Source organism: Neophocaena asiaeorientalis, unplaced genomic scaffold (genome assembly GCF_003031525.2).
Source record: "Neophocaena asiaeorientalis asiaeorientalis breed wild unplaced genomic scaffold, Neophocaena_asiaeorientalis_V1.1 scaffold77, whole genome shotgun sequence".
Taxonomy (NCBI): Eukaryota; Metazoa; Chordata; class Mammalia; order Artiodactyla; family Phocoenidae; genus Neophocaena; species Neophocaena asiaeorientalis.
The window spans coordinates 8,071,346-8,215,524 of record NW_020174645.1 but is presented as its reverse complement, the minus strand read 5'-3'; the positions used below and the strand labels follow the sequence as shown (position 1 = coordinate 8,215,524).

The 144,179-nt window shown below is 43.2% G+C and overlaps 2 protein-coding genes across 4 annotated transcripts; one reads left to right on the top strand and one right to left on the bottom strand.

The window, feature by feature from the left end:
- Positions 1-59,565: 59,565 nt before the first annotated feature.
- Positions 59,566-108,043, bottom strand: ACAD10 (acyl-CoA dehydrogenase family member 10). Of its 2 annotated transcripts, XM_024758713.1 has the most exons (21): positions 107,943-108,043; positions 103,174-103,373; positions 99,121-99,269; positions 97,525-97,719; positions 93,531-93,689; positions 92,660-92,819; positions 91,010-91,151; positions 86,002-86,070; positions 84,324-84,505; positions 80,197-80,347; positions 78,965-79,110; positions 78,032-78,205; positions 69,984-70,384; positions 66,158-66,298; positions 65,525-65,662; positions 65,311-65,401; positions 64,245-64,403; positions 63,370-63,542; positions 61,469-61,612; positions 60,388-60,465; positions 59,566-59,785 (listed from the first exon to the last, which is right to left on the bottom strand). In XM_024758713.1, the coding sequence occupies exons 2-21, from the start codon at positions 103,358-103,360 to the stop codon at positions 59,645-59,647; spliced, it is 3,180 nt and encodes a 1,059-aa protein (XP_024614481.1). In that variant the 5' UTR covers positions 103,361-103,373; positions 107,943-108,043; the 3' UTR covers positions 59,566-59,644. The 2 variants fall into 2 exon arrangements, with proteins under 2 accessions (XP_024614481.1, XP_024614480.1); XM_024758712.1 differs by lacking the exon at positions 59,566-59,785 and having other exon boundaries at positions 60,166-60,465.
- Positions 108,044-108,146: 103 nt separating this feature from the next.
- Positions 108,147-140,069, top strand: BRAP (BRCA1 associated protein). Of its 2 annotated transcripts, XM_024758570.1 has the most exons (13): positions 108,147-108,399; positions 110,194-110,281; positions 110,425-110,586; positions 111,254-111,452; positions 112,614-112,803; positions 118,929-119,042; positions 120,699-120,847; positions 124,983-125,058; positions 125,519-125,657; positions 126,023-126,132; positions 129,463-129,552; positions 135,253-135,356; positions 137,643-140,069. In XM_024758570.1, exons 3-13 carry the CDS (start codon positions 110,433-110,435, stop codon positions 138,004-138,006), a joined length of 1,689 nt encoding a protein of 562 aa, XP_024614338.1. In that variant the 5' UTR covers positions 108,147-108,399; positions 110,194-110,281; positions 110,425-110,432; the 3' UTR covers positions 138,007-140,069. The 2 variants fall into 2 exon arrangements, with proteins under 2 accessions (XP_024614338.1, XP_024614337.1); XM_024758569.1 differs by lacking the exon at positions 110,194-110,281.
- Positions 140,070-144,179: the final 4,110 nt, after the last annotated feature.

The window sequence follows — 144,179 nt, the reverse complement described above, 5'->3', positions numbered from 1 at the left end:
TTGAGTTAGATCTTTTGACTAACCCACCACTGTCCAATAGAAACGTAATGTGAGTCACATGTATAATTTTAAATTTTCTTGCAGCCACAATGAAAAACATAAAAAGAAACAGTTGAAATTAATTTTAGTAATACATTTTATTAAACTTAATATTTCCAAAATAGTATCATTTCAGTAGGTAATCAATATTTTTAAAAAAGATAAAGGAGATCCTTTACATTCTTTTTTTTCATACTACGTCTTTGAAATCTGGTATAAGTATAATTTTATACTTACAGCATATCTCAGTTGGGATGATAAATTTGAATTGTAAATTACTGCTCTGTATTTAGATTTCAAAAATTTAGGTTTGAAAAAGCAGATTCATATACCCAAGGAATTCCAAACATACTTAAAAGTTTTTACAATAATGGAGTCAAGTATCAGTTTTAAAATTTAACATGGGGATTTCCCTGGTGGCACCATGGTTAAGAATCCTCCTCCTGCCAATGCCCGGGACACAAGTCCGGGAAGATCCCACATGCTGCGGAGCAACTAAGCCCATGCATCACAACTACTGAGCCTGCGCTCTATAGCCCGTGCACCACAACTACTGAAGCCCGCGCGCCTAGAGCCCATGCTCCGCAACAAGAGAAGCCACCGCGGTGAGAAGCCCACGCATCACAACGAAGAGTAGTGCCCGCTCACCGCAACTAGAGAAAGCCCGCGTGCAGCAACGAAGACCCAAAGCAGCCAGATAAATAAATTTATTTTTTTAAAAACTTAACATGGATATTAATGACTTTATGCTAAGTAAAAAAAAAAAAAGGCACAAAAGGTCACATATTGTATGATTCTATTTATATGAAATGTCCAGAATAGGTAAATCCATAGAGATGGAACATAGCTTGGTGGTTGCCAGGGGCTGGGGGGAGGGGAGAGGGAGGAATAATTGCTTAATGGGGTACAGGGTCTTCTTTTGGAGTGATAAAAATGTTCTGGAACTGGATAGAGGTGGTGGTTGCACCAAATGTGAATGTACCAAATGCCATGGAATTGTTCATTTTTAAATGTTTAATTTTATATTATGTGAATTTCACCTTGATTTTAAAAATTGAAATTAATAAAATTTAATTAAAGTTACAACTTCAGTTCCTCCATCACACTAGCCTCAATCCAGGTGCTCAACAGCACTAGACTATGACATTGTACAGCACGGGACCAAACTACTCTTATGCCGAGGCCAGGGCTTTTAAAATCATTTATTTCTGTGTTTACAGGACACAGCTTCCCAGCACTTACCGAAAGCTTTCAAGGTGAAGTGTCGCAGTTTAAGCACCAGCTGGCAGCCACTGAAGTGTCACGTTTCTATTTCACAAGAGCTAGCCATGAATCTGATTGTTACTGTTCCATGTGATTAGCACGTTTGGGGTGACAGATCGTTAGGTTCGTCGCATTTTGGGGCATGTTGTGATTCTTTAATAGTTTTTCTGAAGGGCGCCAGGCATCCAGAAGCTTGTGGCCTGTGATAACGGTTTCCAGCAGCCTTCGCCTCCACGTAGCCAGAGGGCAGCAGAGGAGGAGTTGCGTCACAGAGAGCAGGCACTGTGCTGGTCGTGACACACATGAAAAGAGCAGTTTAAATGATTGCGGGCGTAAAACCTTAAGAAACCCCGAGGATGATTCATCTGGATGATCTGGTGAGCTCACCTGGCCCATCCCAAATGAATCCGAGCAACTTGCTCTTTTCTTTCAGCTCCCCAGAAAGATCCACAATGATTCCTGTTTTCTCATTGCACTGAATCATACCTCTCCGGTATCAAGAAGTGTTTCTCTAAGTCCTTCTTATCAAAACCTTTCCTCTTAGTTTATCTTTTAAACCGCCCAGCTAAGCCTGATTATCATTCAGTGTTGGCTGTTCCCTGAATATCAGGACACTTTACCTGGAAATATCTCCTTAGCGTTTTCTCATTTCTGATGCTTCTACACCTTAATACGATTATTCAGTTTGTAGACTGCCTGGACTTTTTCTTCTCTGTCTTTCTTGCTGCCCATTGTTTTTTTTTTCCCCTCCCTCTTTTATCAGATTGGAGAGAAAAGTAAATCAAATTTTCACTGGTCAGTATTTTCTTGGCCAGTCCACTAGTGGAAATATATTCAGATTCTACCTTTCTAATACTGAAGTGAAAGCTATCACCATATATCTATACCTTTTTTTTCTTTTTTTTTTTTTGCTGTATGTGGGCCTCTTACTGTCGTGGCCTCTCCTGTTGTGGAGCACAGGCTCCGGACGCGCAGGCTCAGCGGCCACGGCTCACGGGCCCAGCCACTCTGCGGCATGTGGGATCTTCCCAGACCGGGGCATGAACCCGTGTCCCCTGCATCAGCAGGCGGACTCTCAACCACTGCGCCACCAGGGAAGCCCTATACCTCTTATTTATTCATAACACAGACCATGGGTAGTTGCTGACAAAAGTAACATCTTTCATGGATCCCTCAGAAGAAATGACAAATATTCCCCAATGAGCTGCTGTCCTTTGTACCTCTTTCAAGGTTAAACTTGGCTGTATGCAATGTCTTGTTCACAAAATTTTGACTGCAATTAATGGCAGTGTCCTATGGTTAGCATAAACCAAAAAAGAAAAACAGGGCGAGAGAGAAGGGGAAGCTAATGAAAGGATGCTGGGGGTATTTTGTGGCGTCAAAAGAAGAGCTGAACAACTACAATTTAGAAAAGGAAGAAACCAAGGGTGATTTCTGAGAATTCAGTAGCAGCTCATGAACTTTTTCTCCAGAGTACTGCCATCAACATGACTTTGTTCCAGGTCTCCTCTTACCTCATTCCTTTTTATTTCCAATTTCAGATTCCTGGGAGAGAGTCTAGGGTGGGTCAGGAGAACTTTAATAGACTTGATGCAAGAGAAAGATGAAACTAATGTTTAAGAGGGGTGACATTTGATTTGCTCAAATGAGATAAAATATGTAAGGCGAATTGTGTTTTCCGAAGATGGCCACAACCATATCTCCCATCACACACACTCTTCTGCAATGTGACCTTGTCACTCCCTCATCAAGAGTTGTTCTAATCCCTCTCCTTGAATCTGGGTTGCCTTAATGGCTCGCTTGTAATCAACGCAAAAAGACAATACCAGTGACAAAAGTGGCAACGCTCTTTGTTTCCCATTATGAGGGTTGACAGACAAAATACAGGACACATGGTTAGCTTTGAATTGCAGATAGATGACAACTAATTTTCAGATAAACAATGAATATGTCCAAATGGGACATAGTTATACCAAAAATTGTTGTTTACCTGAAATTCAAAGTTAATTGGGATTATTATGTTCTAATTCTGGCAATCTTATCCAGTATCTATTCTCCCTTTCTTCCTTTTAGTAATAGTACCCACCCCCCACCCCAGGAGTTTTAGTCCAGATCGAGACTCTTTCCATGTCTCCCTTGCACTAGCAGTGATCATGGGACTAGTTCTTGTCAATGAGTGGAAGTGAAGTGTGCCACTTCAATGACTTGCCCGCTCAATTTCTCCCTTTCCCCCATTCCCACAGGATCAAATGCTGATGCAGTGCTGGAGAGCCAGCTTAGACTGTGTAGATACAGACAGTACCCACCCTGGTATGGCAGAGCAACAACACAGAAGGAACCTGGGTCCTCATTCAGCTTCCTGGAGCAGAGCTACCTAATTTCCTTGGACCATCTCCTACCTATGGACAAGAATGTGAGAAAGAAGGAAATTTCTAACTTGATTAAGCCCCTGTATTTTGGGGTCTGTTTGATACAGTAGCTTATTCATGAAATAATAGAGTTGGGATCACAGTACTGGGTCTGAAAGGCCTTACAGCTCCTGCCTACAATCTAGTCATTTGGAAACCCAACAAGATCCAGTTTCCATACATTCAGACAGCCTGACTTGGAAGCTTTTATCTGGATTCCCATGAGACCTGGCAGCCTTTTGTGATCTCTGCCTTCCTTATTTCCATTCATATGCTTATAGTAATATAAAAAAAGTCTCCCCTTTGATTCTGCAATTCTCATTTATATGTGTGCTTTCTGTCTTCCCTGCTAAATGTGGGCTCCATAAGGACCAGGATTATTATCTCTCTCTCCACTGCTGTTTCATCAGCACCTAATGTGGTACCTGACACATAGGGGGTGCTCAAAAGAAGATGGGTGGTTGCATGGAGAGATGGATGGATGGATGAAAAACTAGATTGTAGCTTATAGGAAGGACGGCTTTATGGAATTTCTCTCTCAAGCTCTGAATTCCCTCTGTCTTGACATTCTCTGTGTCACTGTGACATTTAAGTAGGCCACATTCCCTTTTTTATCTCTAGTTGTAGAGGCTTGCTTCAACAAAAGTGTTAAGTCAGGGAAATATGCCTTTAGGACCTTTCTTTTTAGTGTTTTCTATGATCTTACAACTTTCTTCCTAAGCACCCAGAGGCCTGATATTAGGAACCTTCTCTTTAACATAATCAAAGATTCCTTTCCTCGGTTCCTCTAGAAAACAGAGACTGAGACAGGATTAAAGTGCTAACACCTTATTTAGGAGGTAAAACCTACAGAGGTGAGGATGTGAAAAAAAAAAAGAGAGAGAGAGAAAGGAGGTGAGGAAAGATGCAAAGCAATGTGATGCACTTCCATGGTGGCCACTTATCCCAGTCATCCACGGCAGGATGCTGAGGCTTCTTTGCTTGGCAGACAGTCTTTTCCAGAGGGGTCAGAGGAAAAACCACAGCTAAGAGCAGGTCTGCAAAGGGTAGGAAGGGGACGGGTTTTATCTGCTCTGCTCTCTCCCATCTCCTACTTCCCAGGGGTCAAGACTCATCACTTGGGAAACTACTTTCCTACACTTCCTGGTTGTGTAATCTGGCACCTTGAAGCCACCCAGGCTGGAAATTTTCCATGATATGGCACTGCATCAAAGCCAGAGGTAGAAAGACAACTCAATGTGGGTAGGAAGCTGATCAGGAGAGAAGAAAGAAGTTGGTAGTTGAGGGAATCAGGAAAGGTTTATAAGGTGCAGTTCCCCTGCATGACTCAGGTCCACTCATGCCCTTCCATAGGATAACATTAGGCCACCATTGTATCTGTAAGAGACACATCACCCTTACTCTTTCCCAAAGAGGAGCGAAACAAGGTCAGTCAGATATAGAGCCTGTCTCAGGGAGGTGACAGTCACCAACTCCAGGAAGGCTGAGACAAGAGGATCAGTGACACAAGTTACAGTCTATGGTAGAAAGAATAATGCCCCACGCCCCAAAAGATATCCATGTCCTAATCCCTGGAACCTATCAATATGTTATCTTACACGGTAAAAGGGGTTTTGCATGTGATAAAGTTGAGGACTTGGAGAAGGAAAGCATAGCCTGGATTATCCAGGTGGGCCCAAACTAATCACATGAATCCCTAAAATCAGAGAACCTTTTCCTGCCGTGGTTAAAGAGAAACACGACAACAGAAGAAGGGTCAGAGTGCTGCTATACTGCTGGCTTTTACTGCTGGCTTTGCAGTGGAGAAAGGGGGCCACTAGCCAAGGAATGTGGGCAGCCTCTCAGAGCTGGAAAAGGCAAGGGAACAGATTTTCTCCTAGAACCTCAGAAAGAAATACAGCTCTGATGACACTTGATTTTAGCTCAGTGAGACTCGTTAGACTTCTGACCTAAACAACTGTAAGAAAATAAATTTGTGTTGTTCCACAAGCCACAAAGTTTGTGGTAATTTATTACAGCAGCAATAGGAAACTAATACATAGTCTCTACTGCTGTAGCTAGTCTTAGGGCCATAATTCATTTATCATCTCCCTCTTCCACTACCCATCTGGATTTCCCTCATCTTCAGCTAGTATTTTTGTTGGTCAGGGTGATTTGCCTGGTGGGGTGTCCAGACATTCATCCCCAAAGGGTGTGAGTGATTGTGTCCTTGCCAAGTCACAGTACTGTAACTGTCCACTAACAGTCATCCAAAGCATAGAAGTATCTAGTGATAACAGTAGTGAATCCTCTGGGTTCCAGACATTCCCTATCCTGCCCCTGTCAAGCACAGTTGAACCCTGAACCACAAGGGGGTTAATCCACATACAATTTATAGTTGGTTGTCTGTATCCGTGGTTCCTGTGGACTGGATCAAGTAGTACTATAGGATTTACTATTGAAAAATATCCGAGTATGAGTGGATCCTTGCAGTTCAAACTCATGTTGTTCAAGGGCCAAGTGTAGCAGCAGCCCTAGTAATTCCCCCGGCAATCAGAACTGATTAACCCAGGCCATGTAGTAACTCCCTTCTCTGTCTGTTGGTTCAATGACATAGGAGCCCAAAGTGACTAAGTGCTGTCACAACGTGTAATTCAGTGGAACGCTCCCTGTGTCCCCGGCTTAAGTGCTCCTCCAAAAATGAGAAACGCTTGCCCTAGAGAGCCCAAGGTTACAGGGATGAGAAGCACAGAATCAGCGAGTGGATCATTGGGTGTAATTTGAGAAAGGCACAGTCTCCATCCCTGTCACCATGGTCACTTTGTGCATGGGCCCACGTGCAAGCTATGAGCATTGGCCAGTAAGCCCCACTGAAGACAGAATTTCTTATTCTCTTTTTGTATAACCAGCATAACAATGCCTTACACATAGTAGTTAATCAATATTGTTGAATTTGAATTATTTATTCAACAAACATTTAGTGAGGACCTACAACGTGGTAGACAATGAGATAGGTTAAGACGGTCAGTTTGAAGTACCTGTCCTGTGTTGAAGCTCTTAGGACAAAACAACTATCCCTTTATATGCTCTCATCATTTTGGTCCCGATGCAGGCTGCCCTGGGAAGGGCATGATCTCAGGAGAGGCTGACGCTGAAGGAGCTGACAGCTGGAGGCCATCTGCTGACCGCACTCCTCATAGCTGGGCAGCAAGTCCCTCCTTGAAGAGGGATCTGAATGGGGCATCTCTTTGTCTACCAGAGTCCACTTCTCGCTCTGCTTGCAGCCCGTCTCCATGTACTCTCCTCCATGGACTGGCTCCTCTATGGCCCCGTGGGTCTCTCTTCTTCCTTCCTTCCTTCCTTCCTTCCTTCCTTCCGTTCTTTCTTTCTTTCTTTCTTTCTTTCTTTCTTTCTTTCTTTCTTTCTTCCTTCCTTCCTTCCTTCCTTCCTTTCTTTCTTTCTTTCCTTCCTTTCTTTCTCTTTCTTTATTTTTGGCTGTGTTGGGTCTTCGTTGCTGCACGCAGGCTTTCTCTAGTTGCGGTGAGCGGGGGCTACTCTTTGTTGAGGTGCACGGGCTTCTCATTGTGGTGGCTTCTCTTGTTGCGGAGCACGGGCTCTAGGTGCGCAGGCTTCTATAGTTGTGGCACACGAGCTCTAGAGCGCAGGCTCAGTAGTTGTGGCGCATGGGCTTAGTTGCTCCGCGGCATGTGGGATCTTCCTGGACAAGGGAACGAACACGTGTCCCCTGCATTGGCAGGCAGATTCTTATCCTCTGCGCCACCAGGGAAGCCCAGTCTCTCTTCTTGAGGGAGAACTTGGAAGCGGGAATTAGTGGGCTGAGCCGCGGTCCCTGCTGCTGCAGTTGGTCCCCATTCTCTTCCTCCTCCACTACCGGGTCTGGATTCACCTCCATCTCAGCTACCACCACTGCTGGCTTTGGTGTCTTAGCTGGTGATGTGACTCAGACTCAGATAAGCTCAGCTTATCTCTGAGCTTAGCAGGCAGGAAGTTTATTAGAGAAGGCTCTCAGCACGACACCTGCAGGGCAAGTGAAGGAAGCAAGATGGGACAGAGAGAGAAGTTGTGACATAGTCACAGGGAGATTCCAGCTGACCCCTCAGGGAGCTCTGAAGCTGGGCTTACCCTTCAGAGCTGTCCCCACCTGGGGCCAAGAGGACTGGGCCTTTTCTGCCCTTACCTTGACCTCTTATTGGATGCGAGCTGCCCTGGGGAAGTGGCTGTGACACTGGGTAGGATGGCTTTCTTCTGGCGAGGGTGATTCCCACACAAGGCTGACAGCTGAGCGCTGGTAACGGGGGTGTGTCAGCTGTGACAAGTGCCCTTCAGTCCCGAAGGGGGACGGCTGGTGCCAACCACAACAGCCCCATCTGTGTCCAGGACCCAACACTTGTCTCTCCCTGTTGCGGTCTCAAACTTGGCATCAGTCAGTGTTTCTCACTGACCCCTCTTTCCAGGATTTGTTACTGTAGTAAAATACACATAACAGAAAACTTACCATCTTAACCATTTTTAAGCGTACAGTTCAGTATCATTAATTATATTCACAGCATTGTGCAACCAATCCCCAGAATTTTTCATCTTGCAAGACAAACTCAATAGCCAGCCATTAAATAATTCCTCATTCCTCCTTCTCCCCAGAGCCTGGCAACCACCATCTGGCTTTCTGTCTTTAGAAATGTGACCATTCTAGGTACCTTATATGTGTCTTTTTGAGACTGTCCTATTTCACTTAGCATAATGTCCTCAAGATTCAACCATGTTGAAGCACATATCAAAATTTCCTTCCTTGGTAAGGCTGAATAATACTCCAGTGTGTATATACCACATTTGGTTTATCCATTCATCCATAGCACATATCAAAATTTCCTTCCTTGGTAAGGCTGAATAATACTCCAGTGTGTGTATATACCACATTTGGTTTATCCATTCATCCGTCAGTACATACTTGTGTTGCTTCCACCTTTGGCTATTGTGAATAATACTGCTATGGATATGGATATACAGATATTTCTTCAAGATCCTGCTTTAAATTCTTTTGGACACAAAGCCAGATCTAAGATGTTTTTAATCTTTCATTGGCTTAACTCCTTCCAGATCCAGACAGAGGTGAGGATGAACCACCCACTGTCTTCTTAGGGAGACAAATTTTATAAATCAGAACACCACTCAGGTTTTTTAATCACAAACAGGACTTTGAGAAACAGTCTCTATAATGACAGAAAATAAGGTTAAGAGGTAGGCAGGGGGCCAGCTCATCACCATGCTGAAGCTGATGAGGGTGTCTTTGTGATGATGAGGGGAAAGCAGAGGCTGACAAGGGAGAGGTAGACCCTAGGAGGGGAGGTTGGGTAGAGTTTTTAAAAATTTTGCCAAGAAATTAATAGTACATCATTTTGTTGGCCTGGTTGTTTTAGGCTAAGCAATACCTGAGATTTCAAACAGCAAGAATGAAAAGTACATTTTCTATGAATTTTAAAAACAACTTGGGCTTCTTGTCTAAGACCTATAAATTTGGACGAACACATACACTCAAAGTCTATTTCCTCTGTTTTCATTAAAGTTAAATCCTATCTGCATGACTCAAGCCAAAAGTTAAAAGCAGCATCGGATGTCTTTTGAGCTTTCTTTACCCCAGGTAGCCAGCCGAAATAAGAAAGTGATAAAAGTAAACTTAAAATTCAGAACTCATTTTCTTAAGGAAATTCTCAACACTGCAACTCACCCACACAGAGCTGTGTGCAAGTGGATAATTGATACTGAATACATTAATGGCAAATCGTATGCACGTTTCCTAAAATAAACAGAACTGTACCATGGTGGTTGGGGAGGAGGCTTAAAAAATAAACAACAGTAAGAACTCCCTACCGCAAAAGATTCATTTTTAAAATTTATTTATTTATTTTTGGCTGCATTGGGTCTTTGTTGTTGCGTGCGGGCTTTCTCTAGTTGTGGCGAGCAGGGGCTACTCTTCGTTGTGGTGCGTGGGCTTCTCATTGCGGTGGCTTCCCTTGTTGCGGAGCACGGGCTCTAGAGCCCGGGCTTCGGTAGTTATGGCACAGACTCAGTAGTTGTGGCTCGCGGGCTCTAGAGCGCAGGTTCAGTAGTTGTGGCGCATGGGCTTAGTTGCTCCACGGCATGTGGGATCTTCCCCGACCAGGGCTCGAACCCATCTCCCCTGTATTGGTAGGCGGATTCTTAACTACTGTGCCACCAGGGAAGCGCAAAAGATTAATTTTTAATCATCATTTGAAACAATGCCAGTTGACTATACTAGATACTCCCAAGAATGTGCTCTGAAAAGACCGATCAACCCTAAAAGTTATGTTGTTACGGTGCAATATTTAGTGAGCTTTAGGATAACTTAAAGTTGTTAACTGTATCCTCTTGGGACATCCCCATCTTTATGAGAGCAGTTGTATGTGATACTGTACATGTTCTCGGTTTTGTACAAAGATTCTATACCTTAAATGACTTCCCCGGTCATTTCAAGGAGAAAAAGAAATTGACAAAACACAACAAAAAAATCCAACACATCTCTGATTTTCTCCATAGTTCTTCCTTTAATTGGTTGAAACACGGACAAATCTAAAACCCCCTTTCTCTTATTCCCTTTAGCAAGATGAGATTATCTATAGTTTTCAAAAGAAGCTTCACTAGTAAACACAGGAAGTACCAAAAGCAAGAAAAGAAAAAAGCCGAGTTGAACAATATAGGTTTCTGATTTTCTGATCCTATAAAAACTTACTGAGACAGCTGGCTCTGATCTGACCCCCTGATCAAACAATTTCCTTGCTTAATTTTTCCACTGTTTCTCCTCTGGCCTCTTCCTCTCTCTCCTATATTTGCACCCACCCAAAAGAAGGTCCCACTTAAAACTTCAAAGAAAAAGTGAATGGAGGGTAAATGAGGTTAGTGGCCCAAACCTGTGTGAACCTTTCCACTCTCCTCTAGGTGGCTTTGACATAGAAAGGCTTCCTACCCCTAAGAAATAGTCATGAATTCATTTCCTAGAGTAACAGTTTGCGGTAATTCTTCATTTGGAATATCTATTACACAAGAATCTAATGAGCATCCTTAACCCAACTTAAATCCTGGAGACTTAATCTTAGCTTTAAAGTCAAATTCCATTTGTGTGGGAAAAAAAAGTAATTTTTATCATGGAAGTCACAGCTGTCTTTGATATAAAATTGTATCCTTCACTTTTCACTGTCAAAACTTTCCACAGGGCTGCTCTGGTGGCGCAGCGGTTGAGAGTCCACCTGCCGATGCAGGGGACACGGGTTCGTGCTCCGGTCTGGGAAGATCCCACATGCCGCGGACCGGCTGGGCCCGTGAGCCATGGCCGCTGAGCCTGCGCGTCCGGAGCCTGAAAAAAAAAAAAAAAAAAAAACAACTTTCCACAGCTGAAACAAACTATCCTGATCTATCTGCAGACATCTCAAAGAAGACCAGTTACCCTAATAACCTAAGTGTTAAATTAAGGGCAAGAACTTTCTGGAAGTGTTTCACTACATGTGGACATATATGACCATTATAGTGGGTGAGCTTAGGTCAACACACACTAACTTCTGTTTCTATGGTTAATTATAATAGAGATAAGGCAGAAGAGACTAATGAAAAGCTCTTTTGTGTATCATTTATTCATATTGGGATGTTCACCATGGCCACATCCAAGCCATCCTAGCCCACCTCCCCAGTTTTTTTAAAGTGTCCAGAGACCCTGTAAACTCAGTAAATGATCCCAGAGTCAGGCAACCAACATTTTCTGAAAGTTTTCTTTGATGTTTAATTAAAACCCTCAGTGCAATTAGCGAACAATTGATCACCACTGTGATGGTTAATTTTATGAGTCAACTTGACTGGGCTAAGAGATGCCCAGATAGCTGGTGAAACATTATTTCTGGGTGCGTCTTTGAGGGTGTTTCTGGAAGAGATTAGCATTGGAATCAGTAGACTGATAAAGAAGTTTGTCCTCACCAATGCAAGTAGGCATCACCCAATCCACTGAGGGCCTGAACAGAATAAAAAGGCAGAGCAAGTCTCTGTTTGCTTTTTTCCACTTGAGCAGAGCAGCTAGGCCATTGACCTTCTCCTTTTTTTTTTTTCTTGGTCACACCACGCGGCGCCCCGACCAGGGATCAAACCCATGCCCCCTGCAGTGGAAGTGTGGAGTCTTAACCACTGGACTGCCACGGAAGTCCTCATTCTCAGGCTTTTAGACCTGAGACTTAACACCGGCAGCCCTCCCAAATCTCGGGCCTTTGGACTTGGACTGAATTACACCACCAGCTTTCCTGGTTTGCCAGCTTGCAGACAGCAGATCGTGGGACTTCTCAAGTCTCCATACTCATGTGAGCCAATTCCTATAATAAATCTTCATATCTCTGATTAAATAATTCTATTCATTCACATTTTTCCAAGATCTATTTACCAATTGTTTGACCGTATTCTGTGATTTTTCTGAACCATCCGCTAGTTTTGGCATCGTGTACTGACTTATAAGTAGAAAGCAGCAGAGTGAAAGGTGCCTAGTCCATCTCTTTGCTTCAGGTCCCCTGGACAAAGCCTAGTTTGCTCCAAAAGAAACAATGTCTGTCCTAGGCTCAGACCAGCTCCCTTTCAATTTACTCTTCCGCACCTGCCCCAGAACTACCTTATACTTACTATTCAGCAGCTCAGCCACACCTGGAAACCCCTAATTTAGCCCAAGAATTTCCCTAGTCTCACCCAAAGTCCTGCAAATCTCATAAAACCCCTTGAATTCACACAAGAGCAAAAGTTATCTTTCTGTAATGGCCCAGAATTCTTTCAAGGGACGGTAGAGAAAACAACAGACCTCAGAGGTGCCACCAAATTGGCCTCATATGACCCAAAGGTTTTTTCCCTATTGGTCAATCTCAGTCAATTAAATTCTACAATTTGAGAGCGTTCCTTTGGATGTTGGCAATAAATTTTCAGGAAGGTTAAAACATACACATGTGTAATCCATTGTCATCATCAGTCATGATTTCAGTGGCATCAATCATTTCTCATATTGGCTACACTGATGACCCAGCCAGTCCTGAGGAACTTGCGAGCTGGGTTATGAGAAGGCCAGAGCTTGGTGTATTGCCTGTGGGATGCTCACTTTGTCTTGCCAGAGTACAAAATCCTGTGGGTGTGGGGTGCCTGGAAGCAGAGGGAGGGGCACCGAAGGAAGAGGTAAGAATAGACAATTCAGATGAATCCCTCACAACTTTGCTTGTGCTTTGAGAATATGAGTTATGCAGATTCCAACAGAAAAGAAGCAAATGTGCTCTGTGCGGTCAGACTTTGTATAGAATGTTCATAAGGTAATAACGCCTTGGAGAACTTCCCATCGATAACAAGATTCAACGCTTACATAGTGTTTATTTTGTGCGAGGCACTATTCTCATCACTTTACATGAATTTATTTATTTAGTCGTTACAACAACTCCATAAGGTAAGCACTGTTGTTTTTTAAATCTTATTTGTGGTAAGCACTGTTTTTCAACTCCATTTTCAGATAAGAAAACTGAGGTTCAGAGAGGTCATGGCCTGGCCCTGGTCTATGGTCTAACACACTTAGAAATCTGATTTAGCAGTTCAACAGCAGCAGGTCCGTATTTCAGAATAGGACTCACATTAATTAAGATCACTACGTCCAGTGTTCAAAGCCAGGATGCCAACTTGTTAATTCATGATGAGAAAGGTAAACTCTCAAAGACCACGTTGCTGCGGTTTGCATAACAGCATTTTCCCTTTGTAGGCAGAGAAACCAAATTGCAATCAGAACACAGCTTAAGGAGCATATAACTAGAATAAAGAGAATTAGATAAATGAGCTAAAAGTTTAGCTTTTTTAGACACCCTCTGCCCTTCTTGCCAATGATTCTGTAATACTAGAAGTCCATGGCTGAGCCATATGAATAGGATTCTTGATATTTACCTCTGTGATGCTCCTTTTCCTATGCTTTCAAACAGACCAACTTCTCTTCTGATAGACAAAATTTTTTGAAATTGTGTTGAACCCCTGAATTCAAGCCTTGCTTTGTCTTAGGAGTGACTGTATTTCTCTATTCTGATACACTATATATATATATATATATTTTTTTTTTTTTTTTTGTGGTACGCACAGGCTCCGGACACGCAGGCTCAGCGGCCATGGCTCACAGGCCCAGCCGCTCCACGGCATGTGGGATCTTCCCGGACCGGGGCACGAACCCTTGTCCCCTGCATCGGCAGGCGGGCTCTCAACCACTGCGCCACCAGGGAAGCCCCATTGTATATTTATTCTACAGATCTCTTTTGTGCCACCAAATAAGTCTTATCTATAAATATTATAAAGCCTAGCATAGTCATTATACAAGGCAATTCCTCAGTAATGTTTGTTGAAAGAAGGAGAGTGAAGGAATGGATGTACATCTCAGTGAAAGTATATCTCAATGGCAGATGACTTTAAAATAGCTCTCCCATCACTGTGGAAAACAGTATGGCAGTTCCTCAAAAAATTAAAAATAGGATTACCATATGATCTGGCAATTCCACTTCTGGGTATATACTCAAAAGAATTGAAAGCAGGGACTCAAAGAGATATTTGTACACTCGTGTTCATAGCAGCATTATTCACAATAGTCAAAAGGTGGAAGCCACACAAGCGTCTATAAAATGATGAATGGATAAACAAAATGTGGTGTATACATGCAGTGGAATATTATTTGGTCTTAAAAAGGAAGGAAATTCTGACACATGCTACAACATGGATGAACCTTGAGGACATTATGCTAAGTGAAAGGAGCCAGTCACAAAAGGACATATACTGTATGATTCCACTTATATGAGTTACGTAGAATAGTCAAATTCATAGAGACAGAAGGGACAACAGTGGTTGTCAGGGGCTGAGGAGAAAAGGGAATGGGGAGTTTGTTTTTAATTGGTACAGAGTTTCAGTTTTGCAAGATGAAAAGAGTTGATGGTTGGATGGTGGTGACGGTTGCACAACAATATGATATACTTAATGCCTCTGAACTGTACAATTAAAAGCGTTAAAATGGGGCTTCCCTGGTGGCGCAGTGGTTGAGAGTCCGCCTGCCGATGCAGGGGACATGGGTTCGTGCCTCGGTCCGGGAAGATCCCACATGCCGCGGAGCAGCTGGGCCCGTGAGCCGTGGCCGCTGAGCCTGCGCGTCCGGAGCCTGCGCTCCGCAACGGGAGAGGCCACAACAGTGAGAGGCCCGCGTACCACAAAACAAACAAACAAACAAAAGGTTAAAATGGTAAATTTTATGTTATACGAGTTTTACCACAACTGAAAAAAGTAGCTCTTCCATGCTGACTCATGGCTTATGTTTTTAAACCTGAATTCTGTCTCCACAAAACCAATATATTGGGGCTTCCCTGGTGGCGCAGTGGTTGAGAATCTGCCTGCTAATGCAGGGGACACAGGTTCGAGCCCTGGTCTGGGAGGATCCCACATGCCGCGGAGCAGCTGGGCCCGTGAGCCGTGGCCGCTGAGCCTGCGCGTCCGGAGCCTGCGCTCCGCAACGGGAGAGGCCACAACAGTGAGAGGCCCGCGCACCCTGATGAAGAGTGGCCCCCCCTTGCCACAACTAGAGAAAGCCCTCGCACAGAAACGAAGACCCAACACAGCAAAAATAAATAAATAAACTAATAGACTACTACCCCTAACATCTTAAACAAAAAAAACAATATATCTCAGCTCCTATATTTGTTCCCTTGCAGTGGAATGTTTTATCCTGTTAAATTTCATTCTGGTTGAGACTCCCTATTATACGGTATCAGTATATCAGTTATACCATAGAGCTGCGCAAGACAAAACACAACATTTCAAAGTAAAACAACAAGCAATATTGTCACTACTTGCCAATTAAAAGGACAGACTTCAATCAAGAAAATAAATATATTATTCGTGGTTGATAAACAAAGCAATTTGATATTGGGTTAACATCAACTTCAACAATCTTAACATACTTGTTTTTTAAGATCTGCAAGAAAGAAATGTACCAGCTGAGTGCAGTTGAACAAAATCATTGTAGGAGTAACAGTTTTCTGACCCACTTACTGAAAAAGCTGAATCACTCAATTGAGACCCCAGGGAAATGCAGATTTATACGTTTGATGTATTGCTTGGTTTTTCTTAAATTCTGTAACCAGTTTTTGAGTCCTTACCATCTTCTTTTCTTTTAATTGGGCGATTCCATATGCCTTCTTGAATATAAGCCTTTGCAAACTCTTGATTTTTGTAAATGCAAATGTATAATAAAACATGCATACAGCTTTCTTCTGTGCAATTATTTTCTAAACCCATCGGGGGGACTGCTTCTCTCCCTAAGCCTTTCCTTTATTAGATGGGGGGTGGGTGAGTGGAGTGGGCTGTCGGGAAGAGAAGTCCAGTGCTCTTTGCTTGCAGATGGGAATTGGGGAAGATGGGGGAAATGGTCACTCCACCTGTAGTCACCCTGGCCCAGTAAAAGGGAATGCTTCCATTCCCGCAGGCATGGAGCCATGGTTAGCCGTTTCCTATCCCCAGGCCTTGACTTACGTTTTTCCAATCACAAAGAACAACCTCTCTCCTCCTGTCAAGTATCCTAGCCCTTCTTTTCCATTCAGTAGCTTCCTTTAAGAAGGTTTCTTCCAGATGAGGAAACTCTTTTCATTTTCAAGCCCAATGATACGATTCCTGACCAATATCTCATCAACAACTCACTCTTAGAATTGTTATTTTTATACTGATTACATGCTTGTCTTATTTCTCTGTATAGGCCACATGTCCTCAACCATAGACAAATCAAAGGGCCTATTTATGTGATTCTCTCTCTTTTTCTGGCTTTCTTGTTTCTGGCAATAGCACCATCATTCTGTCGTCCAGGTTAGAACCTCAGAGGCATGTCTGCATCCTCTTCGTTTTCCTCACTCCCACTCACTAATCTCTAATCAGTCTCCGAGTCCTAGCAATTCTTTCTTTCTTTTCTTTTCTTTTTGGCTACGTTGGGTCTTCGTTGCTGCACACAGGCTTTCTTTAGTTGTGGCAAGCAGGGGCTACTCTTCGTTGCGGTGCACGGGCTTCTCATTGCAGTGGCTTCTCTTGTTGCAGAGCACGGGCTCTAGGGTATGTGGGCTTCAGCAGTTGTGGCTCAAAGGCTCTAGAGCACAGGCTCAGTAGTTGTGGAGCATGGGCTTAGTTGCTACGCGGCGTGTGGGATCTTCCCGGACCAGGGCTTGAACCCGTGTCCCCCTGCATTGGTAGGAGGATTCTTAACCACTGCGCAACCAGGAATGTCCCCTAGCAATTCTTTCTTTTCAGTCTCTCTGACATCTTTTCTCCATTTCCATCATCCCTTTCATCTAGACTCTTCCAGCAGCCTCATAACTGGCCTCCCTGATTCCCAGCTCTCACGGTGAGCTCATCCTCAACACCAGTGCCAGATGAATCTTCCTGAACTACAGCTTTATTCAGATGACTTCACGATTTTAAAATCTCCAGTGGCTCCCCATTGTCTTTGGCTTAGCATTCAAGGCTACATAGGTGGGAAGACCACAGGTTTTATAAGCAAACAGATCTCTGTTCAAATACCAACTCTGCCCTGTACTAGTTGCAGGACTTGGGGCAAGACCCTGACCCTCTCAGAACCGGTTTCCACATCTATAAAATGGGGGTAATAATACTCATCCGGAAAGATTATTGTAAGGTTTAAGCAAGATAATGTAAGCCAATCTTTTGGCCATCCATCGTAGGCACTCAATAAATGGCATTTTTCCTTCTTCTGCAAGCCAGTGCCAACCTATCTTTATCTTTACAACTTTATTCTCCCTCCTTGGCTGTTCTCCAAACACAATGTCCTGCCCCTGTGTCTTTGGAGAAGCTGTTCTCTCTACTTGCTTTGCCTTCCATCTTTACCCACAAAATCCCCTATGTCCTTTAAGGGCTACAGTCATGAAGTATTCCTTGATCGATTTTGTCAAATATTGTCAGAGGCATGCCAAGGGGGGAGGTGAGAGCATGTTGCCACTGACATTGTTTAGAACTGCCAGCTTATAGTGATAATAAAAAGCACACAGACTTTTAATTTTGTGCCACTCTATCTAATAATACCTCCCTTCTCAGAATTCAAAAAATCACATAGCATAATTTATAAGGTATTTGATATACTGTTTAATATAATTCAATACTGGTTATAATTATAGTTTTTTCTGTCCATGTTTATTATTATTTATTAAATTGTAAACTTTTTGAGGGCAAGTATCATAACATATACATTTTTGTTTCCCCTACATAATATCCAACACCACAGTTTCTATAGAATTAATGTTCTAGATAAATGAAGAGGTTAATACCAACCATACAGACCAAGTTAATATGTAACCCATCTGGCATTCTGAGGTCAAGGTATTTTTTTTTAAACCTCTTGAGTGAACATTGACTATGTGCTAGGCAGTGTACTAAGTGCTTTACATACATCATTCGTTATTAAAATGTATCAAGGTCCTACTCTATCTTAGGCACTGTGCTAGGCCTTAAGAACACATTAGTGAAAAAGATTATTTACTTACATAATGCATGGTAGTCAGAGAGATTAACTAATTTACCCAGGGTTATTCAGCTAGTAACTGGGGGAGCTGTATTGCCCTAGAAACTATGGTCTTATCCACTATATTATATTTCCTCTGTTGTGAGCTATAAACAAGCCATAGGAGACTGGTGATTGCCCAGTTTGACCACACTCTCTTACACAAGCAATGGTGGAATTCTTTTTGAGGTTAGGGATTTGTGTTTTCATAAATCCTAAATGGCTCACATAATGTTAATTCTAAACCCATACCAACTTCTGATGGTTACTTAATAAATGCTTACTGGACAACTGCCTTGGTAACTGTACAATCCATTGGACTTCTTTATAACTTGGGAATTTAAAAAAATTAATTCACCTGTAAAAATTTAACCATCAATAAGATCTTATTTCTCCCAGCCACTGTCAAGTATAAATTAAATTACCAATATTAACTGGTGCATTATTCCACCTGTCTTCCCAGAACATTTAACATGCCCACACATACACCCCAGACACACACGTAACTACAGTCTGCAGAGCATGCAATTAACCCTAGTCCTCTTATCACAGAAAGGCACCAAGAAGCCCACATAGGCTTTTATCAAGAGCAAGAAGGGTAGTTATAGCAATGATAACACAAACTATGATAAATAGATTAAAAGCATTTTACCTATCCACCAGCAAATGTTTTCAGGTGTTCTGGCACTGGATGGTACACTACTTCTACAATCAGTTTACTCTGAAACTGACAGAGAAATATAAAGGAGAAAAATGGGGGTGGGGGGAAATGCACTTAAAAAACAGTGATACTATGAGCAGTATCAATAGGTATAAATAACTTGCCTGCCAACAGATTAAATCAGAGTGTGATGCAGGAAGAACAAGACATAACAAATGTTCTTGAAATGAAATAAAACTAGACAATGTCTAAAAATAGCGTCAGATGACTGATATATGTACAAAACACATCAGTAGTGTGTTTAGGGCCAAGATCATTGAAAAGCAGGAAAGTGTGAACACAAAATTAAATCACAAATCTTTCTAGATTTGGGCATTGGAAGAACCAAAAATAGCCAACTCTTGAGGATAAAGCAGTTGTTTTCTGATGAGTTTGAGCAGTGGAGACCACCAAATCACTAGAAGAGGGAGGGGGAAGTAGGGAGAAATGTAATCAATGTTGGGAGCCATTCAGCCCAAAACAGAAGGGTTTTGTTGTTTATTTGTTTGCCTGAGTGGTCTAGATCTATTATGGGCTGGTTTCCAGATGGGAATTCCTAAGAGCAACCAAAGGCACACTTGGGCTCACATCGCAGCCTCTCTTGTGTATAACCCACTTATGTATTTCTCGGGCAACAAGTCCCATGGTCAAATTGTAGAAGCCTATTGTTTGATTGATTGATTTTCTTGGCCATGCCTTGCAGCATGTGAGATCTTAGTTCCCAAACCAGGGATCAAACCCCTGCCCCCAGCAGTGGAAGCACAGAGTCTTAACCACTGGACTGCCAGGGAAGTCCCAGAAGCCTATTGTTTTATTTTTTTTATAAATTTATTTTTAAAATTTATTTATTTTTGGCGGTGTTGGGTCTTCATTGCTGGGTGCGGGCTTTCTCAAGTTGCAGCGAGCGGGTGCTACTCTTCCTTGTGGTGTGAAGGCTTCTCACTGTGGTGGCTTCTCTTGTTGCGGAGCACAGGCTGTTAGGCGCACGGGCTTTAGTAGTTGCGGCCAGCAGGCTCTAGAGCGCAGGCTCAGTAGTTGTGGCCCATGGGCTTAGTTCCTCCGCGGCATGTGGGATCTTCCCGGACCGGGGCACGAGCCCATGTCCCCTGCATTGGCAGGCGGACTCTCAACCACTGCGCCACCAGTGAAGCCCTCATCTTTTAAACATTATATATGAGTGGGAATTGCCTTTTGATTGTGACCATAGACCAGTGTTTGTAGAGCTTGCAGCCAACACTGATCAAAGACTTTTTTTCTGATTGCTACAGGGCAGACCGGTCTATATATTGTTATTTGGCCTTTTTTCAAAAAATTTATCTTTGGCTGCATTGGGTCTTCGTTGCTGCGTGCAGGCTTTCTCTAGTTGTGGCAGGCGGGGGCTACACTTCATTGCAGTGCAGGGGCTTATTATGGTGGCTTCTCTTGTTGCAGAGCACGGGCTCTAGGCCCACAGACTTCAGTAGTTGTGGCACACGGGCTCAGTAGTTGTGGCGCACAGGCTTAGTTGTTCCTTGTCATGTAGGATCTTCCCCGACCAGGGATCGAACCTGTGTCCCCTGCATTGGCAGAGGGATTCTTAACCACTGCACCACCAGGGAAGTCCAAGCCTATTGTTTTAGATCAGGGTTTCCCGACCTCGGCAATACTGGCATTTAGGAACAGATAATTCTTGTTGTGGGAGGCTGTGCTATGCATTGTAGAGTGTTTAGCAGCATCTCTGGCTTCTACCCATTAGATGCCAGTAGCAACCCCCATTCCCAGTTGTGAAAATCAAAAATGTCCCTAGATATTGCCCAATGTCCCCAGGGTGCAAAATCACCCCAAGTTGAGAACCAATGGTTTAAGGGATGAAGAGATGATCATCCAGCCCAACCTTGCACCATACAGATGAGGAAACCAAAGCCCAAACACGCTGAACGCCTTGCTCAAATATACACAGCTGGTAAATGGTGGATCTAATCCAGGAACCCCAGGTCATCACTGTCAGTAACTCCACTATAGACCAACTTTAGTCATTTGCATACCACCATCATGATTTTGCTATATCCAATGCCATTTATATTATTATTTATTATTTTTATATGAGTTGATTTTTTAACTTAATAAATCTATTTAAAAAGGAAACAGGGCTTCCCTGGTGGTGCATTGGTTGAGAGTCCGCCTGCCGATGCAGGGGACACGGGTTCGTACCCCGGTCCGGGAAGATCCCACATGCCGCGGAGCGGCTGGGCCCGTGAGCCATGGCCATTGAGCCTGCGCGTCCGGAGCCTGTGCTCCGCAACGGGAGAGGCCACAACAGCGAGAGGCCCGCGTACCGCAAAAAAAAAAAAAAAAGGAAACAGGCAGGGACTTCCCTGGCAGTCCAGTGCTTAAGACCCCGTGCTTCCACTGCAGAGGGCACGGGTTCAATCCCTGGGGGAAACAGGCATATAGAGGGAAAAAAGTCAGACATAAAAGGTATGAAGATTCATGGTGTCAGAGGGAGAAATTTGTGCTCAGTTATTTTATGTATTTTTTACTTATTTATCAAGCACCCACACTGTGCCTACCATGTGCCAGGCACCATTTTAAGTGCTGTACATACATGAAATCATTTTTCTTTTCTTTTCTTTTTTTTTCTTTTCTGGCCGTGCCATGGGCATGTGGGATCTTAGTTACCCGACCAGGGATCAAACCCGTGCCCCCGGCATTGGAACCATGGAGTCTTAACCACTGGACCACCAGGGAAGTCCCCATACATGAAATCTTTTTATCTTAATAACAACCTAAGGGAAAAAGGGAAAAGGGAGTGTGGGGTGGGGGTGAGGCCCAGGAGAGGACCCTGGAGGGTGAAGGGAAAGGTGTGAGGAGCTGCCAAGGTGAGAACCTAGAGATGGGAGGGGCTGGGAAGGAGTCCCAGCAGGACGAGCTGGGGCCCTGCGATGAGTAGCAGAGAAATCACACTCCGACACCAGGCAGGGCAGGGCCTCTGCTAAAGACTGATGCTACTGAGCTTCAGCCACTGAAGTTAGTGTTTTTCCCTTAAAAACCAAGTTGAGAATCACTGGAGGTACACACACCACATTCTGCAAACGTTAAGTCAGTTCATCTCCAAAAAAACATAAAAAGCTATTGGGTAATATTTTAGGAATTTTTGAGACTTTTTATGTTCCCATGACTAGTTCATAAATAAATATAAAACTTTAAAAAACGCACACACACTTGTAATTGCTGAATGAAAATACCAAGTGTAAAACTGCTTTATCACGTGTTTTGCCAGCTCCTCATGTTTCTTCAACGCTTGACTTTTCAAAAACAAGTTTTCTGGAAAATATTTTGTCTTTTACACTTTCCAGTTTTCACAGATCAAGATGCTAATAAAAATAAATAACTTGAGGAAATTTAATGAGTGTTGTCATGTTTGGAAATACTAGGATTTCTAAGAAAGAAAATTTCATGCTTTGTCCTTAGTGATGTGACAGCATTTATGTGGAAATCCATCCATGGTCTGTTAAGACGGGTCATACCTAAGATCACCAAAGTATCCAGGTAGCCAAAAGAATACTGATGCAAATGTATTTTAAAAGAATACAAAAATGATAAAAATATGAAGCTTATTAACTAAGAGCAAGCACTTTAGGGTTAGACAGCATCATAGTACCGTGTCCTAGTATATACTGGTGTTACATACCAGTATTATAGGGTTATTGTGGGGATTAAATGAGATGTCATATAAAGGAGTTAAGGAATGAAATGCTAAATATATTTTAGCCACTATTATTCTAGTATGAAGCAGAATAAAATAAATAATAAGTTTCTTAGAAGTCTGAGGGTTTTCACATCTTTGCTTTGATGAGTTTTGAATCCTGGAACTAATTTCCATGTGGGGAGGTACTTGTTCATTCTTCTTAGCTTAAGGTTGACCTGTCTTGAATGGCTCTAAGTCAGCAATTCTCAAAGTGTGGTTCATCAACTCCTGAGGTCCCAAAGACCCTTCCAGAGAGTCAGCAAAGTAAGCACTATAATTTCAATGACAGTAATTCTAACTATATTAATAACAGTAAAACTAATTTTGTAATCTCATATCTTATTTCATATTAGTAAACATAATACTAATTGTCTAATACTATTTTTGTTTTTCACTGTGTTGACAGTGGCATTGGTGGTGCAAAAAGAACAGTGTAGATAACAGACTGATACCTTAGCATGATCATGGCAGTGGTACCAAAGTGTACTGGTTGATGTGTTATTCTTCACTACTATGTGCTCACAAGAAGAAAAAAAGCTAGTTTGATTTGAGAATGTGCCTGACAAAGCAGTACTCTTATTAAATCCTGATCCTTGAGTACGTATCTTTTTAATACTCCATGTGATGAAACAGGAAGTATCCATAAAGCACTTCTGCTGCATACCTAAGTATGTTGCTGTATTGAGAGAAAACCCTTGCACCACCGTTTGAGTTAGGAGCTGAACTAGCCACATTTTTCATGGAACACCATTTTTGCTTGAATGAATGACAGACAGACTATGGTATTCAGGTTTGGGTATTTGGCAGATATTTTCTCAAAAATGTATGTAGCAGGACTGTCACTTTGGGGCTTCCCTGGTGGCGCAGTGGTCAAGAATCCACCTGCCAATGCAGGGGACACGGGTTCGAGCCCTGGTCCGGGAAGATCCCACATGCCGCGGAACCACTAAGCCCGCGTGCCACAACTACTGAGCCTGCGCTCTAGAGCCTGTGAGCTACAACTGCTGAAGCCTGTGCCCCTAGAGCCCATGCTCCGCAACAAGAGAAGCCACTGCAATGAGAATCCTGCAAACCACAACCAAGAGTAGCCCCCACTCGCTGCAACTAGAGAAAGCCTGCGTGCAGCAACGAAGACCCAACGCAGCTAAAAATAAATAAATAAATAATTTAATTCATTAATCTAAAAAAAAAGGACCAAACTCATTAAAAAAAACAAAAGACTGTCACTTCAAGGAAAACAATAGACACTGTGGTTACCAATGATAAAGTTGGAGCTTTGCAGTGGAAATAAGAATTTTGGAAAACTCAAATCCACTTCAGTGAGCTTGATAGCTTACCAACACGTGAAGACTTTTCTGATGAGATCAGTGGTGATTTTAATGAATGGGATTTTAAAATATATAGTATAATGACATGTAACAATATTTGGAAGATCTGCATAACTTAGGGAACTAGTATTTTCCAAATGACTGATACATACTGTGAAAGACTCAATCACAAAAAAACAATAAAAAAGAATCAATGACACGTGGGTAAAAGAGCCCTTCAAGTGGAAGAAAGATCAACGGATTTCCTTGATATGGTTTTTTATTCCACATTGCTATCACTTGTTGAGCTTTGGTATGTTATCAAGGAAAAATACCCTCAACAATCAGAAAACGCTATTAAAATATTCCTCCTCTTCCCAACCAAATCTTTGGGAGACCAAATTTTCTTCATATATTTCAACCAAAATGAAACATGACTACATTGAATGGAGAGGCAGATATAAAAATCCATTTTCTGCAATTAAGCCAACATTAAAGAGATTTGCAAAAATAAAAAATAATGTCACTCCTCTTGCTCATTTTTTTTTGATTTGGGAATATATAGTTATTTTTCATTAAATACATTATGCATGTAATGGGTTTATTATAAGTATTTTAAATAATTTTTTTCAGTTTTAATTTTTAATACAGTATATATCTAAATCCCTATAAACTAAAGGTTTTTGAGATCTCTGATTTTTAAGAGTGAGAGATTCTGGGACCAAAACGTGTAAGAATCACTATTATTAATAGTTCTCCAAACTTGGGCTGGTCTTCTTTGATTATTCACAGGAAGATAGTACTTAGGGCCACACCTGTAGTAGAAAATGATCACTTCCTAGTCAGGTTAGGCAGGGGAACATTGTGAGGAAAGATCTTCAGAAAGTAGAGTTAGCATTGTAATAGTTCATTCTTACAATAACAGGCAAGTCTAATGGAGTAGGACCATTGAGTTTAAGGAAGGCAAGACAAAGACCTTTGGGGAAAGATAGGCTGCAAGTCTGTGTCAGGGAAGAATAAATAGCTGAAACAAACTTTTTTTTTTTTAGAGCCCCCAGGGTGGGGCAGGCAGTGTAAATATGGCAGACCTGTGTCTTTTACCACAAGAAGATCACATAAATCATGATCTTCCAGTGTGATTTTTTTAAATTTAATTATTTATTTTTGGCTGTGTTGGGTCTTCCTTGCTGCGCGTGGGCTTCCTCTGGTTGCGGTGAGCGGGGGGGCTACTCTTCGTTGCTCGGGCTTCTCATTGCGGTGGCTTCTCTTTGCGGAGCACAGGCTCTAGGCACGTGGGCTTCAGTAATTGTGGCACGTGGGCTTCAGTAATTGTGGCACGTGGGCTCAGTAGTTGTGGCTCACGGACTCTAGAGCGCCGGTACAGTACTTGTGGCGCATGGGCTTCGTTGCTCCACAGCATGTGGGATCTTCCAGGACCAGGGCTTGAATCTGTGTCCCCTGCATTGGCAGGCGGATTCTTAACCACTGCGCCACGAGGGAAGTCCCTGTGAGCAGTTTTTTTCCTTTATTTGTCAACATAAACCCTTGCTTTCGGGGCTGCTGATCTCCAAGGCAGCTGGTCCCTTATACCCCTAAGTCGTCAGCATTAAGATGCTGGGTTTCTGAAGTCATCTCTTCTCCTATGGCTCTCTAGGGCTCCATCTCCTGACTGCTTAGCTCTCGAGGGGGCTCAGACCCAAAATCCGTGGCTGGAGGAATGTTCTCAGTCCCCTTGGAGACCACCTAAGACTGAGACCCATCGAACACAGAGGAACGCCCCAGCCCAGAAGCGGGAGCGAGGCCAGGGTCCAGGCGGTGCCTGAGGTGAGAACGAGGCTGGGGGCGGGGCCTTGTCCAAGGTGCGCGTGAGGCCACACCCCGAGGTGAGCGTGCTGGGGGCGGGGCCACACCCCGAGGTGGACCCGAGGCCCGGGGCGTGGCTGCGCCGGGGAGCTGCCCGGACCGTTAGGGATGAGCCCAGCGTCTCCACAAGTGGCGCGCGCAGCGCAGGCCTTGAGGCCGTCGGCACCTCCTGGGCGTCGCTGAGGAGACCCACGAACCGCTGAATCCCTCGCGGGCACAGCGAACAGGTGCCCCCGCGCGTCAGGAGCCGGCAAGGGGCGGGGAGAGGGGGCGCGGCAGGAAGCTTGGGGCGGGGTGCGGCCGGACCAGTGAACTGAAGGAGCAGAGGCTGGCAGGAAGGAGCTGGCCGGGCCGTGCGGCGCGCGATGTGGAGCCGCCGTTGCCGCCGCCGCCGCTGCTGCTGGGGCTGCCGCCGAGTCGAGAGACGTGGAGCTCAACAGGGCGGATGAAAACCCGTTGGTCCCTTCTTGCAACATCCCTCCCGCTTCGTGTCCCCTCAGTCTTACCTTCCTCAGCCTTTCCTTTGCCACCCATTCTTCCTTCCCAGCGCGTTATGAGCAGCTGAGCCCGTGGGCGGGGGAGGGGACCCACGCGGCCGGCGCGCGGGAGGGGCGGGGCGAGGCGGCGGGGCCCCTCTCCACTGTGGCCTGGCGCGCGCGGGCCTCGTCTGCCTTGTGCCTGGGCCTAGCCGGCCGCGCTTCAGCACCCTCAGAGCCGAACAGCGCCTGCTGCACCTAGCTGACCGCCGCGGTCGCAGTCGTGAGTCCTGCCGCCGCCGCCCTCATCTCCTTCCCCGGGGCCCCGCGAAGCTGGAACTGGCGTTAGAGGAGCTGGCGTTGCTGGCGGCCGGGGAACGGCCGTCTGACCGGGGGGAGCATCCTCAGGACAGGCCCGGGCCTCTAGCCGAGGTGGCCGGACTGCAGCCGCCGCCGCCGCCGCCCGACCAGGATCCCGAGCTGCTGTCGGTGATCCGGCAGAAGGATCTGGTGTTGGCGGCCCTAGTGGGCAAGGCACTGCTCGAGAGGAACCAGGACATGAGCCGGCAGTGCGAGCAGATGCACAAGGCGCTGACAGATAAGCTGGAGATGAGGACGTCCCTCCGGGGATGGGTGGAGGGCGGAAGGGACAGGTACCCGCCTGCCAGCCCATGGTAGCTTCGGAAGCCACTCACCTACCTCACCCCACCTCATCCCTTCGTTGATCATCCTACCTCGCAGAAAACCGCCTGGAAGGGAGGTGGAATGGGGGTTATGGATTATCAGAAGAGGTCATTCATGGAACCCACCTAACTTTCCCACCCTGCTCAGCAAATGGGTCCATGCGGGGCTCCAACCGCCGTGGGCCGTTCTATATAGGTACTATACACAGCATCTAAAGTAGAGCTTACAGTATGGCTAATTTATACAGCACTGAGGTGATGCCTGCACACAGAGTAATTAGAAAGCCGGGAATATGCTCCAGGCTTAAAACATGCTCCAGGTTTTCAGAGAAGTAGTTAATCGCTAATCAGGGTGTTAGCCTAAAGCTTTCCAGCTTTGGAGTTAAAGCCCCTTGTTTTAACTTCGCAGCAGCTAGGAAGGAAACAAGTGCCCCCAAAGGAGCTTTAGATAGCCTTCAAATAGTCACGGATTAGGAGGTTTGGTTCCATTACAGAAATCAGGCCACCCTGGGCTCATCACGTGACCGATGGTTATGGATTTAATTTGGACCGCAGTTTTTATATGTATTTAAACAGTACTTTTCTGTTTCTGTTCTGGGTCTCACACATGCAACTGGATGGCCAAATGCAACCTATGAGAACCGTATAACTTCAACTGCTGTCCTTTTCTGCCTGTACATTTACTGTTGTTACTCAGTTTGGTTGCAACCAGTTCTTATTAGTTACAAGAGAATAGTACAGTCCTGAATAAGGTCTGAAATTGACCCTAGTCTGTTCCCATATCACTGCTACTTGTCGAACGGTCAGAATGTAGGTTCAGAAACTTTTCTGTAATAAGAAATGTGTCTGTAGTCCAATGACATATCAAATCAGGGAGAAAAAAGGAAACCAATGAGTACCCTGTAGTTCACTTGAATGCCTAGTTGTAGTTAACTAGGTTTGCCAGTTGATGAACTCCTGAGATACCTCTCTGAAAAGTGGTTTGTGAAACCTATAGGTAGACTGCCAAAAAACAACTCAGTGAACTGAATTGTTGAATTTTCACTTGAGGTAGAGGCCTAGAAATAAAAGGTGTCTTCTTAAAAAAAAAAGAATCAATTACAGTCTCTATATAGAAGTACTACTGCATAGATGTATGCTTGTGATTTCAAATTCCTTCAGTGAGGGACTTGATTAAAGAGACAGCTAACTTGAAAGGAACATCGTATCAGTCAGTTTGATTGGTGATAGATTTCAGGGTAATCCCGAGCGTGCAGTAACACACATCCTGGGTTCCATTTGGAAACTTTATACATGTCCTCAACAATGGAAAATGATCTTCAAATTCTATAACAAGAAAGGTTCTGTTGTAAAAGAATAAGTTACATTTGACTTTTTGCTGTTGACTTGATAGACAATAATAAAATAGTTTAAAACTCTTATTCAACTATTTTAGGGCTTGCCTGGTGGCACAGTGGTTAAGAATCTGCCTGCCAATGCAGGGGACAGGGGTTCAAGCCCTGGTCCGGGAAGATCCCACATGCCACGGAGCAACTAAGCCCGTGAGCCACAACTGCTGAAGCCCGCGTGCCTAGAGCCCATGCTCCGCAACAAAGAGAAGCCACTGCAATGAGGAGCCCGCGCACCGCACCGCAAAGAAGGGTAGCCCCCGCTTGCCGCAACTAGAGAAAGCCCGCATGCAGCAACAAAGACCCAATGCAGCCAAAAATAAATTAATTAATTTTAAAAAAGCTATTAAAAAAATCTTCACTCCTCTCAGGTCAGCATATGAGCTCTCGTGTTAAAAGTTTATTTTAATTTCTGGAGGTTGGTTGCACAACACTGTGAATGTACTGAACCACTAGTACACTTAAAAATGGTTAAAATGGTAAATTTTAGGTTATGTATACTTTACCACAATTTAAAAAGTAATGTTTTAAAAAGTTTATTTTTAAAAAGTGAAATACTGATCATTAATCAATATTAATGATTGATGAGATGGTTCAGTTATACTATTTCTGCTAGGTATGTCTGAAAGTTATTAAATTTTAGTTTTTTAAAAAGTAAACTAGGGGCTTCCCTGGTGGCGCAGTGGTTGAGAGTCCGCCTGCCGATGCAGGGGACGCGGGTTCGTGCCCCGGTCTGGGAGGATCCCACATGCCGCGGAGCTGCTGGGCCCGTGAGCCATGGCCGCTGAGCCTGCGCGTCCGGAGCCTGTGCTCCGCAACGAGAGAGGCCACAACAGTGAGAGGCCCGCGTACCGCAAAAAAAAAAAAAAAATTAAAAAAAAAAAAAGTTTAAAAAAAAAAAAAAGTAAACTTAAAAATATCTTAAAGGTATTGTCATGAGCTCCTTGTTAATTCTTTTAGTATTAATGAGAGTGACAGATCTGATTAACAGGGGACTATTTCACTTGATTCCTGCAAGTGAATTTTCCCTTGCAAATTATGCCTGCAAGTATGTTTTTTAAGCAGCCTTGATTTTAGAATGTCTGCTTGGACAAATTCTTTCTAAAATTTATTACAGCCATTCTGCTAGATTTTCAGTTAAATTCAACATTTAGGAGTAGAGAACCAGCCCTTACTTTAGAAAGCATTTGTAATTTTCTACAAACTATTAGTGGAGTCAAACACATTTTCTCATAGGTTAGTTTGAAAGATAAATACATGAGTGGACTTTGAGAGAATGTTGGTTTGACTGTTACATAATGAGATTGGTTTTAGTCCCATCTGCTTCGTTATGACTTCAAAATTGGCACCTTTCTAAGTTCAGGACCAACAAGTCATTTTCAGGATCCTTTCTACTTATTCATTGGCTAATATTGAATACCTCTCCAGTTCTGTACGCCAAACCTAAGCTTTTGTTTTGTCATTTAAAACATAAGGTACTTGATCTTATACTGCTCTCTCATTAAAGGCATCCTCTTTAAAGTCTTTATTGGCTTAAAGATTAACATAGAAGTTTTTTAGTTATGTGTCTCTTAGGGTTAAAATGAAGATTCAATTAATTTGAGGGGCCGTAAGGTTTTGGTCATTTTTTCCACCCTTAAACTGACTATACTGTATTTTATTCACTCGCTGAATCAAATTTTCACATGCTTAAAGAGCTAAAGGCATTTTAAAAAATTTATTTCTTCTGGGCTTCCCTGGTGGCACAGTGGTTGAGAGTCAGCCTGCCGATGCAGGGTACATGGGTTCATACCCCGGTCTGGGAAGATCCCACATGCCGCGGAGTGGCTAGGCCCGTGAGCCATGGCCGCTGAGCCTGCGTGTCCAGAGCCTGTGCTCCGCAACAGGAGAAGCCACAACAGTGAGAGGCCCGCGTACAGCAAAAAAAAAAAAAAAATTTATTTCTTCTGCATATACAATTAGCCCTTTTGCTTTTAAAACATATCCAGCCAGGTCCTTAGTTTTTTCCCCCCAGAATATGAACTAAAACAGTAACTTGCATTTATACACTTTTTTCTTCAGAGATTATATATTTAGTTTTTAAAAATACGTGTTTAATATCCAGGATCCCCCTTTTTCCCATTCCAGCTGATAGTGAATTATCTCTTACTACAAAGATAGTCTTTTCCCTTAATTACATTTTCTTCTCCCTTCCCTAGGCCAATTCTCATGATTCTAGCACTATTTTTTTTAAAGAGGCAAAACAAGTAAGGTGAAAATGATTACATAATGAGGTAGTAGATTTAGGTAAGCAAACACAGGGGTCCTTATTTGCATTGGTGCTTGGTCCACTTAAAAAGTAGTATTTTTTCTTTGTATTTTTCAAGAACCATATACTAGACTTATGAGAGTAGTATTGCTTTTTTGGTTCTTTGTAGAAATCTGTTTCTGTAACAACCAATTTTAGGTAGGCTAATAATACTAACTTGTTTTTTTCAGAGTTTGAAATAAACTTTTTTTTTAGAATGGTTTTAGATTTACAGAAAAATTGGAAAACTGGTAGAGTTTCCATATGCCCTGCCCCCAGTTTCTCGATTATTAACATCTTACATTAGCATGATATACTTGCCATAATTAGTGAACCAATACTTATATGTTATTATTAACTAATGTCCTTAGTTCATTCAGATTTCTTAAACTTTGCCTAATGGCTTTTTCTGTTCCAGGATACCACCTTACATTTAGTTTCTGGATCTTCGTAGTCTCTTATTTGCTGTAACAGTTCTTAGATTTTCATTGTTTTTGATGACCTTGACAGTTTTGGTATTTTTTTCTTTTTTTATTGAGGTATAACTGACATACATTATTTTATTAGTTTCAGGTGTAGATATTAACTTTAAAATACCATATAACCCTGAGAAACAAAGAATAGCATGGGCAGAGCCTAACCTCCACACTTGTTGATTTTCTGCCTAGAGTTTACTGGTTAATTTAGCACTTAATTGAAAATATAACTCTAGGAGGAAACTTTCTTTTCTCAAAATAGACAAAAGGCTAAATTCTGTATGTTCATTAAGTTTTGATTTTTTTTTTTTCAAAGTATGGGGAAACCTGAATTGGGAAGTTTGTCACGTGTCCAAAGAAATGTAAGGACAGAATAGACTGATCAGCACCACCTGTCCTCAACCCTCCCCCCCAAGTAGATTAGACTGGTTTAGTTACTTTGTTGGGCTATTCACCAGCAGCTGTTTGCTGAATATTTTTAAGTCTCTGTTCTTTTAGAAGAGAAGCCTGATTTATCTGGCCTCTCAGTAGCACTGATTACTGAGTTCTTGCTGTAGCCTTCTGCTTGATCTTTTCCATTTTGGAAAAACTCAATAAAAGCAAGTGTCACAGTTTTAGGATTGCAATTAGCGTTTGCTTCTGCATTTCATCTTTCTGAAGTTTGTACAGTGACTAAAACATTCTCATCTTTGGAAGTTCAGCAAAATGAGGGAAGCATAGATCAGAAAATTCTCATGCTGAGGAGTACAAGTCCCTTTCTTGTCATTCCTTTTCCCATGTGTTCCAAACTGAGGCTGTAAAAAGTATAACTGTAATGTGACTTTTTCAACAGAGTGGCTATATCCAAATTAGTTTTTCCCTTGAAGTGGTCAACTTTGGAGGGCATACATTTATTTCAGTGAAAACTGCCTTTGCTAATGTGCTCAGAATTTTAATTTTGGATCACTGTTTTTCTTTTGGCACATTATTCTGACTGCTCTGTCACAGTAAATTTTCATCTTTGGGGGGTAAATTACACTTTAAGAAACATTCACAAGTCACTCAGATCAAATTAGGGGAATAAAATGGCAGGATGAAATAGAATAATCTCTTTTTAAACACATCTCAGATGTGAAGTAATGGGACTGTTTTTCTTGTATAACTATATACTGCCCCCTAAGGCTTTCCAAAAGAGGCATTCCAAAAAGACATTTGAAAGGTGAGAACTTGGGTAGAATAAGAGCATGGTTTTCCAGGGTGAAAAGATGTCTGAGTACTCTGAAGGAGAAGATTAAAATGCTCGTCTTAGGTTGTTGAAACAATCTCAGTACTTGATATCAACCTTCAGTGCATCCGAATTTCCTGTAGAACCTAGATAGGTAAGTAGATAGATAGATAGATAGAGAGATAGGTAGATAGATGCATCCCTAGACCTCATACCATTCTTAACTGTATCACAATCTTTGGAACTGGTGTTCAGGTAGATATATTTTAAAAAATACCAGAGATTTTCTCACAGCACCAAAAATTGAGGACCATTGCTTTACATTTCATATATATTTCATATACTCCCTGAGGTACAGAGTTGACTTTTTTGTACATACTATCCTTTGTAAGTAGGGGAACGTACTTGCCTCTGTAAAGAGGCATTTGTATTCTCTCACAGAAGCAAAAAGATGTTCTCATTTCCTTCAATCCAAAAGAGTTCTTTTCTATTGAGCTGCTGCTTCGAACCATCTGTACTTTTCCTACATACCATTTGTCACACTGTACAACTTACTACTTTTATCAGTCCCACTAGAATGGAAACTCCATAAAGTCAAGGACCATGTCTGTTTTGCTATCACTATGACCCAGCACAGTGGCTAGCTCATAACAGGCACTCAAGAAGAAAAGAAAGGATCAGAAATAAATATGCAAGCCTAATAGGCCATGATTTAACAAAAGTAGGCCTGAACCTGAACTTGCCTTAATGATTTTGAAATACAATGCTATATATAGCAACAAATATTTATTAAGTTGTGCATTAGAGCACTAAACAGAGTCAAGTGACTGAGACACCAATCCCAGTTCTCCCATTTGGTAGTATAGACCTTGAGATTGTTACTAAAACTCTTCTGTTGCTTCATTTATATTGAATAAGAAAAGGTGGTTAATCTGAAGGATCTCTGTAATTCTTTCTATCTCTGAAAATTCTGTGATTCTAAGTGCCTGGTATTATGCCAGGCATAATAGCTGACAGCAAAAGAAGCTTTCTTAAGGACTCATTGTAAGTTGTTTAAATGTATATTTCACCAACTAAGAGATGACTTACTAAATTTCAAGTGAGTTCCTAAGTCTAGAACCCCTACGCCCAAGGACAAGAATAAACATAATAACATTAAGTGTTTTCTGTAGGAAAGGCATTCTCTGTGAAACCAGCCTTCCCTTCTCTGGAAGAAGGGAATATTTTTGCAGCTGTGAAGTGTGCAACTTTTCCTACGTGACAGTGTTTTGTTGTGCTGACGGACTAGGAAAAAGAAAAGTTAGGAGAGTGTGAAAAGAAAAAAATGAAAGGCTCTGGAATTTTTAACAGTTTTTAAATCCTCTTCACTTATCACTCAGCAATTGGAACAAGAGAAACGTGAACTAAGACGATTTGAGAACCAAGAAGGGGAGTGGGAAGGATGTGAGGCTGAGATGGAGAATGATGTGAAAGAGCTTCAGGATGAGTTGGAGAGGCAAGTTCATCTATGGGAAGTAGATGGAGAACAAACACAGGCTGTCCAGGAATTATCAGAACAGAACCAAAGGTTATTGGCTCAATTCAGGGTGAGTTACAAGAGTTTATGGAATAAATAATAAAAGTTGAAACAGCTTTTGTGTAATGTCAACCATTTATATGGTAAGAGTAGTTCTGATTTTTTTTGCCTTGGGTATTGATATCAACAAATGAAGTATTTTTCACCTATAAGAATTTCAGCTGTGGTGAAATAGGCATCAGGAGAAAAGACCCTTGCCTGTCATTAGCCAGCTGTGAGACTTTGGCAATCACTTAACTTGGGAGTTTCCTCATTTTTAAAATGTAAGAGTTTGCTTAATGATTTGATGTTCCTTATAGCGCTAAAAGTCTATGATTTTTTTACCTAGAGAAAATCTGTTTCTGGTAAAGCTATGTTAATGCATTTAGTTCAAATGTTAAACAGTGCCATCTTTAAACTGAAAAGCTTGGGGAAAATTTCTAGAGCAAATTATTTTCATTGACGTTACATTTGTGAATGTACATTTCATATTATTTAAATATGAAAGGCGGCATGTGTATCTGTGTTTAAAATTTGTTCTCTTTATTTCCACATTAAGTAAAAGTTCCTTTTGGTACCTTTTAAGGTGGTGTCATGGAAGTAATAATTAACCAAAGTCAAGACTGTAAAATCATTGCAAAGAAGGTGTTTGAGGGGTGGATAGGTGGAAATCTAATTTAAATACAGAACATACCTTTTAACAAATGCATGCAGGTTGTTAATAATGCCCTGGTCTCTAAACCCACCTACTTTTGAAAATTAAGAGCTGGATTTATTGTTGTACCTCAGTCTTTCTCATGTGTTGAAAATGAGTTCAGTTACCAGAGGAAAAAAAGAACTTCTACTCTGATCTCATCCCTAAGCACTAACGTTCTCATGAGAGCACTGCCCTTGTCTGCATGGTTAGTGTTTGGTGCTTAGGTCTCTGGGAAAGGCTTAGCTAGAGCAGCATATGAAGTTATTTCACTAGTTTGTGTCATAGTTTCTTCCCGTGGGCACCCTGAGACTGGTCAAAACCTTCATGCCTCACAAGGAAGTGCAAAGTAAATGCTACCACTAGAGAAAGGGAGAGGAAGAAGGAGAGGTACAGAGGAGAGGATGAACAAGGGGTCCTGGAGGAGATGGGGTAGGGGAGGGGGGAACCTAATAATTTGGAAAACAGCTAGTTGCAGGAACTATCAGAATGTATGTGAAGGTGAGAATTCAGGTGGTAGGTGGAGCTAAAGATCTTGCCTGCAGGTTTCTCAGCTAGGGAATCAAATCACAATTTGATTGGCTGGAAAGGAGGAGCTGGACAGTTCTTCAAGAAGTCATTACAGGGCCAACTCAATAGCCTTTCTGACTCAGTTCTAAAACCTCTTTCATGGACTTCCCTGGTGGTCCAGTGGTTAAGACTCTGCACTTCCACTGCAGGGGGCACGGGTTCGCTCCCTGGTCGGGGAACTAAGGTCCTGCATGCCGCGTGGCTTGGCCAAAAAAGTAAAGAATAAGACCTTTTTCAGCAACTGGGAAGGGAATCTCTATTCTCATAAGATTTTATAGGTTTTTGAGTCTTCATTCATTATTCATGAAAGATTAACCAAATAGGCCTGGCCAGATTGATTTATTTGTTCAAAAACACTTATTTAATACTTACTCTGAACAAGTGTTTCTTATGGAGACATGAAAGGAATACCACAAACCAGAACAATTGAAGAGGAAATTATTCCTGGGAGCTAAGTTCATGTTACAAAAGAATGTGAGCAGAAGCCAACTCAACTCTGCTTTCTGATCTGGTGAAACGTAGGTGGCCGAGAGAGATAAAAGGAGAAAGCAAATATTAGCGTGACGTAGAGAGAGCACTGATCTCTTTACCACTCTGTGATGGAAGTAGTGGTATTTATCCTTTATTTGACAGATGAGGAAACTGAGCATCAGAGGGGTTTTTTATAGTTTTGTAAAAATATTTTTATTGCAGTATAGTTGACTTACAATGTTCTATTAGTTTCAGGTTTACAGAAAAGTGAATCAGTTATACATATATATATACACACACACACTTACCCATTCTTTTCAAGATTCTTCTCCCATATAGGTTATTACAGAAAATTGAGTAGAGTTCCCTGTGCTATACAGTAGGTCCTTATTAGTTATCTATTTTATATATAGTAATGTATATATGTTACTCCCAACCCAATCTCCTAATTTATCACTTCCCCCCACGTTTCCTCTTTGGTAATCATAAGTTTGATTTCAAGATCTGTGAGTCTGATTCTGTTCTGTAAATAAGTTCATTTGTATCATTTTTCTAATCAGATTCCACATATAAGTGATATTTGTCTTTCTCTGTCTGACTTAGTATCATAATCTCTAGGTCCATCTATGAGAAGTTTAGTGACATTGCCCAAGGCTTTGCACTGGTTACAGGTTAACCACTGGTTTCAGGAGTGGTTTTTGTATATTTTCAAGGACAGGTAGTCAGAAACAAAAACCTCACATGTATTTGCATCTCACTGGCTTGTTTTTTAGTTGATATTGGCTGGAAGTTATTGTTTTGGTTGCCCCTTAACTTCAGAGTCACTGAGTAAAATGAATCCAAAGGTTTGGGGTCTATTTTTAGCAGCTTGTTATATCAAGGGTGTGCTGCAAAGATTGAGAAGGATTTGTTGAGAGGCTCACTTCAGCTAGGAGAAAAAAGGGGCTTTGGCACATAGGAGCTCTCCTCTGTGAAGACAGCATTTCCAGCTTTTTCCAGTTGGGTACTCTTGCTAATTAGTAGGTTAAACACATTAGGGTGGTAATTGCTTGTTCGTTCAGCATATGGGTGTTTTTATTGGTAGATTCATGTCTTGATTATTTGAGCCTGTTCTTAATTATTTATGCATAGAGAGCCATGCCTGATTCATCAGGTTGGTTCTGTTAGTTACAACTGTATCATGTTCTGATTATCTTTTGCAAAAGAGGAGAGCCTGAGGTTCTAGCATATTAGGTCTGAATTTGTTGGGGGCGGGCGGTTTGCAAGGCCCAAGATTCAGATGAATCACTATGGGAGTAGATCTTCTTAATGCTGCTAGATTTGACCTAATACAATGGCAGTGGGCCTTTCTTTTTTTTTCTTAATTGACATCTGGATTCCCTTGGTCCCTGTAGGCAGCTTAACATATTGCATTGGAGTGATGAAAACAGAGTTAAATGAGCTGCCCCTGCATGGTGTGAGGTGAGGCCTCTAAGTTTTGTACCTGCCAGATGGATTGCAGGTGGTAATAAGGTTGGAGTTTCCCGGCACAGAAAAAAAAAAATTAGCTGCAAATTCTATACTCTTTTGTTACCTAAGCTTGCTGACCTATAGTTCTGGCCCCTGAATATTGTTGCCTTGAAAAATAAAGTATCTGTATTCAGTGAGTAAACGTAGTCAGCAGAAAAGCCTGTAATGTTTGACTCAGATAGCGTCTTCTTCACTGCTCTTCATTGGCGTCCAGGACAGTGATCCAATGCTATCACACAGTTTTTAGAACTGAAAAAGAACTTCTAGTCTAGCTGGACTAGACTAGAAAATGTTGGTAAAATGTTTGCTTTTCACAGATTGTGCAAATTTGATTGTGTTTTAAAAACATTTGTCACACTTTGAAGAACCATTACCAAAAAACATATCACGTGCTCTCTTGAGATGAACGCCATATTAAACAGGTGAAAGACCATTGGTGCCTCAGGTTGTGCTGCCAGCTTACGTTGCTTTCTGCTTAACTAAATAATATGATGCTGTTGTAACATGCGCTGCGTATAAACGGGTAGCATTTGTAACTACTTCACTGGGTGAATTAAAATAATTGTGTTCAATACTTTAAAATCAAAGCTAAATCCACAAATCCATCAATACTGATTAAAGCTACTGCTATTATCGTTGTCTTCCAATTTCAAATTGTTTTTAGAAGGCCTAATTATTTTTAATGAGTTTATCAATCTTAATACAGTTAAACTTTTAAAGTATTCAATATTAATAAAAGATAACCTGTATCTGTTTACTGAGGCTTCTTATAAGGTTATATATGGAAAAGTGTATGGGGTGGGAAAAACCCCACCTGACATAACTTGGAAAGCCATAGTTTAGATCAGTGGTTCTCAAACTATGGTCTGAGGAGGCGCAGGTCTCCAAGAGGTGCCTCTGAATAGTTACAAGGTAGTACAATTCAGTTATTTTCAGCAGATTTATAGAATTGTGCCACCATCACTGTGAACCAGCTTTAGAACATTTCCCTAGCTACCTTTGCAGTCAGTTTTTACTCCCACCCCTACCCCCACCCTCAGCCCCAGGGCAACACTGATCTGCTTTTGATCTGTATTGATTTACCTTTCCTGGATATTTTGTATAAATAGAATCAGACAACTGGTGGTTTTTTGTGTGTCTGGCTTCTTTAGCATAATGTTTGTGAGGTTCACTTACATTGTAGCACATATGAATAGTTCCTTTTTATTGCTGAATAGTATTCCCTTGTGTGGATATAGTGTATTGTGTTTATCCGTTCACTGGTTGATGGACATTTGGATTATTTCCAGTTTTCCACTATTATGAATAGTGCTGCTGCGCACATGAACTTGATTCACGTACAAGTCTTTGTGTGGACATTTGTTTCATTTCTCTTGAGTGGAATTGCTGTCTGGTATGTCTCTGTGTAACTTTTTAAGAAACTGCCAAACTGCTTTTCAAAGAACATTGTATCATTTTACATTTCCTCCAGCAATGTCTGAGAGTTCCAATTTCAACAAAAAGAGGACCCTTTTTTAATATTAAAAAAATACTGTATACTCTCACATGATAATAGGTGTCATTTTAGTATCTGCAGGTTAATAAAAAGAATAAAAATGACAGGGAATTAGTAATACTCCTAGAAGGTTTTATATTCTGTAATCACAACAGCATTTAATGACTTGATGTATTTAGTCTACACGCAGCTCTTTCTGTGCACTTTTACAGCAATTCAGTGTCCCCCAAGGATCATGGTTGGGAGCTACTGGTCCAGATGAGTTGTTTAGAAATAAATTTAAGCTATCTTTTTATCCATCTTCTGTAAAATAGAGACCTACCTCATAATGTTGTTTAGAAGCTAAAGCATTTGGCCCATACTAGGTACTCAATTAGTGACAGTTATTACTACTAGGGATTAGTGTGACTTAATAGAGTATAGGCTTTGGAGCCATACAGGTGAAAATTCTAACTTTCCTGAACCAGGCTAAATAATAACAGTCTCTTCTTTACTCAAACTGCCTTGGAACAGAGACTGTATGGATTCTTGGAAACACCTCTTTCTACACTTATTCCTTGCTGACTTCAAAATGCTGTTTGTATCTATCCATTTCATTTGGTTTCATCTTCCTTGGGTTTGGAAGCTTCTCCTCCCCACCCTCAAATTACCAAAGCTGCTTAGCAAAAGTTGTTCCTGTATTCTAAAGCTGTAGTTCTCATCCCTGATTGCACATAAGAATCACCTGGGTAGCTTTTGCACTGAATACTGGGTCCCATCCCCAGAGATTCTCATTTAATTGCTCTGGGATGTGATCTGCACATCAGGATATTTCTTTAAAAAAGCAGGTGATTATAATATGTGGCCACGGATGAGAATTACTATTCTAATATGAAACCAGGATTTGTGACAGCTGTTCTTGCCTACTTGAGTGTCAGCAGCCAGTGTTACAAATATCTTAATTCCTTCATCAGTAAAGGCGTTAAGCAAAATAGAGTCTCTGGGATAGCCTGTCAGAATGACACCAAGCCACTGGAGGAACCTCTCAGGTAAGCCTTTCTTCTACCAGAATGGCACAGTCAGTATCTGAAAGGAGGTTCTGTGGAATGATAAGCGAAAACTTTAAGCCATGTTGAAGTCAGGGCATGTTTCATCCATCATCACTCCTTGTAGGAGGCAATGTGGCATAGTGAGATGGATTCAGGTTTTGGCCCTAGATGAATCTGGGTTTATTTTGGTTCTGTTGATTACTAGCTGTGTTGCTTGAGATTCAGAGTTTGCAACTGCACGTTTTTCTCATGTGGACAAAAATAGAGATTATTAAAAACACAACCAGAGGGCTTCCCTGGTGGCGCAGTGGTTGGGGGTCCACCTGCCAATGCAGGGGACGTGGGTTTGTGCCCTGGTCTGGGAAGATCCCACATGCCACGGAGCGGCTGGGCCCGTGAGCCATGGCCGCTGAGCCTGCACGTCCGGAGCCTGTGCTTCGCAACGGGAGAGGCCACAACAGTGAGAGGCCTGCGTACTGCAAAAAAAACAAAAAACAAAAAACACAACCAGAATCATACTATACACCTTACAGGGTTGTTAGCATTGTGGACTGTATAGTTCTTAGCATACTTCCTGGCTTAGTAAGTAGCAGGTGTATTGTATATACTACTCCTACTCATGCTAAAGATTGTCATTGACTCGTTTGTATCTCCAGTGCCAGTCACGGTGCCCTAATGCTCAGAAGGTTATAAAATTTGATGATATAGAAAACAGAAAATTTGATTTCTTTTTTAAATCAGTTATTCATAGGTAAATAATTAACAGAGCTGTGGCATTATAAAATTAGTGCTCAGCAAGTAAGTGTTGCTACATATTATTTTAATGGCAATATCCCTTCCTTTTTGTTTAATGAGATTCATGGTCAAAGTCATGCAGTGTCATACACCCCAGGGACAAAAATAGTAGCACCTCAGTATTTAGCAAGACATGCTTTAGTAGCTATACCAAGTGTGATAAAAAACAAAAGAATGGACACGAGGGGACAGCTGTAAAGAATAGTCAGGCAAGAAGTCAACATCAGAAAAATCAAGAGTCAAAAATGTTAGGATAGATAGACAAGCCAGGATCAGAACATATAAGACAAGTGCAGTTCATCATGTATTTTTTTTCCTTGCTTTGTCTGCAGAGGTCCTAGAAGCAATGAAATACTAATAGTAATAAGTACCCCTAATGCACAGATTTTACTTCCTAAATATCACTCCCAACTAAAAGGAACCAGGACTCCTAGGAGAAATGACTAATTCTAAGTCTAGAGTAGAAACTTAACAGGCTGAGCCTGAAACATCATCTTGTGCTAGAAGCCAGAAATTCAAATAAAACCACAAAAAAACCTGAGTTGCCAAAGCAATCTTGAGAAAAAAGAACAAAGCTGGAGGTATCACCCTCCAAGACTTCAGACTATACTACAAAGCTACAGTAATCAAAACAGCATGATACTGGCACAAAAACAGATGCATGGATCAATGGAACGGAATAGAGAGCCTAGGAATAAACCCAGGCACCAATGTCAATTAATCTACAACAAAGGAGGCAAGAATATACAATGGGAGAAAGTTTCTTCAATAAATGGTGCTGGGGACTTCCCTAGTGGCACAGTGGTTAAGAATCTGTCTGCCAATGCAGGGGACACGGGTTCAATCCCTGGTCTGGGAAGATCCCACATGCCGCGGAGCAACTAAGCCCGTGCACCACAAGTACTGAGCCTGTGCTCTAGAACCTGCAAGCCACAACTACTGAGCCCTCGTGCCACAACTACTGAAGCCCGAGTGCTTAGAGCCTGTGCTCTGCAACAAGAGAAGCCAACACAATGAGAAGCATGCCCACCACAACGAAGAGTAGCCCCCACTCGCCGCAACTAGAGAAGGCCCATGTGCAGCAACAAAGACCCAATGCAGCCAAAAATAAATTAATAAAATAAATAAATTTAAAAATAAATAAGTGGTGCTGGGAAGACTGGACAGCTACATGTAAAACAGAGAGATTAGAACATTTTCTCACGCCATATACAAAAATAAACCCCAAATAGATAAAGACCTAAATGTAAGACCTAGAGCCATAAAATTCCTAGAAGAGAACGTAGGCAAAACATTCTTTGACATAAATTGTGACAGTATATTTTAGGATCTGTCTCATAAGGCAAAAGAAACAAAAGCAAAAATAGACAAAGGGACCTAATTAAACCTAAAAGCTTCTGCACAGCAAAGGAAACCACTGACAAAATGAAAAGACAGTCTACTGAACAGGAGAAAATATTTGCAAACGATATTGGGAACTTCTGCTTCCAGCCAAGCTAGAGTAACAGAGGCCAGATTACCTCCCTACTTAAAAATCAGAGAGACTCTATGAAACAATAGTTTTCAAGACACCAGGCATCAAGCAATGAAGGACAGTGATCCCTGAGGGATGGCAAACACGAGGTGAGCCCTGCAGTTGACCCATTTTGCCTTGAGTTTCCAGGCTCTGGCATCAGGAGTAGGAAGTGAAGCAGAGCCCAGTAGACTCCCTGAGTTGACATGGAGCTGTGAGTCTAGAGAGAACAGTGCAACTGCAGTTCATGGGACAGAGTATCAGAAAGAAGAGATACATGGAGAGAACTGCAGAGATCTACAGAAGTTCTCCCTTGAATACTCAGCAGACTGACCAGCACAAGCATGTGAACAAACTAGTCAAGACTGGATATTTGAAGAAATTAGAAGCAATGATGTCCAGTGCTCACACAGTGATAGGAACAGGCACTGTTACTACCAGTCAGACACGAAAATTTCGTACTTCATTAGGCACTGGGTGGATTGCTCAGGAAGGTCTTGGTTTCATAGTAGGAAATAATTAGCTTTAGACTGAGCACTGCTCTGGACCTGCCTGACAAGTCTTAAAAGCAAGATTCAAAAGGATCAAACCATGTCCAAGTAACTTAACTGTTTCCCAGAACAAGACTCAAAAAGAGTTACAGGGGGGAAAAAGCAGTTTTAGGAATTCAAATATATCCAACACCTTATAAGGTAAAATTTACAATGTCTGACATCCAATCAAAGATTATCAGGATACAAAGAGACAAGAAAACATGATCCACAAGCAGAAAAATCAATCCATTGAAACTGACCCAAAGTTGACACACACTAGAATTAGCAGAGAAGAACATTAAGGGAGTGATTATAACTTGTATTCTGTATGTTCAGAAGTTACATAGAGACTTGGAATATATAAAATAGATCCAAATAGAGCTTCTAGAAATGCAAACTACAATGTCCGAGATGAAAAATACACTGGCAGGATTAATTGCTGATTAGACATCGCAGGGGAAAAGATTAGGGAATTTGAAAACAGTAGTAGAAATTATCTACATTGAAACACGAAAAGAGCATCAGTTAGCTGTAGGACAACTTCAAGTGGCCTAATACATGTGTAATTGGATTCCCAAAAGAGAGGGGAGTATGGAAAAAAATATTTGAATAAGTAATGGCTGAAAATTATCCAAACTTGCTGGAAAGTATAAACCCACAGATCTGAGAAACTTAAGTCTTTCTTCTTCTTTTTTTATACAGCAGGTTCTTATTAGTCATCAATTTTATACACATCAGTTTATACATGTCAATCCCAATCGCCCAATTCATCACACCACCACCCCCAGCCCCCCATGGCTTTCCCCCCTTGGTGTCCATACGTTTTTTCTCTACATCTGTGTCTCAATTTCTGCCCTGCAAACCGGTTCATCTGTACCATTTTTCTAGGTTCCACATATATGCTTTAATACACGGTATTTGTTTTTCTCTTTCTGACTTGCTTCACTCTGTATGACAGTCTCTAGATCCATCCATGTCTCAACAAATGACCCAATTTCGTTCCTTTTTATGGTTGAGTAATATTCCATTGTATATATGTACCACAACTTCTTTATCCATTCATCTGTCGATGGGCATTTAGGTTGCTTCCATGACCTGGCTATTGTAAATAGTGCTGCAATGAATATTGGGGGGCATGTGTATTTTTGAATTGTGGTTTTCTCTGAGTATATGCCCAGTAGTGGGATTGCCGGGTCATATGGTAATTCTATTTTTAGTTTTTTAAGGAACCTCCATACTGTTCTCCATAGTGGCTGTATCAGTTTACATTGCCACCAACAGTGCAGGAGGGTTCCTTTTTCTCCAGACCCTCTCCAGCATTTGTTGTTTGTAGATTTTCTGATGAAGCCCATTCTAACTGGTGTGAGGTGATACCTCACTGTAGTTTTGATTTGCATTTCTCTAATAACTAGCCACGTTGAGCAGCTTTTCGTGTGCTTCTTGGCCATTGTACGTCTTCTTTGGAGAAATGTCTATTTAGGTCTTCTGCCCATTTTTGGATTGGGTTGTTTGTTTTTTTAATATCGAGCTGCATGAGCTGTTTATATATTTTGGAGATTAATCCTTTGTCTGTTGAGTCGTTTGCAAATATTTTCTCCCATTCTGAGGGTTGTCTTTTTGTCTTGTTTATGGTTTCCTTTGCTGTGCAAAAGCTTTTAAGTTTCATTAGGTCCCATTTGTTTATTTTTGTTTTTATTTCCATTACTCTAAGAGGTGGATCAAAAAGGATCTTGCTGTGATTTATGTCAGAATGTTCTTCCTATGTTTTCCTCTAAGAGTTTTATAGTGTCCAGTCTTACCTTTAGGTCTCGAATCCATTTTGAGTTTATTTTTGTCTATGGTGTTAGGGAGTGTTCTAATTTCATTCTTTTACATGCAGCTGTCCAGTTTTCCCAGCACTATTTATTGAAGAGACTGTCTTTTCTCCATTGTATATCCTTGCCTCCTTTGTCATAGATTAGTTGACCATAGGTGCGTGGGTTTACCTCTGGGCTTTCTATCTTGTTCCATTGATCTATGTTTCTGTTTTTGTGCCAGTATCATATTGTCTTGATTACTGTAGCTTTGTGGTATAGTCTGAAGTCAGGGAGTCTGATTCCTCCAGCACCATTTTTTTTCCTCAAGACTGCTTTACTATTCGGGGTCTTTTGTGTTTCCATACAAATTTTAAGATTTTTTTGTTCTAGTTCTGTAAAAAATGCCATTGGTAATTTGATAGGGATTGCATTGAATCTGTAGATTGCTTTGAGTAGTATGGACATTTAAACAGTATAATTCTTCCAATCCACAATTATGAAATATCTTTCTGTTTATTTGTGTCTTCTTCAGTTTCTTTCATTAATATCTTATAGTTTTCAATGTACAGGTTTTTCACCTCCTTGGTTAAATTTATTCCTAGCTATTTTAGTCTTTTTTATGTAATCATAAATGGGATTGTTTGTTAAATTTCTCTTTCTGATAATTCATTATTAGTGTATAGAAATGCAACACATTTTTATATATTGATTTTATATTCTTCAATTTTACAGAACTAGTTTATTCTAATGGTTTTTTGGTGGAGTCTTTAGGGTTTTTCTATATATAATATCATGTCATCTGCAAATAGTGACAGTACCACCGCCTTCTTCCAGAGGAACCACTATCCAGACTTTTATGGTAATCATTCCTTTCTTTTGCTTTCTAGTGAGTTTTACTTGCTAAGTATGTATCTGTAAATAATACTGTTTTTTGGCCTGTTTTGGAATTTTGCATCAATGGAATCATACAGTGTGAATTATTTTGTCTCATTTCTTTTGCTTAACATTTTGTTTTTATAGTTCATCCATGTTGATATTTGTAGCTTAGGTAATTCATTTGCTTTGGTGTATTGTATTCCATTGTGTGAATATATAACTTACCTATTTTTCTGGTAATGGTTGTTTATAGGTTTTAGCTATTAACAAATCATGCTGTTATAAACAATCTTGGACATCTATTCTGATAGACCTGAACACACATTTCTGTAGGATATACACATAGGGAATTGCTAGGTACATAAAGCTTTGACAGCTTCTCTGATGATTATTCCTAAAGATAGATTCCTAGCAGTAAAATTAATGGATCAGAAGGTCTAAGCATGGAAGATGATTCAGGACTTCTATGAATTTACTCCATAATCAGCATCATAGCCTTTATTCTAGTTTAACTTTTCTACAGTGTAAACTAGCTACACGTTGTTCAGTGTGGGAACAAACTATAGAATCAGTAAGCAATTTCCTTGTTTTTTTCTGAAGTTCATCTGGAAATGTATTTCTTTCATGCTGCCTAATACCTATTCATGTGGGTTTATATAGTGATTATGGCCAATTGGCTGGAAAGCTTAGAAATGTTGAATCTCCTTGTATAGAAATATCAATTAAACATGATCAAATTAATAAATAAAGACATTGTTTCAGTATGCTTTATTTGAAGATTCACTTTCCAGAACTTAAATTCTGTCAACTGAATGTTTTAAAATATGTGCTTCTATGTTGTTGTTTTCACTTTAGCAAATGTGAAATCTGTTTGTTCATTTACCTGTTTCATGTCCTTCCTTGAATGCAGGGCTGCATCCTAATCAATGCCTAAAATCTTGCCTTGCCTGTGATGGATGTTCAGTAACTGTGTGTTGAAACAGTATTGGATTACCACATTATTTGGAATTGTTGCCTTTTTGCATTTTTGCTCTTCCTTAGTATGTTAGGTGTATTAATGAATGATCATTTTGACTTACACAGCACCTTCTTTTCCACCTAGGAGCTCTGAGGTGACAGGTTATTTGGATTCTTTTTGATTTGGAATAATTATTCTAAGATTTAAATTAGGCTCTGTCTGGATGTGCCCAAACTTTCATTTCTATCTTGTTAAGCTTCCCTGCTCCCGAGAATTTTCAGGCTTATAAAACTGCAGTTAATTAATAATCTCCATCATTGCATCCCAGATAGACATGGGGGTTGACAGAAAGGAAGCAGAAACAAGTTTAAATAGAATAGCGCTTAACAGTGAGATAACACTGTATACCTGAAATCCTTGGCAGACATTAATCGATTTTCCAACACACTGGAGAAGTAGGAAATGGGTTTTTATTACGTATTTAATGGCTGAGAAGGCGAGATATGTTTTTAATATCTTAACTCTTCCTGAGAAGTGGACATTCACTTGGAAACAACTTACTTTGTTTAAAATCATGAAGACATTTTTTGTTGCCAGGCTTACATAATAAATTTCTATTTTTTTAATCTGAATTTTTTAAGAGACTCATCCCTTGACCTTTCATTTTTCTCAGAAGGCGGAAACTGAGTCAGCTTCAAAATTTATGGGTTTTATTTTCATGAAGCCAACACACTAGACAGTTTCCAGAAGCAGTAAGTGCCTCTTGCTCCCTCGCCATCCTTGGAGAAACAAGAAAATAGAACAGTTGCCAACTCAGAACACAAAGTAACATCTAATTGCCCCTGAAGGGTGGTCTCACCGTGGGTAGGGTTAGTTTGTCCCATGTGTTTGAAGCTTGAGGAGACAGAGGCCAGATTGCTTACATGAATTGCTTATGTTCACCCAGTTAGGAATGGAGTCCGGTGACAGGTTATCCCTGTCCCAATATTTTTTGGTAGTTAATCATTTTTTTTCATCGAGATACATGTTTAGTTTGCCCAGAGGGCTAGCTCTAACTATAATACAATACCTTTTCTCTTCTCGTCAAGAAAATATAGTGAGTGAACATTCTGAGTTTGTTACATTGAAATTTTTTGAAGAAATGACATATTTATTAATACTTTATTAGTAATAACAAATGACTTGCCAGCATATCTCACAACTGATCATGACCAAACAGTATGTTCATAGTTAAAGCTTTACATAAGATTTAATTAATTTTTTCCAAAATAGTAAATGGCCATTGTTACGTCTTTCAGTACATTTGATTTCTTAAACAAAAACAAAACAAACAAACAAAAAACCCAGCAGGCTCTGCCTCCCTGTCTGCTTATATCAAGTATAGTTCTTTTTATTTTTTTCACTGTTGGTTTTCTTTAAGTCATGTTTTTGTCAGTTGATTGCCTGTTGTGAGCCAGCCCTTTCTGAATCCTGGAGAAGTGGCAGAAGGCGAGCCACCCTTTCCTCCAGGAGCCTACAGTCAAACATCTGTGATTGCTTTGAGGAAACATTTAACTTATTGTACTGGGAAAGTAACTTAACCTCTCCAACGTTCAATTTCCTCATCTAAATAGTGGGTTCATAATACCTGCCTAACAGGTATCATTATGAGGACTTCAGGGAATAATTCACGTGACAGCACTTAGCACCGGTGCCTGGTGCAGGGTAGGCACTCAAGGACTGTTCATTCAGTTTGCATCTGGAGAGCCATGCAAGACACTATCATTAGATAATTAAAGTATGATATGAAGGCCATTTAAAAAATATGAATTGAGAGACAGAAGCAGGAACTGAGAGCTAGGGTTTATTAGGAAAGGCTCTGTGGAGGATGTAGGGTTTAAAGAGGCTCAGAACTTAGATGATGAAGCTGTAGGTATTATCAGGGTAAAGAATGGATCGCCTCTGATTTGGAGGAAGAGTTTGGGGTCCACTACCTAAGTCTCACCAGCTTTTTATCCCCACATAGTATCTGTATTGCTTCCCCAGTGACTTCACAGAAAATAATTCTGTACCCAGTGGTAAAACCCTATGGGGCTAACCCTTGTTAGCATTACTGCTATTTCCATGGCAACCATCAGATGATATAAAATCTTAGTGAGGCAAGATGTGAGAAGTATTTTCATCAACAAATGCCCCAATTCTTGTTTTTTTAAACAAATGCCCAAATTTACTGGTAGAATGTCCCATGGGAGATTACCCGATCACTTAGCTGCTGCCACCAAAATCTAAACCCTGCTCTTCCACATTTCTGTGTTTGAACATTTAGTGGGAGATATTTTTTGAGAAAAAAAAGTCTTGGACGTAACCAGTAAGGTAAATTTGAGAGGGGGAAAAGTCTTTATACCTCATTTATAGATAGTTTTGTGACTACTGATAAGTAATTAGGTACAAAGGTAAAACTGGCTTGACTCATCTTTCGTCAGTTTTACTCAAATGAAAGGAAAGATTTAAAAATAAAATTCTTAATATTTAAAAATAAAATTTTCCTGCTGAAAACTGAACTCATTCTGTAATACAGGGGATTTTATAGAATTTGTTTCATTCTCTGTGACATTTTAGGAATATGTTACAGACAACCGTAAGTTGAAAATGAGTGAACATATACATGTTTCCCCTGTATTCAACAAATTTGTCTACTGTGTGCCTGGCATAGTTCTGAGTACTGGGGTTATAGTGACAAATGAAACAAAGGCCCTGCCCTTTTAGAACTGACATCAGGGGCAGAGAGAGAAGCAATAACTCAATTAACAAAGAGTTAAGTGTCAAGTGTGATAAGTGCTCTAGATTAAAATTAAACAGGGCGGTACTAGAGATTGACACGTGTAGGGGTCGGGTGAACAAAGGAGGCCTCTCTGATGAGATGACATTTGGGAAGAGACCTGAGTGAGTGAGGGAACAGGCCTTGTGAATACCTAAGGGAAGCGTGTTCCAGACAGCGGGATAGCAAATGCACAGATGGTGATGAAGAGTATGCTCGACAGGGCTGAGGACAGCAGGGAGGCCAGGATGAGTGGAACAGAGAGAACACAGTGGATAAAAGAGCAGATCAGAGGTGAGGGCAGGTGGGGGCAGGAATCTTGTAGATTAGCTATCAAGGCTATAAGCCGTGATAAGGACTTTGTTATATTTTATTCTGAGTAAGATGGAAAACTTCTGGATGGTTTAGAGCAGTGACACGATATGTCTTGGGTTTTTAAAGGATTGCTCTGCTGCTTGGAGAGTAGGCTCTAGGAGGACAAGGCTGGAAGCAGGGAGACCACTTAGGTGATGACTTACTGCAGTCAGTAGTCTAGGTGAGCGATGATGCTGGCCGGACCTAGGGTGGGAGAGTGGGGACACAGAGTAGCAGTAGTGTGCTGGATGTTCCTTTTGCTCAATAAATACTCATAGTGCTCATTATATATGCCAGACACTGTTCTAACAACTTTATAAACATCAACTCATTCCTGCTCATAACAACCCTCTGAGGTAAACTTCAGAGGTACAGCCCACGGGATTTGTAGATGGATTGGATGTGGGTAGAAGAGGGAAAAGAAGGAGTCTGGGATAATTCCTTTGTGTGGGCCTAAAATTCCTAAGAATGGACTTGCCATCTCCTGAAAAAGGAAAGATGCAGGAGAAGCATGTTTGGGTGGAAGTCCAGAATCAGAAGTTCGGTTTTCATGTGCGTTGAGTTTGAGATGCAGAGCAGCTAGCCAACTGGACGTGTTGAGTAGGCAGTTAGATAGAGGAGCCTGAAGTCAGGGAAGAGGTCAGGGCTGGAGATAACTTACAAAAGCGGTCTGAAGGCATTCAGGAAGAAGTGCCCACTGGAGGTCTGGTTGTTGCTGGTAGACCTAACCAGAGGTAGGTAGGAGGAGTCTTTTCCCGTGGGTATGGTTGTAGAGTGGCATTTTCATTGGATTTGGATCAGATCTGCCTTTGAATACTAGCTGTATCGTTTACTAATTAAGTGACCTCAACCATGTGATTTAATCTCATTTAGCTTCACTTTCTTCATCTATAAAACGGGTTAACAGGACACATCCCATAGCATTGTTAAGATAAAATGAAATAACGTATGTTACCTACAGCAGTGCTTAATAAATATTCATTATCTTCCTTTTCCTCAGATTTGGTTTGCTGCATTCGACCCGTACTAACAAAACATGAGTTTCTCTTCCAGGATAAAATAAATCTGAATTTAAAGCCTACTCCCACATGTACTTGCCGGGGTGCCTACTTAATGACAAGCTCCAGAAAGGATTTCATTCAAATCTATTTCCTGTCAAACAGTAATGACCTTATAAAAGAAGGGACTTTTGTGAGGTTTATAGAAGGCACAGGGGAAGAAGTTGTGGGTTCTGAGTATTAAAATATTCCACACGCCAAAGCAGAGTGAAAGTATAGGTAGAAGCACCAAGCAGCAAATCCGAAGGTCAGTCATGGGTAATTTACATGAAAGCATAAGTAAATCCACCTGAGTCATGGTGATGACCTCTAGGAGAAAACAGTGCCCTTTCCTAGTGATGGGCTGTTTAAATCAAAGGGAATTTTATCTTATTAATTACCTGATGATCCTGCTGGAAATTTGCTAAAGGGACACTCCTGGGGTTAAACTTAATCCCACTTCTATTTTCTACAGTCTTAGCTTGAGAATCAGTACTCACTTAAGGTGCTCAGGTTTTAGCTCATACAAATGTTTACATTTAGGCACCTACTAGGTGCTGTGTACATTTTTAGGCAAATGATTCCTGTCCTTAGGTCCTTCACAGTGTACAAGAGAAAACAGACATGTAAACAAATAAACAGAACAGACTATGTGGTAAACAAACAAAATAGAGTATATGATACTCAAAATAGAGTATTACTACAGGACTGCAAATGATGTAGTCATTTTACCCTAGGAGATTATAAAAACAGTATAGTGGTCACCTCTGAACTGGGCTGTTAAGGTTAAGAATTTATCAGGTAAAAATTTTCAGGGAAAGATATTCTAAAAAAGGAGCATACCATAAGCAAAATCATAGAGTCATGTTCAGGGAAAAAAGAAAAAGACACAATAGTTTGTTTTTAAGGTGGTGGGAAGAACAAAGTGACCACCAGTTTGGAAAGCAATATTTCCTTAACCCTTCTTCAGCTCCAAACAGGAACATTTGAACTTTCTAACCTTCTTTTAAGGTCTAGATGAGTCCCCTGGTGAACTATATGACCAAGAGAAATTAAAAGCATTAAAAATACTAGAATTTTCTTTCTTTATTAGGATTAGACATGACAATTATTTTCTGAGGGAATCCTGAGTGTGTCCCTAGGACACCATTTGTCTTCCTGGGAAGGACTCCTAAGTGTTTACTTACCCCAGCCCATTCCCATCACTGACCTAAATTAAAATTTGTTAAGTAGAATGTCATTTCCCCCTTAGCCTTCCTGTTTGTTATGAAAAGGTTCTCAGTTTTCTTTTCCCAGTATCTCCGTGTAATCTTTTGAAAGCATAAACATTTTCTGGGAAGTCTGCAGTGTTCATGATATTTTCAACCCTGAGGGAACAGGGAGGCCTGTTCCAAGACAGACACATTCTTGCAGACAATGCAGTTCCTCAGCTTAGCTGGATAGTAATTCTTTTAGCTTGGCGCTAATTCCATGTCCACTCCCCTTTTTACCCCTTAGACCTTCCAAGGTTTCTCTATGATCACCACACCACATCCACGGATAAAAGAGAGTGCCTAGATTTCTCTGCAGCTCGGCCTCAGTGAGGGCTGTCATTCTCTCCAATCAATCTCTATGCCAAATTTTCTTAGGCTCTTTAAGATCTGCCCTCTTTTACATTTAATCTTTAGACTTTCTGTGCCAATGACTCGAACATCAGATCTTCAATCCAGTTAATCTTTGAGGTTATTAGAGCATTAATAGTGGCAGAGACAACAATAGCAACAGACAGCTCACACATACAGTACTTACCAGACGCTCTTCTCAGCACTTTACATAGATTAATTTATTTCATCCTCACAACGGCCTTTTGGGGTAGCTACCACTTTATCCTCATTTTACAAGTGAGGAAACTAAGGCACACAGAGTCTCGCAGTTTTGCCTGAGGTTACACAATGCTGTAACTGGTAGAGAAGAAAGACTGTTCTTTTCAGAGCTTGAGTTTGGAAGACAGTTTTCCCACAAGAGTTTTATTTACCTCTGTATCCTCAATTAAAAGCATACAAAGCAAGTGTTCCATCCATGTTGGAGTTAGTGCAGAGTGCCAGGCCATCAAGTGTACACAGAGGATTGTGTCATTTTGGTTTAAAAAAAAAAAGGAAAAAAAAAAAGACCAAGTGAATCAACAGCTCTGACTGTGAATACAGTATATTGGCAATATCTGGGGCCTATTTTATTATATGAGTCCTCATAGGACATTTAAAAATAAAAGTTTAAAAAATCTATTCTCTCTGACTTCTTCGGAAATATTTTTTTATTTAACTATTAGTAGGGATCTGACACTGAATAATGGCCCTCCTCCAGAAACAAAAACAGATTAACATTTGTCCTTTTTTCTTTTTCAATTAAAAGCCTGTGCTGCCAGAGTTGCTGGTCTTTGATGCTGAGGTATTACGATTGGGACAATAATTTCAAAGATGATAATAAAACTGTTATTGTGCTCTGATTTTAAAGTTAGTTCAAATGAAACAAAATTAGACATGGCCCCTAAGAGCAGCTTTTCACATATCCCATATAAACAGGCATTCCCAGGGGCTTCCCTGGTGGCGCAGTGGTTAAGAATCCCCCTGCCAATGCAGTGGACATGGGTTCGAGCCCTGGTCTGGGAAGATCCCACATGCCACGGAGCAACTAAGCCCGTGCACCACAACTACTGAGCCTGCGCTCTAGAGCCGGCATGCCACAACTACTGAGCCCGCGTGCAACAACTAATGAAGCCCACATGCCTAGAGCCCGTGCTCCGCAACAACAGAAGCCACCACAGTGAGAAGCCCGTACACCGCAATGAAGAGTAGCCCCCACTCGCAGCAACCAGAGAAAGCCCGCGCACAGCAATGAAGACCCAACACAGCCAAAAATAAATAAATAAATTTATTTTTTTAAAAAAAAAAGCAGGCATTCCCTTCCATGAGTAATAAACATTGTTGGTGGCATAAGACTTTCCTCATTCCGGGGTATGAGTTTTTAGCATCCCTGAAAATCATCTAATATGTGGCTATTTGATTTTGTCTAAAAGAAGAAAAATAGTATTAAAATGGAAAGAAACTGAAAATGGGAATCAAGTGCTAACCAGCCGTGTGATCTTAGGCAGGACCCTTACTTTCACTCACTCAAGTCACACAGGCTTGTGTGGCAACGTGCTTGGGTCCCCACTTGTGTGCACAGTTGTGTGTATCCGTTTAGCACACGTGTTGGTTCACAGGTTCATTTATTCTGGTTTGTTCATCTGTGGTGCTCACCATACCTCACCAGCAGCTTTCTCACCCCTGGTCCCCTAGTTTTGGGGGCCCCTCTTCCCCATGCCCATCCTACTGACTCTGCTTAAAGAAATCTTACCTACCAAGATTCAGCCCAAATTCCATCTTCTGGGGAAGTCTTCTGTAACCATACTAGCTTCCTTTAGCTGCTTTCACACAATTTTCAGTTCAAGGTCAACCAAACACTGCAGCCTAAGATTAAGTGCATGTGCTGAAATCCTAATATATTTGTGGCTCCACGTGGCTCAGTCTGCCCAAGGCATTAAGCACAATTTAACTCTCAACCTAGATTTCTCCCTGACAATCTGTGTTGGCTCTTTCTTCCGCGTTTCTTTCAATCTGTTTTCTTGTTCTTATGTAAATCTTTGTTCTGATTTTTTGTTGTTGTTTAATCTCTTTTTCTCTAGGTCCAACTTTTTCTCTTATTCTCTCCATTGCCCCTTGTCTGTGGACTCAGTGCCAGGAATGGAACTGACAAAAGCAAAGTATCCTTAGATGGAAGAAGAATGAAGCTGGGAGAGGAACTAAGCAAGCAAAATGTAACGTCTTTTCAGGATGCTGCAGAGGGAAGAGATGTGAACACTTCGACATGAATAAACATTGTCCTCCCACTGTGCTGAGATCATTGGGAGAAGCACCGAATTGGGTAAGAAACAGCCATTCACTTCCTCTAAGAAGTTATACAAAGTCTTAGCCCTGAAATATTCCAAAGCATTTCATTGTTAGGGCACAACAGTGTGTTTTCAGGTCGAAAAAAATCTAGTTCCACCTGCTCTCTAAAAACAGTGGTAACTGAGGTGTCCTTTAGGGTCCCCAAACCGTGAGATTTTAAATATTTGGTTGTTTAGTCCCAGTGCTGGGACACTGACACTATCAAATGAAAGGTGTTTTTTGGTTTGTTTTTGCAAACAGTGTGTGGGGGTGGGGGGGTGTAATTCAAAGCAACATTTAAACGGAAAGACATTCTCTCTCAGAAGCAGGAGGAAAAAATGCGGTCCAGCAAGAGCTGCCCTCCTTATTTGCACATGCAAAGAAACTCGTGACAGGCTCACCACGCCCCACCTGCAGCCTGGCCCCCTAAGGCAGTGAGTAGGTACCCCGGAGATTCCCCGGCTTTGGAAACACACTCACATACTTTCTTCATGGCAGGACATGCCTCTCCTTGGCTAGCTGGGGCTTCTTTTTCTTCTTCCTCCTTTTCCAGGTGAGGCAGCCAGCACCTCTCAGGAAGCCCCTCAGAGATGGTAAAAATTCATGCTTCCGAGTGGAAAGAGCTCTTACAGTCTCGTAGTTTAGGTTTGAATTCACTGACTAGCTGTGTGATCTTAGGCAAGTCATGAAACCTCTTTGAACCTCCTTCTCCTCACCTCTAAAATGGCTAGAAAAAGTATCTGCCAGTTGTTTTAAGGGTTCAAAATAATACATGTGCAGTTCTTGGCACCTGGTAGGTACTAAATATCTAGGAGCTATTACTCCATCCAGGTGACAAAGTGAGGGGAGTCTAGCCATTCTCCTCACCCTCACTTCTCCAGATGGGGTCCCCAAACCAGCAGCATTAACTGTGAGCGCGTTAGGAAGGCAGACCTGCTGAGTCACGCTTGGCAGTGTAACCAGATCCCTGGGTTCACTCCTCTGCACGTCAGCCTGTGAGAGGCTGCAGCCTCAGCTGTGCCAGGCAGGCCCTGGTGGGGCCCCCGCAGGACTGTATCCCAACTGGAACACAGCCTCCTCTTTAGCCCCCTCCGGACTCCAGCCACGTGAAACACTGGCATGTACCGCAGGCTTCGTATTTAATCTTCGTGGGTCAGCTCATTTAATCTTCAAACAATCCTCGGAGGGAATGCTGTTTTCTCCATTTTCCAAATGAGAAAACCAACCCTACATGATGAAAAATCGCTTCCCTGTCGTCACCCAGCTCATCTGTCACAGAGGCAGGTTGAAACTCAGGGTCATTTGAATCCAGAAGTGTAGCTGACAAAGCCTCACCTTGACTAGACTCTTGCTGGGCTCCTCTAAGCTCTCTTCCTGACTGGGCCTCAACCTCAGCCTATAAAAACAGCAGACTCTCAGCACGAATGATTTAGGGTCTCTGTGAGAGGCTAGGAGCCTAACTTCCTTAAGCGCCTTAAGTTAGATAACCCAGATAAGTTTCATGTGGAGCCCTCCACCTTCCCGCTTTTTGTACATTTAGCAGGAATTTCCACGTGTAAACCCCACCATTGCCCCTCCCTGCTCTCTCATTCTCCCTTTAAAATGCCCTCTGTACAAATGGAAGTTGAGGTCAGTTCATGCTGGGCCCTCTTTCCTACTGCAATAGCATATTACTGATTAATATTTGTCCTTAACACTTTAGTGTCTGTCTGTGTTTATCTGTGACACCTCTTTACCACTAGGTTATCTATCTAATGCTGATAAGATGGAGAATTCCCTGAAATCATTTCTCCATTCAGCCAACTTGATTAAAAGAACTCTGCTCCCAGAGTACTTGTCCAATAGGTGATCACAGGTTTGGACCCCGGGTCCAAACCTCTGTCTTTCCTCTGTCTTTCTGCTCTGACGCTTACACACATTAGTGAGGTCGATGGAGGGGAGAAGGCTGTAGCCGCAGAGCACCATGGAGGGCAGTATAAATACTGATCCAGATGTCCCAGAGATGCTCAACCAGTGCTTCGGCCCTGGACTTGCACCCAGTTTCCCTGTGACTGCAAAGAGGTGAGCTGCAGCACAGCCCTGGCATCCCCAACGCATCCCTGGGGAACTCTAAGTCCCGGGTGGTGACAGACAGGAGCCGTCTCTTAGATGACCACTGGGGACTCTAGGAGGGGAATGCTGGTGGAGAACACTGGAGCCTGTTCTTTCAACATCACCCCCAGTGATGTCCTGAAGGCACCCCACCCAGGCGAATTACCTGGAATCCAGTCTCTTTCTTACAGCCTCTCTGGGATTATTCTGGAATGATCTGACAATATCTGAAATCAGGGCTTGGAGGAGCACAGGCAGCTGTGGATGGCAAGACCACAAGTCGCTACAGGGAGCATGAGGTGCGGGAGAATGGGGAGGGCTGGAGCCCTGAGGCCCGGGGACTGTCACGGGACCGCTGGGGAGGGCTCAGCCCTAAGGGAATCTAGCCCCTGATGTCAAGAGATGAGCAGAGGAATGTGTGTTCAATTGCTTTGGGATAGCAAATTACTGTGAGAAAAAACAATCACTAGTATGTTATGAGGACGTTTTGTTCCCATTCCCAAGGCAGGCTGATAGGAAGGCAGGCCCAGCCACATAGGGCTGGTGGCAAGATGTTAAGTGTGCCACAGATAAAACTGGTCAGGCATGCTCATCACCATGCCAGGCCTGTCTACGCCCAGCGTGCACCTATAACCACACGCTGACCCCACTCCAGAGGAGCACAGTGCTGGGCGTCACCACACTAGTTACTGCCTCGGCCCACCAGAAATGCCAACTGTCTGCTGAAGGTGGGGGAAAAGCCGGATAAGGACCAGGTTAGACTTCCTTTATCCTTTGGATTTTTTGCTCATATCTTGTTAAGGCCCTGCCCCTCATCTCCCTGCCTTTCCTTCTCTTTTTTTTCTTTAATTTTAATTTTGCGGGTGGTTCTTTTGGAGCCCTCTGCAGCTTTAGGGAACTTTGAACCCGCTCTAGTCTTCCTTTATTCCTTCTTCATCCTGGTGAACTCTGGAGAGCGGAAGGAGCTTTTAGAAACTCAAATCAAAGCATATTGCGCTGCCACCTAAACTCACCGTTTTGTCACATTTAGAACCAACACCAAACTCCTCACCAAGGCCCCTGAGGCCTAATATGATCCACCACCTCCTACTCTCTCTGCTCTGTACCCAGACATACTGGGCTGCCCCACAGGGCCTCTGCATCTGCTGCTCCTTCTTCTGAAGCACCCTTGCCCATTCTCGTCGTGCAGGTCTGGCTCAAATGCCTCTTCTGGAACAAGTCCTCCCTCCTGAGCCCCCAGCTCCGCACCCCCAGCAGTGCCTATCACATCACCCACCACAGCACTCACCACAGCACCCACATCACTCATCAGTCACCCAGCACAGCACCCAGGTCACTCATCAGTCACCCAACACAGCACCCTCATCACTCATCAGTCACCCAGCACAGCACCCTCGTCACTCATCAGTCACCCAGCATAGCACCCACGTCACTCATCAGTCACCCACCACAGCACCCTCGTCACTCATCAGTCACCCAGCACAGCACCCAAGTCACTCACCACGGTCTCAGACACTCACCACCATCCCCCACTTGAGATGTGGGCCCCTTTATAATGGCAACTTGACCTGTATTTTTGCACATTCCCCAAGGCCGAGACCAGTGCCTGGCCCAGAATTCGGGTGCAGTTGACAGTGGGGAGTGGAATTATTTCACTGAATGGGAGACCCTGGATGAGGGGCTGCTGGAGGCCACATCTCTATGACTCGCATCCTTCAGGCAGTGTCCACTCTGCCGCCCCAGGGCCTCCCCGCTTTGCAGCACAGTATCTGAGGGAGACGTGGGGTTGCTCCACTGCACGGCTTCTATTTTCATCCCTGCCGCTGCACTACTTAACAAGCAAGGTTGACAAAGCTGAGGGCCACGTGATACAGCAGGCCACCAGCCAAGCACTTCCTTTTTCAAACCTCCTCCTTCCTAAGGCTTGAAACAAGAAGTCAGGATGCTAGAACCCTGCCTGAGTTTGCAAAAGGTTGTTTGCCAGTGTAGTTGGTGTGACAGCAATTCACTGGGGGGTCTGAATTTAATGGGCACTCTCTCCATTAAAGCAGTTCCCTCAAGGGGGTCAAGTCTGCAATGCAGCAGATGCTGGGACGACGGTCCCTGCCCATCTGGTCTGACCTGAAATGGGCAGCTGACGGCCACATCATCCCAAATCATGAGATTAGCAGTCCAGGTCCTAACAGCCAGTGGCTTATCTCTGACTGCCACCTGGGCTCATGGGACACCCATTCCTTGAAGAGCTCAGACCTCAAGTGAGTGAGTATGTCCACCTTTCTCTGCAGGGAGAGTACTGCCCTCTGAATTGTAATTGCATGTTGCCCACCACCTCCCCTCCCCGCAAACATTCTGACTATAGAGCAGAGGGAGGAGTGGGCCTCACACACCAGAAAGCCGTGGTCCTTTGCTGACCTTTACATGTGTAGCTGTGAGGTGGCTGATTCGGGACCGACCGGGGTCACCGTGTCTGTGTCCCCCATGCATTTGGGTGGGCCGATGCACTGGGCAGGATCTTGTGTAAACTCAAGTATGAGGAGGCACCTGACGTACTGAGACAGGGGAGCTAAGGTGTGAGCCTTCATTCTCCATTCTCTTTGTATGATATAGAACATTTGTGATGTCTCTGAGGTATATTTTCTTGTTCTTTCATGTTTCCAAAGTCCCTTTCCAAAATAACACCTCAGTGTTCTGGACATTCAAAGGAAGAAAATCAGATGGCAGTGGCTTCATGACTGGGGTTTCATTCCTTTTTCCCAGGAGCACTCCCGCCCTGGGTCTGTCGGCTGCAGCCATCAGCTGGGAGCGGGGGTGTGGAGGCACAGAGCAGTGAGCGAGCACGGGCACCCCCCCCCCTGCCAGCAGGACTCCTAACGTTCGCGCAGAGTCCCACAGCCCTTATGTGCCACAGCCAGAGAGAAGGGGGCCTGGCTGCCCAGCCGGGCGCCTGGACTGAAGACCAGCTCTCCACCCTCTGTCCTGAAACCCACTCAGCCCTCAGCTAATCCCCTCCCTCCTTGTCTGAAACAGGCAACTCCAGGCTTCTTACAGAAGTGACTTCTGTGGGCACCCACCGAGGCTGAGTTCACAATAAGGATGGAAGGACAGAGCTGCCGGGCAGGGTGCAAGAATCACACATACCAGGTCTTTCAAAGCACATCATTTAAAGTTTTGGGCACCACAGGCCTGACAGGGATGATCTGGCTCCTGCAGTCCCACAGGTCTAACTGCAGCGCTTCAGCTCCATCTTGGCCACTGCTGCCCTGTGCACCTCATCAGGGCCGTCAGCAGAGCGCAGGGCTCGAGCCCTGGTGAAGAACTGAGCCAGCGGGTAGTCGCTGCTCGGCCCTGCTGCTCCGAAGGCCTGGCAGACACAGAGCAGGAGGGGAGGAAGCCCTGGGTGAGCCCTCGTCTCTGAGAGCCCCAGGAACAAGTGCCTGCTCCTAAGATCTCAGAACGGCTCATAACAGCCTCTTTCCCAAGCTTGTCCCCTGACACCTGTGTGATAACAATGTTCTGGAAGACTTCAGGTGGGGCCGCACTTGCCATCCCAGGGATGCCAGACTCCCAGGTCTGCTCTGCTAGGTGACTTCTGCCATCGGGAAATCCCTCTGTTGGGGCCAGGGATTGAGATTTCGGAAGGAGGCATCCCTGCATGGTTAGGAGGCTGGGCCTGCTGAAAGAAGGACCTAGGTTCCCCAAATCTGAGCTCAGCTCCTTTCAAGCTGAGTGACCCTGGACAAGTCACTTCACTTTCCTCTGCTTCTGTTTCCACATATTCAAAATGAAGGTAGGAATAGAACCCCTCATAGAGTTGTTCTGAGGAGGAAAAGGAAAGTCATATGTGGTGAGTGTGCGACAAAGGGCGGCCATTAGTTTACAGGAGGTTGGGCAGCTGAAGGAGAGGGAGTTTTGCATCTGTTGTAAATGATTCAGACGAATCAGTGATCCATCATCTGTGCTCACCTGAATAGCATGATCAGTCACTCGGTAGGCCATGGACGGGGCCACCATTTTAATCATGGCAATACCCAAAGCTGCAGCCTGCAAGGAAGACGAGGTGTGGTTAGGAGGGCAGACCCGAGGGCTGAACACTTGGAAGAACGGTCAGTTTCACAGGGAGGAGTAGAAACAATAGCTCAGAACAGAGAGCTGAGGTCCCGCTGGACCACAGGCCTTGCCTGGTGTGTTGTCCCTGCCCAGCACTGACGGGGGTGGAGGGGGCAGCGGGGTGACTAGGAAGGGCCTCGGGATGTTGTGCGGTGTGAGTGGCTGTCTGGTCAAGGAAAGACTCAGGGCGTCTTCCCAGGTGACGGGCAGCGTCGCCAGCACACACACACAGGGCAGGGTAGTGAGTGGCTTGTGCCTCATTCAGGGTTACGGCCAGCTCTGTTTCCAAAGGGTAAGTGGAACAAGGCCAGCCAGGACTCTGGGGAATTGAGCGGCAATGATCTGCCTTCAGTCTGGGATTTTAATCAAAGCCCCCGAGAGCCCTCATACCCGGCACTAGAGTGCCAAGAAATAGGGAACTTGAGCCTGGGTCAACCCACTGCTACCGAGGCCTCTCGGCTAAGGGGTGGAGGCCCCATGGAGAGGTAGAGAAGGCAGGGGTCAGCATGGCATTGTACCTGGCTGTTAGAGGCCCTCAAAAAGAGCCATTTAAAGAATAATGTCACACTTGAAAATAAAGCTTCTCCTCTGGCTAACTCCATGGCTTACTCTTAGTTTGCTGGATGCCCGGAAGTCCGGGTGGGGCCGTAGCTCAGGCTGGGGCCCTGGGGCCCTGTCAGGTCCACTGTCTTGAACCAGAAGGTCACTGGGTCAGTAAGACAGAAAGTTCAGTCCTCTTTTATTGTAACTTTTCCATTTTTGAAAAGCTGCCCAAGTAGTCCCAAGGAGAGTTGAAGCAAACTTATTTATGTCAAGGAGCCAAGTGCTTTCTCCATGGTTTGCTGAGTGGGGAGGGAAGAGTCAGCATCTAGAGATTCCCGGGCCCGCGTCCCTCACTGTGACCTCAGGACCTCTGTGAGGCCCCTCGGCCCCCTACCTTATTTCCCGCCACGTCCATGACATGGGCAGCTTTCAGCACCAGCAGCCGGGCCTGCTCGATCTCCACTCGGGACTGGGCAATGTCTGCCTGGACCGTGCCCTGCTCTACCAGGGGCTTCCCGAAGGCCATGCGGGACTTCACCTGTGGACACAGGAGACAGGACGGGAGGCACGGGGCTGTGCCCTGCAGAGGAGGTGGGTGGAAGCACACAGGAGAGGGCTGGAGGGGAAGGGGGGCAGAAGCGGGACCGTGCAGTTCGGGTGCCACTTTGCCAGCTCTCCAGCCACTGGAAACTCCCAGGGAGAAGAGCCAGAAGTAGACAGCGTTCGTGGGCACCGTGGAGCTAGTCAACGTGGTGGCTGCACAAATTACCTCCAGGAACCCCTTTACTCCAGCCATTCCGCTCCTTCTGGGCAGGCTCGGCTGCCAGGCAGGGACAGTGCCTGATCTGAGCTGCCTCTGGCCCAGGGCTACTCTGGGAACTAGGCAGTGACTGTGGGCACCTCACACAGGCAGGGGAGGGCGCCCTCTGCTGACAGCAGGGCCTGCTTCATGTCCTGGGGTGCCCTCAGGAGCAAAGTCTGGGTGCCAGACCCCCCTCTAGGGCAACTGTTATTGCAGTGGGGATTCTACAGTCTTTGAAAGTTACAAGCAATCAGAAAAACTTATAAGGGACCTATCCCCCACCCCCCCTTTTTTTTTAACTAAAAACAGTTAATGACACAAATAATATTACTCATGGCAGAAAATGTATCCATTTTCAGACAAAAAAAAAAGAAAAAACATAAACACCTGGTATTCCATTATCTAGTCACACTTAATATTTGGTGGATACCTTTTTGTATGCATAAACATACATATGCAGTTTTTACAAAAATATGGAGTCATACTCTATAATGCTTTGTAGCCTGCCTTTTTTTTTTTTTTCATTAAGAGCATCTCTCTATATATCAAGAAATAGATTTCTACAGCATCATTTTGGAATTTCACTGCATGCCCATAACCAGGATTATCTGACCAGGCCCCAGTTGTTAGCCTTATAGGTTGTTTCCAATGTATTATAGTCATGGCTGTGGTGAACCTCCTAGTATTAAATCTAATTACTCTCTTGAGACCAAGTCCTATGAGTGGAATGGCCACGTCAATACTATGGTACCTTCTAAGACTTCTGACACGTACAGTCAAACTGCTCTGCAGGATGGGACTGGAGACTATACCTGAGCTCTTAAGAAAGGAGCATTTTCTTTAAAAAAAAAAAAAAAAAACCCAAAAAACCCAAAAAACTAGTCAGTCTCAACTAAAAAGGTTGAATCTCAGGTTTGCTCAGTAAGCTATGTGCACCGGACCATCTCTGTTCTTTGGACAGTGTTTTATGAGATACTTTGGAGGCTCAGGGGTTTGCTTCGTCTTTGTGAAATTGATATCACCAATCTGAATTACCACTGCCAGCAACAGCTTTCTTTTGTGTGGGCTTGCAACCTTTGAGGGGGTCAAAGAAGAATAAAGTTTTGTATGTGCTTGGGGAGGAGGATGGCGCAGGGCTGAACGCTGGAACACTAGGTTCTCCCTGGTATCTGATTTTTAAAGATGACCTGGTAGCAGGAATGGTCATCAGTAGACCATGACCCTGTGGACCTTGGAACCTTGCCCACTGCTGCTACAGAGCCTGGCCTTTTCCTTCTGGTCACCTCGACAGAGTGAGGCCCATTCTGCTCTGAATTTGAAACTTTAGCAAAGTAGCAGATGCAAAGCAAAGACAGGGACATAGCTTCTTGTAAAGAATATCACCTTGCTTCACCTGCTAAGTCTGCTCTCAGAAAACAGTTAGGATTTGAAGTTTGATAGGAAAACAGATGGGTCGTTCTGGTACAGAGACAGTCGCAAAGGGAAGTACTCACTCGGGCCTTCATGAGCGCCAGCGCTCTCTCGGAGAACCCGATCAGCTGCATGCAGTGATGGATCCTGCCAGGACCCAGTCGGCCCTGGGCGATCTCGAAGCCCCTGCCAGGGCCCAGGACCATGTTCTCCTTGGGCACGCACACCTGCTCAAACAGGACTTCGCCGTGGCCACCTGAAAGACCCAAAGGGTACCCCTGAGCCATCTGCCTAACTTGTTTTCCTCAGATGTGTTTATCTCATCTGCTGGCAATGAGTTTATCTCATCTCCTGCCCTTTTGTAGCCTTCTAACTGGAACATGGTTGAACATGTTGAACAGGGAGGGAAGGAAGGAGTCTATTAAAGATGGGAAATAAATCACTGATTTATAATATCAAATGAATAGTCTGGCATTCCTTTTATAAAACATGACTCTAACTTCAGCTGAATCTCCTTAGCGGTATGTGACTCTAATAATGTAGTGATCCTACAGAAACACCCAAGGCAGAACGTGAACATCATCAGCAGAGGGAAAGAGCCCCTGTGAGAGGACTTCCAGGCCTGGAGGTCAGCTGTCCACCCTGGGGTCTAGAAGAGAAGGTCTGGAGGGCACTTCCTGCCTCCTGCTCTGTCCTCTGTGGCCTCCTTACCTCACAGAATCCGGCTTATCTTCTAAGCATGGAAGAGAAAAAAAATAAAGGGATAAATGCCTGTCTGAAATTTGCCTGCATGGTTGATACTCATGGATGGAATTGAAATGCAGGAGCACGTGGCCTTCCAAATGTCATCATACCCTTACAGGTGTTACTTCCTGCAGTGGAAGTGCTGCCCAAAGCCCTTTCCCCAGGCCCAGACCCAGACCCACACAGAGAGGCGAGCTGCTCCTGGGGGGCCAACCTGGTGCGTCCTCCAGCCCATATACTGTCAGAGGCCGGATGATTTTTATCCCCGGGGTATCCATGGGAACCAAGAACATGGACTGCTGCTGGTGGTGTGGGGCATGTGGGTCTGTTTTTCCCATAAACACGCAGAGTTGGCAGCGAGGATCCAGGGTGCCTGCCAGAAAAAGAGAGAGACCCCATCATCTGACGTGAGGGCCATCAGATCTCCTTACACACGCAGTCCTGGCCCAGGGAAGCTGAAGCCAGTGAAGAGAGAGGGCCCTTTAAGACTTCACATGATCAGATGAGGACGTGCAGGCCCTTGACCAGCAGTAGGAGCAATTGGTTTCTGTCCCAGTGAGGAAGGAATCCAACATCCTAAAAGCAGTTTTTTTTTTTAAAGCACCAAGTCAAGTTGAAAATATAGTTTGGAGACAAGAAGCTGAAAACTGCTACTTTATTACTGGCAGCCTGTTCTGCTTTGTTCCCACAGGCAGTGGAAACATGATGGCTTTGGACACAGGCTTCAGAATCAGGCCAGCCTTGAACTCTGGGCTCCCTACTTGCTAGTGGGGGGCAAGTACTTTAGGCAAGTGACTCAAGTCACTTCTCCGTCCTAGTTTCCTTCTCTGTAACGTGGGGATAATAACACAGACCTTCCGGGGAGGGGTGCGGACTCAGCACGTATGGAGAGCCCTGCAGAGTTAACGCCTGGTGAACAACAGGATTATGACCAGCCCTTCTGCTGAGGCACACCTGACCTCACAGCACGGAGAAGCCACCAAGGAAGTGACCTCCTGCCTTTCCAAAGGGAGATGCCCACAGCAGAACCAAGAGAGAGGGGAGTGAAGCAGAGGTTCCTGGAACTGTCACGTGGGGTCAACTGGTAACCCACGTAGAACCTCTGGTTCTCCCAGGGTTTGCTGCCTTTTCTGAGAACAGACACAGAATCTCCTTTGCATCAAATGGAAATGAAGCTAGTCCCTCCCACAGTTTCTCAGACAACAGCCGGGCAGAGAAGACATGCTTATCAATGCAGACCCACATAAGTGTAATTGAAAAATGAATTTCAGGCCAAATACCTGAGATCCACCACTTGTGACCATTTATGACATAGAAGCCATCCTCCTCTTGGATGGAAGATTCAATGTCGGTGGCATCTGAGGAGGCAACCTGAGCGACAGCACATTCTGATTAGAGCTGGTCCTGCAGTCCCTGATGGCAGAGCGCAGATGGGCTCGGGCGAGGGTCTGGGCTGATGAGAAGGGGTACCTGTGGGTGACCCAAGCAAGGTACCTGGGGCTCAGTCATAGCAAAACAGGAGCGGGCCTTTCCCTCCAGCAACGGAATCAGCCAGCGGGCCTTCTGCTCCTCGGTGCCATGTCGCACCAGAAGCTCCATGTTCCCTGTGTCTGGAGCAGAACAGTTAAAGATCTGGAAAGGAGAAAAAGCAGAAGGGTGACTTCCACATCCATATTCAAAACTTCAAACACCCCAGAAGCATGGACCTGGGCTCCTTCCAAGTCACAGGCCCTCTGACACCCTCGTGAAAGTCCTTCCTTTCCCCAAGGAAATGCAAAGACCCACGACATTCTGAATATAGCAGCTCAGAGCCCCTGAAGCTCAACCACGGAGCTCCTTGGGGGAGAGAAAGGAGACTGGAGCTGGTGGGCTGGGGCCCATGGAAGCCAGCCAGGCCGTGCTCACCTGGGCCCTAACTTCCCGAGTAGATGCCCACCCCAAGCTGCTTTCTTGCTGTGGCTCCAGCCACCTGCCCACAGTGTCCTCCCCCATAAGAAGTCTGAGTTTGCATCAGTGCTCCTGGGTCCAGTACAGCTGCAGGGAACCCCATCGGCCCAGGAGGGTGGCTGAACTCGTGTGGAAGACGAGGATTTCCTCCCACACTGAGAAGGACATTAAAGAAGGTACCTCGGGAGCGTACAGAGATGTGCCCATGACCTCACACAAATGTGCGTACTCTTCATTGGTCAGCCCTGCTCCGTATTTTTTCTCGGGATCAGTCTCCACTGGTAGAAAAAGGTTCCAAAGTCCTTCAGCCTTGGCTTTCTCCTATCACGGGAAAAAGAAGTCAGGGATCCACAGATGGTGATTTCATTTTATTGTGTCCCGCGGAAAATAACGAGGCCAGTCCAAACCATCGGGCTGGATACAAACCCTGCAGATCTGTGGGAGGAGAATATGAGGGCGCCTGGAGACAGCCCAGTCCTAACAGTGACCGTGGCAATCAGTTCACCTCCCTGGTACCCGCATCCCAGGCGCCCTACATACACCACCTCCATCACTGTTAGCATCACTACTGTCGCCACGACGCAGCTTAGAACTCACTCCCTGAGCACAAGAGAGTGAAGGGTCCTTTAGTGAGCCTGCGGGGAGCCAGCCTAGGACAGTTGGCAGCAGCCTCAGCTGCTTTGATGAGGTGCCTAAGGACATCCCCTGATCCAGCTTCCTTTATGAGGCACAGCTTTGTTCCTGGGAAAGTAACTCTGGGTTTCTGAACGTAGCTCCCAACATGGAAACTAGGAAGTCTAGCTTGGGGGTCGGGAGCCCAGGCCCTGAGTCACACTGCTTGTTTCAGACCCTGCCCCACCACAGCTGCTGGGAGACCTTGGGCAAGATACTGGAGAGCTCCACGTGGCAGTTTCCTCATCCGTGAAACGGGATGTCACCACCCTCACTATCAGTCACGGCTACTGAGTGAGCAGTAGGAGTGGACGGTGACTAACTGATGGGAAAGAGGAACCGCATGGGAAGGTTATCAGGAGCTCAGATTAGAGGAGGCTCAGAAATGGACAGTAGCCCAGGCAGCACAGCTTAGGACAGACACTCTGCACTCCTGCTGTGCAATGAGTGAGGCCAGCCGTTTTCTCTCTTGAAAACACCGTTTACTCTTTCAGTTGCAGGAAGGGCCAGCCCGGCTGGCCTAGCTGGCTCAACATGCCCACTTCCTGGCCGGGGGGGTTGGGTTGGCACCTGGACTGACAGCTCTGCCAGACTGTGTCCAAAGGTGGGGAGGGAGGCCCCCAAATGAAACTGGGGTGCTGCTACCCAAAGAAAGGGGAAGAGTCTCTAGGCAGCCAACCAGTGCCCACAACACCCACCTCACTGGGTAGCTGGGGAGATGAAATGAGGTAACACACAGAATATAAAGTGCCGGACTCAGAAGCTGGGGGCTGTACTAAATATTCGGGATGTTGGATAGTCTTCGCACTGGGAGGTGACCAGCTGGCTGACTTTTCCATTACATTGGGCCTGGGCTCTAGGACATGTACTTCTAGAATCAGCACATACACTCATTGCTGTGTTAAGCCAATTAGCTCAGAGTGCAGCAACCAAGGAGAAAAGAAGGACAGATTAACTGGAACAAATGAATCAGGAAGGGAAGGGCAAAGTAGGAAGGGAAGCAAGGGAGTTCTGAGAGGAGGAAGAATAAGGGAATAAATATAATCATCTCCTTGTGGGAGGGGAAAAACCCACAGATTTGAGCCCAGAAGATCTGGATTGAGTCCAGGTGCTATTATTTCTAGCTGTGTCCCTGGACAAATTCAATTCCTTATCTTTAAATTGAGGTTCTTAATGCTTACCTCACAGGATTTGTGAGGTGCCGTGTAAAAGTCAAATACTTCTCATTCATGGGTAGTAATGACACTTTGGATAAAAGCCACGAGACATAATTTCACCACACTCCCCAAAAATGTTAGCTGTCCTTATGATTCCCATTTAGGTATGACCACAAGTAGAATGTACCCTAATCTAGGTTTTTCTTATGCATTCATTTTAGAGACTAGAGATGTTTGCGACACGAGTGTCTGCTTTTCCGATGCTTCTGTGCACTCCATAGGTACATCATACAGGCGAGGATTAAGTGTGCAGGCCAGTAGGTGGGGGATAGGGCATTTCACGCAGTAACAATGGGAGCACAGATCGGTAAGCACCTTTCTAATGAAAAGTTGGCAATATTTATTGAAACTCAAAATGGCCTCATTCTTAGACCAGTATTTTTACTTCAAATATATGATGCTGTAGAAACAGTAAATGGACACAGAAGCATGTAAGAGCATTCAATGTACCTTCCCTGCACAGGATCCAAACCGCTTCTTTTTTTTTTTTTAACATTTTTTTGATGTGGACCATTCTTAAAGTCTTTATTGAATTTGTTACAATATTGCTTCTGGTGTTTTCTTTATGTTTTGGTTTTTGGTCAGGAGGCATGTTGGATCCTAGCTCCCTGACCAGGGATTGAACTCACACCCCCTGCATTGGAAGGCAAAGTCTTAACCATTGGACCACCAGGGAATCCCCCAACACCTTCTTATTCTGGGGTGCTCTCTCACTGTATAAATTTCGGTGGCATCAAGGCACGAGCATGGGACCTACACCTGACTGGCTGAAAATTCCCACCTCAATCCTGGAGTCCTGAGGAAGCATCCAGCAGAGACCTCCCGGTTGCTGCCCTAGTGACAGCTTTGGCCACGCTCCCTGCAGCCAGCCTTCCCTTGGCTTCTACTGTCTCCTTCAGGTGGCTCTTCAGCCTCCCTGTCCATGTTAGCAGCTAGCTGCTAACTCTGCTGCTTAAGTGACCCAGAGTGACCTAGACTGAGATCCCCACAGTGTCCTTCAGCCAGGGGCGGGGTAGACAAATTATGGTGCACCTGCAATGTGGTCCTCTCGGGGGTCCATCTCCAGGAGCTGATGTGGGAAGGTGATACATCATCAAATAACATAAGCAAGTCGGAGATTCAAATGTATAAAACAATTTCATTACAATAGGAATAATAATAATATATATTAATATGTTATAGGAGAACAGAGCTGGGAGGCTAATAAACCAAATTGTTGACATTGATTAGCTCAGAGGGCAGAGAATTTTAGAGAAACCAAATTGTTGACATTGATTAGCTCAGAGGGCAGAGAATTTTAGAGAAACCAAATTGTTGACATTGATTAGCTCAGAGGGCAGAGAATTTTAGAGAAACCAAATTGTTGACATTGATTAGCTCAGAGGGCAGAGAATTTTAGAGAAACCAAATTGTTGACATTGATTAGCTCAGAGGGCAGGGAATTTTAGAGAACTCTTTCTATGTCATGAACTCTTTCTATGTCATGAACTCTTTCTACTCTTGCCATGTTTGAGCTCTGGTTACTTTGCGATAGGTTTGTAACTAGGAAAAAAGAGATAATGCTATTTCTTTTTAAAGTAGGTGATGGTTGCATCACAGGCAGAATATGTGCTCCTGAAGACCTCAAATAACTTAAGAACTAACGCAAGCCAAGACTAATCCTGAAAAAGAACAGCAGGTATTTCCGTTATCAGCAAAAGTGGTGTCACTGTGTGTCAAGAGCATAAACACAGTTTATACTGGCCCTTTAACTTTGATGTTAGGGACTCTTTAAAGAGAGCCTTATTTAATTGATGCAATTTATATCATTTTGTTTCAAATTCACGAGATTCAGATATGCATAAAATGAACCCACCTGCCTCAGAGTTGTAAACCACAGACACAGCATTCCTCTGCCTGGCTGAGTATGAGGCCGAGACGCGGTCACAGAGAAAGAGCAATGAAGTGAAACGGAGTGATCTAGAGCTGGCTCTTTCTAATGATGGTGGAAAGCAGAGGTCATTCAACTCGGCCCCCCCATCTCTTCACTGACTGCGAGGGAACAGATGTGGCCGGCGTACGAGCTGAGGTTGGGCCTTGCTAACGAGGTCTCCCCACATCTCGAAACACGGCTTTACCTTGAGATCTTCGACCAGTGGGGAAGGGGTCCACTTCTCGGCTGAGGTCTGGTGATGCTGCAGCTCTGGCTCAGCGGGGTACACATGCCGCTCCATAAACTGCTTCAGCCGTTGATACAGCTCCCTGACTGGTGGGGAAAGGCCTTCTGGAGAGAAGACCAGAACTCCCTTTGAGACATGAGCTGGGGAAGAGTCTGTCGAGGTGACATAACTCCTCATGCCTGGGGTCCTCGGCAGGGACTGTGGCCTGGCCCGTGTGTGGTGGGACCTTGTTAACGGTTTGGTGGCTGGCATCTCCTTGAAAACCCGGAACCCTTCTTTGACTGCAAAATCCCACGCCAGGTTAGACGTAAATTCAGTCAGCTTTCCAGTTTGTTCCCCAGTAGCCGAGCTTGCATGCCCTAAGCAGAGGCAAAGAAAACCAGTGAGTACCCCCCAAATAACCCTTAATAGTGATGCTAACATGTGACAGTATTGTTCCATCAGCCGCTACTACCACTTGCTGAGCACTTGACCTGCACCAGACTCAGCGCTAAGTGCTTGACATGCATTATTATAGCTAATTGAATTCCTGGAGCTACACAACTGTTTTAATCCCCACTTTACAGACAAGGATTCAGGTTTTAAGGAGGAGACATGCCCAAGCTTACATCAGTGGGCTGGGAGCAGAACTTGGACTCAGTTGGCCTGCTCCCTGCTCTTTATCTCTTCTTTTCCTAAAGAAGCGAAATTAAATTGGGAATTCCCCAAATCACTTCTGCTGTCACCTTGGGCTATAGGAAGCCATGAAATTCATAATAATAGTCACAGGGGACTGGATTCATGGCTAGTTCCTGGGCACCATTTTGTCTAGATCAACACTGTCATCAGCGTCACAGAAGTCACTCTACTCATGCTCTGTTTTTTTCTTTGCTTAATACACATATCAAGACTTTTTTAAGAAAAGATTTTTGAAAAAATTTAAATTAAGATGTAGCGTACATACATCCTCTTTAGAAAGTGTACAGTTCCGTGAGCTTAGCCAGGCAACCACTGCCACCATCAAGGTCAGTACACATATTCCCATCATCCCCAAACTTCCATGGGGTCTCTCTGTAGTCAGACCTTTCCCCTTGCCCCTGGGGAACAACACTGATCTATGTTCCTGTAGTTTGTCTTTTCCAGAACGTCACATAAATACATATGTCATATTCTTTTCAGTGTGGCTTCTTTCACTCAGTATATCTGGGATCCATCTATGTGTCTCCTTATACTGTGAACATTGCCTTTTCATAGTGGGATTTTTCAGTCAGCTCACCTGGATTGTTTTTAGCATTTCCATGTTCTAAAGAGACTGTTTTCCTCATTTGCTTTGTATCAATAAATGGATCTTTGCCGAGGCCTATTTTACTTCTGGCTCCTGCCAATGGTCAAGGGCTAGTCCTCAAAAGAACCATTCTCATGCAGCTTTGGTTTTAAAGATATTACGCTATTCCTTACAAATTGGGAACCAGATCCATCTGCTACACAGCAGAGAATGCAGCCCACTGGACTTCAGCAAGTCTTTGCTTGGCACCTTCTGGGTACTGGGTATGGACCCAGGCCCTGGGGGGCCAGTTGGGAATCAGGTAACCCCCTTCCCTGAGTCACAGACTTACAGCGAGGGCCACTGAGCATGAGTGGGCTAGGCTACATTTTCCCCTCCTAACTCAGACTCAGGTCTCATCGAAGGGAAAGATATCCCCTCCTTAACATTCATTGTTATTCATAATGATTTTTTTCTATTGTTTTGTTTCCATTTCATTTATTTCTGCTCTCATCTTTATGATTTCTTTCCTTCTACTAACTTTGGGTTTTGTTTGTTCTTCTTTCTCTAGTTCCTTTAGGTGTAAGGTTAGATTATTTGACATTTTTCTTGTTTCTTGAGGTAGGATTTTATTGCTATAAAATTCCCTCTTAGAACTGCTTTTGCTGCATCCCACAGGATTTGGATTGTCATCTTTTCATTGTCATTTGTCTCTAGGTATTTTTTTATTTCCCCTTTGATTTCTTCAGTGATCTCTTGGTTATTTAGTAACATACTGTTCAGCCTCCATGTGTTTGTGTTTTCTATGTTTTTCCCCCTGTAATTCATTTCTAATCTCATAGCATTGTAGTCAGAAAAGGTGCTTGATATGATTTCAATTTTCTTAAATTTACCGAGGCTTGATTTGTGACCCAAGATGTGATCTATCCTGGAGAATGTTCTGTGTGCACTTGAGAAGAAAGTGTAATCTGCTGTTTTTGGATGGAATGTCCTATAAATGTCAATTAAATCTATCTGGTCTGTTGTGTCATTTAAAACTTGTGCTTCATTATTAATTTTCTGTGTGGATGATCTATCCATTGGTGTAAGAGAGGTGTTAAGTCCCCCACTATTATTATGTTACTGTTGATTTCCTCTTTTATAGCTGTTAGCAGTTGCCTTATGTATTGAGGTGCTCCTATGTTGGGTGCATATATATTTATAATTGTTATATCTTCTTCTTGGATTGATCCCTTGATCATTATGTAGTGTCCTTCCTTGTCTCTTGTAACATTCTTTATTTTAAAGTCTATTTTATCTGATATGAGTATTGCTACTCCAGCTTTCTTTTCATTTCCATTTGCATGGAATATCTTTTTCCATTCCCTCACTTTCAGTCTGTATGTGTCCCTAGGTCTGAAGTGGGTCTCTTATAGACAGCATATATATTCATCTTATTTTTGTATTCATTCAGTGAGCCTGTGTCTTTTAGTTGGAGCATTTAATCCATTCACATTTAAGGTAATTATTGATATGTATGTACCTATTACCATTCTCTTAATTGTTTTGGGTTTGTTTTTGTAGGTCCTTTTCTTCTCTTATGTTTCCCACTTAGAGAAGTTCCTTTAGCATTTGTTGTAGAGCTGGTTTGGTGGTGCTGAATTCTCTTAGCTTTTGCTTGTCTGTAAAGCTTTTGATTTCTCCATCGAATCTGAATGAGATCCTTGCCAGCTAGAGTAACCTTGGTTGTAGGTTCTTCCCTTTCATCACTTTAAATATATTGTGTCACTCCCTTCTGGCTTGTAGTTTCTGCTGAGAAATCAATGGTTAACCTAATGGGAGTTCCCTTGTATGTTATTTGTCATTTTTCTCTTGTTGCTTTTAATAATTTTTCTTTGTCTTTAATTTTTGTCAATTTGATTACTATGTGTCTTGGCATGTTTCTCCTTGGGTTTATCCTGCCTGGGACTCTCTGTGCTTCCTGGACTTGGTGGCTATTTCCTTTCCCATGTTAGAAAGGTTTTGACTATAATCTCTTCAAATATTTTCTAGGGTCCTTTCTCTCTCTCTTCTCCTTCTGGGACCCCTATAATGTGAATGTTGGTGTTTAATGTTGTTCCAGAGGTCTCTTAGGCTGCCTTCATTTCTTTGCATTCTTTTTTCTTTATTCTGTTCCATGACAGTGAATTCCACCATTCCATCTTCCAGGTCACTTATCTGTTCTTCTGCCTCAGTTATTCTGCTATTGATCCCTTCTAGCGTATTGTTCATTTCAGATATTATATTGTTCATCTCTGTTTGTTTGTTCTTTAATTCTTCTGGGTCTTTGTTGAACATTTCTCACATCTTCTTGCTCTTTGCCTCCATTCTTTTTCCAAGGTCCTGTATCATCTTCACTATCATTATTCTGAATTCTTTTTCTGGAAGGTTGCCTATCTCCACTTCATTTAGTTGTTTTTCTGGGGTTTTGTCTTATTCCTTCACCTGGTACATAGTCCTCTGCCTTTTCACTTTGTCTATTTTTCTGTGAATGTGGTTTTCGTTCCACAGGCTGCAGAATTATAGTTCTTCTTGCCTCTGCTGTCTGCCCTCTGGTGGATGAGGCTATCTAAGAGGCTTGTGCCAGCTTCCTGATAGGAGAGAGTGGTGGTGGGTAGAGCTGGGTGTTGCTCTAGTGGGCAGAGCTCAGTAAAACTTTAATCCTGTTGTCTGCTGATGGGTGGGGCTGAGTTCCTTCCCTGTTGGTTGTTTGGCCTGAGGTGACCCAGCACTGGCGCCTACAGGCACTTTGGTGGGGCTAAGGGCAGACTCGGGGAGGGCTCAGCCAAGGAGTATTTCCCAGAACTTCTGCTGCCAGTGTCCTTGTCCCCATGGTGAGCCACAGCCGCCCCCTGCCTCTGCAGGAGACCCTCCAACCCTAGCAGGTAGGTCTGGTTCAGTCTCCTGTGGGGTCACTGCTCCTTCCCCTGGGTCCTGATGCACACACTACTTTGTATGTGCCCTCCAAGAGCGGAGTCTCTGTTTCCCCCAGTCCTGTCAGAGTCCTGCAATCAAATCCCTCTAGCCTTCAAAGTCTGACTCTCTAGGAATTCCTCCTTCCGTTGCCAGACCCCCAGGTTGGGAAGCCTGACGTGGGGCTCAGAACCTTCACTCCAGTGGGTGGACTTCTGTGGTATAAGTGTTCTCCAGTTTGTGAGTCACCCACACAGCAGTTATGGGATTTGAATTTTTTGTGATTGCGCCCCTCCTACCATCTCACTTCAGCTTCTCCTTTGTCTTTGGATGTGGGGTATCTTTTTTGGTGAGTTCCAATGTCTTCCTATCGATGATTGTTCAGCAGTTAGTTGTGATTCCAGTGCTCTCACAAGAGGGAGTGAGCGCGCGTCCTTCTTCTCCACCACCTTGAACCAATCCTCGATTTTTTTTTCTAACAGAGGGTACAAAGTGTTTTCTTAATTTTCATTTCCTTAGTAGGATCTTGCTCTCAGAGTACTGCTTTGTCTCTTTGAAGGTCACTTGTATGAGCTTGGGTTGATTTAAAACTATCACTTCCGATATATTTTCCCAAATGTAATCCCAGCAGAAAAGACCATATCCATGACTGACGTCTTCCTAAACTGCAGCCACCAGCACTTTTTCCTTTCTAGAATTTCAGCAGCCATCTACAAGAAACCTAAACTTCAGTAACCACTTCTTAATGAAGCAAAGTGATACTTGGGGTCAGCTGGTACAGACAGTAAATCAGCCCCCAGGCTCTGGTCACTGTTGTCCCTCTGCCAACCTAAGGATGAGCCCAAATCTCCTGTGATGACATCACAGAGAGAATGCCTTTGAAACACATTGTTCTTCTCCAAAACCCCCTTTCCCAGGGTGATACCAAGTATCTCAACTGTTTAAAAAAAAAGACTTTAACAGCTAATTAAGAAGACAAATGCACAGAAATAATACTTGTGTTCAGAGAGTTGAGTTTTTTGTTTCCCTAATCAAATGATTTTATCCTATTCTTTAAAAAAACTGACTTCACTGTTTTTATGTAAGAAAACTAAGGCACTTCCTCAGAATGTCTGCTGGCTTTCCAGGTAGGAGGGAAGGGAGAGCACAATCAAGATCAGAGGAACAGAGGCCTGAAAGGACAGCACATCTGTTTTTCCATGTGGTGGCAAACACTGGCGTGTTTTGCCTCTGAGGCCAAGACAAGCTTGAGGCCAAGCCAGCGGCTCACAGGATCTTGGAAACTGTCAAAGGGCTTCCTGACAGGCAACTTGAGGACAACCTGGCGAAGTTTATTGGTGTAGAGATTCTAGAATGAATAATTCTGTTTTAAAAACTGAGATATAATTGACATAATGGGCAAAATCTAACCAGCTATCCCCAGTCACTGGAGCAGAACCCAGTGAGAACTTGGCTGCCCACTAGAAAATGCCCACAGGCAATCAGGCCTACACATCACTGTTTGGACTTAGCAGCCATTCTGTTTAATTAAATGTTTCTGGTTACCTTTCACTGTAAAACCATAATAAAAATTGGGAAATACTGGCTTAGAGCTGAGACTCTCCAAAAGAAGAGAAAATACCATTTCCAGGGATTACTGCTTGAGATCACGGAGGGTTAAACTAGAAATTCTCTGGATGCTGATTCTTCTCTGGAAAAATCACAACCTTCTATTGCCACTAACACCTGGCACAGTACCTGGCCTAGGAGAGGCTCTTGTGAGTGAATGGATGATCAATTCCCCTATTGCAACTGCCTTTCTCAGAAGATTCTGGCACCCTGGCTGAGAGCGACATGCTGCCAGAAAGCCTCGGGTATTGATGACCACGAAGCTAAGATGTCCCCATAGTACTAGCAAACCCACTGCTGGGCTTCTTTCTACGTGCCTTTTAAGTTTTCATCTTGGAAAATTTCAAAGACAAACAAAACTAGACAGAAGAATATAATGAACCTACAGGTTTCTACCACTCAGCTTCAACAATCGTCAAAGCACGGCCAATCCTATTTCACCCTCTGCCCTCCCCACCCCCACTGCCCTGGATTTTGCTAAAGTAAATCCCAAACACCACATCATTTTATTTATAAACATTTCATTTATGTCTAAAGACGAAGACTTAAAAACACCCACAACAATACCATTATCACACTTAAACAACAGTTAACTATGATGCCTTAATATCATCAACTCTCCAGTCAGAATTCATTTTTCACTGTCTCAAATATTTTTTTTCAGAAAATTTCTTTTTTCAAACAGGGATCTGAATAAGGTCCAAATTACTATTTTTGGCTAATGTATCTTTTAAGTTCCGTTCAATCTATAGGTTCCCTTTTCAACATCTGTTCCCCTTTTTTATCTGCTGAAGAAACTAAATTGTTTGCTCTGTGAAGTTTCCCAGAATCTGGATTTTTGTGAATGGCTCTGCCTCAACGGTGCTGTTGAATGTGCTCCGCTGAACCCTCTGTTCCCTGTAAGTTGGTGGTTGGCACTCGAGGCTTGGTCAGATCCAGGTTTGACTTTTGAGGGCAGCATCAGGAGGTATGTAATGTCTGGCTGCCTCTCTCGATTTCAGCACCATTAATGCTTATTTTCCAGATGCATTCATGTAGTCGGGGTGGCAAATTGGTGACATGCTAATTCTATCATTGGGTCCAGGATGCTTCTCTAAAGAGAAACTTTCTCTCATCAATCATTTGGTTAGCCTGATACGTAATTTGTATAGGAAAGGCAGGATAAATGTTTGACTCTCTTCCCTTTATTTACCAATTTTCAGAGTAATGGGTTGCTTTCCTGCCAACCTCCGAAGTCACCAGTGAGACACTGTGTCTTTGTTTTAGTATCATTCTTTACTCATGGATTTAAATATATTTGATGTGTTTCATCCATTTCAGCTATCATCATACTGGTGCTCAAAGTTTCCTGTCATTAGCAAGTGGGAGCCTATTCAGGTTGACTCCTGAGACCTTTAGATATGACCCTCTTAATCTTCAACAACCTCCTTGCTCTCTGGTACGGCAAGATGTTCCAGGTTCATCTTGTGGATATTCTGCCCTAGACCTGAAATCAGCCACTTTATCCAAGGAGTCTTGGTTCCTTTTGGTGAGAATGGAATTTATAGATTATAATGTGGGTAATTAGGGGTACTTAATGCTATTGGCTTAGTCACTACTTCTAGGTCTTTTGGGTAGATTCTAACTGCTTGCTTTCTACTTGCCTTCCTTCTACATAGGAAACAAACTTTAATCTGTCTTTCTACTTTCTTAAATAACTTAGGGTATAGATTATTTCCATTTCTACCCTGTAGAATTTAGAATTAAAACTAGTAACATTGTGCCATCCTCGCATATATATATGAACACTCCATAGGTAACATATGTATATATCAAACCATCAGTTCTAAGTAGCCATACTTAACTTTTCTTCTCAAAAGTTCAAACTTAAAAGATGCAGTCTAGATTTCCCAGACCGGGGCACGAACCCGCGTCCCCCACATCGGCAGGCAGACTCCCAACCACTGTGCCACCAGGGAAGCCCGGAAAATAATTTTATATTCTTCTATATGGTTGAATTCTTATCATGTATGTTTTTACTCTAAAAATTTTTGTGCCTTATTTTAATAACTTAAAAAATTTTTAATATTGATATTTAAAAATATATATATATATATGATATACACTTAATGACAAATGGTTGAATTAACTGAATCTTGTAGTTCGGTTACGAGAGGGTTTCAGGGATAGAAGCCCCTTGGCTGTGACTCACAGCCCGAGGCCAGCTCTCCCAGGCCCCCATTACCTGTGAGTGAGCGCTTGTAGACTCCCTGCAGGATTGTAGCAATGCGGAAAAAGGAGAAAGCCATGTAGAAGTTCCAGTTCTCAGTGGGCTGGATCCCCATGTGAAGACAGTACATCCTGAAATACTCCTCTGCAGTAGGGATTCCCAGCTCAGACAGATCACTGTCACTCAAACCTGAAGCGACAGACAGACCCAGGACTAGGCAAAAACCCCATGCTCTCCTGTGGCTCCAAGTATTTGAATTCTGAAAATCACTTCGTCCCTTGGAAATCAGTTTCACAACTAGTTCAAAGGGTTATAGCTCATCATTTCAAGATGCCTGGAATCCAGGCATGAAGCTGTTATTCACAATTTGGCTCTTAAAAGTTTCAGACTAAATTGGCAGTAAAGGAAGGAATGAGGGGCCTCCAATTCCATCTGGGCCACAGTTCAGGGTGGATGCATATTATTTTCTACCAGTCATTTGTTTAAAAAAATGGTATTCAAAGAAGATCTCGCCAAATTATGAAAAAGATAACTGCAACAAATAAAAAATCTTACCTATTTCCTTCATTTGTAAATTTTGATGGTTTAGAAGCATGTAATATGTTCTGTTCCAAGAATTTATCCTAGGAGTATAACTTATATACAGGCAAAGATATTACTATACAGATATTCACTGCCTTTTTTTGTGGAAGCACAGGGAAGGTAATACTTTAAAAAAAACAAATACTGGAAACAAATATCCAAATAGGAATCAAACCAAATGCCTTATTAAGTTAATTCTATAACAATGAAATCCTATACTGTCATTAAAAATGATGCTGTAGAAGAAATACTCAATACCGGAATTTCATGAAGCAGCCCAATCACCAACTGTTTCAGCAGAGTTTGCCCCAAAGCTTTGAGAAGAGCGCTGGCTCCATCCCTCACTCCCCCAGCGGCAGTTCCTACCTGGTTGAACGGGAAAGCTGGATGGCAGGTAGTGAGCCAGGCAGCTGTGGGCCACATCGGCAAGGGGGTCGCCTAAGGTAGAGAGTTCCCAGTCAAGGACGGCAAGCACCTCGGCCGTTTCCGGATGGAACAGCACGTTATCCAGCCTGCAGGAGCCACAGAAGGGATGGAGACAGCGCTAAGAACACTGACCGCTAGGGTATATTCTGTGCTGGGCATCTTCGCTGACCCCTTCAGAAGCACTCCCCACCCCTCCCATGTTCCCCGGGAGCCTGCATGGGCTGCATCCACCAGCTCCCTTGCCCTTTGGCTCAGCTGGGAGCAGCCAACGGGACACCAGCAGACAATGGGAAGGGGGCCTGCACATTAATTCCCCACCCCCCTCTCAGCAGATAGCTGAGGGACAGCTGTATTCCTCTCCTGAGGGCCACAGCTTTGGTCAGGTGGCCCTCGCCACATAGAGACCATGTCTGGGTTCTGGTAATTACTCCTTCCCGAGATGGTTTCAAAACAGGTCTGCAATTTTTTGACACTCCTACCACAAAAGAAAGAGTCTAATCCTTCACCCCTGGAAGCAGCTCACTTCTAACAATTATAATACAGGTGGAAGTGGTGCTGAGTGACTCCTGAGACAGGGACAGAAAAGGTGATCAGCTCCCCCCTGGCCCTCTCCCCTCAGAACACACACCGTGAGCCACTAGGTAGGAAGTCCAGCTGGAAGCTGCCATACTGGAAAGACCAGGTGGGAAACCACAGAGACACAGGCAGAGGCTCAGGGAGCCCAGCTCTCCTCTGCCCTGGTGCAGGTGTGAGCGAGCCTTCAGGTGATTCCAGTCCCCCGCCTGAGACCCACGTCAGTGGCTCAAGCAAGCCATCCTGTCCCAGACTGCAGATTCATGAGTAAGATCATTGCTGTCGCTGTTGACAGCCATGCAGCTTTGGAGTTGTCGTTACAGCTGAAGCCCGCGCTTGTACCTTCAGACCCGGCGGGTGGTACTAACTTCTGCTGTTGCACGGGCCAGGCACCCCATCACAGAGAATAATCTGGCCCCAAACGTCAATAGTGCCAAAGCTGAGAAACCCTGCCTTAAAGGCCTTGCAGAGGGAGAGCCCATGTAGTGGATAATTGTCAACTGTAAACTGGGGCAAGACCAGCTGCTTAATTTCCCCTTCAAATACCCTTCCCATCACTTTCCACAGCTAAGTATCAGCCCTCCTCACGCCCAGTCGACCTGAAGTCCCCATGCACCACTGTGGTCTGCTGCTGCCTGGGAAGGTGGAGGGGCAGCCACTCGATGAGCCTCTCCATTGGCGGGATGGTGCTGGTTTCCGAGGCTCGATACTGCTTGATCCATGTTTGTACCTGGCGTGCAACATAGTCCCCTGAGGGAAAGAGGATTAGAACATGGTGTGCCATCTCAGCAACCTCCAGAGGATTCGAAAATCAACCAGTGCGATGAAACCCTTTGTAACGTCTGAGGCGTCTACTTCCCATGACTAGAGAATTTCCCACGTGATGTTCCTGCCCCCTCAACCTGGAAGCCACTGCTGTTTTATCTTGGCTGGATCTGTGTGATCTGGGCATTGTTCCCAGCCACATAGCCTCCAAGCCTGATCCCTGGCCCTCTCAGATCCTATGAGCTTCCTAACAGCCTTTAATAAATCCCTTCTTGGCTAAAGGACAGTAATTGGCTAAGAGCATAGGCTCTGGGGTGGACGGCTGGTCTGGGTTTGGTTTCCAGCTCTGTCATTCTCTGTGTGATCTCAGGCAGGTTACTTTACCTTTCCATGCCTTTGTTTCCTCATTGATGAGATGGCCCTCATAGAGTTGCTGGGAGGACAAAATATGTAAAGCCCTTGCAAATGTTCCTGGCACGTAGTAAGTACTACATGAGTATTTGCTATTATTCAGCTGTTTGCTACCAGAGTTACCACAGTTGAGGAACTTGCAAGTTATATCTGGGACCACAAACTGGAGGGAGTTCTGGAGTTGCTGGCTCACAGTTAAGCTTTTCAACGAATTTAACCTCTCTAAGCCTCCATTGCTTCATCAGCACAATGAGTGTACTGCCACCTATATTCCCTAGGACCACTGTGAAGGCCAAATGCAGTCCATATATAATATGCCAAACACAGAAGGCTGCTTGATGAATAATGACCATTATTACTGTCACTGTTATTAGTTGTCAATTATTGTCACTATTAAAACAATTTATAATTAATAACACATCACACCACTAGCTCTAAGTCAAGCCCTCACCCCTCATCTGAGAGAAAAATGTTCCCCAGAAGCTTGAAGACAAGGATAGAGAGATTGGGCTCCTTCTGTGGAGTCCAATGCACACTCAGAGCACCCAGACACCTGTCCTTCGGAGGATCCAGCAGGGCTGGATGAGAGGTGAGATCAAAATCCACAGGAATTTAACCCCAACCAAATCAAGCCTTTAGAACTAACTTCCAGTTTTCAGAATTATAGGAAGTAGAAGACAGCAGTAAATGAAATCATCAGGTAACAAGCAAAACAAATCTATAATATACTTGCCTGGTCCCTTAAAAAATTCATTAAAAAAAAAACAACAACAGTGAGAGGACTGTTCTAGATTCTTTGATCGGATCCCGATTTGGAAAACCAACCAAAAAAACTCACTTATAAAAGATGTAAGGGGGGTAATGAGGAAATCTGAATATGGACTGGGTTTTATATATTCTGGGAAAATGGTAAATTTCCTTGGATGTGATAATGGTGCTGGGAGATGTCCTTACTATTAGGAAATGTAGGAAATGCGTACTGAAGCTGTTAGGAGTCAAGCGCCAGGATCTCTACAACCTTGTTAGTTGTGCAGATAGAAACAGAAAGAGCTATATAGAGGAATATGGCAAAAGTTAACCATTGTTAAAATCAGTCGTGAGCATATAGTTATTCACTGTACTATTTCACATTTCTAGAGTTTGAAAATTATCATAATAAAATGAATACAAAGGCCACCAGGAACTGAGCCTTTGCGGAAGGAGCCCCTATATGGATTTAGGATGTGCCCCTGCCCCCCACGCATACACACCACCCCAGTGCTGTACCCACTCCCTTCTCGTGGGAAGCAGATGCAGCTGTCCCTGCGGCTCTGGCTCTGTTGGCCACTGGTCCCAAGCAGGCCTGCCAAGGCATTAACGCCCTTCCTCCCCAAAGCAGCCTGCCCTCTGGGATGAGAAAAGAGAATTATGGTTCCCTGCAGGTCCTTGATGGAAAGGTTCTTTGTGATAACTAGACTGGACCTAAAGGATCTGGTCAAAAGTCCCTTTTGATCAGAAATCATGTTGGTGTGCTGTTTCTTTTCCTTACAAATTTAAATTTGTTCTCTTCAATAAATCATATATTCACATGGCTCGAAATTAAAGTGACAAAAAGGAGTGCAATAAAGATTTTCTCCCATCCCCCTGCTCAGCCACTCAGCCGTTATTCCCCAAAGGCAACCCATGTGACCAATTTCTTAGGCATCCTTTTGGAGATATCTTCACGTGTGCAAATAAACATTTAAATTTATTCAAATATACCAATTTTACACAAATGGTGTACTATCTATATGTAGCCAATGCCCCACGCAGCAGCTGGGTTCCTGACATAACTTGAGAAGAAAAGGAAGATCTGATGCCCGGGTAAACTGGATCAGTGAATGTGAAATTTGAGGAAGCTGCTTTATGCGATAAAGCTCCAAATACAGCCTGTGGCCCAGGAGGCTGACCCTGAATCATATAAAATCACACCAGATTTCTGCTTTGTCTCTTTGTCAAACTAATAGGCCAGTGGAAAGTGCATCGAAACAGTCTACTTTAAAAATAAAAGGCAAAGGATCCACTCAGCACATGGGAGAGGCCTCCTTAGGCTGCTCTCTCTCCACCGCAGGATGGGATGTCACATTGCCCGTTGCTTCATGTGACAGAGGCTTTATCTCCATAAAGACTAGGACAGGTGCCATCTCCTTTGCTTTTCACATCAGCACTGTGAGGGGGGCAGGGCAGGGTTTTTTTTTGATTTTCTATTTTTTACTGAACCTTTACTGTTGAGAAAACTATAACAAAGTAATGGGACTTGCCCAAGGTCACCCCACAAATCAGCACCTGACTTCTGGTCTAGGGCTCTTTCCACTTTGAAACAATGGCTCAATATAGGCAACATCTATGGTCTTTGCCTGCTGACCCTTTTACTGGTAACTAGGGCTCCCAGATAAAATAGAGGATGCTCATTTAAACTGGAATTTTGGATAAACAACAAACAAATTTTTACTGTAAATGTTTTCCAATGAGACCACCAAGATGGAGGGGAACCCCTCTAAGCTGGTAACTCTGGTCAACAGGTTAGTGTATGATATGGCTCAGGCTGCGTATGGAAGGGGTGAAGAACTCCCTCAATTGGGGCTGCGAAGTCAGCAAGCCTGCTCTGTGGTAGCAAAGTTTCTCAAATGGTTAGTTTTGAGACCTCAGATCATGTGCCTATGGAATGACAGAATTTTAGGTAACTTGGTAGAAATGTGTCAGGAAGTTGATGTACTTTGGACACATACTGCAGCCTTTGATATGGTCCTAGACAAAACAGGCACATTTTGGTTAAAAGCAGAGAAAGAAAAAAATACAGCTTATTTGAGAGATTCTTTTTGACCATGGTCAACAATGCACACTGGTTGAGAGTCAGATAGTGTTGAATGCTGCAGGGCAGAAAAAGTGAAACTCTTTGGCTCATGCTAAAGTTTCTGCATGCAAAAGCATGAAGACAATGGTGATGGTGGTTATAAAAGTGTGTGCATTTGTCAACATTCGTAAAATGCTACATTTCAATACAACTGACTTCCAGTAAAAAAGAAAAGGGAAAACCTGACAATACCAAGTGCTTCCAAGGATGAGGACCAACTGGAACTCTCAGACATTTTTTTAAAAAAAGAAAGAAGAAAACAGAAACAAATTATACAAACAAATACCTTGGCATAATGGCATTTTAAAAATATATCCCTAAATCTTTCCTCTAAATATTGAAAAGAATATTTAGAGGAAATGGTGAAAAATGGAGAAGAAAATACGTATCTTAAGTACTTTTGGCCAGTATCGAAAAAAAACAAGATTTAAATGATACAGTGAGATAAAAGTTTCAGGGAAGAGAGATTCTGTAGTCCATGAAGGGATTTATCTCAGGACAAAGCATCTAGGTAAGTGACACTTATACTAAAATGAAAGTGGATTTCCAAGTAGGAAGCTAACAAGCCCACCTCACATTTACCAGTGGTGCCTTAAAACCTTCGTACCATGGAAATCATGAAAGCAGAGGCACCAGTGAGGAAACAGCAGCACAGAAGACAAGCGGCCCCGTGCTCACCGTGTTTCCCATAGTCTTCTAGGCCTGCGGCCTTGAGGTCCACACTGTGAATCTTGCACAAGACTCTGTTCATGGCAGTGTAGATGGCCCGCCTCTGGCTGGGCTCCAAGCCTGGCAGAGAGGGGTCTTTGTAGATGAGGCCTGGGCAGTACTCCATCAGATAGAAGGGAGTGCCGATGACCCTAGCAGGGGCACAGACAGGGTGTTTCAGTGGCCCATGATGTGGCAGGCACTGCTCTGTCCTGTGTGTAAGCTTTGAGTGCTGGGTGGGAGTTTGGATCCAGAGTACTGGAAACTTCCTTTTTCCTTTGCACACAAGCACAGGGGTTAGAAGTACTCCCTCCCCAAACCAATCCACACACACACACATCCCTGTCTACACTTCTTGCCAGCATGCCTCTCTTCTCTTTGGTCCACTTGTAGAAGCCATCGGAATGGGATTAAGTGTGATAATACAGGAAAGCAGCATGTGGAGAGGGGGATTTGGAGTCAGAGAACCAGGCTTAAGTGCCACCTCTGCCCTTCCTAGCAGTGTGATCCTGAGAAACATATTAAAGCTCTCTGAGCTTTGTTTTTTTTCAGTCTATAATGCTTCAAAGGATAGTTATAAGAATTAAGGGAGCAAATACATAGGGAATGCCTGGCATATGTTTCTGGCTTCACTGAGGGTTGGATAAGTATCCCTTCTTGTTATTGATGTTATTTTCATCATTATCCAGTGGTATGAATGGCATATACAACACCCCAAAGTATTAAGGTGACACACCAAAATGTCATTAATCCATCTTTTGTCACTACTAGAAATCAGTTTAGTACTCTGAAAAGTTGTTTTGAAAATTCTAGTATAACTATTCATCCTGACTTGAACATGGCCTAGATATTAAATTATATTATTAAATTATTTTTAATTATCTTAAATGTAATATTGCTGTGGTTATGAAAGAAAATGTCTTTATTCTTAGAAGATGTATGCTGCCTGAAACTTACTTCAAAAGTTTCAGTGAATAATAATTTATATACATACATATAAGATATACTTATTAACTTACAAAATAATTATATAATTATTTAATAAAACTTATTAAACTATGTTATAAAACATTTTTAGAAAAATGTTATATATAATTAACTATTTCTACAAAATTATTTTATCTATATAGTACAGCTATTCACATATATACACATACACATATATACATATACATAGAAAGCAAATGTGGCAAAATGTTAACAAATGTTTTCATCTAGATGGAGTGTAAATGGGTGCTCATCGTACTATTTTTTCTTCTTTCAACTTCTGTGTATGTTTCGAAATTTTCATAATTAAAAAATCGGGAAAAAAGAGACAGACTCAGAAAGCAATATTATAAAGCAATTGAAAAACAGTTTAGAAAGCCCACAATAAAAAAATTAATTAAAACAAGCAACATGAAACTAGATGGACATATATTTTTTTAATGTTAGAAAAGATGTTTCCTACCAATTCTCACGAAAGCAGGCATTTATCTTTCAGGATAACTTAAAGATCTGTGAACTTCTAGGGGAGGTAACTATAAAATCTCTTTTCTCTTCTACCCAAATTTTACTTGTCTTTACTCTAGCAAACTGGAATGTGAGTTAGTATAAGGACTTTTCTGTAGCTTGAATACACAATAGTAAAAATAAATCTGAACATTACCTTGAGTCCTCACAGAGGTCAAGAACTTTGGGGACAGGGACTCCAGCATTCGCAAGGGCTTTCATTATCCTGCCAGAACAAAGAAAAATGAGAGACACTGCTGAATGAGATGACTGGATTTTCTTGAAATTATTATTATTTTTTGTTTTTGTTTTTGTTTTGTTTTTGTGATACGCGGGCCTCTCACTGTTGTGGCCTCTCCCGTTGCGGAGCACAGGCTCCGGATGCGCAGGCTCAGCGGCCATGGCTCACGGGCCCAGCCGCTCCGCGGTATGTGGGATCTTCCCGGACCGGGGTACGAACCCGTGTCCCCTGCATCGGCAGGGGGGCTCTCAACCACTGCGCCACCAGGGAAGCCCTGAAATTATTTTTTGATTTAAAAATTTTACATGCAGAAATTAAAATGGAACGCTAAAACTTAAAAATTTCAATTGACCCAAGAAGGCAAAAAGGCAAGGAGAACAAAAGACAAATGGGACAAAGATCAAACAGCAATTATAGACCTGACTCAAACATACTGATAATTACACTAAATTTAATAGAGTAAACATTCCAATTAAAAGACAGAAGTTGTCCTACTGGGTTCAAAAGCAAGACTTAATATACTGTCTATAAGGGACATGATTTAAATATAAAAACATAGATAAAAATAAATAAATAAAATAAAGTATGAAAGGATGGAAAGGGAAGTTCCATACAATTGGTAAGCATAAGAAAGCTGGTATAGCTATATCAATATTAGAAAAAGAGACCTTAAGGCAAAGAGGACTACCAGAGATAAAAAGGGACATTTCAAAATAATACAAGAGTTAATTCACCAGGAAGATATTACAATCATAAATGTGTATGTGCCTTAAACAACAAGGTCCTACTATATAGCACAGGGAACTGTATTCAATATCCTGTGATAAACCATTATGGAAAAGAATATGAAAAAGAATATATATATAAAAAAATACAGCATAAAAAAGAATATATATATTTATAACTGAGTCACTTTGCTGTATAGCAGAAATTAAAACACAACATTAAATCAACTATACTTCAAATTACAAAAGTAAATAAAAGATGTGTATGTGCCTAATAAAAGAGCTTCAAAAATACCTAAAGTAAAAATTATCAGAATGAAAGATAGAAACGGACAAACTCACAATCATAGCTGAGACTGTAAAATGCCTTTATCAGTAACTGACTTGATCAAAACTACACTAACTAGAAAAAGTCAGTAAGACACAGATCTGAACAACACTACCAGCCAGCTTGACCTGATGGACATTTCTATAACACTCACACAGACACTGCAGGATACACATTCTTTTAGAGTGCACACAGTATATTCACCAAGATATATCACGTACTCGTCCATAAAATAAGTCCTAATAAATTTCCAAGTATCAAAATCTTTTTTAAAAAATAAATTTATTTATTTATTATTTTTGGCTGCATTGGGTCTTCGTTGCTGCGTGCGGCTTTCTCTAGTTGCGGCGAGTGGGGGCTACTCTTCGTCACGGTGTGCGGGCTTCTCATTGCGGTGGCTTCTCTTGTTGCAGAGCTCGGGCTCTGGGTGCACGGGCTCAGTAGTGTGGCTCACGGGCTCTAGGAGCGCAGGCTCAGTTGTTGTGGTGCATGGGCTTAGCTGCTCCGTGGCATGTGGGATCGTCCCAGACCAGGGCTTAAACCCATGTCTCCTGCATTAGGCAGGTGGATTCTTAACCACTGCACCACCAGGGAAGCCCCAAATATCAAAATCTTACAGAGTATTTCTAAGACCTCAATAGAATTAAACAAGAACTTGTTACTATATGATAGCTAGAAAAAGCCCAAAGATTTGGAAGTTAAATAACACACTTCCATGTAAGCCATGGGTCAAAGAAGAAATCACAAGGGACATTAGAAAATATTTCAAACCGTAATAATAATAATAAAAACACATGTCAAAATTTGTGGGATGCATATGTGCTTACAAAGTAACATAACTTTGAAAGCTCATATTAGAAAAGGAAGATGTTAAATCAATGGCATAAGGTTACACCTAAGAAGGGAAAAATACACCCACAGTAAGAAGATGGAAAGAAATAAAGCTCAGAGCAGAACTAAATGAAATAGAAAATAAACAACAGAAAAATTAACAAAACTAAACATTTGTTCTTTTAAATTATCAACACAATGATAAATCCCTAGGTAGACTGATGAAAGAAAGAGAGAGAAAATACTATCAATCCACAGCAGGAATGGTAAAGATGGGAAATCACTACAGATCCTACATACATTAAAAGGACAGTCAACGAAGAGTATCCCCCGCTCACCGCAACTAGAGAAAGCCCACGCACAACGAAGACCCAACACAGCCAGAAATAAATTAAAAAAAAACAGACAGTAAGGGAATATTTTGAACAATAAATTCAACTGTTAACATGAAATGGACATATATAACTTTACATATTTTATAATATAATTTTATATATTTTAATAAATGTACAAATTCCTTGCAAATTACAATTTACCAAAACTAAGGCAAGACGAAATAAAATACCTGAATAACCCAATATCTATTACATCAAACCCATAATCCAAAAACTTTTCCTAAAAAACCTCCAGGCCCGATGTGTTTACTGATAAATTCTATGAAACATTAAGGAAGGAATCTTTTTAAATAGAAAAATAATGAGTCAGTCTTATCACCAATAACTGGCTCCTGCTTTGGGCTGCCTTTTGTCCTTTCCCCTTTTCATGTTCTGATAGTAATACCTAGACATTCCTTTGGGAAACAGCTCTCCTCCACTGTAGATTCACATGGTTTGGGTGAGAGTGACTCAATCCTGATTCCAGGGTTGAGCACAAGACCCAGATTTGGCCAATCTGAATAATGCATCCTCCTGACCACAGAGATTGGTTCAGGAAAAAAGCTGTGACCCACACCAGGCCAACAAGTCAATCTCAGGAGATATGCTGGAACGTTCACTGTAGTTATCAAGGAGAGAAGTGTTGAGAGATGGACAGAGAGAATGAATGGGTCCTGGTGACATTATTTGGGCCCCTGGATCCAGCCACACCTGAAAGGTTTAGATAATGAAGCCAATACATTTTACCACTTCTCCTCCTTTCTTTTTTTTGAATGCTTAAGTCAGGCTAGGTGGGTTTCTGTCACTTACAACTTGTACTAACAAACTACCCAAACATGACCAGGGTAAACATTTTGGTGTGTTCCTTTCCAATATTTTTGTTTCAATGTACAAGTCTTTACAAAAAACATAGTTAAGACATATATAGTTTGTATCTGTTTTTGCTACATTAAAATTTTATTTTCTGCAGAGTCCCCTGGTGGTCCAGTGGTTAAGACTCGGCACTTTCACTGCCATGGCCTGGGTTCAGTCCCTGGTTGGAGAACTAAGATCCCCCAAGGCACAATGGGCGGCCAAAAAGGAAAAAAGTTTTATTCTACACATTTTAATTTTATTATAGGCATCCTTTTATTGGCTGCAATAATAGCATAATCATTAAGACTGGGGTATGGGATCCTACCAGCCCTGGGTGTGAAGCCAGACTCCATCACTCACATACTAGACGTGTGTCACCAGGCATGCTGCTTAACTTCTTTAAGCTTCACTGTCCTCATCTATAAAATGGAGATCGTAATAGGACCAGATCAGGGAGTCATGAGAACGGTTTGAATTAACAATATATTCAAAGCACTTATTTAGTGCCCGACACATACTAAACACTCAGTAAATGTTAGCTGTTACTATTATTGTTATTGTTCCAACAAGCAGAAATACCAAGGTTTGCACAATCATTACTCAGTTATTGTACCTGTAGGTTTCCAATTTTTTTTATTATAAACTACACTGCAGTGAGCATATTAATGCATAAAGCTTTTCTCCCTATTTAGAATTATTTTTTTAAAGAGAGATCCCCTATTGGAATTATTAGGTATAAAAGTATGACTACCCTGAGGTTTTTATAAATTATGTTATACTGTTTTCCCAGTTTTCCAAATTTGATTTGGCATTTTATAAGCAGATACCGTACACATTTCATCTTCAAATGCACATTTTATTCCTTTACTAAAACAGAAATTCTGTGCATTCTTGGATTTTTCGATGTCCTTCTAACACTCCAGAATTCCTCAGTACGCTAGGAAGTTGGTGAGAGTTCACAAGCAGGAGGCACAGAGACAGTGGGAGTTTTGCATTTCAGGGTTTCTCTTCTACAAGCACACACTCACTATCACACGGGCACATTTATGAATGCTCACAAATAGCTACAGGTTTCTTCCTGTAGGCTTCATAAACGAACCCTGAAGGCTTCATAAATGTCAGTCATCAGTCCCTGTAACACTTAGAGAAGTCAGATTCAAGGAACCAAAAAGTCAGAGGGGAGACAGTAAATGGTGAGAAAGAAGAGGCCAGGAGCCGCAATCACATTTTCCTTCTACTCTCTGCAACTTTCCTTCTGCAGAACATGATAGGCTGGAAGGAAGGCAGAAGAGGAAGAGAAAGCCGTTCAGGAGAGGAAGCCCCACTCTGGAGTCCAGTCATCGCATTGCCACTCACTGTCCAAGAGTCTGGAGCTAGTGTTTTTCAACCTACTATGTTTAAATTTTCCTATTCACAAAGCAAAAGATTTTATTTTGGATGGGTTGTAATACATTTATCATTTTAAACATTTTATTATGAAAAATATCAAACATACATAAAAGTAGAGGGATTCATATAAGGAACCCCAGGTTTCAATAACTATCAACTCACAACCATGCCTCCTTGGGCTATGACCGCACTTAACAGAGGCTCAAAAAAAGTCTAGCCTCCTAGAGGTTTAGGTAGAGAAAAGAGAAAACAAGCTCCTGAATAAAATTAGGTGACATGTTCTTCTCAGAAATAATTTTGGAGAGTCACACTTGTAATTTTAAATGTCTCAAGGCACTTTAATGGAGTGCTGATTGGCCAGCTCAGGGGCTGGGCTGCGGAGGCTGGGGATGGCAAGCACGCCCCCAGCTCTGAGAATTTACCTGAACTCCCTCTCTACTGCATGCGCCGACGGGAGCAGTGTCCCTGGCGGTTTCTTCCTCAGAACCAGCTGATGTTTAGCCAGCCTGATGTAGTAGGTGGGATTTGACTGCCCGTGATCAAACTGAAGGAGTTCCAATGGGCCTGCAAGTTTGAAAGCAAGGAAAACTCAAACCAGCTCTGGAGGACAAATGTGGACAGACATTCTTTCTTTCTAATGAGTACTGCATATGGATGCGGAGCGCCCTGATTTGGAATGATCTGTAAGGAAAGCAGCTCCTCCCGGGGTACCAGACGTGACTGCGTCCCAGGCATACCCCCCACCTCCAGCTCGAGTCCAGAACATCACACTATGGTGTGGCAAAGGCCACTGGATTTACACCGTGACAATTTTCACTTTGTGCAGGTGTCCAATTTTGTCCTTCTTGCCAACTCCTGCTCCGTAAAGAAAAGTCTTTTAGTTCTGTTTGTAAAACACAAGCACAGTCATGGAAACCCATCTTGCTAAATGGAATGCTTTAAGCCGAGGATGAAAAGTGCCCTCACTTGAAAAGTGTGCCCCTCACCCCATACTCGGCCACACCACGCCTGACAATGACGTGACAGCTGAAAGGAGCTATGCAGAGGCCTGCAGCTCGAGCCAAAGCTGCTTTCAGGAGACGCGTTTCCCACCCCAGCAGGCTAAACTCTGAGGCTCCCTTGCAGAAACAGCCTAATTAACCCTAGTCTTCACAATGAGATGAACTCTACACACAGATTCGCAGGAAATGGGAGTTTGCCTGACTTAGCTGGTCTCATCAGAAAGGGTCCCTCAGCTTTGCAGAGGCTCTAAGAACAATCCCATCACTGGAAAAAAATCCTTATGAGAAGCTGCATACAAAGAGTACTTTCAAATGGTACAGATGAACCGGTTTGCAGGGCAGAAATAGAGACACAGATGTAGAGAACAAACGTATGGACACCAAGGGGGGAAAGTGGCGGGGGTGGTGGGGGTGGTGGGATGAATTGGGAGATTGGGATGGACATATATACACAAATATGTATAAAATGGATGACTAATAAGAACCTGCTGTATAAAAAAATAAATTAAATTAAAAAAAAGTACTTTCAAGGATCAAACTTTATCACCAGGTAGAAATTTCTTCAAAAGTTCATGCAACTATACTTTAATAAAATAAATTTAAAAAGAAAAAGGTCATGAGGCACCTGTTTTTCTGAGGGTGGAATGTGAAGAAGGAGCTAGAGGTTCCTTTGAAGAGATAGAGACGGCTTGTCACATTTTAAATTCGTGCAACTTTTAAGTCACCTTCACAAAACAGGCTGTCATCTCAAAACTATTAGAAACACTCAAACACCCCTGGGCACATACTGCAAGTTCCTGTCCTCCGGGACAGCCCTTTGCAGGCGGCTGCTGCCACACCACACTCTCACATGGAACAAGGGCCAAGTACACTTTGGGGATCCGTAAAAAAGGAAGTCAGTGCTTTTTCCCAAGTAAAACAGAGCAGCACCCGGGTCCACTGGGCTCACTGAGCCCACTGGCTATTTGCTTCACCACATGGCGTCTTTGTCTCCAGCATATTCCACTAAGGACTGAAAGTGAGAACCAGACTGAAAGCCTAGCCTTTACCAAAATGCAGAAGCTTAACTACCTGTGGCTTGGGTCCCCAGTAAGCCTTTGAGGTGCTTCTCCAAGGAGTCCTTGGGAATTTCCATCGTCTTTCTCACAGGGCGAGTGTTTGGAACAGCCATTCTCAACGGAAAACCCAGAAGAGTTTCCAGTTCCTTTACTGCAGTCTCTGGGTCATGAACCTGGTTTCACAGAGAATACTGAACATGGACACCCAGTCAACCCTGCCCCACCCTCCTGCCTGTTCTCTGAGAGGGTACTTTCTTAGAGGGAAATATAGAAGAAGTCAGTTCTCTGAGCAAGGACTTTGCAGCCAGGGGAGTCAGCTCATGAGAAAGCCTCAGAATGAGTTTCCTCCTCCCATTTAATTCCTAACCACATTAAACTTTCTTATCTGCTGGGAAGAGTGCCGGTTAAGAGTGAATGATACTCCCTTGTGCCAGGAGGGCAGAATATTGTGTGTAGTGTCCACTCTGTCCCTACGGGCCCGTCAGCTAATAACGAAAACCCAAACGCAGAAAGCTGGACAGAGACCCCGGCCACCAACGTGGCTTCTCCTGCTTCAAAGCATTGGGATGGCCCGTGTGTCTGGTAGCTGCTGGGTCCCCACCCAGAGCAGCATCACCAGGCCAGCAGAGCTGTCACCCGAAATGTCTTAAGCCTGCCATTCACCTCCCTGTGTAACTCTTTTCTCATTCTGCCTTCTTACTTCCTATTGAAAATACAAGTGGCTAGTCACCTAGATTTCATAATCAATAAAAAATAAAAAGACTATGGCAGCATGGGTGAAAACCACCAGAGGCAACTGCCACTATGAGTGTAAGAGGACTGCGTAGAGATGCTTACACTAGTGCCTGGGGCACAACAGGGGTTCAAAAAACAGTGACCTTTACCTTAATGGTGTGAATACCAAGGCTGGCAGCTGCTTTTAGATTCGGTCCAAGATCATCCAGAAAGATGGACTCAGAAGGCTGCCGGCCTAGCCGCTCCAAGCACAGCTTGTACATCCTGGCGTCTGGCTTGCAGACACCTTCCAGGCAGGATTCCACAACCTGAGAGGGAGGGACAGGAAGGAGAGATGAATGTCCCTAAAAGTGGTGTTCCCACGTACACCCAGTATATTTTCTGAAAAGCAGAGCAGAAGGAAGGCAGTGGAGATTTGTTATAACAAGTAACTTAAGAGTGTCATGATATAAAATGATGTTGCTTTTTTAAGAGGAGTGATTTGGAAATACTGGGTTACAACCTAAGGGAAGACTCAGAAAACCAAAGTTCTGGTTCAGACACAGTGAGTGACCTTGCGCAAACAGCGAAGGCACTATGGGCTTCAGGTTCATCGTCAGGAAACTGGGAACACTAACAGCCATCTTACCTATCTTTTTTTTTTAAGCCCCATCTTACCTATCTTAACGGTAGCTGGGAAACTTAGTGAACTTCAGTGTGCTCCGAAATGACATAGCACTTTGCTAATGTTAGGTATTGTGAATGCACAGAAAAGCTGCACGTTTCAGTTTTAGGGAAAGTATTTCACCGTTTTCTCAGAAAGAAGGCACTGTTTACTGTTATAAAAGAAACATGACTTTAATGTCCATATTTCAGAAGTTAAAAAACAAACAGCTGTACTCAGCCTAGACAGATAAATCCCACAGGAGGGCTAACACCAAAGAGATCGTCAGTGGCAAAGACATGGTTCCCTTTCATGCAAAGAGCCTCCTGTATCCTGACAGCCTTGCTTCAACCTGTATCTGATCCAGAACTGGTGGGGTGCTGCTGAGGGTTCAGGAGAACCCTGAAACAGCTGTCTCAGTGTCAGGCTACCTCTGACCCAGCAACCCCAAGTCCTCTGACACTGTCCCCATGGCTTGATCTCCTGTGAGCAGGCCTAAAATGTCCATAGAGGCCTGTAACCAATACCCTCTGGTCTGCCCAAAGAATAGAACTAACTCCCTCAGTCACTCCTGAATTGACCCTCGCTCTCCAAGACCAAGGACAAACCTGAGGGCCCCTCCCTCTCCTCCAAACTCCCATTGTTCAAGGTTAGAGAAGAACTGCCTTTTCAGACAAATAAATGTTCTGAATAAGTTACTGACTCTTCCTGGTCTCCTAAGGACCTGAATGAGCTAAAAGAAGACAAAGAAGCTCCTTCTAAAGAAAATGTCAACAGTGGGTAGCAGAGAAGCCAGGTGTTTCAGACACCAATAAAGGCATCATGCGACAGGAAAGCAGCACAGCTGTACCAGCCGAGACAAGAGGAGAGGGGGAGCAAACCCTGGGGGTCAGGGCCAAGTCTGCCAAGCAGACACCTCCTCTCATAGGTGAGTACATTTGCAGAAGTGAAAAAATTCCTGAGATTTAAACTGGATAAGGTCCCTGGACTTCTTGTGTTCTATTTTGCCAGATGAAAAATTTCTGGGGTTGTGTTTCACAACAATGTGAATATACCTAAAATTACTGTCCTGTATAATTAAAAATGTCTAGGATGGTAAATCTTCTTTTTTTCATTGTACTACATTAGCATTTTTTATTTACTTTTTTTAAAAAATAAATTTATGGCTTAGTTGCTCCGTGGCATGTGGGATCTGCCTGGACCAGAGCTCAAACCTGTGTGCCCCGCACTGGCAGGCAGATTCTTAACCACTGCGCCACCAGGGAAACCCCTAGGATGGTAAATCTTACATCATGTGTTCTTTACAAAAAGAAATAATAATAATGTAAAAGTTTTTACTTAAAAAACAAAGTAGATGGGGACTTCCCTGGTGGTCCAGTGGTTAAGAATCTGCCTCTCAATGCAGGGGACATGGGTTTGATTCCTGGTCGGGGAACTAAGATCCCACATGCCACGGGGCAACTAAGCCTGTGCGCCACAACTAGAGAGCCCGCGTGTGGCAGCTACTGAGCCCGTGCTCTCTGGAGTCCACGTGCCACAACTAGAGAGAAGCCCGTGTGCCACAACTAAGACCCAACACAGCCAAAAATAAAACACAAAAAAAGACATTACCCATTGCTTACACCTGGACACAAGCAAAATTTCAGATATAAAACATCCATACTAAAACAAAACAAAACAAAACCAAAAACAAAGTAGATGAACAAAATTCAAAAGCCACATACACGTCAGAAGAAACAGATTTCTGTGACATTGAAAAGTTCAGGAACAGCCTCCAGGGATGATGGGGATCACAGGAATGGTTCCATTAGCTTTACTTCTACCAAAATAATTTTTTTCCTTATAGCTTTAGAGAACAAAAATGTAAACCCTTGCTCTTGAGGAAACAGATTTTCAAAACTCCAGGTTTCCTGCAGACATAGAATATGAAAATGGATCTGAAGAGCACACGCCAGAGAGCCTGTGAAGCCTGAATAAACAAGTCCATTGTTTTAAAGAAGCTCACAAGTCCCTACATAGTTGAAGGGCCCAATACGAGCCTGGCCAACTGATTTTGTCCAGATGAAGATATATCCCCATAGCCACACTGGAGGGAAGGAATTTCTGAAAATAATTACAACGTATTGCATACTTACCTCTCTGCCAGGCACTCTGTAAAGTGCTTTGCATGCATTATACTCTGGGATCCACACAGCTACCCTCAACAAAGAAAATTCCTACTGCTGAACTACAGGTGAAGAAACCGAGGTTCAGAGAGTCAAAGCTACTGCTGCTTATAGCAAGCTGCAAGACAGGATTCAAATCCGGCTGAGGTCCCTGAGCACCAGAAGGGGAGGATGCTTGGAGGAGGGCTGTGCTGTGGACAAGCGGGGAAACCAACAATTAAAGTGGGCAAGGAGCCAGGCAGCTGTGCAGAGGGAAAAGAACTCTATCTCTGACTGGCTTTGTACAGGAGGAATGAGGAGGTGGGAGGTGAAAAGAGCATTAGGTTGGGTCGTTCATTTCCCATATTTGTGCTCTGAATTTTCTGCCTGTCAATCCAACTAGATTTTACGTTCTAAAATAGCACTATCCAATAGGACTTTCTACAATGATGGAAATGCTATACTGTCCTGTCCGACACAGTAGCCACTAGCCACATGTAGCAACTGACAACCTGAAATATGGCAAATGCATGTTCCAGAGGGCAGGGCTTGTGTCCGTCACACTGAACACAGTATCCCCTCATGCCTAGCCAGTGCCCGGCACACAGTCACTGCTTAATGAGAACGTGTTTTCCAACTGAATGAAGTTTAGGCAAGTCAATAATTCAGTAATTCATATCTGTCCCAGGATAACGATGTACTTTCTCTTAGGGAAATGGGGAGTCTTTCACAGAAGTAACCTCCTGGCACAGAAGACCATCTCCTGACTCAGAATCTTCTCAGGTACTTTCATAGTCTAGCCCTTCATGTGCTGTCCCATACGGTAGCCACTAGCCATATGTGATTATTTACATTTAAGTTGAAATGAAATAGAATTCCTCAGGGCCACTAGCCACATTTCAAGTGTTTAACAGCCGTATGTGACTAGTAGCAACCATACTGGACATTTCCCTTACTGCAGTGGGTTTGTTTGCACAGCACTGGTCTAAGGATTAATGCCATAGAAATAGAGGGCAATGGGGTTGGTCTTTGAAGAGAAAAGGTCAAAGGGCCCGTTAAGAGGTGAGGGCTGACGAAAGTGCATGTGTTATCTGATGACTAAGGTTCAACTCCAGAATGAAAGGGAGTCTTGAAAGCTGAGGTTTCAATCAGTTATCAAAGCCCATAAATGACTGACCTTGCTGAGAGCTCAGTGATATTTTACAAGTCTTGCTTCCCACCTGTTATATTTAGTCCTAACTGAGTCAAGTGTGTGAATAAAAAACCCATTTACTCCAGACCTACTGAGAGGCAGCACTAATCCTGCATCCTGCAGCAAGGACACAGACTTGATTCGGATTATTCCGGATCACTTACCACATCAAACTGTTTCCGGTCCAGGGGCAAAAAGCTCTTCCCATTGGGAAGATAAAAATTATTGCTCAAGACTGCAGTCTGAAGGCCTTTAGCCCGAATCTGAGTTATGGCCTCAGTCATCACTGGGAACGGCTTTGCCACTCGCTCACTGGTCAGCAGAGAGAAAAAGGAGTTCAGGGGCACGGAGGTCTTTGACTAAGAATGGGGGAGGGGAGAGGAGAACCAGCCATCATTAAGAGTAAGAACAGCTTGTCACCGACACAGAAAAACACATATTCCTGGCTTCCTACCACTACCTGGTGTAGGACCCCGGGCCTTTGGCTTGCTGCCAAAAGGAATTCCCTCCCTCAGCCCTTGTGCAGAACTTTGTATATAAGGTTGTAAAAAGTGGCTTAGAATTAGAGTTACAGTGGTTAGGGAATGGAGCTATTTATATCAGTATTCCAGTTAAATGAGTTCTTTATTTCACTCACTCATTGTCAATTTTAAAAAGATTCAGAAGACCCTAAGAGGTACATTAAATTCTATAAGTGTATTAAGCAGATGTAACTTAATTTTTAATGATCCAGAGACATTTGATGATTCTGCATTGCCTCAACTTCAGCATTACGAACTGAGTGTCAGTTTCTGATCAATTTTTGTGTTTTTAAATTCAACCTCTGTGGGTTTTGAAAACTCTTATTTTATCATGTTTCAAAATCTGCAAGGCCAAGTCTGCTATTCTGATACACACGCACATTTTACAACAGCTTTATTGAAATACAATTCACATACCACCCAACTGACCCATTTAAACTGTAAAATTCAACGCTTTTTAATATCTTCACAAAGTTGTGCAACTATCAACACAATCCGTTTTAGAACATTTTCGTCACCCTGAAAAGAAATCCCATACCCATTAGCAGTCGTTACCCATTCCCCCCCCACACCCCAATACTCCCAGTCCTAGAAAATAACTCTATTTTCTGTTTCTATAGATTTCCCTGTTCTAGACACTTCAAATAAGTGGAATCATACAATATGTGGTCTTTTGGGTTGGCTTCTTTCTGTCACTTAGCAGAATGTTTTCTATACATATATTTAAATATTTATTCATTTATTTAAAATTGAGGTAAAAACACATAACATCAAATTTACTATTTTAACCACTTTGGGTGATATTAAGTACATTGACTGTTATGTAACCAAAACCACCATCTATCCACAGAACTTTATTATATCTTAAATTATATTGTAGCAGGGTTATTGTGAACGTACATGAGTTAATACAAATAAAGAGCTTAGAATGCAGAGCCTTTCCAGAGAAAGGCTCAATGTTATTACTGCATTAAACAAGCTTTCTGATCAAAGCCATTATACAACTCCAGCTTCAGATGAGCAGTAACTGATGGAGAGGCTTAGTACGTAATATTTTTACTTTTTCATTCGTGTAGTTAAAATTGAGCACCTGGGGATGGAAGAAATAGCTTAAAATCTTATAACAGGTTATTAGGTTTTCCCTTCTTTATTTTTAGTTTAACCAACTTAATGGATAAGTGTTGCATCCACTATTCTAGGCAAAAAGGATATGGAAATTCAAGTATGTTTATCACTCACAATTTCAGAGCAAAGTCTCCCAAATTCTTGTAGGAAATCCTCTGTTGTTATCTCTGCTCTCATAAATTTCATCCAGGGCCCATTTACGCCACCTGAGATCAAGGCCTTCAATATAGTTCCGGAAGGGATATGATTCTGTACCTCCCATTCTACCGGAAGTAAAACATATGGTAAGTGAAACAGTAATATATGGACAAACAGCTGGGGTTTGGGGAGCAGGGGAAGTACCATACAAGTTCCTGTGGCATCACTGTGGTGCCTAGTGGGTTCCATTGGGAATTCAGACAAATTCAGGAAATGGAAAATCTCAGCTTGGACCTCCAAAGGAACAGCAATAATAATCTGTGTAACTGAGGGGACACTGGTGCCAAGCGTCAGGTCCGTACCACCACCTTGAGATGACTCTGGACACTGCAGTACGAATTTTCTTCCCTGGTCTCTCATTGGCTGGTTCATATGTATTAGGTCACTCACACAGTCCTGGCACATGGTAAGGAAGTGCATTAGGGAATAAAGCAGATTCTGACAGCACTCCAAGACAAGGCCTTCATTTTGTAAACCGTAGTAATCCTTCAGAGCAGTGTAGCTGGCACACTGAAACATTCACCTGTGGGGGCGCTGTCTTTGAGAAATAAAGAACAAAATTCTGTCCATAAAGAGCTAAGGCAGTGGATGGATTATTATTGTGTATACTGGGAACACTGGGATAGGGGTTACTTTTTCTTGTACAAGGGTGTTTTCTCTTTGTATAATATACCTGCTATGGTGCAAAAATGTATACAGCATTCATAATTATATCTAAGATATATCAATAATATACATTAGCACATATCTTTTGTTTAATGCAGTACCTGTGCATTGAAAATATTTCAGACAATGTAGAAAGGTATAAAAAAGAAAGTTAAATGACAAAGCAATCCCATTCTTCAGAAATCACCAATATGACCAATTCAGTATGTCTTTTGAGAACAACAGGACTTTTAAAACTGAATCCAAATAATAATAATAATACATCTTTAATTTTAGAACTAAAGTTAGAGCATTTTTTAGGATCTTAGAGCTGGCAAGCATGCAAGGAAAGGGGCACTCTCGTATGCTGTTGATGGGGGTGTAAACAAATACAACCTCTATGGAGTGCAACATTTTAAGTACACATTTACATTTGATGTAGTAATTCTGCTTCCAGGAATTTCTCCCACAGATATATTTATAAAAGTAAGCAAAGATTATGTACACAGCTGTTGTGCAGAACTGCTCACAATAAAAACTAGAAACTTACATGCATGTTACTAAAGGGCTTGTTAAATCAACCATGGTACATCCATATGATGGAATACCTCATAGATGTTAAAATGTATAAACTAGGCCAAGGGTTGGCAAATTATGGCCTGGGGGCCAAATCTGTCTCCCATCTGTTTTTGTAAATAAAGTTTTATTGGAGCACAACCACACCTACTTGTTTACTAGTGTCTATGGCTGTTGCTGGCTCCAACAGTAAAGTCATACAGAGACTGTGTGGCTCGTGAAGCCCATCTAGTGCCCTTGACAGAAATAGTTTGCTAATCCCTTAACTAGACCTATGCCTACTGATGTGGAAAATTTGGCAAGATATTCTACTGGGTCAGAAAAAAGGAAAGGTACATAACAGTGTGTACAGTATGACCCAATCTATGTAGACACAGTTTACACACACACACACACACACACACACACACACACACACACTCATGTATATATAGGCAATTTTTGGAAGGATAAACAAACTTTTCACAATGATAACCAATGAAGCCTAGGACTGGCCAGAGAGGGGTGGAGGTGACAGTAAGAAATTTGTCTATTTTTTTAGGTGCACTTTTATTTAGTTATTTATTTTTTATTGGGGTAAGTTGTTTTACAATGTTGTGTTAGTTTCTACTATACAGCAAAGTGAAGGAAGAGTTCCCAGTTTTTACTATACAGCAAAGTGAAGGAGAGTTCCCTGTGCTATACAGCATATCTTTGTATTTTTAAAAATATCCTTTCAGCACCAACTATTTAATAATGAGGTTGGCATAACTGAGTTTCTGTATAGAAAAAATTTAATTAAATCCCTGTTTCTCACCATTACAAAAATGAATTCCCAACAGACTAAATACCCAAATCAGAAAAAAAAAACCCTTTAAAAGTTAGAAAACAATATGCAACGTCTTTATGAACGTGAAGAAAGAAACGACTTCCTTAGCCTAGTCTCATAACATGCAAGCCATAAAGAAAAACACAGATGATTTTGATGACATCAAAAGTGAAAATTTTGGCATGGCAAAAACATTATAAATATAAAATAAAAACACAAGTCAATAATAACAACAACCACAAGACTTACTAAGTGCTCCAAAGATTCTAGGCACTGCTGAATAACATACCATTTAAAAGTATGAGCAGGATTTGAAAAGGCAGAGGAGGCAGGGAAGGGTAGCTCTGATCAGAGAGAACAGAACTTGCAAAGGCACGGGAGTATAAATACATTTGACAAGTTTAAAGAGCATCAGGTAGTCCAAGGTAGCTGAAATGTGGGCATACATAGGAAATGGTGTGACAAGAGGACATGAGAGCTGGTTGTGAGAGGCCCTGGAACCAGGTAAAGCTTCTGGTTTTAATCTAAGTGAAAAAATGCAGGCACTCAAGGATTTGAAGCAAGAGAGGGAAGGGATAAGATGTGTGTTTCAGAAGGGCAGCTCCAGGCATTGTGTGCAAAACCCAGAAGGCCAGAGGTAGAGTTAGGAGTTAGGAGGCTGATGTGCCAGTGCAGGCGGGAGAATTTAGGAATCTAATTTGTGTAGAGGCAGTGGCAGTGGGAAGGAGTGAATAGGTTCTCAAGATGTTCTGGAGAAAGCTGAGAAAATTCCTGCCAAGTAATCTTTATGTTCTCTGTAAAAGGAGACTTGGCTGTCTTCCAAGTATGAAGGTTTGGTCTGGGGAAGTATGATGGCTCTGGGCAGAGTTTGGAACAGCCCTGTAGTGAATGCAAGAGGAATATGAGTGGAGGAATAGAGAGGCTGAGGGCTCAACTGCAGCTGGAGCTAAAAAAAAAAAAAAAGGAGCTCACCTAACCAGTTAGCAGAGCTGGATAATTTTGCAACCAGGGGCACAGAAAACCTGAAGTTGGGTTGATTTAGCACAGAAAACTGCCCAGTCAGCAACCACAGTAAGTGAAAAGAACAGGGACAGCTGTTTGGTCCTTTTTCCTTCCTGCTGGTTGGGAATGGGATGTGATGGCAGAAAGTGAGGCAGCCAAGCCTGACCCACATGGTGAAAGTAGAAATGAAGTGCACTCATAGCACAGCAACACAATGAAAAGAGCCCAGGGCGCTGCCATCACAGAGCAACACACTGGCCCAGACACATACCTGGACTTTCATGTGCAAAAGAAATTAACTTCAGTCTTGGTGCAGTCACTGTTTTGTTAGGTTTTCTAACACTTCACGCCAAACAAATCACACTTAAGTCAGTTGAACTGAGCGGGTAAAAAGGTAATACCAGGAGGGGCTGAAAAAGGAAGGATCAGAGCCTAGAGGCTTGATCTTGTAGTAGCAAAAGCAGGTTTAGAAGGGAGGTTGGTGGAAAAGGAAAGGCTATGATCAAAGCGGGGACGGGGTGGGGGTGGCGGGGTGGGCAGAGAGGATGTCAGGATTCAGAAGTAGTTCTCAGGGAAAGGTAGTTAAATTCCACCAATAACATTAACAACAATAGCAGCTCATCGTTTATTGAGAATTTCAGATGAGCCAAGCACTCACCCTGCTAATCAAGTGCCCTCCATGAATAATCTCTCTTAACCCTCCTCCAACCCCAAAGAGGTAGGTACTATCATCAGCCGTAATTTAATGATGAGGAAACTAAGACTCAGAGCAGTTAAATAATTTGCCCAAGATACTCAGCCACTAACTGTTGCTTGGAATTTGATGAAGAGCAAGTATAGCTCCCACTGGGACACACTGCCATCTCCCCTCACCACCCTCCTTTCCCCCACCCCTACCCACCACAGTCTCCAAAGGTGAAGTAGAATGAAGAGCTCACCTGCAGCCACTCTCCCTGGAGAAGGAATGAGAACTCCGCCCATGTCAAAAATCACTGCTCTGTAGGTGCCGCCTCCAGAATGTGTCCATCGCCAGGCTCCCTGGTGCCTGCCCTGGCCATGTTTCCCGAAGACCGCCCTCCAAGCCCGCTGAAGCTGCGCAGACTGCAAAAGCCGCCTTAGGCACATGTTGGGGCCGAGGCTGCGGAGAAGGCACAGGACATAGTTTGCCGTCACTGCCTCCAAGCAGACCTCCACCCTGGTGCTCAGGGTGGCACCTGCACACCTCCTCTGACCTCCAACCAGCGCTTCAGACACCGCCCGAGAGGAACGCAGGATCTCCGCCCTCCCTGACCACTCCTTGCCTAAGTTCCTTGGCTCAGGAAAGGGCTCCACCGTTCTCCCAGCCGCCCAACCTGGAAAACTGGATTCACCCCGACTTCCCTCAGTCCTCCAGCCAGACACCTCTGCTCCGGGTGCTGTGCGCGGCCCATCCTTCCTCCCGAAGCTCTCCATCTACCTCTCTCCACTCTCACTGCGTGATCTCAACCACGGACCTTTGCAACGGCCCCTTAACTGGTCCCCCTGCCTCTTCTCAAACCTCATTCTTTCTTCACACTTCAACCAGTTATCATTCAAGATTGCAAATTTGATCATATCCTAACCCCATTTAAAACCTCCAGTGGCCCCCCACTGTCCTCAAGATAAACTCTCAGTTCCTTAACCTGCCTGAAAAGGCCCTCTGAGTTCTGCCTCTCCCCTTTCAGCCGCAGCTCTCCCTCGTATTTCACCTTAACCTGGGTGATCGGGACACTCAGGTCCACGGCAGCTTCCTCAAACACGTGATGCTTTCCTCCTGCTTCCAGGCCTTCGGGTATGGTGTTTCCTTGGCCTGAATGCTCCCTTCCATCTGTTACGTGGCTAACTGCAAATTGTCCTTTAGGCTGTAGTTTACCTGTCACTTCCTTCATGAAACCTCTTCTGGCTACCAGAAGAGACCAATGAGCAGGATGCCCTGTACCCACCTCCTCCTAGCGCTCGCGATGCCACCACACCATCACCCCTCCTACAGAGCAGGGCGATGTCCTTCTGATTGTTCTCCATTGCCTCTTTTCTAAACTTACTTTCCAAAAGATCGGGAAAAAAACCAAAATACACATAACAGGTACACGTGTATATAGATATATAAACATGTATAGACATAAATCAAATGTGGCAAAATGTTAGTAATTAATCAGTCTTGGTGAAGGGTACACGATGAAGGGTATATGAGAGATCACTGTACTATGCTTCAACTTTTCTGTAAGTCTGAAATAAAAACCTGGGAAAAAAACAAAATAATTGAACCAAATTCTATTTGCAGTCAGTTCCACTTGAAAATCTTAAAGCTTCTCATGCGATGTCTATGGTTAAAAAGCTTACTAAGAAGAAAGTTAGAGCAAAACAGGTTGGTAAGACAGCCTGCCTGTTCATGGGAGTCACTTCAGTGCCACCATAAGGACTAAATAAACTCTGTAAGATCCTAAAGAAAGGATTCATTTTTTAAAATTATTTATTTATTTATTTGGCTGCGCTGCATGTGGGATCTTCGTTGTGACACACAGAAATTTTAGCGCCGGCATGCGGGATCTAGTTCCCTGACCAGGGATCCAACACGGCCCCCTGTATTGGGAGCGCCAAGTCTTAACCACCGGACCACCAGGGAAGTCCCTAAAGAAAGGATTCTTTTTCTTTTTTTCTTAGAAGTATTCGTGACGCCATTCTTTATTAAGGTATCAAATAACTGTATCTGGCCAGACAGCCACCTAAAGAAAGGATTTTTAAGAAGCAAATGTTCAGGGCTTCCCTGGTGGCGCACTGGTTGGGCCCCCAAACCAAAAAAAAAAAAAAAAAAAAAAAAAAAAAAAAGAAGCAAATGTTCGAGATAATATAATGTGCTTCTTACGTAATTGGAAATTTGCTGGATTGGGGCATGAATGCTGAAATGAAAAATGTAAAGACTGATTTGCATTTTGGGTTTTACCTACGCCATGGCCAAAGTTAGTGGAGGAAGGAGAAATTTATTTATAGGCTCCTGAAAGTGTCAACACATTCTCTGTGAGGGCTTAACAGAGATGAAATCTGTCTCTGGACCTAAAGGGCTGACTTTCATCCTCATTGAGGACACTGTCCTCCTCATAATTCTGCTAATGGATAAGTGGGCAACGCTCCCACGACTACCTTGCTTCTTCCTTCCAACTAGAGATGATAGTTCTGTTCTAGCCACTTCCCAATGCTCTCTTTGGAGCAGGTTATCGCTGTGATTTCTCATACCTCCTGGTACCTCCGTGGTACATGCCCACTGACTGGAATGTCTTCACCTGTTTATCTGATGGTAAATTTACACTCTTTTTTATATCACAGCCTCAGCTTTACCTCCTCTAGAGAGGCTAGTCTTTCTTTTTCCTGGAAGATTCTGAAACTACTTTTTTTTTTTCACTCTCATTGTTTCTTCTCCATACCTTCACTAGGGCACTTACCCCATCACACAGTTCCTGTTTTCAACTCTATGTGCTCCTCTACTTATCAGCTCCTTAAGGAAAGGCCTATCTTACTTCATCTTTGTATATCCATCCCCTAGGACCTAGCATGGTGTCTAGACACATAACACATGCTCAGTAGAAACATGAGTTGGAAGGATGAATAAACTGGATGATTCAGAAAATAGGGGATAACCTCGCTTGGTGGCACAGTGGTTAAGAATCCGCCTGCCAATGCAGGGGACACGGGTTCAGCCCTGGTCCGGGAAGATCCCACACGGCACAGAGCAACTAAGCCTGTGTGCCACAACTACTTAGCCTGCACTCTAGAGCCCGAGAGCCACAACTACTGAGTCCACGTACCACAACTACTGAAGCCCACGTGCCTAGAGCCCATGCTCCGCAAGAAGAGAAGCCACTGCAATGAGAAGCCCGTGCCCCACAAAGAAGAGTAGCCCCCGCTCGCCGCAACTAGAGAAAGCCCGTGCGCAGCAAGGAAGACCCAATGCAGCCAAAAATAAATAAATAAAATTTAAAGATTGAAAAAAAAAAGAAAATAGGGGAACATAGGGGGCAGGCATAGTGATTGGCAGCCACAAAGAAGTGTAACAAGCCCAATTTTCCCATCTCTAGAGAATAATTCTAGTTCTCTGCAACTGGCATTTTCCTCCTCTACCGTAAAGAATGTCTTCTCTCTGTCTCTCAGAATGAGATCAGTATGACGATGCAGATTTGCTACCTAAATTATGCTTTCATAAATATGCACACGTAGTGTATGTTTCCACATATTAAAGAGATAGTTTAGTAGAGATTGAGTGTTGGCTCTGCAATCAGATTGCCTGGGTTCAAAGTCTAGCTCTGCCACTTGCTAAGTGTGAGATCCTGAGCAAGTGGCTCTCTCTGAGCCTCAGGTTCCTCTTCCGTTAAAATGGAACAATTATACTACCTGTCTCATGAAGTTGCTGTTACGATTACATACGATAATGTATGTAAAGCACTCAAGCTAGTACCTGGCACACCATTAAATGTTATCTACTACTGTAATATACTATTAAAAAGTTCACATAAGGGACTTCCCTGGAGGTCCAGTGGTTAAGACTCCACACTTCCACTGTAGGGGGCACGGGTTTGATCCCTGGTTGGGGAGCTATGATCCCACATGCCAAGTGGCGTGGCCAAAGAAATTTTTAAATAATAATAATTTTTAAAAACTTCATGAGGTCTCATATATTATATGCATATAGCAGGTGCAAATGGCATATGCAGTTTCACAAAAATCAGACGGTCAGTGGGGGCAATTTTGGCTCCAACGGGACGTTTGGGAATGTCTGGAGACATTTTTGGTAGTCACCCCTTGGGACATGCTACTGGTATCTAGTGGGTCAGGGCAGGGATACTGCTAAATATCCTATAATGCATAGGACATATACACACCCCAAAGAAATATCGAGTCCAATAATGTTAATAGTGCAGAGGTTGAGAAACACTGATATAAATAGTGTATACTGAAACTAATTCATAGGGTGCAGTCACAAGCTATAAATATCATTTGGTCACATTATATGCATATACAGTCCACACACCTACACGTCAACGACGTGCTGTAACACACCTTACATGTAATGGTAGCATATACCTAGAACAGCGTTCTGTCACATATGTGCCATATATGTATTGACTGTGGCTCTCCATGTCTACATGCTAAAGGCAGTCTGAGGTACTGGAAAGAATGCTGTCTCTCAGAAAAACTGGTGTAAATAGAGCCACAGGCTCTACTCATTTCATCATCACAGCTGTATAGGGATATTATCCCAATTTTACGCAAAATCTAACTCAAGGTCACAAAACAGGTGCACAGGGTCTACTCAATAATAACAGGAACTGCGTGTTCATCTCATTCACCCCCAGATGTATCTCCAGCTCTGGGCGCTTAACCAGTCCACCGCCCTACCTTAAGAGAATCAGAAACCCTGCAATCGAATCCCGACTCCCGATGGGTCCTCAGAGAAGCGTATTCACCTCTCTGAGCCTCAGCGCACCTGTCTGTAAAGGGTGGCTGACACAAAGCAACCCTGCCTACAGCTAGAGCGAGAGATCAAACAGGACAAAAAGAGGCTAGAGCTCTCTGCAGGGCGCGGGTTCCACGGACCATTCGGAGACCTCGCGGAGCCAAAGACCCCTCGCCGTCAGATGGGCTGGGATGAGGGCGAGGTCTCTCAGATAAGCTAACTCGGGTCTGGTCGCACACCCACCGATTCCCCTACTCGGGGCCCAGCTTCCGGTATCCCAGTGACGTGCCACCTCCACGAACTCTTTGAGATTCCGTCTCTCAGGGCGCAGGAGCACCTCCCCGCAGACACGCCAGTCACGTGCCTGCCTCCGCACCCAATCAGAGGGCGCGCTGATTCGAGCATGCGTAACCTCGCGGGTCAGGGACGGCGGCCGGGAGGCGGAAGCGGAGGGTGTTGTGGCTCCGAGGGTGGCACGCGGACCCGCTGCTGTTGAGGCGGTTGCGGCGGAGCTGAGGCGCGGCGGCGGCGCTGCCCGCCCCAGGCCGCTCGGCCTCAAGGCTCGTCTCCCAGCCTCGCCTGAGCCCGCCGGGGCTCGCGCCGACCAGCGCCTGCCCTATGAGTGTGTCACTGGTTGTCATCCGCCTGGAGCTCGCAGAACACTCGCCGGTCCCCGCCGGCTTCGGCTTCAGCGCCGCTGGTGAGTCCGCGGCCTTGCCGCCTCCCCCGTAGCCCGCGCCTGGGCCCCGGGGGCTCGTCCTCCAAGAGTCCGGGTCCGAGGAAGGGCCGCGACGAGGGCTTTCGCCTCAAGAGGAAGCCGAGAGGTGGTTGGGATCCCTCTCATTTCCTCCATCCTTAAGAGGTCTTCCCAGATGTCACCTCTGGGAAGCCTTTCCCGGTCCCTCCTTCCTGGTGCCTCCTCATCGGGACTCTGTTTATATTTGGCGCGTCGCCCTCTCCGCCCTGGGTTGGGGCCGAGTTGTGCGAGTTGGTTTCCTCTACGTTTTGTGAAGGCAAAGACGGAATCCCCAGCTCGCTGACGGCCCCTGGTTTAATTAAATCGTTCCTCTTTGAAAGACTATTTAAGCGCCCTGTAGCAAGAGTTATACTTGTAATTAAAACGTGTACACTTCTGGTGTCCGAGCACTGTGCTAAACACTTCGTGTGCACTGTTTCTAATTATCTTCATATAACTCTATTAGTTAGATGGGTGTATGACCCTTTTACAGAACTGCGAAGCTGAAGCCCAGGGATTAAGTGACTTGCCCACGATCATCTGTCAGTGGCAAAATGGGTATTCTACCTCGGAGAGCTGGACTTGAGAGTCTGAGCTCTTCATTCCCAGCCACACAGCCACCTCAGTGGGGAATGCAGGTGTGGCTCTGCTCTTTGGACCTCCAACAATTACCTAACAACAACATTCGTTCAAGAAATAGTTTTTGAATGTTCACTCTCTGTTGGAGCTTTAGTTGTGTGCGGAAAGAGATGTGGTCCTTGCTTTAATGGCACCAGCAGTTCAGTTCATGGAGACAGATGAAGTAAATAATTACAAAATAAATGTAGGGACTTCCCTGGTGGCGCAGTGGTTAAAAGAATCCGCCTGCCAGTGCAGGGGACACGGGTTCGTAGCCCTGGTCGTTAAAGATCCCACATGCCGCGGAACAGCTAAGCCCGTGCGCCACAACTACTGAGCCTGTGCTCTAGAGCCTGTGCGCCTCAGCAAGAGAAGCCACCGCGATGAGACGCCCGCAGCCCCCCCTCGCCACAACTACAGAAAGCCTGCACACAGCAACAAAGACCCAGCGCAGCCAACAATTAATTAATTAATTAATTAATTTAAAAAATAATAAATGTAGAATTACAGCTGTGACAAATGTGGTGAATGAAAAGAAAAAAGAGTTTGGAAAGCTATTACAAGAGTATGTGTTTGGTTTGGGGAAGGGGCCTGGGGCTGGTAGGGATGGTGTCATTGGAAACTTCCCTGAGTATGTGAGTTTTGAAGCTGCAAATTAAAGATTGAATGTGATTTAATAGGCTACTGAGTTCTGAAAGTCAACTAAATTGACATAGACCACATATACACTCCTACATGGGTCAGTCATTGATTCATTAATTTATTCAACAGATCTTTAAAGAGCTTCCAATGTGTGGTAGGCACTGTAAGTGCAAGGGATACAGTGACGGGCAAAACAGGCCTGATCTCTGTTCTGATAGAGCCTATATTAAGGATAGTCCAGTCGAGTTTCCAAATTCCTTTTCCATTTTTGTGTGTTTTAGTGATTTAAGACAATGATCATGGATTTCCAGGGCATGATAGCATAAGGGTGTTTAAGAAGACTACCCCCAAAAGTTTTTAAAAGTTTTGTTTATTAGTGGACTTGATGCCTTCATTTGGGGCTCAACACACAGTTTCACTCTACAAGTGTTACTAAAATGTTGGTTCATCTGAGCACAATCACTCTCAAAGCTTTTATCTCGTTCATTTGCTTTAAAGCGCATGGTTTTCACTAGAGCAGTCCTGCATTGCTGAGTTTATTGCACCGGGCATTAATTGACTGTCAGGCACTGCAGGAGCCCCAGAGGTGAGTGAGATGGCCACTGCAAAGGCATCTTACAGTCTTGGGGGAGGGCAGCAGAGAGAAAAGGAAAACCTATGGATGGATACATTGAGAGTAGAAAGGAGCTTGTTTTATTATCAGGTATTAATCATTCATGTGTTCTTTAGTCGGGGAAATGTCTGATGAGGAGATCAAAAAGAAGACACTAGCTTCAGCTGTAGCCTGTTTAGAAGGGAAATCACCAGGGGAGAAAGCAGCGATCATACATCAGCATCTTGGCCATCGAGAAATGACAGATATGATCATTGAGACCATGAAGGCCAACCCAGGTATGCTTCCTAAAACCCGAGAAGACTATCTCTTGTAACCTAAACCCACAGTTGCCTGTTTTATATGCAGTGTTCAATGAAACCTACTTTTATCTTTTACGCCTTTGTGCCTTACATGAGGTCATTAGGCTGCATTTCAGCTTCTCTAAATATTTCTCCTAAATCAATCCTAACAAGCTAGGTTGACAGCTCTGCTCAGTGAGGAGAGCTACTTACCACATAGGTCAGGGGCAGATCATGTTGAAATCGGGTAAACGTGTTGTGACTCTCCCTGCTCTGCCAGCTCATTCCATCCAGGGGAATGGAAGTGTATTGCATCTCCAGAGTGGAGAACTGGTAGGTTTGGTTTTCGAACTTCACAGCCCTGAATATTTATCCCACTTAGGAGTGCACGATGGAAGACACCTGCCTTATTATGGTACTTCTAAATGTAAAGGCCACTGTTGAGTCTCTGAGGGTGTTAATGACATTTGGGGCGGGGGGCGGGTGAAGAGCACTTCCTAGCTGAGTTGCCGCTACAGTTCTGCTGTTCTGTGAATGTAGTTCTTAGTGCAGTACATTACAATTTCTCTTCCAAAGTTTATTCTTCTACTCAAAGTTTTCATCTGATTAGAGTCCTTCAGCATATTTCCTATCAGTTTATAATCCAATTTTTGGTTTGTGAAAGATGAGCTGAAAGCTACAATGGAAGACAGGAAGTCTTCAGAAGCATCCCCCACTGCACAGAGAAGTAAAGATCAAAGTAAAGAAGGCGTAAACACTGCTCCTGATTCTCCATCCAAACAACTTCCAGACCAGATTTCGTTCTTCAGTGGAAACCCCTCCGTTGAAATAGTTCACGGTATTATGCATCTATACAAGACAAAGTAAGAAAATCCTTTTCTCTTTTGAGTTTGTCTGTTTTTTTGCCACAGGGCAGAGAAAAATCTCTTGCCCTGAAGGGAAGTGGGTATTTTAAGCTTCAAAGGGATAGTACTTTCATATACTGTGTGTTAAAGAATTCTTAGATGTTTTATATATGGTTAAATCTCATACATTGGGTCAAAGCTTCTTAGGAAAGAATTGTGTAGATTCACTTGAGAAAATACCTAGGAAAATATTCCCTAAGAAGGTAGGCATGCAGGTGATTGGGAAATTGAAAGGAAGGAAGATAAAAAAGAAAAGAAAAGAAAAATTCTAGATGATCCATAACATCATTGTAGACTCATGTTCCCACCAAGTCTTTACTAAAGAAGCTGCTAAGAAGTCACATAATGGGTTGCAATTTCATCACGTCATTTTACCCCTTTCTGTGGTCCAAACAAGGCTTGCTGGAGGCCAAAGGAAAGGAAGGGTTTTGCTAGTCTACAAGCTGGGCCACCAGCTCCTTGGATAATTGGTAGCTGATCTCTTTAAAGGCTGTCCTTGTCCTAACTTGTCTGCTAGGTTCCCAATGGGAAGCAGAATACTCGGGGAGCCATTTTGGATCACAGCTATTGAAGTGAGTTTGCAGCATTTCAAAAGCAAATTGCATCGTGGGAGGTTTTTCTTTCCCCTCTATTCCAGCTATTCCAACCCAGCAACACTTTCTGTAATCTTCAGAGTCACATTCTTATGGTTCAGAATTTTCCTTCCTATATTTTGAGCTCTTTCTTTGAGACCCTTTGAGAGAAGACTGTAGTTTGAGTTGTGCTTCTACATTATCTAAGGATAGTTCTTACTAGAAAACTAATGAGAGCAAAACACAAACTGCAGATTTGCCTGATGGAGATTTATAACCATAACAAGCCTTTAACTGAAGATTAAAAATATCAGTGCTGGGTATAATGTAGAACATTTCAAAGCTTACCTTAAACTCCACTGCAGGTATGTTTAAGGGATTCTGCATTTACCCATGTAGTGTGTATTTTCAGGTAAAATAACAAGCTGTTTAACTTGATTTATAAAGCATTACACTTTTTTTCTTGGACATAAAAGTTGTGTACTTAGTGTTGTTTGCACTAACTATACCTCATCTATTCAAGACAGTCTAATTATTGTCTTATTAGTAAGATGACCTCCTTAAAAGAAGATGTGAGGCGCAGTGCCATGCTGTGTATTCTCACAGTCCCTGCTACAATGACCAGTCATGACCTTATGAAGTTTGTCGCCCCATTTAATGAAGTAATTGAACAAATGAAAATCATCAGAGACTCTACTCCAAATCAGTATATGGTGCTGATAAAGTTTAGTGCACAGGTAAAAGTTAAGATATTAAAAGTCTCTTTGCCACAGAAACTGTGATTTTGAAACTGTTTGATACTAGCCATGTGTGATTTACTGCATTTTGCACTTCAGAGTCTTGATATGTTCTAGAGTATTGTTGTAATTCTAGAAATATTTCTAAATTCATCAGCAGACACGCTGTTCTAATTCATACCTGCTCTTTTTTATAAACCGGATTGAGTATGAAATCTAGGGTTGTGTGTGTTTGTTTATCCAGTAGTAACCATTCCAGTAGAACAAGAGTTCCCAAACTTTCTGAAGTTAATCCTGTATTATTATTTGCCTTTATAAAACTGCCCCTGCTTGTATCATCCTCTTTTTAGTAGATATTCTTTGGAACATTTTAGAAAATAAAATCAATTTTAAAAAAAATTTTGGTGACAGGAGGGGTTTTGTGACACTCCTTGCATCGTTAAAGGTGCTTTAGAGGTCTTTTTTTTTTTAAATGTATTTTATCTAGTTATTTATTTTTGGCGCATAAAGTGTAAGGTCTTCGTAGCTGCACACATGCTTTCTCTAGTTGCAGCAAACTGGGGCTACTCTCCTTTGCGGTGCGCGGACTTCTCGTTGCAGTGGCTTCTCTTGTTGCGGAGCATGGGCTCTAGGTGCGCAGGCTTCATTAGTTGTGGCACGTGGGCTCAGTAGTTGTGGCTCACGGGCTCTAGAGTGCAGGCTCAGTAGTTGTGGCTCGTGGGCTTAGTTGCTCCTCGGCATGTGGGATCTTCCTGGACCAGGGCTTGAATCTGTGTCCCCTGCATTGGCAGGTGGATTCTTAACCACTGCACCACCAGGGAAGTTGCAAAAGATGCTTTAGAGTTCTAATTGGAAATCACTGCGATAGAGAGACAAACACTGAAAGAATGGTGATATTTTCAGCTTTTAAAAGTATTTGCACGTTATAACAGAGTTTTTGACTTAGGAAGGTTTTGCCATCCAGTCCGTTTCACTTGTTGCATTAAGCATCATTTTGCATGCGCCTCAGTTCTAAAGATGTTAGAAAGATATTCTCTTGGTTTTTATTCTTAGGAGTATTCATGTTTCTATGTGAATATAAAAATGAGGTAAGCTTTAGGTGTTATCCAGGTTATTAAAGGGCTGGCTACCTTATCCATAGGTTTCATTCAATTTGGTTTTTTTTTTTTTTTATAATAGTGTTTATTTTTACTTGTTGACAGTTTGCTTCATTTGTTTATTTATGGCTGTGTTGGGTCTTTGTTTCTGTGCTTTCTCTAGTTGTGGCAAGCGGGGGCCACTCTTCATCGCAGTGCGCGGGCCTCTCACTATCGCGGCCTCTCTCGTTGCGGAGCACAGGCTCCAGACACGCAGGCTCAGTAAATGTGGCTCACGGGCCCAGCTGCTCCGCGGCATGTGGCATCTTCCCAGACCGGGGCACGAACCCGTGTCCCCTTCATCGGCAGGCGGACTCTCAACCACTGTGCCACCAGGGAAGCCCTCATTAGGTTTTGAAATGCAGCTCTGTCCAAGTTACTTCTTTCTCACCTCATTGATAAACAGTCTTCCTGAATTTGCCCCAGATAGACAGTTACAACTTGCAGATTGGCAAAGAAATGAGTGTGCCTTTAGGGTCACTTGCCATTGCCTCTGACCAATCACCAAGATTTGTGGGTAATAGGAAGCCCATGACACAAGGCCCACTTGTCATCTCCTCATTTCAAAAACGCAGAGTTGACAGCAGTAGCAGCCATTCATTGGCCGTGGGAACAGAATTAAGAGAAATAAGAGTTCGGGGCTTCCCTGGCGGTCCAGTAGTTAAGCCTCCGCACTTCCACTACAGGGGGTGCAGGTTCAATCCCTGGTTGGGGAACTAAGATCCTGCATGCCACATGGACACACACACAAAAAAGAGAAATGAGTTGGATTATATTTGTACCTGTTCAGCAGGCCACCGAGAAAGAACGCTTAGTGTGGAATTCCGTGTACAAGAGGGTACACAGTTGTTATCTTTAACCTTTACAAGCACCACACATTTGAGAGAGACATTTAAAACGTGTTTCAATGGTTCTGTAAGCTTAGAGTTCACAAGTTGACATTGAGAACTGAAAAGCACCTCACAGCTGCTTTCACTGACTGTCAGAAGACCTTCCAAGGTTGCTGAAGAACTTTCCAAATAATGGGCAAGTGGTATTTTAAATCTTTTTGAATCTAATAATAAGGGTATTGATGATAACATGCAACCTTTATTGACCGCTTATTCTGTACCATTCACTCTGCTAAGTGCTTGATGTGCATTAGCTGATGTAATCCTCACTACAGCCCTACTGTTGTTATCCTAGTTTTACAAGTGAGGAAACTGACTACGGAGAGAGGTTAGTGATTTTGCCAGGGTTATACAGCTAGAAATAAGTGACTGAGCTGGGATTTGAGCCCTCACTTTTAATCCCTAGGGTGTAGTCCTCTTCCAGCAGGAGTGGGATGAAAGTGTGGGGAAGGGAAGATATTCACTTTTTGCCAAAAAAATTGTGTAATGGCAGTATTTTACTTATAGCTTCTATCGAGCAAGCAAGGGTGATAAGTAACACAGGGAAAGTCACAGAAAGAGACTGGGGAAAAATGTTTAAGAACATATTAGACTTTTTTTTAGTCTGAAGTGTATTAAGCCCACAGCACTAACTTGTCTAATAAACCCACAAACTTCCCTGTAGCACATGCTGCCCTTCACAGTCTGCAGTTAGTGCTGTGGAAATTTTCTGCTACTGTTAATGGATTTTCTTTGTACTACTGCATTGTCTCTCCATCTCTGTCTTTGGACCAAGTGCAGGTTGCTTAAGTTGACACATGTTTTCTGAGACTATGATACAGCTTTCTGAGCGCTCTGTGAGGATAGAACCCTTGACCTTGGTATCGTGAGTTGTATTGTTTATCTGTAATGCTAGATCTTAGGGTCTAAGGCTCATCCTATCAGGGATTTTCTAAGGCCTAAAATTACCCTCCTGGTATAAGACTTGAAGTTGTTGAATTAATATTGGGCCCTAATGAGAATAGACTCAATATCACCAACTCCTGAGTAACTTACTAGATGTCAAGCCTGTGCTAAGTGCTTTTCATGCATTAGCTCCTCGAGTCCTCTCAGTTATGCCATAAGGTAGGTATCATTATTTTCATATTTTAAAATTGAGGAAACAGACATGGGTGAGACACTTGCCCAAGGCTACATAGCTAGTAAGTGTCCAAGTTATGATTCAAACACAGGCAGCCTGACTCCATGGCCTGGGCACATAACTATATTCTTACTCCTTTCTTTTTCTCATCATAGAATTTTATTAAGAACTAATAGGCCTTCTCTATGTCTTTTATCATTTCTTGAATTTCTGTTGGCCTCATCTTTCTTTATTGCTGGAGGTGTTAGATGTGCCTACAGAGTTGTACTGTGCCCCTTAGGAAATTTAGTCTTTGGGTAAGGAATTTGTAATTCAGGATACAGGGAAATAGAAGGGGATTCAGTTTTGTAGTTCCTTGGGACAAAAAAGAACAGATAACCTCTCAATGGAGTATGTTGACTCATTTTCACTTAATATGCTTGGGCCAGCCCAGGAGATAGCTCTTTTGAAAAGTAAAAATGTGTTCTCAGAAGTAAAAATGTGATCACTGTGACAGTAAAGGAACCTTGATCATAATAGGTTTTTCTTTTTCTGAGTTTATGGTGAGAAAAGAACAGTAAAATCAAAGGACTAGAAAAAAACCAAAAGCTGGGTTTCTTGAAATTTGGGGCTCTAGGGCTTCCCTGCTGGTGCGGTGGTTAAGAATCTGCCTGCCAGTGCAGGGGACATGGGTTCAAACCCTGGTCCGGGAAGATCCCACATGCCGCGGAGCAACTAAGCCCGGCACTGCAACTACTGAAGCCCGCACACCTAGAGCCTATGCTCCGCAACAAGAGAAGCCACTGCAGTGAGAAGCCCATGCACTGCAACAAAGAGCAGCCCCCGCTTGCCACAATTAGAGAAAGCCTGTGCTCGGCAACGAAGACCCAACACAGCCAAAAATAAATAAATAAGTAACTAAATAAATTTGGGGCTCTGTACAGTGCAGGCAGGCATTTTAAACAAGAGTTGTTTCTTCTGTGGGTTTTTTTGGCAGTTAGCTTCAGGCTTTTGTGCATTTCGGTGCTGAGTTGAAGCAGGAACCACATGGATTTTGTTCCCTGCTCTTGTCCTTTGCATAGCACAGTGCCCAGCATGTGCTTGGTACTCAGTAAATATTCCAGCCAGTGAAGCGACATTTCCAATACCAAGATTTTAAAGAAGATAACAACGTGTTCAAAAAGTATACTTCTTTGGTATAGATAATTCCCCCAAGAAAGAAATAATTTATCTCATGTTGAGTAGATTTTGTCACATCCCCAGTATCACAAACCTTGTCCCTTCCTCTGAGGAGGCTTGGGCACTTAGGGAGCATCTACAGAGCTGGAGGTCTTTGGCTGGGTCTGCTGTTCTCAGCAGCCATATCTGCAGCAGTTCCTGGTGGTGCCGGAGGCCCTGAAGAGCCAGCCGTGGCCCTCATTTCCCTCGGTGTGTGAGTCCAGTTGCTCACTGTGCTGCTTACTCATCCAAAAGCCTTTCAAGACATATCTGCTGCTCTTGAAAAATGGGAGAAGCCATTTGGGGCTGCTACTTCTTAGCGTTAAAGAGACTTATTGTCCAAGAACTGGCTTTTAACATTTTGAAGTTCAAATACACAGGTTGTTTCCTGAAGGAAAGCCTCCCCACCCCACCCCCAAAAAAGTGCCTGCAAAATCTGTGTTCAGAATTGGTCATCCTTCCTTAGTGGCTTAGCTTACTTGGTCAGATTAAGAAAGCATAGGTAATTAAGAATCCACACTTGAATTACATCATCAGAGTGCAGTGAAAAGCTGCTGAAAAGCTTAAAAGTGGCTGTAAGGTTCAGACCCTATGAGGGTAGACGGCCAGGACTGGTTTCGCCTGGTACAGCTTGAATCTCGTCCTTGAGGTTGATAGTGCGGCATTTCCTTTCGCAGAACACCCTTCCTCTCTTCAGGCAGCTTGTCTACACTGGTGAGGCCAAAGCACACAACTTCCTATCTTTGGGCTAATGCCTGTGTGAGAGTGAAACCCAGATAAGCCTTGGCCTCTCAGCTGCCTCTAAAACTTAATGAGTTTTAAAAGCTGGACTTTTCTCTTTGTTACTTTCTACTAAGGCTAGACTGGAAGATTTGATTTACTTGTGTCCATATTCACAAATGCACATGTGCCTTTGCAGCTTTACCTACAGGGGACTGTTTCCCCTGATTTTATCTGTCTTCCACTCCAAGGGAACAAGTTGTTAGTATTTTAAAGGCTGGTTCATCTTGGACCTCTTGACCTTGGACAGAAGTTTTGCTTTTGGTGTTACACACTAGTTGCTTAAAACCTCCTGATAGGATTCTTATCTATCCTGTATTATTATTATTATTGTTGGGTTTATTGAAAAGAAGGAATTGGCTTTTCACTCCATACCAGTTCCACTGGTCCTCTATTTTTCCTCACATACGTGCTGACATTTGTTTTAAAAAGCTCTTCTGTAGGGAATTCCCTGGCAGTCCAGTGGTTAAGACTCAGTGCTTTCACTGCCAGGGGCCCGGGTTCAATCCCTGGGTGGGGAACTAAGATCCCGCAGGCCATGTGGTGTGGCTAGGGAAAAAAAAAAACTCTTCTGTAACAATCATTGCTTATGACTTGGTTCCAAATAGGCTTGACTTCAGTGGCTGTGAAAGTGCTGACTAGAGGCAAAAAAAAAAGAAGAAAGAAAAAAAATGATATCACGGGAAACGTTGACCATTGTTGGTTGAATATGTATTAAAATTGTAGTAGCTGTCAGTTTATTGCACTTCAGTAGCTTCTGCTAGTTCCAGTAAGACTATCACGTATCAGGAAAAATTGTAGGGATGTAGGATATTGACCTGCAGGGTTCAGTTAGCCTGTGAACCTGCTGCCATAGATGTTACTTTTGGCAGTTGCTTTCTCTCCTAAGTATAACTTTTAAAAGCTGAAGAACAGAATAACTGAAGCCATGCATCTTGAATAGAAAGCACGTTTTCAGGATCTCTCTCTTAACTTTTTCCTTTTCCCCACTGGTTCACCTAGGCCGATGCAGATAGTTTTTACATGGCATGCAATGGCCGCCAGTTCAACTCAATAGAAGATGATGTTTGCCAGCTGGTCTATGTGGAGAGGGCTGAAGTACTGAAATCTGAAGATGTAAGTGTGAATAATTCTTATATTTGATATAAACATATCAGAATGGTATAAAGTTGAAAGTTAAGATATCTGCGGAAATGTCCAGAATAGACCAGTCCATAGAGACAGAAAATAGATTAGTTGCCAGAGGCTGGGGGAGAGAGAAGTGAGGAGTGACTGCTAACAAGAACAAAGTTTCTTTTGGGGGTGATAGAAATGTTCTAGAATTAGGTGGTGGTGTGTTGGGTGCACAACCTTGTGAATATACTAAAAACCACTTTAAAATGGCAAATTTTACATATATGAATTTTATCTCAAGTTTTAAAAATTGTCCAAAGTATTTTTTTTTAAAAAGGGTATTATCTGTGTTGTTGAAAATGAGTATGTATCTATTCCAGATGGATGAAACGTTGCCTAGAGCCTAAAAGAAATGTTTTTGTTTGAAATGTTAACCCTTAATCCTTGTCCTGATTTTTGATTCTGTTTTGATAGCAATTTATGATTCCCCTGATCTCCCACCCTCCATGGGAAGCTTTCCTATAATACGTGCTGTTTGAATCATTTTATAAAGTAGTAGATCTAGCTCGGTTATGCTTTTAATATTTCCTTTCTTTTAAAGTAGCCCTAAAGGTCTTTTTACCTTTTTTACCCAGCTTGATAGGAATAAGTTCTGATTAGATTGTTCTGTCATTAGATTAGGTAAAATAAAAATTGGCAAAGGCTAAAATCAGTCTTCCCTTTTGCCAGGTGCTGGGCAAGGCCTCAGTTTTAGAAATTCCTTTCTCTAAATGAACACGGCTTCTTGAGAGATTTCCTGTAAATATCTTCTCTTCAGGGACCGTAGATTAATGTGACTTTTCTCAGTGTGTCCTCATTTGTACGCCTTACCTTTGCCTCAATAGTCCCACAGTTGGCAGGGCTTGGGTCAGACACCGCTGTGTTAGAGGTGCCTTTCTTGACCACCTAGATTGTTATGCCCCCTATTTCACACCCTGTTCTTTCATAGCATTTATAACCATAGGTAATTATACTTTTTAAAATTTTGAATTTCGTATGTCTCTCTACTAGAATCTAAGCTATGTGAGGACAGGGACAGACTTTGTTTTCTGGGACTTACTGAATCTGTTTTTGCTCACCATTGCCCCACACCTAGAACAGTGTCTGGCACACATAGCAGGGAATTAATAAGTATGTGCTAAATGAATAAATAAATAAAATCACTGTTGTTGATACTGTTATCACTTAGTGGAAAGTGTCAAGTTTTAACTTAACTTTGTGGAAAAATCATTCAGATACACTCCTGTTCTCCTGCTTTTATTCCTTTGTGTTCTAGTATAGTCATGGCCATTCAGAGTTAGAGCAAGGAGTCTGGTAACAGAAGATTCTGGCAGCAGTCTCCCTTCCTAGAATGTCAGCTCTGTGAGGGCAGGCATCCTTGTCTGCTTTGTTCGCCACTGTATCCATAGTGCCTAGCACAGTGCTGGGACTGTAGGAGGTGCTTAATTAATATTTGTTGCATGGATGAAAATCTTACCAATTTATTTTCACAAAGCAATAATACTGAGAACATCCTGCGAGGAGTCAAAAAGTAACAGGAAAACTGTTGCTTTAAAAGAAAAAAAAAAAAATTAGAACCGTGGATGACAAGTGAGGCTTATTCAAGGTGTTTCCCTGTAGGGGGCCAGCCTCCCTGTGATGGACCTAACGGAGCTCCCCAAGTGCACAGTGTGTCTGGAGCGCATGGACGAGTCCGTGAACGGCATTCTCACCACCTTATGTAACCACAGCTTCCACAGCCAGTGTCTGCAGCGCTGGGATGACACAACGTGAGTGCAGGAGGTTACCCCCCTACCCTGTCAAAGCTCATTATTACCCTTTCCCAGAATTAAGAACAGCCGCCCCCCCAAAATGAATCACTCCAAGTATTTGACTTTATAAACCTGGGTACCACGATGGTGAAGAGGTCACATAGAAGGGCCTTCCGTGTTTCTTCTTTGCTTTCCTCAGTTCACGTGAGGATCAGCATTCTTAGACCAAGTCCCTTTTAGTGTGCCAGTTCTGTATGCTTACGGAATGTCCCAAAGCAGCATGAATTGTTCTTTCCTTCGAAGAGCCAGAAAATGAGGGGGTGGGGGAAGTTTAGCTTTGAGGCTCTCATGCTAAAATGACATCCAGGTCTAAAATCTTGTTTATCACCTGCACTTTATGTCTACTCTTTACTTTGGCTTTCTTATCAAAGGGTGCTAGGCTACAGCAATCTGACATTTTGGATTTATCATGTTGTTGATGGCTTGGTGGCCAGTAGTAACAGTAGTCACTAAGTATGAGGCACACACACACCTATGTTCTCCTGTTTCCCAGTGCAACAGAGGCCCTATTTGTAGGGTGGCATTGTGCAGACAAAGAACTGAGGTGTAACCTGTACCTTTTTTTTTTTTTTCAGTCAGAGGTTGCTGCTCCCTTTGCAAACTGCATTGTGGGTCTTAGCTAGAAAGGCCTTGTGGCCTTCAGACGCTGGCCTCGTGGGTTTCCCAGTACAGAGAGGAAGGTGCAGAATCAAATAATCACACAAATAAATGTGAAATTACAGCCATTGCAAGTGTTACAAAGGAGCAGCGTTGCAGCATTGTGACTTGAGAATAGGGCCCTGACACAGTCAGGGCTGTCTGAGAGGCAGCCTCTCAGGGAGGATGAACAGGAGTTAGCCAGCTGAACAGTGGAACCGGCGAGAAGGCAGCGTAGGGGAGGGGGTCTGCATGGGAAGGGGGAAATCACGTTCCAAAGCCCAGGAATAAGGAGGGGCGAAAGTCCACAGGAGTCTCTGTTCTCTGCCCCGACATGGTCAGCCTTACAGAGCAGGACCCTGTCTGGCTGTTCTCTGCTGTGCCGCTCGCACTTAGCAGGAGATGTGGTGCATAGGAGGAGCTCAGTAAATATCTTTGAGCAAATAAATAGACCCTGGCTTTTCCGTGGCGTGTTTACCTGGAGAAGAATCTTGCCCCAGTTCTGTAGAGTCCTTGGTCAATTCTGGGGTATCATTTGAGGGTTCTTCAGAGAATTGTCCAGGTTTAAATTTGCCTTGAATAAAGCCACGCTGAGATGTTTGTGTTCCATAAAGGGTCTGTCTGTATCTTGTGTCCATCTGCTACACCATTTAAGTTCTGGATGCTTCTTTGTTTCCTGCCACTCCAATTTTACTTTCCGTACAAGTTAATTTTTGTAAAACCATAGCATTTTCAAGTTGGAAGTTTCCTCAGGGACCATCTTGTCCAACCTCCTCATTTTATAGAAGAGGAGACAGAGGCCCAGAGGTGAAAATTAGCATGCTCAAAGTGTCATGACAGAGAACGAATGCCAGAACTGGGTCCAGAATTCAACCCACCAGGCAGCTGCCCTCAAAACCATGCAGTGCCTTCAGCAAGTGGGTTTTGAGCCTCCCTATGTGCAACTACAGTGCTGTGTGCTGAGGGGGAGAGAAACAAACACAGACCCTCCTCGGGAACATTGATCTGCTAAGGTAGAGCCACACATACATGTATGCTTACAATTCGAGGTAGATATGAGAGAGAGCCAGCTGCCCCGCTGGGGTGGTCTGGAAGGGTTGCTTACAGAAGGCGGTATTGGTACCGGGTCACGAAGGGTGGTTTTTTTGTCAGGGAAGGACATTCTGAGAGGATTTCCCCAAATATCTCCTCAGGAAAATAAGATTACAACTCAAAATTATTTTTGAAAGGAAGGCAGGAAGAATTGAATGAACTGTTATTTTTTAATAGATGAGATGGTATATCATAGAGGGCTAATTGTATAGTACAGATAAGTTTATTTTTATAATTTTCCCCCCTTTTTCCTTTTTATTCTCAGGATCATACATTTCGGAAAGATCATTTTGGCACAGTGTAGAAAATTAGATTTCAGAATTCGTTTGCTGTTTCTTATCCCACCACTACCACAGCTGCCACAAAGACTGAAGTGATGACACAGAGCTAGTTCCTACGTTTGACAAGACTGTTTGTGGAGTCCTAGCTGCCACTTCTTTTTTTTAAAATAAATTTATTTATTATTTATTTTTGGCCACATTGGGTCTTCGTTGCTGTGCACGGGCTTTCTCTAGTTGTGGCGAGTGGGGGCTACTCTTTGTTGTGGTGCGTGGGCTTCTCATTGCAGTGGCTTCTCTTGTTGCGGAGCACGGGCTCTAGGCACGTGGGCTTCAGTGGTTGTGGCACACGGGCTTCAGTAGTTGTGGCTTGTGGGCTCTAGAGCACAGGCTCAGTAGTTGTGGTGCACGGGCTTAGTTGCTCTGCGGCATGTGGGATCTTCCCTGGCCAGGGCTCAAACCCGTGTCCCCAGCATTGGCAGGTGGATTCTTAACCACTGGGCCACCCGGGAAGTCCCTAGCTGCCACTTTTGTTACTTCTTCAAGTTTGTCCTGTCTTCTCTTTTGGTACTAAAGAAAGAGACAGACTAAATCCTTTAGCTTTCTCTTGGGAAACATAGTCCTTATCTGTGATAAGAACTTAGTGTTCTTCCTGCTTATTTCCATTTCTTGGTTTTATCTATTCAGTAGGGTAACAAACTGATACTAGTTATATCTTGAGCATTCTTTCTTCTTGGTGCCAGTTCACTTAGCCTCAACTATCACCTACTTTCTATCATTTTTGCCCATTGGACACAAATATTCGTGACTGGAACTTAGCATTACTTTGTCTTGAGTATAAGGGTTAATGGATTTTTTCAATTTTTTTCATTTTTATTGAAGTATAATTGACAATCAAAAATTGTATATATTTAAGGTGTACAACTAGATGACCCGATATACATCAACACTGTAAAATGCTCACCACAGCCAAGCAAGTCAGCATATCTTTTTCCAGATGAAATTCATTGTATGATAAAATGTTGTATGTGTTTCATGAAGGACATTAACTATTTTTTTTAGTGAAGTTTACTACAGAATTTAGTTTCAACTCTTAGGAGCAACCTTGAGAGGACAGGGTACATTTTGGATGATTTAAAACTTTGAGAAGTGGGGATAAGCTAGATTGAAGTAAAAATACATTGTGGGTAGCCAGACATGAAACAAAATTAACAACTCGTCTCAAGTCTCTAATTCTAACCTATAAATATTTAGTTCTTTGATTACCTAAGCTTTAGACAGAAGAGTGGAGAAAGATATGAGGCAGATCAAGATTTTTCCCTTATCCTCAGCTTTATCAATATTTTGTGGGACTTCCCTGGTGGCGCATTGGTTAAGAATACGCCTGCCGTTGCAGGGGACACGAGTTCAAGCCCTGGTCTGGGAAGATCCCACATGCCGTGGAGCAGCTAAGCCCGTGAGCCATAACTACTGAGCCTGCGTGCCCCAACTACTGAAGCCCACATGCCTAGAGCCCATGCTCCGCAACAAGAGAAGCCACTGCAATGAGAAGCCCGTGCACTGTAACAAAGAGTAGACCCCGGGCTTCCCTGGTGGTGCAGTGGTTGAGAGTCTGCCTGACGATGCAGGGGACACGGGTTCGTGCCCCGGTCTGGGAAGATACCACATGCCACGGAGCGGCTGGGCCCGTGAGCCACGGCTGCTGAGCCTGCGCATCCGGAGCCTGTGCTCCGCAACGGGGGAGGCCACAGCAGTGAGAGGCCTGCGTACCACAAAAAAATAAACAAACAAAAAAAAGAGTAGCCCCCACTTGTAGCAACTAGAGAAAGCCCTCATGCAGCAACGAAGACCCAATGCAGCCAAAAATAAATTATAATTAATTTTTTTAAAATTGTGGGTTTTTTTCCATTTCATTTGAGAATAGCTTGAAAGCATTTGTCTTTTGAATGATGTCCTTAATTACGATAAACTTAAAACTATTATATAAGAGAGGGAGGATATACAATTACATTTTTGACTTTTGGGTTCTGTGACAGCTGTCTTTTATATTTAATCCGTATTATTATTTTTTTTGGTGTCCTTTATAGGTGCCCTGTTTGCCGATATTGTCAAACACCAGAGCCAGTAGAAGAAAATAAGTGTTTCGAGTGTGGCGTTCAGGAAGTAAGTAATGAGTGGTGGGGAAGAGTAACACACGCGGCTTTAATCGTCTGGGGTTTTCTTCTACCCGGTGTGGCGTAAATTCTTTTCAATTCTTTTGAGACTGATTTTTTTTTTTCTTTTTGTCCAGGGTCAGGCAAAAAATAAAAATACACAAACTATTTTACTCCTACACAAAATACTTTATGGTTTCATTCTTTGTCCTTTGAAAACGCCTAGACTTTTGTTGATAATTGTGATTATTTTTTCTTACTATTTACATAGAGTTCCATAGAATCCAGAGCGAAAAACTAATTGACCCCTAAAAGCATCCTTGCTTGTTGGGTTTTAAACATATTTATTCAGAACTCCTGTAGAAACAACTCTAAACCTCATCCTGTGTCAGGCTCTCCTCTTTCCACCCCAGTGGACCAGGTCATGTGTTTTTATGTAACTAATTAAGATCTTACCTCCTTCTCGGCAGAACCTGTGGATTTGTTTAATATGTGGCCACATAGGATGTGGACGGTATGTGAGTCGACACGCCTATAAGCACTTCGAGGAGACCCAGCACACATATGCCATGCAGCTCACCAACCATCGAGTCTGGGACTATGCTGGAGGTGAACACCACTCCCATTTTCTAATTTGGATTCATTCTTTCTGAAAACATCTCCGTCAGAACCTCTCCCCTTGCTCTCACAGCTTGAAGTCTTCCTGACAGCTGTGGCAAACTCCAATTCTTACGGTGCCCCACAGGGCACTATTTCCTGTGAATGGCCTGCACTGCAGAGGATAAAGAGAGTTAATACTTACACTCTGCCCTCTCTTTTTTTTTTAATTCAAATGATTTAACCCAGTTTTAAAGAAATATTGCAAGGCATTTAATTTGGATCTGTAAAAATATAATTTTGCCAAAGTTAAAGGCTTATGGAGACCCTTTTCATTCTGAAGAAACATGCCTTGGTTGACTAATTCTTTTCTTTAGATAATTATGTCCATCGACTGGTCGCAAGTAAAACAGATGGAAAGATAGTACAGTATGAATGTGAGGGTGATACTTGCCAGGAGGAGAAAATAGATGCCTTACAGTTAGAGGTAAGATATTTTATTAATAATTACTGAATATGTATGTCTACTGCTTTTTACTACTCTAACTTGAAAGGTTGTTTGGGCTTTTAATTTTGCCATATGCCCTGCATGTTAGCTTTTGTTTTAAAGATCTGTATTGCTCTGAAGGATTATAAAAATATTTTTATTCCATCTGATTTTCTTCTTTGAAAATCTGATAAGTTTCACTGAGCCTTATTACCTTTAGTGTCATGTTCCTGGTTGTCTCAAGTTCAGTATTAGTGTTGTCCTCTATAGCTGTGATAAAGGTGGAAATTAAGAATCTTCCTGGGTTTTCCTGGTGGTGCAGTGGTTGAGAGTCCGCCTGCCGATGCAGAGGACACGGGTTCGTGCCCCGGTTCGGGAAGATCCCACATGCCGCGGAGCGGCTGGGCCCGTGAGCCATGGCCGCTGAGCCTACGCATCTGGAGCCTGTGCTCCGCAACGGGAGAGGCCACAACAGTGAGAGGCCCACGTACAGCAAAAAAAAAAAAAAAATGTTTAAGAATCTTCCTGTTGGGGGGGATTCCCTGGTGGTCCAGTGGTTAGGACTCCACGCTTCCACTGCAGGGGGCACGGGTTCGATCCCTCGTCGGGGCATTGAGATCCCACATGCTGCATGGTGTGGCCAAAAAATAAAAAATAAAATAAAATATATCCTTGAAAAAAAAAGTTATAAAAAAAAAAATCCTTCCTGTTGGCATCACAGTAGCAGTTGGAAATTGAGCAAACTTGGTCAGGATAAGTTAACCCCAATAGCATCTTTCCATGCTGAGAAGCTTTTTCCCATATATTGGGCTGGCTTTTATAATTGGACCCTTATATAGATAAAGCCATTTTTAGGGTTTTCATATAATTGAGGAAGCAATAAAATTACCACAGTCGTATTTTTCTCATAGCAGTAAACCCCATCTACTATAAAATTGATGTGTAAATTTTATATTAAGGAAGGAAAAGTTTAACATGACTCCTATTTTATAAATTTCAAAATGATTACTTTAAAAACAAATACATTAACCTTGGGAGGAGGTGGACATTTGAAAACTTGCTTATCTCTAGACTCTTAAGGTCAGTGGGATGGCCTAAAATAGAGCTAATGTTACCATTAATAAATTGTATTGATGTGAAAAAAATTCAAATCTTTTTTAAAAAATATTTATTTATTTATATTTTTGGCTGCATCAGGTCTCAGTTGTGGCATGCAGGATCTTTCATCACGGTGGGAGGGCTTCTCTCCAGTTGTGGTGCTTGGGCTCCAGAGTGCGCAGGCTCAGTAGTTGCAGCACTTGTGGGCTTAGTTGCCCCGCGGCATGTGGGATCTTAGTTCCCTGACCAGGGATCGAACCCGCATCCCCTGCATTGGGAGGCGGACTCTTAACCACTGGACCACCAGGGAAGTCCCCCCCAAAAATTCAAATTTTTAATGTTAAGTTTGTAGTAACTCTTCCAAATTAAGTATGTTCATTCAGTGAATACTTATTGAGGGTTGCCATCTGTTAGCCACTCTTCCATGTGCTGCTGGGAGCTCAGCATTAAATAGACTCCCTGCCTTCATGGAACATACATTCTAGTGACACACACACATACAGTCTTCCAATTGTCCTTTCTTTCTGTTGCTCTTTCATTCTCTTCTCTGGCCTGCAAACATGATTAGATCTCTTCCAGTCTCCTGGAATGGTCTTTCCAGAATGCAGATGTGATCTTGCCACTCCTTGGCTCTTATTTCTCAATATCATACCCCAGAGCCTTCCATAGGCCCCATCTCTCCATACCCTACACCCCAGCCTCATTGGTCTCACTTCATCTCTGAAGCAATTCTAAACATCCACAGCTCACATCTTGTTAGTTCTCTGGAATCTGTCTCCTCCTCCTGTCTGTCAAGAGTCCTCTCACATCTCACCTTCTCTCAGAAGTCCTGCCGGATCCTGTCCTTTCTCTGTAGTTACACAGCACTGTTCATTCATTCATGCATTGAGGCAGCAAACATTTCTTGACATCCAGAATGTGCCAGGCACTGGGGGTACAGAAATGAAGATATAATCCTTGCTTTCAAAGAGTTCAGTCCAGTCAAGGAGAGAGGCAGGCAAACCGGTGATTAAGTGCTAATGTCATAAGTGCTGGTAATGATAGGCACAGTGTCGTGGGAGCCGAGAGAGGCAATTAACCCAGGGCTGGGAGTGACAGGAACAGCTTCCTGTAGGGGGCAGATGGATGAGCTGATTTGAGTTACACTTTGATTTAAAACCATGTAGAGAACTCCCAGCGGCTTGGGGTCTATTCCCTCCGCCATCACGGAACTGCCCCGGAGCCCGAGGGGAGGGTGGCCTCACTGAGGCTGCCGGCTCTGGAGGGGCCCCGGCGGCCGAAGCCACAACAGTCGTGCGGACGGCGGGCCGTTGTTTCAACAAGTAACTTAAAGACAAAATGGAAAAACAAGGAGGTTTGTGCCTGAGATCATGTTGATGTGAAACCGGGGATGGGCACCTTGTGCCAGCCGTGTGGATGAAAAGCTCTTGGTGCTGCAGCCAGGAGTCAGTGCTGTGCCTCTGAGGTGGGAGAGCCAACTTCAGGACACTGGTCAACAAGAGACCTCCCAGCTCCACATAATATCAAACGGCGAAAATCTCCCAGAGATCTCCATCTCAACGCCAGCACCCAGCTTCACTCAACGACCACCAAGCTACAGTGCTGGACACCTTATGCCAAACAACTACCAAACAGTAACACAACCCCACCCATTAGCAGAGAGGCTGCCTAATCCACATGCCACAGAGCAGCTGGGCCCGTGAGCCATGGCTGCTGAGCCTGTGCGTCCGGAGCCTGTGCTCCACAACAGGAGAGGGCACAACAGTGAGACGCCCCTGTAGCGCCAAAAAAACAAAAAACAAAAAACAAAAAAACAAAATATGGGAACATATGTATATGTATAACTGATTCACTTTGTTACAAAGCAGAAACTAACACACCATTGTAAAGCAATTATACCCCAATAAAGATGTAAAAAAAAAAAAGAAAGAAATGAAGGGAAAAAAAAAACCATGTAGTTCTTCTTGAAGTCAGCTTAAACAGAAATCTAAGGGTTTTTTAAATTGTACATTTCTCTGTTTGTCCCTATAGATTGTAAGCCCCCAGAGGACCAAAGTGTAATTGTCATCTCTGTGTTCCCCTAGTTTATTGAGTAGAGTGGAACCAAGGTGTAATATACATTCTGTATGTTCCTCTTAGTCTTCTGCAGGTCATTAAAAGTCAGGTTTTAATTGAATTTCAGAGACTGACAACTGTGACTTATGTTTTGGTGTTCATTCTCTGTTTTTGTAGTATTCATATTTACTAACAAGCCAGCTGGAGTCTCAGCGAATCTACTGGGAAAACAAGATAGTTCGGATAGAGAAGGACACAGCAGAGGAAGTAAGTTTCTGGTCTGGTGACTGCTGAAATGCCACATGCCACGATAGCCTGATGTTGGGGGGAGAAGGAAGAGTACAGGGAAAAAGGGGTCTCAGAGTCTTCCTTCTCAGTTTCATCTATAGGTAGAGAACTGGTTTGCCTCTAAAAAGAAACCTTTGTTACATGTCAGTTAAATCTCAACAAAGCTGGGGGCTCGTAAGGGGTAGGAAAAAGAAAAGATTTGGAATCAGTTGGCTCACCCCAGTAACCTAACTCTACATCAAGTTTCCAGGGAGAAGTAGTAAACACCTGACTTGTCATTATGCTAGAGACTTAGCCCCAGAAGGTCGTATCAGGGAACAAGAAATTGTAGACCACAATGAGAATGAAGTTAGTCGAAAAGAGGAAAAGGAAGAGACAGAAATACGCTATTGCAAATGTAATCAACTAAGCATAATTTAAAAGAAGGGAAGCAGAGATATAGTCTCACCTAGGATTAGTAAATCAAGAAGATTTTATTGTGTGCTGAGCCCTATACACAATTTTATTTTGTGCTGAGCCCTATACTAAGTTAAGGAAGAAATAAAATACTTGCTACATACCTGAAACAAAAGAAACCTTGGACTTAAAGGCTTGGTATTTTGGGGTTGGGATGTTGTTTGTTAACTTCAATCAGGTTTTCTAGTGCCTTGTGCAATTCCATTTAAAAAATAGAAGTATGTGCATGAGGGTTTGTACTTTCAGTCAGCCAGTTGGTTTGTCATCTTGGGAACAGCTGCTTTGGGGAGCTGAATATGGGCTCCTGAGGCAACAAGATGGTGCTTTGAAACTGAAGGGAATAAAATTAGGCAGAGATGCTGAAGTGGTCACCATGGCACCTTATTAGTCTAGGGCAGTAGTCTTGAAAATTTAACAAAATAATGCTTTAAAGAAAAGGCCATTCACTACTCGGATGGATAGAAGAGAAAAGTGATGTGATTTTGGTGGAAACCCGGCCCAGAGTGGCCCAGAGCTCCACCTGCTTGGTTTGGCCTTTGGCTCCAGCATGTACAAGGAACCCTGAGGGTTCCAGACCAGGGACTTTGAAAACCAGTGAGCACCTAAGTGTTCGTGTATAACTAGGGCTCTGGGAACCATTATCAGGACCTAGAGACAGTGTTCATAATTCAGTGATTCTCTTAGTGTTGAGTAAAGGCTTTTAAATGTTTTTAAATGATTGACTTAAATGATTATTTTTAAAGTGATTATTTTAATAACTTTGCGAATCCTCACCAGCAACTGGGCCCTCAGATGGGGGGACTGCAGAGCCGGGTTTGGGGTCACCTCAGTGGTAGCTGGTGTTATCGTGGAGCTTAGCAGGCAGGGCCAAGCTTTCACTTTATGCCAGGCCCATGGGCCCAAGTTTCTGAGTATGCCTACAAATGAGGAGAAATCAGGTTTTTTCATTAAGGCTTAACACCAGCTTTAAAATGATCTTTGGTGAAAAGTTCATGATGAAATTCTTACAGGAACCTTCTAAGCAATGGAAGTGCCTTTCCAGAGGGGCTTCAGGTCACTTGACATACTGTTCTGAATAGGGCTTGATTGGAGTCCACATGGGAAGGAGGTGCGTCTGATGGCACTCACAAGGCAGAGCAGAGGTCGCTGCCACTTGGTGTCAGGTTTGGGGCTCCCAGGGAGGAGCACTGGCAACGCCATGCAGCCTCACTGATGGGTTTTTCTACGGGCTGTACCAGCGTGAGCACCTCAAGTGCTTTGTGCAGACCCTTGAGAGCTAAGCTCAGGATTCTCTCTGCCCTTTACAACTCTTTAGGATTAACTGCATTCCCTAACACATGCCCATGGAAAGCAAGTCAAGGGGCAGGGAAGCTAAAAATGTGAAACTTGTGTCTACTTTTAGGTAGGGATAAGGTAGAGGCAAGGGCAGCCCTAAATAAAAAGCTCGAAAAGGGTATTTTGTCTTCTAGTAAAAAATGTCACTTATCCGTAAGTTAATTGGTGATGCAAGCCTTTTGTTCCCGCTGCTGTCCTCCTTTTGACCAGTCCTCTGTCCGTTGGCACCTTCAGCAGTAGAGCACATGCAGGGAGAAACAGTAACCGTGCATTTCACTGGCAGAGATTCTTGGTCATATAAAGGTAATGTTGGGGAGGAGAGGAACTGCAGATTGAAATTCACTGCGGACTTCAATTATAATACTGTTCCAGTCCCACGATGCCTTAGGTAGTACAATTGCTGTAGTATGTGAGCAGAGTCTGTTCTGGAAAATGAAGCTCATACCCACTTGAAGGTTCATAGTTTTAGTGGGGCCATGTATAAGAGCATAGAGTAGGCCATCAGTACAGGTGCATTCCCCTAAAGATACCTCTTTTCTTTTTAAACCTCTAGCTCCATATAGAAATTGCTCTTTCTGCAGGTGTGGATTGTGAACTGAGTTTGGTGGCTACTGGCATTTTTATTAGCATAGGGTAGATGTCAGAGTGTATCACATTTAATATTGTTTTGTGAAACTTTTGTATCAGGGTGTGTGTGTGTGTGTGTGTGTGTGTGTGTGTGTATGTGTGTGTGTACTAAGTGTTTCTTACTGAGGGCTAATGGTCAGAATTGCTTTTAAAACCACTAATTTAGGACTTCCCTGGTGGCGCAGTAGTTAAGAACCCGCCTGCCAATGCAGGGAACACGGGTTCAAGCCCTGGTCCGAGAAGATCCCACATACTGCGGAGCAACTAAGCTTGTGCACCACAACTGCTGAGCCTGCGCTCTAGAGCTTGCGAGCCACAACTACTGAGCCTGTGTGCCACAACTACTGAAGCCTACGTGCCTAGAGCCCATGCTTCACAATGAGAGAAGCCACCGCAATGAGAAGCCCGCGCACCGCAACGAAGAGTAGCCCCCGCTCGCCACAACTAGAGAAAGCCCGCACGCAGCAATGAAGACCCAGTGCAGCCAAAAATAAATTTTAAAAAAACAAACACAAATTTAAGCCATTGTAACATTTGTCTCTAGCAATATCAGAAACCTTTTTGAGGTTACTAGATATTTTTCATCTTGATTTAAATGTGTTTAGCTTATTGTCTTTAGTGACCAAAACAGACAGTTTGGTTCCTTTTGATGGTCATTTCTGTCCTTTCCAATTTCCCTAAACTGACAGGAGTCAGTTTAAGAAAAAATGTCAGAAGGATCTAGTGGTCTTATTTTAAGACAATATTGAGGAGAAAATTAATACCAAATAGAATGATAGCAATTTGAAAGCTATTTTTATTTTTATGACATAGAGGAACTTTTAGAAATCTCTCTTTAATTGCATGTTCTTCCAACTTAATGACTTTGGCTCTAAAGTTAATTTCTACAAAACAGTTAATTTCTTATTTAAAAAAAGAGGGAGCAGTGCTGTTAGAGACCTGCTAGGCGAGCCGTAGCAAATGTTTAAAAAGAAAGCGTTAAGGGCTTCCCTGGTGGCGCAGTGGTTGAGAGTCCGCCTGCCAATGCAGGGGACGCGGGTTCGTGCCCCGGTCTGGGAAGATCCCACATGCCACGGAGCAGCTGGGCCTGTGAGCCATGGCCGCTGAGCCTGCGCGTCCAGAGCCTGTGCTCCGCAATGGGAGAGGCCACAACAGTGAGAGGCCCACATACCTCAAAAAAAAGAAAAAGAAAGCGTTAAAAGTAGTGGCCCTTTTTCTGGCGTGATGGATGTTGCATGCATCACAGATCTCTGCTAAGAGTTTAAATCTTGCCAAGAGGTCAGTTTTCCTTTGCTATAGAGCTTTGGCCTCCCATATAGTGCAGAGAGAGTTTTAGAACTTGGCTTTGGACCCAGACTTGGGGGTCCAATCTTGGACCCATGTCACTCGAGCTGGGTGACCTTGGAGTGTATTGCCTCACCTTTCTCTAAGCCTCAGTTTCTGTAAAAAGTTTACATACCTAAGTCATAGGCTTGTTATAAACAATAAATGAGATACTACCTATAAAACACCTAGCCAGGACCTGGGCCATAGGATTTAAATTCTCAGTCACTTCTGTTCCTATTATTATTATTACCTCACGATCCACCTGTCTTCCGGTGTCCTTAGACAAGTGGAGTTGAGGTGTTTCCCAAGTCTGTAGATCTTAACACCTGTGTGAATCCAGTGTCTACATAACTAGACTTCCACAGACTCCTTGCCAGGATTGCTGCCATCTGACACATAATACACCAGAATTTTTAATTTCTCTTAAGTTTTTAAGACAATGTAATTTGAATTCTCTCTGTAAATTGCCTTTATATAAACTCAAAATAAGAACTGCTTATGTTCCATATGGCTTCACAGTACATGAGAAAATTAATAGTGAAATTGGATGGAAAAAAGCACCAAACAGAATCACCTGTTAAAAGTAACTTCAGATTATTTGGATAATACAATTGTCACTTAAAAGCATGGATTTGAACTGCACAGGTCCACTTATATGTGGATTGTTTTCAGTGGATACCTGCTACAGTACTGCAGGTTCCGCCAATGGTTGAATCCACAGATGCAGAACCATGGATGCGGAGGGCCGACAATAAAGTTATACTCAGATTCTCGACTTCAAGGAGGGTCGAGACCACACATTGTTCAAGGGTCAAGTGTAACTTTTAGAATATGATCTCAAGAGTTAAAAAACTGGTCAGTTAAGAATTGGAGATTCTGCCCTCCTACACTGTTGATGGGAATGTAAATTGGTGCAGTCACTATGGAAGACAGTATGGAGGTTCCTTAAAAAACTAAAAACAGAACTGCCATATGATCCTGCAATCCCACTCCTGGGCATATATTCAGAAAAGATGAAAACTAATTTGAAAAGAAAAATGCACCCCAGTGTCCATAGCAGCACTGTTTACAATAGCTAAGGCATGGAAGAAACCTAAATGTCCATCCACAGATAAATGGGTAAAGAAGATGTGGTACATATATGCAATGGAATATTACTCAGCCATAAAAAAGAATGAAATAATGCCATTTGCAGCAACATGGATGGACCTAGAGATTATCAAACTAAATGAAGTAAGTCAGACAGAAAGACAAATATTACATGATATCACTTATATCCAAATCTAAAAAATAATACAAATGAATCTATTTACAAAACAGAAACAGACTCACAGACATAGAAAACAAATTTATGTTTACCAAAGGGGAAAGGAAGGGCAGTATGAGATTAACAGATACTACTATATATGAAATAGAAAGCAACAAGGATTTACTGTATAACACAGGGAACAATATTTACTGTATAACACAGGGAACAATACTCAATGTCTTGTAATAACCTATAATGGAAATAATCTGAAATATATATATATGAATCACTTTGCTGTAAACCTGAAACTAACACAATATTACACAATATCATCAGCTACACTTCAATTTAAAAACAAAGATTGGGAGGTTCTGGTCTGGCCTCTGATAAATCATCTCATGCTCTACAGCCTGAAGCTCTTTCTTTACCTTCTGGCAGTTTCACTCAACATTCAGTAGCTCTTGACCCTCTTGATCCTGGTTTAGAGAAATGGTAAGAAAAAAAAGGATTTCTGAAAATTTTTATTCCTATTGCAGAAATTCTTTCAGATAATGGTCTCACCTTTTCCAAATTTGGTTTGTCAAAGTTAAAGACAGGTAATTGGGAAAAAAAATTGTGATGTTAGCCCCAAAGGCCACACAGCTTTGTCTTTGTGAAGTGAAACTGATCTCTGTTTACTCTTTCAGATTAACAACATGAAGACCAAATTTAAAGAAACAATTGAGAAATGTGATAATTTGGAGCACAGACTAAATGATCTCCTGAAAGAAAAGCAGTCTGTGGAAAGAAAGTAGGTATAACTGGCCTGTTGTTTTAATTAGCTTTTTTATTCTAACAGGTTCCATAAACAGATAATCTCCTTTATACCCATGGACACACTCTCATTGTCAAGTGTGTATCACCAGGTTTTCAGGGCTCTCCCCATATATGGAGCAAACCTACTGTGACTTCCTGTTTACTAAAAAATTCAGTGTTTCACGCCAGATGGATGCCATGTGGAATGCAGGACGCTCTCCTGATGTCTGTGCTCATGCTACATGCAAGTATCTTCAATTTTGGCCTGTAGAAAGCAACTTCCTTGTGCCCAGAGCATCTCTGAGCCATGGTGGCTGAGAAATGGCAGTTAGGAAAGAGATTTACGTTTAAGCTGAAGATGGCATGTGTTCTGGCCTTGGTCGGGAATTACAGGCCAAAGATGTTGAACATGGAGCAAAAAATTCATCAACAACATGGCAAGAACAGACTCTACTAGTGTTATTTGGGAAGATAATTGCTACTGATTGAAACTGCCTTTCTAGTTTAAGTTATACTCACAAAAATAATTGGATTTTTTTACTCCAGACAAATGGATAAAAAATAAATTTAAGGGGGATAATTATCCCTTAAGTTTTTTTTTTTTAATCTTGAGATAAATTTAGTTTTACAAAAAGGTTGCAAAGATAGTGCAAAGGATTCCCGTATACCTTTCACCTGTTCTCCCTCATTGCAAATAGGTGGGTATCTTTAGTCATTTGTGTGGGGGGATTGGGGGGTAAAATCCATGTAACGTAGATTCTGCCGTTCTAAGTATGCAGCTCACAGTGTTGTGCAGCTGTGACCACTGTATGGTTCCAGAATTTTTTATCACCCCAAAAGAAACTCTTCAGCAAAGGTGTTTGTTTGTTTGTTTTTGTTTGTTTGTTTGTTTTTGGGTGTTTTTTTTGCGTTGTGCGGGCCTCTCACTGTTGTGGCCTCTCCCGTTGCGGAGCACAGGCTCCGGACGCGCAGGCTCAGCGGCCATGGCCCACAGGCCCAGCCGCTCCGCGGCATGTGGGATCTTCCTGGACCAGGGCACGAACCCGCGTCCCCTGCATCGGCAGGCGAACTCTCAACCACTGCACCACCAGGGAAGCCCCCTGCAAAGGTGTTTTTTAACTGCTGTGAAAACAACACTACATTAATAGAAATACAAATCAAAAATTCTCCTATACTTTCAGCACCCTAACAAATTGAACTGTTCCAAAGAATTTAAAAATTAAAACTGGAAGTTTTCTTTCACCCCCAAATCCGGCTATCTAGAGGTAACCATTATTAATGGTACCAGTGAATCTTTGTTGTTCTCGGTCTTTTGCAGTATCTGTGTAAACCTCTCATATATATCTTTTTTCTACAAAACTTGAATAATATTAGGTATTCTATTTGGTAAAATATTCTGTTTTGGAGTTTTTTTGTTTTTTGGGTTTTTTTGTACTGGCGTATCTAGATCTATTCTGATCTTTGTAACATCATATGAGGGTCCCATAATAATTTTAACCAGTTCCCCTTGAAGGACATGTAAGTTGTTTCAAGTCTCACACTACTATGAACAATGTTGCAATAAGCATCTTTCTGCATTTGTCATTTAGTGCAGTCCTGAGTATATTTACTTTATAGGATAAATTCCTGGAAGTAGAATAGCTATGTGAAAGGGCAGGTGGAATTTTGATTTTCATAGATGGTGTCAAGTTGACTTCCAAGGAGTTTGTGCCAGTTCACACTGTAGTACCAGCGTGTGGGAGTACCCCCTTTTCCCACATCTGAGTTCTTTGGCATTCTGATACATAAAAATGGTATCTCAAGTGGTGTTTTGTCATTCTTTACTTGTGAGTAAGATTGAGCATCAGTAAGGCACTCCCTATTCTTGCAAACTCTTCTCCAGCAAATGCAGTTGAGATCAGAGTACTTGACTCTTTAAGAATGTCACTTTTCTTCATAACTTCTTTATCACAGCTATCATCTCTTAAGCCACCCATGTAAACAAAACAGAGAAGCAGTAGAGATTTTACCATGAATCACAGAATAGTTTCTGCTATTGAAAATTCTCTGATCCTTTAAAAAAACAAAAAATGTCCTGAGGCTACACTTGAGTTAACTAGAGCAAAATTCTTGTTTTAGGTAGCTGTTGCAATGGCAGCAAACCAGTCCCCCTGGCCATGGGAGGGCGGGGTCTGCCCTAAATGGCTTCTGAGGTCATGGCTCCTCTGTTCAATCCCAGAGCAGAAAGGGGACTGTGTCAGCAAATGAAAAACGTGCTTTGTCTTCCTTTGTTTTGTAAAAGGTGCACTCAGCTAAACACGAAAGTGGCCAAACTCACCACAGAGCTCAAAGAGGAGCAGGAAATGAACAAGTGTTTGCGAGCCAACCAAGTCCTCCTGCAGAACAAGCTGAAGGAAGAGGAGAGGGTGTTAAAGGAGACCTGCGACCAGAAGGACCTACAGATCACTGAGATCCAGGAGCAGCTGCGGGACGTCATGTTCTACCTGGAGACGCAGCAGAAGATCAACCACCTGCCCGCTGAGACCCGGCAGGAAATCCAGGAGGGACAGATCAACATTGCCATGGCCTCGGCCTCAAGCCCCCCGTCTTCGGCGGGCAGCGGGAAGCTGTCCTCCAGGAAGGGCCGCAGCAAGAGGGGCAAGTGACCTTCAGAAAAACACATGTCCTTGAGACTGTTCTCCCTGGCACAGCAAGGGTGTGCTGGGGCCTTCAGCTGAATGTGAGGGTGGACCCTGAATAAGTATAAGTGAAGATCAAGACGCAGTTGTTCGGATCTTTCATTTGCTACCGTGTGGTGTAACGAACGTTAGAGGGCTGACAGCTAGTAGAGCTGAGGGAAACGGGCAGTGTTTTCAAAGGTGGCTGCTTTTTTCAACCGTAATAGTTCACTGACCTCAGACGTTCTAATGACCATTTTGCCTTCCTACTTGATAGATGCCCCAACTCTGCTGTGCATTTTTCTGTTGTATTTATTGAGTTGGTGTATTAGACGTTCAGTTCTGGAATCACTTTAAGAGGTAGAATTTTTTTGTGTCCCTTCAAAGGTAACTATCCTTAAAGCACCAAACCTGCCTGAGGTCATCACAGCAGCTTGAGAGAGAGGTTCTCAGTGGCCACTGAGGATTTATGAAAATTCCCTAGCATTAGCATTGGCGTCCCTCCCTGCCTCCAGGGAATTGAATAATTGGTCAAATGTTACATGAAAAGAGGCTGGGTCTGTAAACCTGGCACTGGCTTGTCACCAGCAGCCATCTCCTCTTGCTCCAGGCCTAGCCAGGAAAAACAAACAGCCCCGAGCAGACTGAGTGGACCCAGTGTAGGAAAAATGGTGATGTCCCCACTTTGTTTATTTTTGATGCCTCCACAGCTCATTATGTACCTCAGAGAAGGAGGCTAAATGTTTGCTCTGAGACTCAAATCTCAGAATGGATTTCCTAGCATCCAGCAAGAATAAGCAGGCAGATTTATCATCCATGTGAAAAGGCAGAGTGAGGCCTCTGACTGGCTGACTGTATTTTGCTGGGATCAGTATTTTCTGAGTGTTTACAAAAGATTGGGCTGCGTGTTCAAGTTGCAGCTAAAGGGAGCTTGGGCAGATTTTCAATTATGCCTTCAAGGCATATCCAAAAGGCTGCGGCTAAATCCAAAAATTAGAATTTTAACAGAGGCCCCTTTAAAACAGTCATGTAATGCTTGTGTGGGCCAACAGAGGGGCCGTGTACTTTTTCTAGAAACAGAAATGTCCAAAAAAAAAATCGTAATGTGTGGAAATTAAGCAAAATTAAAGTAAGACCCGTGTTGGAATTTCGCTTCCAAAAGAGGTAGCTGGGTAGGTTAACAAGACATAGTGTTAACAAATTAACACTATGGGTTTTCTTTCCTGTGTTTATAATTAGCCAAGGTTTTCAAATTATCACACTTCAGAATTGGTTCTTAGCCTACGATTAGGCCGCATCCTCTTTGACCTAAACATTTTGCACGTTATTTGTTCGCACACCAACTGTCTCGCTAATCACCATCCACTTCTGTGGGATGTGCCGCAGCATTTCCCAAAGAACCTTCCCTGTAACTTTGCAACATGAATGTACTCAGACATTCTCAAATTTTTCTTAGGGCAAACCAACTCCATAAGTCCCCCTTGCACTTATATATACAGATATCCTAAAGCAAGAGTGGGAATGGGAAGCTAACTTCTCTTTCCTATAGAGATTCTATTTTATTTAAGATCTATTTTTACACTAGTTAGAATCCTGCTTTTTTTGGCCAAGTACTCGTCTTGCATGTCTGACCTTGCAGAAGCTGGGGTGGATCGCAGCATACTAATTAAGAGAATTAGAAGTAGTTGACAAAGCTTGCTTGCCCATTTCTCTGCGATCACCTCCACCAAGCAGCCTACCACCAGCTGGGAGAACAGAGATTTTCAGTATAGATGGGATAAATGCTCTGAAAGGCTGTGCCCGGAGGAATGAGCAAATAGGCAAATGTTTCCAAACTACTTGAAGGTTTAAAAAAATGTTCCAGAAAAACTTGTCAAGCTATGTAAAGAAAATGTTTTATTAAACTGGTCAACGAGTCATGTTTGAATTTGACAAAATTACATAAGGTAGAAGCTGTTAGTGTTTCCTACAGGATGGAAATGAACCACTTAATGTATCCATACTACCTTGAACAATGAAATTGCATTAAAATAACCAAACTTTGAAATGATTCTGCCCCGTGTGAAATCTGTGTCTATCTGGTTGACATTTGCTTGGAGCTTGTACCTGAATAAGAAAAAGTAGCTCAACCAGGTACAGAATAGGGAAAATCCTCTGAATTTGGAAGCTTGGGTTAGGAGAAGACCCAGGCACACAATTCTTTTGCAAACTAAAAGCAGTCAATTTCTACACCTGAGACTTCTTTCCAGGCCCTACACCGAGCTGAGGTTGTTTTATTTTTGGAAACTGTCATAAATGTGACTTGTTAAGGATCCACCATGTAAGAAAAAGCACTGAAGCAACTCCCCGCTCCTGCTTACGCAGTGAAGTTGTCCTCATCAGAAGGGCTGAGAAAGTGATTCAAACAGTCAGCCAGTAGAATATGGAGAACTTGGCAAATCACAAATGAACAACCTTCTGTCATCACTTGGAAACCCCTCTCCTAGTGCAGTCGGGATACACAAGCTACAAATATACTATCCATAAGATTTGGCTGCTCTGCACGATGCCACGTTGCTTGGGCTGGTGGCAGATTTTAGTTTGTTGTGATAAAGTCCATGGGCTTATCTAAAAATGGAAAGTCACTTTTAAAACATTTGAGGAAAGCTATTTTGTTTTCTCCAAGATAAAGCTGATTTATGCCGTGGTCATTCTGCTGTGTTACTTGTTGGCAAGAGAAGGGAAAATTTTCAGGAATTTCTTAAGACCCAGCTCCTGCTCTTCAGTGATGCTGGGGGACATCTCAACTACCCAGAGACCTGGCCAACACCTGAAGCAAGTTTAGGAAGGCACCAAGTGTTCTCTGGCAGGCCTCTGCTGCTGGCCAGTCTTCATTCTTGCTCGTGAAAATTCCTGAAACGGGAGTCCTAGAATTCTGTGCAGTGGCTACACCAACAGATGTGGCTTTTAAAGTTAAAATTTTTAAATGACAGAGTGAAGTCGTAATAGGGAGAAAAGCCTTTCCCTTTAGGAACCCTGAGTTTTACCCCAGAGCCAAAGCTGAGTGTCTCCTCTGTGATGTGAAGTTGATTTCCTCCCCGCAAATGCAGTACTGCGGTCAGCCTGCGTCATGCAAAAAACATTCTTTGCATTTGTGCATTAGGAGACTTCAGGGAAGTTATATAAGACTTATTTTTTACTTTTTTTGTGGGGGACGGGGAGTGTGGCCTCTTTATCCTGATCAATGTCATAATCAACTCCTTTACATCCTCTTTGTATTTTTTAAAGGCAGTGGTAACCATTTACCACTTGATGGTAACCCTTCTTCTTGCATCCCTGAAACTCACGTGCCCTCCCCGGAATGCTGTCATTTACGATAGCAGTTTCTATCCGACATGAATTTTGAAAGCTGTACTTCCAGAGGCCAAAACTATTTTAGCATCATTTTAGCTAGTATGCTCTTCATGAACATTGAGTGTTCTCTCACTGTGATTCTGAAAGCTTACAAGAGCCCGAAAGGGGCTCTGCAGTTGGTTTTTTAATCTGGATTTTGAATTCTTACTGCATTAAAGAAGCCCAGGAAGAGATGAACAGTCCGTTGTCTTATACAGGATGACTGTGGTCTTTGGGGCCTAATATTGAACTGCTTCGGGTCAGAAACTTCTCACTGGAATCAGCTGCAAAATGTAGTTTTGGTACTTGGCACGGAGCTGCGCTGGTGCGGATAACGTTTGTTACTCCAAGGCTAATTACCAAGCACACGACGTGAACTAAAGAAGCTTTGCTTCTTTTCAGACCCTGTTCTAAATCCCCTGACCCAAAACTCCTTTCAGATCCAGCCTCTCGAAGTAAATGCAGAGAAGTTTGTCCAGTAGGGAGTGGGAGGAGGGGTCCATCCAAGAGTGCAATCACCTGCAAGGTCTTGGACCATGAAGGTGTACGACACCCAGAATGAATCTACCCTAGTACAACACTACTGACGGTGCGATTCTTTCCAAAAGATGAAAGTGAGCCTATGGCACACTAAGCATAAATGGCTGAATAGGAAAAACAGTTCTGACTTGGCCTCTCTGGAGATGTCTTTTGCCATCTTCTGCCTGGAAGAAGCAGCAAGTCCCAGACCAAACTTCCTTGTTCAGTTGTTTCCTCACTTAAAAAGAAAGAGCGGGCTTCCCTGGTGGCGCAGTGGTTGAGAGTCCGCCTGCCGATGCAGGGGACACGGGTTCATGCCCCAGTCCGGGAAGATCCCACGTGCCGCGGAGCGGCTAAGCCCGTGAGCCACGGCCGCTGAGCCTGCGCGTCCAGAGCCTGTGCTTCGCAACAGGAGAGGCCACAACAGGGAGAGGCCCGGGTACCGCAAAAAAAAAAAGGAGCAACTGAGATCTCTCCAGCTATATTGATTTTTGATTCTAAATTCTCAGTCCCTTGGTTATAGCCCGATGGGCCAAAAATTCAGACTTTCGCTAGAGGGCTGGGAGAAGGCGAGTGCCATTGAAAGAAGGTGGTGTTTCCATCACTTGAGATACGTGCTTGTATCACTTTACATCATTACCATCGTGCTTCACACAAAAAGGCTGCGGCGCTAACTGAAAAAGAGAGAACGCAAACTAATTTCTGGGCAGAAGAACAAATCACGGAGAAAGACCTATAACTGAAGAAGAAATGGAAAATTTCAGAAGGAATCAGGAGAGTTGCTCGCTTGGAAACACTCCAGTGGAGAGTGAATTGTGACTTATTACACACAGCCAGCGGGTCCTCCAGCAGCATTTTCCAGGAACTATCTTTTGTGAAGGACCTAGCCCTCATCGTAGCTATGCCCACTCACACATTCTGATGAGTTTATGCTCACTATGGAAACTGTGAGCCCAAAACCGTTTGCCAAAGGGACTGCAACAGAAGAGCCACGTCACAACTTCCCCCCTCCCTGCTCCACCTGTCCTTGGGGAAACAAATGAAAAGCCTCCTTTCAAAACGCACACCTCAGGAAAACAGCCTTCGTTTCATTTGTTTCCAGGCTGCACAAAATCAACACTGACTGGCTTTGATCCCAAACAGGGCCAACTGCGGACGCCGAGATTCTGCAGCCTCCGGCGCCCTCCCCCCAGCACATTCAACTTCAATTACGTGGGAACAGGCCCAGGCTGGGGGCTGCCGCCAGATTCTCCTGGCCCGGTTGAGGAGGCCCCGTGCTGTGGCCCAGAATCTTTCCTAAAAGTCTATACAGGACCTCTTGGTTGCTGCCAATGCTGCACTTTCTCTTTGGCGAGATTCCTGGCTCTGCTTGGCCACAGTCAGGCTAAAGCTCTCTCCTGTTCCTTTTTTTTCCTGTATGCCGGGATCGCCTCTCCCTGGGGCCCCACTGCCCCTCAGAGTTGTAAATAAGGATGTTCTGCTGCTTTTCAGAACCAAAATAATCCCAGAAACATAAGCCCCACTAAGCAGCGTCTGTCTTCTCCGTTAGCCCGCAGGAAAGGGCTGCCTTTTTGGTGAACTCTTAAAAACACTTTTCTCTCACCTTCTGAGAGAACATTCTTGTGGGAAGGGAGGTAACTGATGCCCGAGAACACTGATTGGATTATTGTTTGCTTGTGTGAACCCAAGTAGACTAGAAAAAACCTAAAAAACATCCCCTTGAGAGACCTCTTTTCCAGCCCTGGTTACCTCAAGTACACAGTCCAGAGGGGCAGACCCCAGATCTCTGTTTTCTTTGGTAGGACCCAGAGCTGATAGAGTCACCTTGCTCTTGCCAAGAATTAGAAGCGGAAGCAAGTCCTGTCTTTGTTGAGGCGCTTGATTCCAAGGCAAGCTGGCATTTGTTGAATTCCCAACCACGTACCAAACTGCAGTTACTGCGTTGAGTGTGCTTTCCTTGTACTCAACACTAGTCTGTAAGGTAGGTAGAGTTATCCCATTTTACAAATCAGGAAACCAAGGCTCAGTGGGGGATATTTCAGCACTGACTTGAGGTCACATAGCTGAAACATGTGAAAAGGGTAGCGCCCCATCTCAGTATTGTCTGACCCCAAAATCTGGTCTCCTCACCACTCTGCTCTGCTGCTCCCCTAACATTGGAACTTGGGAACAAAGGACACAGCCCCCAGTGTTGTGATCGCTTTGGGAAAAGAGCAGAGTACTGAGTTGAGATTACTTTTGTGCGAGGACAGCAGTTCTGCACACCCACC

Coding starts and splice junctions, on each gene's coding strand:
- ACAD10 (XM_024758712.1), bottom strand. CDS start 103,360: ATGTGCCTAAGGCGGCTTTTGCAGTCTGCGCAGCTTCAGCGGGCTTGG. Junction 86,071..91,009: donor GCAGTAGAGAGGGAGTTCAG/GTAAATTCTCAG, acceptor TTGTTCTGGCAG/GATAATGAAAGCCCTTGCGA. Junction 66,299..69,983: donor CACTGGTCGAAGATCTCAAG/GTAAAGCCGTGT, acceptor TTCCCGTGATAG/GAGAAAGCCAAGGCTGAAGG.
- BRAP (XM_024758569.1), top strand. CDS start 108,318: ATGAGTGTGTCACTGGTTGTCATCCGCCTGGAGCTCGCAGAACACTCG. Junction 119,043..120,698: donor AAGTACTGAAATCTGAAGAT/GTAAGTGTGAAT, acceptor GTTTCCCTGTAG/GGGGCCAGCCTCCCTGTGAT. Junction 126,133..129,462: donor TAGATGCCTTACAGTTAGAG/GTAAGATATTTT, acceptor CTGTTTTTGTAG/TATTCATATTTACTAACAAG.